Here is a 144,179-nt window from a genome sequence, read left to right as displayed (position 1 = left end):
TCCTCTGTCCATGGAATTCTCCAGGCAAGAATACTGGAGTGGGTTGCCACTCCCTTCTCCAGGAGGTAGAATCTGGGTCTCCTGATTGTAGGCAGATTCCTTACAGTCTGAGTCACCAGGGAAGCCCCCATTTGGCCCTAGTCATGTTCAATCAAATGTCTTCATTCCGAGAGCAGATACAGTTGTGGCCTAGCCAATAGCCAATCCCATCCCTGACTTCTTGCTAAGAAAATCTTGATTCTGTGCAAGCATCTGTACCCTTGTATGTAGCGGAAGCTGGGCCCCTCCGCAGATCAGGGAGAGATCCTTGTTTAGTATAAGTCAGTCATGGCAGTTCCATTTCCCTCCCCAGTGACTAGTTTCAGAGCTGGTCCAACAATGCAGTGCTGACCATTGAGATGGGAAAGCAATTCTGTTGATGTTACTTGTAGGGGAGTCTTCTTATGCTCTTATGGAATGTAATCCACTTTAAGGACTACTTTACAAAAGTGCTACCCTAGCAGGAACCAGTGAATTACATCCTTAGGGAATCTCAGCAGTACAATATAATTGCTTGCCTAAATACAAATGCTTTGGGTGCCTCATAAAATACAAACTGGCTTCCCAGATGGCACTAATGGTAAAGAACCCATCTGCCAATGCAGGAGACATAAGAAATGCAAGTTTATAACTGTGTCAGAAAGATCCCCAGGAGGAGGCATTGCAGCCCACTCTAGTTTCCTTGCCTGGAGAATCCCATGGACAGAGGAACCTGGCAGGTTACAGTCCATAGAGTCTCAGAGTTGGACACGACTGAAGCAACTTAGCAGGCATAAGTTTTTTTAAAATGTAAAAATTATATTTGTGTCCTCAGATACGTTTTTAAAGTATAGTTAGTTAACAATGTGTGTGTTTCAAGTTTACAGTAAAGTGATTCAGTTATACATATATATCTTATATGTGCATGTATTTTATCCTAATTGCCTACATTAGTGGTTCTCAACATTTTTTTTCAGCTTTTTTTTTTTTCAGCTTTAACATATGTAATGGTCAATGTTCACAAGTTTCATTCCCTTCATTATACAGATTTTGCTGATAAAAAGAAAGAAATAGCTGGGACCTCTGGATGTAATGCAGTTACAATTCACATTTTTATTCATCCTTTCTTTATCCTTATATTCTTCCTTATTGGTAAAACTAAACAATAATCATTAAAATTGCAACTTCTAAGAATTTAAATGACTCATCATCTCTCACATATTATCAGCACAGTAATAGCAGTTGCATTTCAAGGACAAGGCTGTGAATTATGAACATTTCCCACCCAGCTAATGAATTACAACTCAACTCCTTTCCTCCCATATTAGAAAGTTGATAAGAGAAGAGTTTTGGGTACACCTTAATTTTCAACAAAAGATAACTCATGTATAAACTTTAGTACTCTTGTTAGTAATAAACGACCTATACCTGGGTTCACAATCCATTTTATCACAGATGTGTAAGTGTGGCTTGACATCATTTTTGAGAACTGCTAGCCTATTAAAGGCAGACTAAAGTGTTTGTAAAGAAAAAAATCAATTTCATATGCTTGTGCCTTCAGGGAAACAAAAGACATGCTCAGCATAGTAATTCTGGATCATTATAGAACATGCATTTGGAGAACAGGGTCAGTGCGTATTAATAATTTTTATTATTTTCTATCTTCCAAAGTCACAGCATTCATTCTACCTGTGGACTAGATTTTAATGAAAATGTGAAATGTTATTATAGGAGAAATTGCATAAGAAAATTAATTCATCATGCAGATCTTATGCAGATTTTCAAAATCTCATTATGACCTTAATATGCAATTTCTAATGTTCCTTGTGCCTGGTGAGACAAAATGGTGAGGGAAGGGCACCAGAGAAGAAGTGGCTTAAAGTATTTAGGAGTCTGAGTTGATAGCAAAGCTCAATATGAGTGAACAGCAGTAGGAGGCAATCACAAAATCTCACACATTCTTTATTAGAAATGTAATATTCAGAATGAGTTCTTTCTCTGCCTTGCATACTGTACCTAGATTCAGTTCAGTTCAGTCACTCAGTCATGTCTCTTTGCGACCCCATGGACTGCAGCACACCAGGTCTCCCTGTCCAGCACCAACTCCCAGAGCTTGTTCAAATTCATGTCCATCAAGTCAGTATTGCCATCCAACCATCTCATCCTCTGTCGTCCCCTTCTCCTCCTGCCTTCAATCTTTCCAAGCATCGGGGTCTTTTCCAAGATTAATATGTGCTATTTGTACCTCACCTCCCTGAATGGGATGTGGAAAAACAGGAGAGAATTCAAAGAAGAGTGACTGGGATGGGTTTGGAATCCCATTATATAAGAACTGCTTCAGAACATGCTAGGTGAGACAAGCCAGTCGCCAAAACTGTATGATTCCACTTATACGAGGGACTTAGGGGAGCCAAACTCATCGAGACAGGAGTTCAGGGGAAGGTGGAGTGTCGAGTGGTCATTTTGTTTTACTTTTTGCCCAGGATGTGCAGCCTGTGGGATCTCAGTTCCCTGACCAGAGATTGAACCCAACAGCAGTGAAAGCCTGGAATCTTAACCACTAGAGGGGAACTCTGGCTTAACAATTTTAATGGGTATAGAGTTTTAGTTTTGTAAGATGACCAGAGCTCTGGAGACTTGACTGCACAACAATGCGAATGTACTTAATTCTGTGGAACAGTTGACTTAAAAATAGTTCAGAGGGTAAATTTTATGTTTTGTGTATTTTACCACAATTAAAAGCTTTAAAGGAAATCTGCTTAAAGGACCAACGGACAGGCTTATCTTACCATTCAAAAGATAGTAAAGGAGAAAAGTCTTCTAAGACTAGATGAGGCCTTCAGCAGATGAGCTATTTAAATATATTTCTAGAAGAGAAAAAGCAGATGCAAGAGTGTTGACACACGAGATAAAATTATGGGAGCTGTAAGAGTTCAAACAAAGTAGGATTCAGTGCAGTAGAGATAATCAAACTTCCAGACTTAGGACAAAGACAAAGAGCAGGTAAGACAAAGGACAGGAGGGAGAGAGAAAGCAGATAATAGGTAATCGACTGCTGGTCTGTGTGCACCATGGAAAAGTTGATTCACTGCCCACTTACCCTCACGTCCCACACTTGGATGTAGAGTATAGGTGGCTGGTATTTACCTTCAAGGGAAAAAAGAAAAAGCAGGGGAAATTCCTCGACAATTCTTTTTGAGATGTAGGGATAACTAGGGTATCTAGTGAATGTATTCAGGCCCTTGAGAATAGTTCTGCTAAATCTGATACCTGGCAGTAATAGATAGCTGCCTCAGCAGTCCCTATGGAGACAAAAAAGAAAACAAAAAAAGCTTGGTGGTATAAGTACTAATACTGCCCTTATACATAGAGCTTCCCACCTATCAATCCCTTTTTCTAGAATTTTACTTAATACCCAAGATCATCAAAAGCTGAGAAAAATCTAAAACATTAATGGTGAAAACCAAGATAAGTAACTCCAGATACAATGAAAGGGATTTTGCATCTTTGAAATTATTCACAAAGATACTGCATGCAGAAGATACAAGCAAAACTGGTGTCATGATTTTTTTCAAGTGTTATCATTTTTAATAATAAAGCTGAAAGGAAATTTTCACTAAAATTTTAAAGTCAGAAACCTTCTTTAGGTTTTCAAATTTATGTATTTTTTTCCTCATCATTGTTTTAAATATTCTACAACTTCCAGGAAATATGTTAATTCCGAATCAATTTATGTTATTTCTTAAGATAGCATTAAGCAAAAAAAAGAACAGAGATTTATGATATTTAGAAAACAAAAGCACTTAAACAATTTCAATGTTTTTGAAATAAATTTTTCAATAAATTGAAAAATACAAGAAAATCTCCCAGAAGGTAGATTTAAAGACACAAGTATGAAAATTATCAAGAAAGAAAGTAAAAATGGAGGAAAGAAAGAGGAAGGAAGGAAGGAGAGGAAGAGAGAGAAAGAAAAGAAAGAAGAAAAAGGACCAGTTTACACTTGAACTGATGGGCATATTAAAAAGAAGGAAAAAAAGGAATACAAAAGACGTGTACATTCTGGATGATATTTTAAAAAATACTTAACCGCACAACCCTGTACTCAGAGATTCTGATTCAGGAGATCAAGGGTCAGACCTCGGCATCTACAATTTTACAAGCGCCTCAGTGATTTTTATTTTAGTGCAGTTGCTGAAAAAGGCTATTACTGTTTGTAGAGATCTTCAGTTGGAAGTTTGGGTAGAAATAAATGTAGAAAAGAGAAGAAAATTGGCAAACCTGGAAAAGCTAATGAGTACTCTTCCCAAAAGCATTTCTGCCACCCCCATCCTTAAATGCTGGAAAGTTGTATCCATGAGGAAACATAAAAATGTATATTTCACATCAAGGCTGAACCAAGGTAGGCCAATATCCTGGAGTTTTTATGCTTTGTTTAATAATGGTCAGTCAGTTCAGTTGCTCAGTCATGTCCGAGTCTTGCAACCCCATGGACTGCAGCATGCCAGGCCTCCCTGTCCATCACCAGCTCCCGGAGTTTACTCCAACTCATGTCCATTCAGTCGGTGATGCCATCCAATTTTCTCATCCTTTGTCATCCCCTTCTCCTCCTGCCCCCAATCCCTCCCAGCATCAGGGTCTTTTCAAATGAGTCAGCTCTTCATATCAGGTGGCCAAAGTATTGGAGTTTCAGCTTCAGCATCAGTCCTTCCAATGAACACTCAGGACTGATCTCCTTTAGGATGTATTGGTTGGGTCTCCATGCTGTCCAAGGGACTCTCAAGAGTCTTCTCCAACATCACAGTTCAAAAGCATCAATTCTTCAGCGCTCAGCTTTCTTCACAGTCCAACTCTCACACCCATACATGACTACTGGAAAAACCACAGACTTGACTAGATGGACCTTTGTTGGCAAAGTAATGTCTCTGCTTTTTAATATGCTGCCTAAGTTGGTCATAACTTTCCTTCCAAGGAGTAAGCATCTTTTAATATCATGGCTGCAGTCACCAATTGCAGTGATTTTGGAGACTCAAAAAATAAAGTCTTCCACTGTTTTGACTGTTTCCCTATCTATTTGCCATGAAGTGATGGGACTGGATGCCATGATCTTAGTTTTCTGAAGTGAAAGTGAAGTCTCTCAGTCATGTCTGACTCTTTGCAACCCCATGGACTGTAGCCTACCAGGCTCCTCGGTCCACGGAATTTTTCAAGCAAGAGTACTGGAGTGGGTTGCCATTTCCTTCTCCAGGGGATCTTCTCAACCTGGGATTGAACCCAGGTCTCCCACATCACAGGCAGACACTTTACCATCTGAGACACCAGGGAAGCCCTAGTTTTCTGAAGGTTGAGCTTTAAGCCAACTTTTTCACTCTCCTCTTTCAATTTCATCAACAGGCTCTTTAGTTCTTCACTTTCTGCCATAAGGGTGGTGTCACCTGCATATCTGAGGTTATTGATATTTCTCCTGGCAATCTTGATTCCAGCTTGTGCTTCATCCAGCCCAGCGTTTCTCATGATGTACTCTGCATATAAGCTAAATAAGCAGGGTGACAATATACAGCCTTGACGTACTCCTTTTCCTATTTGGAACCAGTCTGTTGTTCCATGTCCAGTTCTAACTGTTGCCTTCTGACCTGCATGCAGATTTCTCAAGAGGCAGGTAAGGTGGCCTGGTATTCCCATCTCTTGAAGAATTTTTCACAGTTTATTGTGATCCACACAGTCAAAAGCTTTGGCATATTCAATAAAGCAGAAATAGATGTTTTTCTGGAACTCTCTTGCTTTTTCGATGACCCAGCAGATGTTGGCAATTTATATAATGAGAAGATCAAAATACTGTGAAGGGGTTGACTAGGGGAAAGGGAAGAAGGTGGGCCCTCCTAGTACTACATGAGGATGCATTCTCTCCATTAAGGTAACTCAAATCTTCTGAAGGATCATTGATTACGTTGTACTTGACAGACAAGGAAGAATTAGACCCTATCAAGTTTATAGAACTCTTCTCAAAACCCAAAGTAGAACCTCTTCCATTTTGGTGCTTCCTCCTCAAAAATTTTTTTAAAATTTCTTCAGGAAAAGCTATGAATGCAATAGTGAAAAAGTGAAGGAACTGGGGAAATTAATAACTAAACTTGCAGAAATTCTTCCAAAAATATTATAAAGCTAGGCTTCAGCTATGCCTTCATTGAAAAAGAAAAAACTATATATTTGCATCAATAGTGGCTAACAATAAATTATACTAATAACAAAACTAATAATCTTGTGGCATAATTTTTATGCCACATAAAGTTTACACTGGGCTCTGTTCAAGAACTTGACATGAATCTACTTATTTCAGCTCACCATAATCCTAAAAGGAAGGTTTTAAGAGATGAAGTAATTTCGTCAGGTTCTAACAGCTAGGATTGATCAGTGGCCGAAAGGGTCTGAAATCTAACAGTCAGACTTTAGAATTTATCCTCTTTCCTTAAAGAATTTTTATTTAAACTTTACTTAAAACTTGTTAGTTTTAAGCCGACAATGGAAATGGAGAAAATACTGTTAACAGTAGGACAATGAGATGATGGAAGGTCAACAGCTGCAACAAAGAGATTAAGAATAAAAAAAAGTGAAGTCACTCAGTCATGTTCAACTCTTTGTGACCCCATGGACTGTAGCCTACCAGGCTCCTCTGTCCCTTGGATTTTCCAGGCAAGAATACTGGAGTGGGTTGCCATTTCCTTCTCCAGATCTTCCCGACCCAGGGATGGAACCGAGGTCTCCCGCGTTGTAGGCAGACGCTTTACCGACTGAGCCACCAGGGAAGTCCAATAAAAAAAAAAAAAAAAAGAGGCTAAATTATAAAAAAATAATCACCTTAACTTCAAGTGTACTGGGATATAACATGAAAAAAAATGGAGATAGAATTGTAGAGAAAAATTATGTATGTTATCTTTTGCTGGCATGGGAATTATGGCTAGAATGTGGATAATACAATAATCAGATGTAAAATGAAAGAAGGTATCAAAGAGAGCGGGACCATTTGATGGAAAATATTCAGGTGAGAATTAAAGGAAGAACAAGTGAGAGCTTTGAGATCGAAGTAGAGAACACATTTTATAGCCTGGCTGTGGCTAATAGATCCTTATCACCTGTTACAGAAACTCCCAGAATGTCGTCAGGAGGAGCTATTTCCTTTGCTTCTTGGAAAGAAGATCAGTGGAAAGAGAATGGGCTCTGACATAGACAGAACTGCATTCAAACTCCAGATGCATGATTTATCAAGGTAATATAATGCAAAATTACTTAATTTTCCTGAGTCTCATATGAAAAATAAGAACAACCTGCCTTACCACATCGTATTACAATAATTAATTAAAATAATACACACAAAAAAAGATACAGGCCCATTAAATGTCAGTTCTTTTCTCTGGAATTCTTGTTATGCTGAAAGTAAGAGATATACACTTAACTTTCTTTGCTGTCCATATTGCCTCTGTAAGAGGGAGAAAGAGAAAAACTGTTACATTTCACTGATTGTTAAACAATCAGGAAAACCAAGATCAAAGGTAAAGAAATATAAAGTATCATAGAAAACACGATAAAACCTTGGGAAGATCCATCCATACCATCTTGGAATACGTAATAATAAAGGAACACAGGTGTAAGATTAAAAAGAACAATGGCATGTTCTATTAAATGCAAGTAATGGCTTTTAGCCTGGAGAAGGCAATGGCACCCCACTCCAGTACTCTTGCCTGGAGAATCCCATGGACAGAGAAACCTGGTGGGCTGCAGTCAATGGGGTTGCTAAGAGTTGGACACGACTGAACAACTTCACTTTCACTTTTCACTTTCATGCATTGGAGAAGGAAATGGCAACCCACTCCAGTGTTCTTGCCTGGAGAATCCCAGGGATGGGGGAGCCTGGTGGGCTGCCGTCTATGGGGTCGCACAGAGTCGGACATGACTGAAGCGACTTAGCAGCAGCAGCAGCAGCAAAAGGAAATTAGAAAATACTTTGATATTAATGAAAATGAAGATAGAGCATACCAAAATTTATGGGATGCAAATATATTAGCACTTAGAGGGAAATTTATAGCTATAAATTTCTGTATTACAAAAAGAAAATGTTTTAATGAATAATTCAACTTCATATCTGAAAAAACTAGAAAAAGAACAAGCTAAACCAAAAGCAAGCAGAAAGAAGTAATAAAGATCAGAGTGAGTAGGAGTAAAGAACAGAAAATAAGAAAGAAAATCAATAAAATCAAGAGTTGGTTCTCTGAAAAGATTAGCAATATTGGCTAAACCTTTGTTTAGACTGACCAAGGAAAAAAAGAGAGAAGACTAAGATTATTAGAATCAGGAATGAGAGAGGAGGGTACATTACTACCAAGATTACAGAAATAAAAAGGATTTAAAATGAATACTAGGAACCACTGTATGACAAAAAAATTAGATAACCTATATGAAATGGACAGATTTCTGGAAAAATAGAAACTAACTCAAGAAGATTTTTTTTTTAATTTGAACATATCCATAACAGGAAAAGAGATCAAATTAATAATCAAAACTATTACAAAGAACAATACAAAGAACAATCCGTGGCCAAGATAACTTTACTGGTGAATTCTACTACATATTTAAATAAGACTTAACATTTGTCTTCTACCAATCCTCCCCCAAAAAATTAGGGAAGAAAGCAACTTTACAACTCAGTCTTGAGCCCAGAATTTCCCTGACATCAAAACCAAAGACGTCACGAGAAAATAAAAATCACATGCCAACATATCCTATGAATATAGCCACAGAATTCAACACAATACTAGCAAAAAGAATCCAGCAATACATAAAAAGGATTATTTACCATGACAAAGTGGGATATTATCTGAGGCCAGCTTTAAAGTTTTCTTAATTTTCCTTGCATAAAATGACCATGTGTGAATACAAATGTTTCTTTCAATGAAGCTACCAGCAAATCTATCCACTTTCAACAGTAAAATGAAAGAAGACAAAAACAGCTCATCCAACACTTTTTGACAGATTGCTAGCACTTAATCACAGAAAAAAACTGCAATGGACACTAGGAAATGTAGTCTTTTGGTTAGATTCAAAGATTGCAAATCTAAGAGAGGGAAGAATGCATAAAAGGTGACAACATCTAGAAATCTCTGCCATAAAGAGTATGTGCAACAATGATGAAAATTTGCCAGCTCACCAAGTCTAAGCAAACAACAAGCATAAACAGTTTATGTTTTTTCTTCTGTTTTTATGCAGTGATGGTAACTACTCTGCAGCTATTTACAAACATATTTTTTCCAAAGTTGTGTGCTAGATCAAAAAGTCATAATGTTCTATGTATACAATGAGTTCTTGTTTTGAATCATTATACAATGAGGACAGACATTTAGAAAGAGCAAATAACCATCTAAGTAATGACAGCATCTGAAATTCTTTACAGGATGCCATGACAATTTCTCACCAAACATGGAGACTTCTCCCCCTACCGGGGATTGAAGATAGTTATAAATCCTTCAGTCCCTCCTTCCATTGACATGTGGGTTCTGTCTTCCCTCTCCTGTACCTGGGCGGTCCCATGATGTGCTCTGATCAACAGAATTCAGCACAAGTGATGCTGTAACTTCTGAGGCAAAGCATCAAGACGTCTGCAGTTTTTTTCCTTCACTGCTTGAAACACTATTCTCTTTGGAGCCCAGCTGACATAGTCTTAGCAGTCTAAGTTGAGAGGTCACATAGAGAACCAACACGTGAGGAAGTTATGCAGTCAATAGCAGTTGCCCATCCTGTGAGTGACAGGTATTGAATAGCCCAGCTCATTCAAAGTTACAGATATCTGCAGTCCCAGCTGATACTATGTGGAATAGAACCACCCAGGTAAGTCCAATCAAGCCACAGTTTCATGAAATATGATACATTTTGGCCACTAAGTCTTTCTTTAGTGTAATAATAATTGATACACACCCTCCCATGTTAGATTGAGGAAAAAATATATAATTTGCTTTCATCTGACTTAGACTTAAAATATTTTTTGTCTTTTTAAAATGATTCTTAAAAAAAAAAATAAAATGATTCTTAAATTTGTTAAATCATCAGGAAAACACAATTTATCTGCACAAATCAAAAATTATGATTTATCTTTAAATCTATACTGTCTTGACCAGTAGTACACCTGGTCATCATGTAAATATTTATTTAAGAAATGAGGATTTTTAAAAATATATACACTTTTAATGTCAAAAGTAAATGGGGTGTAAAGAATGAAGATTTTTTGATAAGCAGCATAAAAATATCAATAAAAAACATTCTTTTGGAAATTATTTTGAGCATTTTAAGAATGACACATAGAATGATTTCCTTCAAAAAATAATCAAAAAAATTGAAGAAAGAAAAAAAGTGACTTTAGTAATCTGTTAGTCATACTGAGTTGACCTCTGATGGCAGACTACTTTGAGAACATATTTCCTGTACTATTAGAGTCTTGCAAGTTTTTAAGTTCATATCCAAATTTTGAATTCGCCTATTTTACTACACTGAAACGAACAAGAATACGTGCATTTTTAAATGCCTCTCATGTGATTACTTTGTGAATTCAATAGTCAATGCCATTAAAGTCCCCCTTTTTAATTCTTGAAGGTGATGTTGAATCTATGTATGACTGAGAATCCAATGTAAAGATCAACCTTGGTTGCAATTTAAGATTATTCGATACCAGTAAGAGTATGCAATTATGAAGAACAGTTCAAGAAGATATCCTTTCTATTCTATAAGGTTAAAAAAAAATGTAAGGAATAGGAATAAAACATTTTTGCCTAAGAATTTCTCCTTACTTAAGAATGTAAATAACCCTTTTCAAGAAATAACTCTAGACCATAAATCATCTGATTATCAGAACTGCATAATAGTTGTATCTTGGCAACAATAAATGTACCTATAATTTTGATAGTGTAAAGCAGTCATTTAAAAATGCCATTGATTTTATTTATTTTTTATTACCTGACATCTATAAAATATTTCAAATTTAGATAGGTGGCTAATATTCTGATAATAATTTTACAATTATTGCAATTCTATATCTTGAGACTAGAGAGCTCCTAGAGACATTATCCATTTCTAAAACATCATACCTATTTGATGTCAAAAACTCGTCCCATTTCTTCTACAGCCAGTAACTTTGTTTTTTATATCTATCAGTGAATTTCTTCCCTTGATAGAATAAACCCTAAATTTAGAAAGGCTAATGTGGCGTTAAAAACCTCCTAAATTAGAATTTTTTTATATCTACAAAGGAACTAACAATTTACATTTACATTATTACTTCATGTGCAAAGCAACCCCATGGAATAGGCAAAGATGATTATTCTTGTGATATAGGTCAAGAAAAGGAGGCTGTGAAAAGCCTTGTCCAAATCGACAGTTAGTAAATGGCCCAGTGGGAACTCAGTCCAGAATATCTAACACCTTGTCTAATGCACTCGCTACTGTATCATGTTGTTCCCGATGACACAATATACTTTAACTTGAGGGATTGATAGCAGAACCTACAACTGCTGACTTTAAAAGAGAAGGGTAAATTTATTTTATGTTTTATTAGAAATTACAGAATACTGTAAAGGACAGGGACATAAAGTATGGTTACTGTCAAAAAGAGCCTTCGCAAAAACAGCACCTCAGAAGAACATATATTTCTTCCCCATGTGTCTTCTGATTCATGTCTGCTTAGCTTACTCAGAAAAAATAAATTTTTTACTACCACCTCCTCTGTGGAACCAATCTTGCTAGAGAAGAGCAAAATACATGCTATTCTGCCTCACAAATCAAAAATATAGCTGTCTAAATTCTGATTTCAGAGTCGCCATTGTGGGCAATGATACATAAGCCAAAATAATTATGTGTTTAAAAAAAATGGTTTCAGTGTTATGTCTTAATATCTAAAATGAAAACATTTGGTAAGATGTTGCATTTGAACCCTGTTTCAGAAATACTTGAATTTGTTCTGATAGAGACAGAAATGCTTGACATCTGAAGTGATGGATATGTGAGTATGCTCACAAGAGTGGCAGTCGCAGATCTTATTATTAGGAGGTGGTGATTTAATTTCATAAATTCTTGGGTTTTGTGTGGCAGAAATATGTAGCAAAGCTCAAAAAAAATTGAGAAACATTGTCCTGGCCTAATCATGCCTAGCAGTGATTTGAAATTAGGTAAAGCAAAATCCTTCAAGCCATAGACAGTACATCTACATAAATATCAGAGCTTCTGTATGACTGCATCAGCTCTTATCTTTATAATGGCAAACACCCAGCGGCTGAAGCCAGCAAACTCCATCACTGACACAATGAAACAGGCCCAACTCATAACTGCAGGACACAAATATTCCTGTCTTCCTCCAAGAGCGATGATGACTCAAACATGAAAGGCTTGGTTCCAGGACATTTTTTAGTAAATTCCCCAGACAGCCCAGCACTTAAGAATTTCTCAATTTTTTCCATGTTCCCTGTTCACTAGATAGGATAAAGTCTGTCTATTTTCTGCATTCTTTTGTCACTGGTTTATTTCATGTAAATGAGCAAGAATCTTCTCTGAAATGGCCTATCTTGTGAAAGGGTAAAAATGAATTTCTTAGACCAAAGGCAAAAAAAATGTATATAGGTCACTGTCCTCTCTCGAATGCAGGCATATTAAAATCACATTACCTTCATATTTTAAAGCAGATAGGGAGAAAAAGTCAGTTATCTTTTTCAGCCAGGCTGTTTCCCAGCATTATAAGAAATTCACCATTAGCAGTGAACCTGGGCATTATTCTCTGTGGGCTCTACTTCTATCTGTTCCATCCATCTTACATGGCCACTCCTGAAGCCTTCTTTATTTAACCCATTACATATATACATATAGCTGAAAACATATATAAACCTATTGTTTATCAAGCTGAAACTCCAATACTTTGGCTACCTCACGTGAAGAGTTGACTCATTGGAAAAGACCCTGATGCTTGGAGGGATTGGGGGCAGGAGGAGAAGGGGACGACAGAGGATGAGATGGCTGGATGGCATCACTGACTCGATGGACATGAGTTTGGGTAAACTCCGGGAGTTGGTGATGGACAGGGAGGCCTGGCGTGCTGCGGTTCATGGGGTTGCAAAGAGTTGGACATGACTGAGTGACTGAACTGACTGACTGATTGTTTATCATCTTAGCTATTAAATATTGATGACTAAATTTTTTTTTAATGAAACTCAGTATCATTGGAACTTCCCTGGTGGTTCAGTGGCTATGGCTCTGCACTTGCACTGCAGGCAGCATGGGTTCAATCCCTGGTCAGAGAACTAAGATCCTGCATGCCACAAGGTGTGGCCAAAAAAAAGAAACTCAGTATCATTAAAATTGCCTGGTTTTCTACCTACGATTTCCTTGTTTTAAATCAACTTCAGAAATGTGCACTTACCCTCAGATGAACTCAAGCCTTATCAAGCAAAAAGACACCAAAATGCCATCTAAATATAATCCAATCAAGTATCCAAGGTTAAATAAACCTTTGATTATATAATAGTTTGAGCAATGTAGCCCAGGCACTGAAAGTCTTTATTTTTCATTACAGATCAATACGGCTAATGAAATCAACCACTTGCAGGGCAAATGTCAGGTAATCCTCTGGTTCATCCTGGTCAGGAGACCTCTGATGTGAGAAGTTTACTCCAGAAATGAATCCAATGTGCAGTGGGCTGATGACAAATGGGCCCCTTCTGATGGTTGCAAAGCCCCAGCCAAGCATGTGCCTTCTGCTGCCACAGACCTCCTCTTGCCCTTCAGAGCAAAGATGATGCTATCAGTTCATTATCTATTTGAATGGATGTTCTGTGGTTTGGGAGTGAAGGTAGGTTGAAAAAAATACTTACATTCATTACTGTCTGGACTACATTCATTTATGAGAAGGCTGGCCAAGGACTGATGATAAGGGGATGGGTAATTAATCTCTGTGGAGTTCAAGTCCAATACTGAGGCTTTGTGATAATTCTGCCTAACCAATTAAGGCAACTTCTTAAGACCTGGATGTGACCTTTAGATGTGACCTTAAGACCTATATATGTGACATATATATATAAAATGGCATTTACACGTCATTCTTTTGTAATGGTCAAGCACGTTTTTTTGTCTTCATATTTTAACATATGTAGTAGGACCATCTTTTCATGCCCTCTCCAGCTTATTTCCCTCAGCATTTATGAGGTGCTGCTTCTCCTCAGGTTTCTGCTGGATAGGACACTATTGCTTCAGTTCTTCCCTAGTTTTGTGGTGGTTGCTGTTGTCCATTCCCTAAGTCATGTCCAACTCATTGCAACCCCATGAACTGCAGCGCTCCAGGCTTCCCTGTCCTTTACCATCACTTGGAGTTTTCTCAAACTCATGTCTATTGAGCTGGCAATGCCATCCAACCACATCATCCTCTGTTGTCACCTTCTCCACCTGCCTTCAATCTTTCCCAGCATCAGAGTCTTCTCCAATGAGTTGGCTCTTCACATCAGATGGGCAAAGTATTGGAGCTTCAGCTTCAGCATCAGTCCTTCCAATGAATATTCAGAGTTGATTTCTTCGGCACTCATCCTTCTTTGTGGTCCAACTCTCGCAACTGTATATGACAACTGGAAAAACCACATTTTTGGCTAGATGGACTTTGTTGGCAAAGTAATGTCTCTGCTTTGTCATATGCTGTCAAGGTTGGTCATTAGCTTTTCTTCCAAGAAGCAAGTGTCTTTTAATTTCATGGCTACAGTCACCATCTACAGTGATTTTGTGCTGTGTTAGTAGCTCAGTCATGTCCACCTCTTTGTGACTCCGTGGATTGTGGCCTGCCAGGCTCCTATGTATATGGAATTCTCCAGGAAAGAATACTGGAGGGGCTAGCTATTCCCTTCCCCAGGGGATCTTCCCAACCCAGGTAATCTTCCCAACCCAGGTATCGAATTTGTGTCTCCCATGTTGCAGGCAGATTCTTTACCAGCTGAGCCACCAGGGAAGCCCCTCCAAGAAAATGAAATCTGTCACTGTTTTCACTTCTTCCCCATCTATTTGCCATAAAATGATGGGACCAGATGCCATGATCTTCATCTTTTGACTGCTGAGTTTTAAGCCAGCTTTTTCACTCTCCTCTTTTACCTTCAACAAGAGGCTCTTTAGTTCCTCATCACTTTTTGCCATTAGTGTGGTATTATTTGCATATTTGAGGTTGTTGATATTTCTCCCAGGAATCTTGACTCCAGCTTGTGGTTCATCGAGCCCTGCATTTCACATGATGTACTCCTCATAGAATTTAAATAAGCAGGGTGACAATATACAGCCTTGACATACTCCTTTCCCAGTATTGACCAGTCCGTTGTTCCAAGTTCAGTTCTAATTGTTGCTTCTTGACCGACACACATGTAGTTTTGTGGTACTTTGTTTTTTCTGCTATGGCCTATGGTATATAAGATACACATGTATCACCATGTACGTACACACATGTAGTCACATACCTATGTTGGCTAGCTCCTGATTCTTTACAAACAGTTCCATTTTCTCTTGTGGTTGTTACAGTCAACACTTTGCAGATGGGGTGATCATGTGACTTTCTGATCAGTGAGACAAAAGAAGCAGATTTGGGGTGTGGCATACAGCGCCAGCGGCTCTTTTGCTCTCTCCCTTCAGTCTAAAATGCAGATATGATGGCTAGAGCTATAAGGAACACCTATATTAATACAATGCTGTAAGGTAGAGAGAAAGGCAAACAAGACAAGGAAACGGAGGTATGGCAAAAGTAAAAAGGAAAGATATTCCCATTTGAACGCAGAGTTCCAAAGAATAGCAAGGAGAGATAAGAAAGCCTTCCTCAGTGATCAGTGCAAAGAAATAGAGGAGAACAATAGAATGGGAAAGACTAGAGATCTCAAGAAAATTAGAGATACCAAGGGAACATTTCATCCAAAGATGGGCACAATAAAGGACAGAAATGGTATGGACCTAACAGAAGCAGAAGATATTAAGAGGTAGCAAGAATACACAGAAGAACTATACAAAAAAGATCTTCATGACTCAGATAACCACAATGGTGTGATCACTCACCCAGAACCAGACATCCTGGAATGTAAAATCAAGTGGGCCTTATGAAGCATCACTACGAACAAAGCTAGTGGAGGTGATGGAATTCCAGTTGAGCTATTTCAGATCCTAAAAGATGATGCTGTGAAAGTGCTGCACTCAAGATGCCAGAAAATTTGGAAAACTCACCTGGGGCCACAGAACTGGAAAAGATCAGTTTTCATTCCAATCTCAAAGAAAGGCAATGCCAAAGAGTGCTCAAACAACCGCACAATTGCACTCGTCTCACATGCTAACAAAGTAATGCTCAAAATTCTCCAAGTCAGGCTTCAACAGTACGTGAACCATGAACTTCCAGATGTTCAAGCTGGATTCAGAAAAGGTAGAGGAACCAGAGATCAAACTGCCAACATCCACTGGATCATCGAAAAAGCCAGAGAGTTCCAGAAAAACATCTATTTCTGCTTTATTGACTATGCCAAAGACTTTGACTGTGTGGATTACAATAAACTGTGGAAAATTCTTCAGGAGATGGGAATATGAGACCACCTTACCTGCCTCCTGAGAAATCTGTATGCAGGTCAAGAAGCAAGAGTTAGAAGCAAGAGTTAGAACCAGACATGGAACAGACTGGTTCCAAATTGGGAAAGGAGTACGTCAAGGCTGTATATTGTCACCCTACTTATTTAACTTCTATGCAGAGTACATCATGAGAAATGCCGGGCTGGATGAAGCACAGCTGGAATCAAGATTGCTGGGAGAAATATCAATGACCTCAGATATGCAGATGACACCACCTTTATGGCACAAAGTGAAGAAGAACTAAAGAGCCTCTTGATGAAATTGAAAGAGGAGAGTGAAAAAGTTGGCTTAAAGTTTAACATTCAGAAAACTAAGATCATGGCATCTGGTCCCATCACTTCATGGCAAGAAGATGGGGAAACAATGAAAACAGTGAGAGATTTTTGTTTTTAGGGCTCCAAAATCACTGCAGATGGTAACTGCAACCATGAAATTAAAAGACGCTTGCTCCTTGGAAGGAAAGCTATGACCAACCTAGACAGCACATTAAAAAGCAGAGACATTACTTTGTCAACAAAGGTCTATCTAGTCAAAGTTATGGTTTTTCCAGGAGTCATGTATGGATGTGAGAGTTGGTCTATAAAGAAAGCTGAGCACCGAAGAATTGATGTTTTTGAACTGTGGTGTTGGAGAAAACTCTTGAGAGTCCCTTAGACTGCAAGGAGATCAAACCAGACAATACTAAAGGAAATCAGTCCTGAATATTCATTGGAAGGACTGATGCTGAAACTGAAGCTCCAATACTTTGGCCACCTGATGTGAAGGACTGAGTTATTGGAAAAGACCCTGACGCTGGGAAAGATTGAAGGCAGGAGGAGAAGGGGACGACAGAGGACGAGAAGGTTGGATGGCATCACTGACTTTATGGACATGAGTTGGAGTAAACTCTGGGAGCTGGTGATGGACAGGGAAACCTGGCGTGCTGCAGTCCATGGGGTCACAGAGTCAGACACGACTGAGCAACTGAACCGAAGGTAGAGAATGGGACTCACTGTACCAGCCTTAGACCATTTGCCTCTAGATTTTGTGTTACATGCGATAAAAATAATTCCTTACCTCATTTAGACTGCTGTCTTCCAGATCAACTCCTAAGACAGATTTCATGTTTAATTATTACTCTTTTCACAATAAGCAACTTATATGTATTCATTTAATCTTCATGACCCTTCAAGACATGTTTGTTCTCATTTTACAGATGAGGAAATTGAGAGCCAGACATGAATCATTCAAATTAACTTCATAATTTTTTTTCATTTTTTTATTAGTTGGATAACTTCATAATTTAAAGTTAGCCCATTATGAACCACTACACTACGTTGTCTCTTTCACATGCTTTTCCAGGTTCATCCTCCTTAGTGAGTTCGCTCAGTGAGCTCAGGCACTGATTCTTTGCACCAAAAACTCTCCTGAAGCCACATCTGGGTTCAGAGATGTTGTGGGGGGCTGAGATGGTAGTAAATAGTATTGAGTCAGATTATCTAGACTCAACTCTCAGCAGGACTAAAGCTATCTCTATGACTTTGGTCAAGGTGCTTAAACTTTCAAAGCCTGTATTCTTATCTTTCAAATGGGACAATTGTGCTGGGGAAATCAAGGCTGTCGCAAGAATTATTTAATACATGTTAACCAACGAAAATGGTGTTTGATCATGGTAGGCATGCAACAAGAAGACATTCACTGCTTTCATTAATATACAGTCCTGACTTTAAGTAGCTTATACAAATTAGGTCATGGTTTCTTCAGTAAAAGCCAAAGGACCATTGACCTTCACCAGCAACTGGAAATAAGAGTTTTAGTAATTTCTGATAGCTACACTGTGTCAATGTTGAAGTAACACCCAAATTCCAGAGAGAAAAAAGAGAGAAGGGGGAAAAGCTAATAATTCATAAGGCAAAGAAAAGTGTTTTATCTACACAAGTGGGTGAACATCTGATGGCTTTATAAAACTAGACAATTCCAAGAATCCTATGGAAGCTTGTTAACTCTTAGATGACAAAGCTAGAAAATAACTGGAGAGCACAGAAGCTCAGTTTTGAGACTGAATGCCACTGAAAGGTCAATGAAGTGTAAAATACAGAGAGAGCAGGAGAACAGTGATACAGGGGAAATGGAAGTCTAGCTGAAGACAATGCAATCAGTGTTCTGCTCAAGGTGTAGGGCAGGGATGGAGACAGAGACTTTTCTATTAAGGAAGAATGTATTAAAGACATCTGGTGGCAGAACTGACAGTAAGAAAACACTCAAATAGAAAGTGGCGAATAATGGGGAAAAAACCCCTGAGGTCCAACTCTGTAACCTTTCAGTTTACATGTGATGCAACATTTTAAACACAAAGACAACTGAAAGAATAATGCTATTTTTAGTGATCCTTACCAACACCTACAAATGGAAATGATTTACAATGGAACAGAATTTTGGAAAAGATTCAAGAGAAGGAAACGGCTGAGGATCAAGATTCTAAATCACCATTTACTGACACTCAACACAAGCTGACAGTTTTACAAGGGATGAGCCCATCAAGGACATGTTGAACTCCGAAAAACTTTTTTTTTTTTTTTTGTTCTATGGATTCTTTTCCTTCAAAAATTATTATAAAATATTAAAATATTCTCCAGAGATAACCACCTGAATATGATATTTCTATGGATTATTTATCATCCAATGGAGGTAAGAGGTCTATTGCCCTAAACTCCCACAAGGTACAGATATACTGAGAATTAAATGACTATTTTCTTACAGAGGAAAAATTACAAAACCACAAGCTTATCATTGCATAAAGAAGCTTGGCTTGCCTGCAAATTCTTAAGAAATTACAGTATAAAATAAAATGACATAAAGCAATCATTGTGTATGCTTCATTTTGTTTATTCTTTCTTCCTCTTCCCTCAACTATAGTCCTGGGAGATTGACAGACTTTCCACTTGGTATTTCCATCCTCTAAAGTGTCCAAATGGTCATCACCAATTGGCCTTATCTTTTTGTATCATCATTACCGGATAGCTTCCTCTTCACACACACTTTTAAAATCCCCATCACCTCCGCTACAGCTAGAGATGACTTCCACTTCATTTCACCAGATCTCCTGTGAATACAGCCTTTACTTTTAGGTACTAAGGCTTATAAATCTCAATAGTACTACCTGAGGAAAAAACTTGATGGAAAGAACAGACTCACTGGAAGACCCTGATGCTGGGAAAAATTGAAGGCAGGAGGAGAAGGGGATGACAGAGAATGAGATGGTTGGATGGCATCACTGACTCAATGGACATGAGTTTGAGCAAACTGCAGGAGATGGTGGAGGACAGGGAAGCCTGGTGTGCTGCAGTCCATGGGGGTCACAAAGAGTCGGACAAGACTGAGCGACTGAAAAACAACAACAACAAAGGTAAAAACATGCCTGGCCAAGGAAACATTAGATAAGAAGGTTTACTGCTTAAAAGATTAACCATGAATATCATGATACTTTGTATATAGAATATTACAGATAGAATCAGTGGACTGAGCAAAGAATGAGTCAGCCATTTAAAATCATTATTCAAAGCCCCAAATCTCATTTGGAAAGGAAACTGTAGAACTTATATCAGTTGGCAAGTTGCTCCAAGCCCCACACAACTAGCCTGCTTATTTTGTCAAATATTACTCTAAAAGGTTAGACCACACCTTTCTAAACAAGGGTATGTCCAATTATTTCCAAATGGCAGAAATAGTCTGAAGTACCGTTTTATTAACTGTATATAAAAGGTAAAAATTTCTGGTTTTCAGAGGGAAGGCATCATACCCTTGCCTGCCCCTTTTCTTTGCCTGAAAACCACACAGAGAAGCCCATGAAAACAACTTCATAGATGGGAGAAGGTCAAACCCCAGGGCCTTAGAGGGAAGACAGATAAGAAGGCAGAAGATTCACCCCTTAAAGCCCGATTCTGAGGGAAGTCCATTACCACCTAAGAATTATTTACCAAGCCAAAGGTCAGTGGTGATGGGAGAATAAAATATTTTTCAGACAAAATATTTAGAGATTGCATTCTTTCTCATAAAGCTACTGGAGGATATTCTCCATCAAAATATTGGTGTAAAGCAGAAAACAGGGACTCCAATAGAGAAAAGAAGCAAAGGGCTTCCCAGGACCTGTGAAAGAAGGGAAGCCGCAGGAAGAAAGCTGGCAGCCGATCTGACAAGTGAGCCGTCAACACTCAAGAGGGGAAGACAGAAGGCTTAGGAGGGAAGTGTCCAGAAAAACACTGAAGCCAGTTTATTGCCCAACCCAGTGTTTCTTGGAGAAAAATTATATAATGAGACCTTTCTCAAAGATCTCAGGAAGTAGTGGGAGATGGAGACATAGGTTCAAATGTCTGTGTGTAAATTTTAGAAACTAATAAAAATAAAACCAAAAAGGTTTGCAAAAAGGAAATGCAACCACTGCAGATAACTTGGAAGAGCAAGAAATATTTCCAGTCTTTATGGTGAAAACCCTGAAGAGAGATTTAAGCCACCTGTTAGGAAGGTTTGTAGAGGAAAGATGTGCCAGGAGGGCCGAGATGACTGACCATCTACCGTAAGTGAAAATCAATACATGTCTAGAATGGATGAATCAAGAGGACCCAGAGCATACATACTTACTAATGGAGAAGGCAAATACCGATGTGAACTGCTGAAAGTACGCAGAATGATTGCTTCTGGGGAGAGACAGAGAGAGAAGTTCAGGAAACTGATGCTTTTTCATCTGAATCTTTTAGTATTATTTGACTTTTTAAACTAGGTACACACATTACTCCTCTACAAAATGTAAATTCTTTTAACCACCAATGATCCATATTAAAAGCCTTTCTTACAATACATTTAAAAAAAAAAACCTTCTTAATGACTGCATCTGAATTCAGAGAAAACTAGCATGAATATTAAAAGCATACGTTTGGGGAGAGGAAAAGGTAGATGAAATAAATCTGGATAGCTTTAACTGCTGTTTAAATTATCTTGAGATTAAATTTGGTAACTTAGCAAATTAAACACTGATACCAAAAAAAAAAAACCCTCTCATTTCTTATTCATGGCTTCAGTAAGATACATTTCCTATTTCTGACTTGACTTTCTAATTAAAGAAAAAACCTTCTAATAAAATATTGATAAAATGTCATTCTCTTACAAATATCACTCAAGGGGAATCAAAAAATGTTTAGTGAATATCATGGTGAATATTAATTCATTTGATCCTAAGAATGAGTCCTAGAACCCTTTTCAAAACATTAAACTGCATGTCCAGAGCAAACACTGGTGGGTTCTTTTGCCAAGTAAGGCACGGGGAGCTGTGTGTAAAACAGCCTTCCTGATGTCCTGACATAGAAATGCCCCCTAGGGTACATGGCTCCTCCAAGCCCTTCTTCCTGCACTGGTAAAAGTGGCCTGCTTTGCCAGACACAGTATCTGTGCAGCCAGCTGTCTACTTGTTTGACTCTCCTACTAAAGCATAAGCCCTTTGAGGACTGTGGCCACATCATTCACTTTTCACTGCTCCAAGCGAGACGTGATATCCAGCAGTTTCCCAATAAATATCTAATGCATCAATGTACAAACTAGGGAGTGAATCAGTATCAGACTCTTGTTCAGCCTCCTTTAAAAATGTTAATGAGATCTACATTTTTAAAAAGAAAAAGGATAAACTGCATATGTGTAATTACTAGTGCATCTTTGCATACCACTTTAAATAAGAGGATACTTACCAAAAAAGTCTGCCTGCCCTTTGTGCTTCTGTCATGTATCTGTAAAAGAAAGATCTGTAAAAGAAAGGTCAATGAAAAATAGCTTCAGACTTCATTTACTTTTCAGAATGTATTAATTCCTTTTAAAAAGAAATTAAAACATCATACCTGTTAATCATCACTTCCACAGCCAAGAAATATAATATGAATTTACCACTAGGTATCAGAACTCCAGAACTTACAGGAAAAAAGAAATTATCATTACAGTGAGAACGGTGATGATTTTAAGACACATGCATCAATGACGTTCTATGGCAAATTCCACATACCTTAGCTTTATAAATGTGTGTTTTGAGAGATCAGCTATACTACATACATAAGATATGGCTACATTTAGTCAAATTACACCACACACTTTTTGCATTGCAATAGGTGCCTGAATCAAAAAATAATCTCTAAATGGTGTGACCACATCACAAATTTCCAACAATTAACAGTACCAAAGATGTAACTTGCAACTGTGGGAAGTGCAGGCATAAAGATCACCTAGACAGCTTTTTCAAATTCCTTCCTCCTTCCGACTTTGTTCCTGCCTTTGGGTTTGTTTTCCCCGTTTCAACCACCAACTAGAAGGGCATGGCCTCCAGGTTGAGAATCACTTCTAGACTGAGCCACAGTTACTGACTGGAATAGGTCCTATACTTCCCATACACTATACACTGTGGAGAAAGCAACACGCATATAAAGATTACTTAAGTTTTTCAAGCATGGCTGGTTTTCGTAAAGGTAAATAATCCAAACTGAAAAACCAGTTTGACTAGTTGGCTGTGACTGCCTGAAATAAGAAAGATTTGAAGATCCTTTTTGGTCTCAAATACAGATGCAGTGACTGCTGAGGTGGAGGTGGGTAGGGCTGCAGCAAACGTGGGATGAATGCTCTCTCATCTTCTAGATCAGCTTGAAAAGTTCAATCAAGTAGGAATCAGATTACAGGCTCTGTAACAGTGAATGCTTTGGATTTCTTAAAGAAACAATGTACCCTGGAAGATGAGATGGCAGAAGCAGAACAACACATGCTTTTAATGTGGGCCCTGCCAATACTGAGCTATGTGACCTAAAGGTCTCCAGACCCATTTCCTCATCTTAACAGAAGAGCTCCTCACTGGTCAATTAGTCACTCAGTTGTGTCCAACTCTTGTGCAACCCCATAGACTGTAACCTTAGCTTGCCAGGTTCTTCTGTCCATAGAATTCTCCAAGAATACTGGAATGGGTTGCCATTCTTCAGGGGATCTTCCTGACCCAGGGATCAAACCCGTCTTCTGCATTGTAGGCAGGTTCTTTACCATCTGAGCTACCAGTGGAACTCCCTCACTGGCAAGGTGATCCATAAGATCTCTACCAAAAAGCCTAAAATTCCTTTTCCTCTTTTTCCTTTTAGCTTCTAACCTGTAAGAGCTGGGGTGTTCTGAACCTTACATGTAAAACTTCATTAACTCATGAAAATTGCAGCAATCAACTAAGGCTCACTTTTTAATTTTTATATTTTAAGCATAACTGTAAGTCTTAATTTAAATAGGTAGGGTGTGCACTGCATTTTATAGAGATGATAATGATAGTGACTTAGCTTGACATTTTAAAGAAATCCTCTCCCTTTTCCCAGGCCCAAAATGTTTATATAAATATGTATATATATGACCAACCTAGACAGCATATTAAAAAGCAGAAACATTACTTTGTCAACAAAGGTCCATCTAGTCAAGGCTATGGTTTTTCCAGTGGTCATGTATGGGTGTGAGTTGGACTATAAAGAAAGCTGAGTGCAGAACTGATGCTTTTGAACTGTGGTGTTGGAGAAGACTCTTGAGAGTCCCTTGGACAGCAAGGAGATCCAACCAGTACATCCTAAAGGAGATCACACCTGGGTGTTCACTGGAAGGACTGATGTTGAAGCTGAAACTCCAATACTCTGGCCACCTGATGGGAAGAGCTGACTCACTGGAAAACAACCTGATGCTGGGAAAGATTGAGGGCAGGAGGAGAAGGGGACGACAGGACGAGATGGCTGGATGGCATCACCGACTCAATGGACATGGGTTTGAATGGACTCCGGGAGTTGGTGATGGACAGGGAGGCCTGGCGTGCTGCAGTTCATGGGGTCGCAGTGTTGCACACGACTGAGCGACTGAACTGAACTATACAGCTTTATCTGTAATAGTGAAGTGAAGTCACTCAGTCATGTCCGACTCTTTGTGACCCCATGGACTGTAGCCTACAAGGCTCCTCTGTCCATGGAATTTTCCAGGCAAGAGTACTGGAGTGGGTTGCCATTTCCATCTCCAATCTCTGTAATAGAAATAACTCAAATATTCAATAGCATGAATTTGATAAAATTATAACACGTTTTTAGTAGGCAACTAACTATACAACTATAGGAAATTACATATAAAAATATTTAATCACATGGGAATATATGGTAAGTATATTTAGGATTTAAATCCTTAGTTATAAAAGCTGTATGTGTGTGTGTGCTTGAATAGAAAAGAATGTTAATCATTGTGCTTCTGAGTAGTGGACAAACTCAATATTTCCAAGGCCCAAGTAAACGAATAAAGTGGAAATGGAGAGGCAGGAGAGTAAGGAATGATGGAAAACTGAAGCACTCAAGCACTTTCAATAGTGTTCAATCTATTTTCTTTATTTTTTTTTTTTTTACATTATGAAAGCCAAAAACCAATTTGTCAACTTATGGCTCCTGAATCTGGCTACTATTGTCTTCCTTGTGTCTTTATACTTTCAAATTTTCTGCAGTAATTATGTAATATTTCTGTAAGAACTTGAAAACTTGAAGGTAGTCACATTGGTAAAATTCAGAAAAAGACCTATATATTTCACTGATGGAAGAATATTCTGGCACTATTATTTTAGCAGCAGGCAATGGAGAGTGATTTTGAAAATTCTGTAGTATTAAATATGAAAATATGAGTTTCACAAATTATTAACTAAAGGTAGAAAAAAAAAATCAATTTTCTTTTTTAAAGAGATGTGTAAAGACTGGGCTTCCCAGGAGGTGCTAGTGGTAAAGAATCCACTTGCCAATGCAGGAGACACAAGAGACATGAGCTCCATCTCTGGGTTGGGAAGATCCCCTGGAGGAGGAAATGGCAACCCACTCTAGTACTCTTGCCTGGAGAATCCCCATGGACAGAGCTTGGCAGGCTCCAGTTCATAGGGTCACAGAGTTGGATGCGACTGAGCACAAAAAGTAAGGTTACCCCAAAGTCATACAGCACAAGGACTGAGGTGCCCAGAAAGTACTGTGACACAAAGCCGACAGGAAAGGTTTGGCCAGTGCTTACTAACATGTGCATGGGAAGTATGGAACCTAAGCAATCTTGGTAACCAAAGCATAATACACACAATTCAGGGAATGAAGCTAAATAAAATTTTACCTGAATGGGCAGGAGAAGCTACATAGCTGGGGAAGCTTCACTCACAGCTGGGGAGAGAAGCCACAGGAGAAAAATAAGCCAGGGAAGCCGGGTCCTGGATGCTGTGAAGGCTAACATCAGTTAAAGTGAAGACAGCACAGGCAGCAGTTAAGCTAGAGTTGATGACAATGGCCAGAAGGATTCAGGACCAAGACGACCAAGACCAGGACCAACTGACTTCTCAACGAGCTGCTTTTAGAGATGTCTCTAATCCATCTGCTCACATAGGAGTGAAAAGTGATCCTATGAGTGCCTGCATGGTGCTCAGTGGTTTCATCCACCTTGACATCCATGGGTGAGAGACAGCATTTTCCCACCTTTATAATTGTAGACACAGGTGAACTAAACTAGTAAAGATATGGTAAACAAGTCCAACTGACTTTAAAGCCTGTGCAGGAGGCATGCCCTTCCTGGGTCTTTAATCCAATCTTCATGCCTGCCATTAGGCTCACTGACCCTTCTCAGAATGGCCTGCACAGGCAAACTGGAGCACTGTGGTCAAAGTAATCCTTATCTAAGCTAGGGTGTTAGTCACAAACCAGGTCAGAGTCTGAAGAGTCCAGTGTTTTCCCCAGTTCTCCCACATCACCATTCTAATAGAAACTTCCAGGTATCAAAACTTGCGTTTCCATATACCAAAAACAAGGTACCAGGAATAGAAGAAAACAGTCTAATTTACAACTGCATAAGGAGAATAAAACACCTAAGAATAAATTTAACCAGGTGGTGAGACCTATACTTTAAAAGAATTTGAAGACAACATAATTAAATGGAAAAATATACCTTGCTCATTGATTTGAAGAATTAACATTGTTAAAATGTTGATACTACTCCAGGCAATGTACAATCAATCCCTATCAAAATACCCATGGCATTTTTCACAGAACTAGAACAAAGAATCCTAAAATTTGTATGGAACCACAAAAGATCCAAATAGCCAAAACAACCTTGAGAAAGAATAAAGCTGGAGGCATCATACTGCCTGATTTCAAAACATACTAGCCCAGAAATAACCATGTATATATGGTCAATTAATCTATGGTAAGAGGCAAGAATATACAACAGAGAAAAGACAATTTCTTCAATAAAGATATTGGGCTCAGCACATCTTTATTACTCAAAATAGGAACCAGTAAAATCGACACATTTTTGCCAGTGAGAAATAAGTATTTCTGTAACATAAAAATTTGTGCTTTGGGATTCAACAAACTCTTGGAAAGCGTTTTCTGCCTCCTGCTCATTGTGGAAGCATTTTCCCTGCAAAAAGTTATCAAGATGCTTGAAGAACTGGTAGTTGGTTGGCAAATGGTCAGGTGAATATGGTGGATGAGGCAAAACCTCATAGCCCAATTTGTTCAACTCTTGAAGTGATGGCTGTACAACGCGTGGTCAGGCGTTGTCCTGAAGAATTAGGCCTATGCTGTTGATCAATGCTGGCTGCAGGCCTTGCAGTTTCTGGTGCACCTCACTGGTTTGCTGAGCATACTTCTCAGATGTAATGTTTTCACCAGGATTCAGAAAGCTATAGTGAATCAGACCAGCAGCAGACCACCAAACAGTGACCATGACCTTTTCCTGGCGCAAGTTCGGCTTTGGGAAGTGTTTTGGAGGTTCTCCTCAGTCTAACCACCAATCTGGTCATCATCAGTTGTATAAAATCCACTTTTCATGGCGCATCACAATCTGAGAAATGGGTTCATTGTTGTATAGAGTAAAAGACAACATTTCAAAATGACAATCTTTTTGATTTTCAGTCAGTTCATAAGGCACCTACTTATTGAGTTTTTCCATCTTTCCAATTTGCTTCAAATGCCAAATGACCTTAGAATGGTTGCTCTTTGACACCTTCTAGTATAGCTCTAAGAATATAGCTTTGATGATTGCTCCTATTTGGTCCTTGTCAACTTCTGATGGCCAGCCACTACATTCATCTTCAAGGCGCTTGTCTCATTTGCAAAGCTTCTTGAACCACCACTGCACAGTATATTTGTTAGCAGCTCCTGGGCCAAATGCATTGTTGATATTGAGTTGTCTCCACTGCTTTGTGATCCATTTTGAACTCAAATAAGAAAATTGCTCCAATTTGCTTTTCTCTAACATCATTTTCATAGTCTAAAATACATATAAAATACATAGTAAGTAATGTCATTAGCAAAAAAATTTATTGCTAATGAGCAAGCAATGCTCATTAAAATGATGTATAACATTTAAGAATGTATTCTAATATCAAACAGCAAGATTCAACAATGCAAAACCACAATTACTTTTGCACCAACCTAGTTTTTAAAAAAAGTGTTGGAGAGAATGAGGAGAAAAAGGAATACTTGTGTTACATTGATGGGAATGTAATTGGTGAAAAGTGAAAGCCGCTCAGTCCTGTCAAACTCTTTGCGACTCCATGGACTAATTCTCCAGGCCAGAACACCGGAGCGGGTAGCTGTTCCCTTTTCCGGGGTATCTTCCCAACCCAGGGATGGAATCCAGGTCTCCCGCATTGCAGTGTGCCTTCTTCAGGGGAACTTCCTGATCCAGGAATTGAGCCAGGGTCTACCTGCATTGCAGGCGGATTCTTTACCAACGCTATCAGGGAAGCCCTGTAATTGGTGAAGCCACTATAGAAAACAATAGGAAGTTCCCCAAAAAGTTAAAAATAGAACTACCATTATGATCCAGCAATCCTACTTCTGGGTACTTATCTGAAGAAAACAAAAACATTAAACTTGAAAATATATATGCACCCCAATGTTCACTGCAGCATTATTTACAATAACCAAGATACAGAACCTAAGTGCCCATCAATAGATAACGGAAAAAGATGTGACACATATGTACAATGTAAATATACAATATTAACAAATTCAGCCATAAAAAAGAATAAAATCTTGTCATTTATGACAACATGGAAGGACCTAAAGGGTATTTTGCTAAATGAAATAAGACAGAAAAATACAATTATTTTATGATTTCACTTATATGTGGAATCTAAAAAACAAAACAGAAAAAGACTCACAGATACAGAAATGGTTGCCAGAAGGAAAAGCGGTGGGTGGGTTGGGAGTCAGGCAAAATCAGTGAAGGGGATTAAGAAGTAAAGACTTCTAGTTATAAAAGAAATTTAAGTCACTGGGTGTAATATGCAGCATAGGAAATATAGTCAATAATATTGCAATAACTGTGGTGATAAACAGCAACTAGTTAACAAGGTTACCATTTAAAATGTATGTATTGAATCACTATGATGCACACATGAAACTAATACAATACTCTGTCAATTAATTTCAATTAAAAAAAAAAAGAACCACAAGGGAATCACTGTGTAATAAACGACACTCTTAACGATGATTCCAAATTATCATTACACTGTTATTCAAAAAATTTTATTTAAGTAATAAAGTACTTAATATACATTTGAAATATAGTACTCAAAAAGATTAAGCTTTTGGCAGCTGAAAGATTTCCTCACACGTCTTGCTGAGCCTCATTTTTCAACAGTGCAGACTAAGCCCCTTCTACAGAAGGACAGAGATAGGGAAGCACAAACAACTTTAATGGTTCAGGTAATTAAGAAGGAAGCTTGAATCTCTGACTGAAAAAGGCAAATAATTACAAGTGTATCTATACAGAAAACACAAGTTTTCAAGAGCTTAACATCAATTAGCTGCTGTCAAAATAAACAGTTAAGGAAACCAAATATAAAAATGCTTACAGTGGGGCACAAAATATGACAAAGAGGGAGGACAAACCAAGAGAATGAATGAAGGAAAGCGAGATGTAAATATCAGAAGTGTTTTTACAAATAGGGATTCATATCAGAGAAAACAAACACAAATTTGTCTAGGATATGACCAATGAGGCAATAGAAAGCAACCAAAAGTCAGTTATAAATCAAAAATGACAACCAAAATCCCAGTGAGTCTTAAATTATTTAATCCAGACATTGTCTAACCCCTCAGAATTGCTTGGTGCTAACTATGCTGTTCATCATTCTCCATTAGAATGAAATGCAAAACACACACATTACTGGTTGAAGAGGATGTTTCAGAGCTAATTCACCCTGTGAAGGTCAGGATCAGCAGTTTTATTGTGTTCACATAATACATTTCTTGATATGGAAAAATAACATTGCAAAGAAGAAATTAAAGTAAACTTTATTTTGAAACAATCAGCCAAATTTCAAACTTCAAATAAATGGATCTTAAAATGTTCATGAACTTCAGACTCTCCATATTCTAACCTAATGGTTACCAAAAGGGACAAAGCTGGCAAGTCTCACAGTAACGCCCTTCCCGTGTTTTCAATATTATAAGTACATTAAATTTCTAGAAAGACTTATTAAAGAATTCTACTTCTTAGAAAAATGTTTTTAAATGATCCAATCTACCTTGCTGATTCACAAATAAGAACACTCAGACCACAGGAACCTTCCCAGGTCTCCCCATTCTCAGATGAGGTCCTGTCCACTACTTCGAGGCCTTGGCAGTCCTGGAATCATAAGGGAGCCCTTTTCATTGCTACCATTAAACTTATTGTCACAGCCTTTTGTATCATCCGGACAAACTCTGTTCAAAATCAAGTAATTACCAACTTCTGCCCTCCAAGAAACCTAAACATGAAAAACAATTTATGAAGAAAGAAATTAAGACCTATGAAAAAATTATGTTAGGGATATATGTTAAGGTCTGCCAGAAAGACTGTATTCTAATTCACTTATATTTGACTAAAAATTTGTTAGTCTGGTGAGACTTCCTAAGAAATAGTGAAATTAAAATGTGCTAGAGAAAATGTTCTACACAGATAGATATATATACTATTAACACAGTTATAAGCTGATTATTAATAAGCAAGTATATACAATAAAATATCATGAGCCCAATGTTGATTTTCACCAAAAAACTGTAATGTGAAGATTCAAATCATGATTTCCTGATTAAAAGACTTTTTTTCTTTTTAGAAAAGGGGGATAAAAATGTACGAACAGGTATCCAAGTAAATTATAAGCAACTAAAACACAACTGTAGAAAGCAAAATAAATTTAACACCTATGGTGGCACATTTAGACCAGGTAAACTATTTTCATTATAACAAAACCAGAATAAATTATTTGACAATACTGTCTACTTACTAAACAAAAGCAAATATTTTTGCTGGTGGCAGGTGTGGATTTCTTTTCATCAAAGAACATTAAAAGCGAGAGACACAATGATACCACTTGTAGATGTAACCAACAGTTCTGATACCATCTCATTAATCTTTGATATCTGATAGCATGAATAATGACTTCCCAGGTTGTGCTAGGGGTAAACAATCTTCCTGCCGATGCAGGAGATGCAAGAGATGCAGGTTCTATCCTTGGGTCCGGAAGATCCCCTGGAGGAGGAAGATGGCAACCCACTCCAGTATTCTTGAGAGGAGAATCCCATGGACAGAGGAGCCTGGTGGGCACAGTCCACAGGGTTGCAAAGAGTAGGACATGACTGAGCATCTGAGCACAATGTGAATAGAAAGACATGATGAATCAACACATATGCTAGTTTTAAAAAGAAAAATTCTTTAAAGCAATCTCAGCACTCAGCATCTAAATGGTAAATATAGAATGAATTCCTAATCTAGCAAACAATATATATATATTTTTTAATTCAAGGGTAAAAAGTATATGAATGAATCTACGTATTTGTAAAAATGTGACTGATGAAAACAGTGCAATCACTAGGTTATCACACTGTGTGAGTTCAGTTGTCAAGAGGCAGCAACTCAAAGGACATCACACAATCTATAAACCAGCTGGAAGGAGCCACCCAGACTTTGCCCTGCCGAACCCTTTCTGGGCGATGATTAGACAAGTCCTCATAGATGATATATTGTGTGCAGAAGCGCTGATCAGAATCAGGTTTGGCATGGTACGCGACTGTATTGATGGTTTGAGTCACATCACTGTCTGGCTTGGGCTTTCTAATGAGGACCTGGCCCCCACCGGCAGCGACAAGCTTAATAAGGTTGTCCTTTGGATGGTGTTTGAAGGTTCCCCCAAAATAGAAGTAACATCCATCAAACAGCTTTGGCAACTGAAAAAAACAAACCAAAAAAAGCTCATTAAAATCAGACAAAAATATTTTAAAACACTGCACATGAAATAAGGGAAATAAAAAGTCATAAGAAGTTAAGAAGCTATTTAATGAGGTGCAAGGACAAGACACACTTCAAGTGAACTCTTTGGGTTAAGTAACTCTCTGGGTTAAGAAAGATACTCATGAAAACAAAGGTTTCCTATCATTTTTCTCCTGAAGACTCTGGCCCCTTTCACTCTTCTCACATTTTAGGTGTGCTATGAATGTGTGTGTATACGTGTGTGTAGTACACATACACATTTAAAATCTGTTCCTCAAACTTCTTGTATCAGAATGTTTATTCATACTTGGTAGGACTTAAAGCCTCAAGAATTCCTTCCTACACCATCTAAAATATGCTTTCGGTATACCAAGCTAAACTTAACTGTAAGTGTCACAGCTTGTCCACGGGGCTTCCCAACTCTGCCCATCCACACTCAGGTCCCTATATACTACCAACCTAGGTTCCCCCTGGGCAGCATGTTGGAGGGTGGCCTCCAGGGTTCTAGAAACATTTTCCTTAGAGCACAACACGTTAGAAAGCCACGGCCAGAAATCCACTTGGCTATGAGACACATTTCTGTGTGCTTTACAGAAAAAGCTTCACAAGTCCCTTCTACAAAGATTCTTCTTCAACATTTTTAATACACTTGTATGTCAACAGAACAATGGAATTTTGTCCATTAAAACCTCAACATGTGGTAATATAAAGATGGTTAACGAAACCTGAGCAGCAGCTCTGTCCTCTCTCAAACTGCTTCCTGTATCTAAGACTTCCCTCAGATTCTGAAAGGTTTATGGGAATGTTTGAAACGCCCAAAATGCAGTAACTGTGTGAAATTATTTCCTTCTGGATTTTACTGCTCACTGTTACCATCTCTCAGAATCAAGCACTTGAAATGAGCACAATTAAAATTTTAATCAGGGGTTTCCCTGGTGGCTTAGTGGTAAAGAATCCGTCTGCCAAGGCAGGAGACATGGGTTCGATCGCTGAGTGGGGAAGATCCCACACGCTGTGGAGCAAATAAGCCCGTGTGCCGCGACTATTGAGCCCGGGATCAGCAACTACTGAACCCTGCGTGCCCTAGAGCCGGTGGTCCACACAAGAGAAGCCCACACACCACACCTACAGAGTGTAGCCCCCTGCTGGCTGCACAAAAGCCAGAAAGGCCTGCACAACAATGAGGACCCAACACAGCCAATAAACAAATGATTACAAAATTTTTTAATCCGTCACCTGTACTTGTTAAAAGGGCAGGAGAAGTTTTTCCTGATGGTAATAACAGTATTAATTTATGAAAAGAACAATGAAAGTAGAATCAAAAGGAAAATACCAGCTGTTCTCTGTTGAGCCTGCTTTTCTGTGGTCCTTCAGGAATTTCATACTTTTCTTCCTGTTCATATCCTTTGCTTTGTAGACATGCTTTCACCCCTGGCAAAAACCAAGGATAAAAGCAAAATAAATATCAAGTGAAAACTATTTCTTTCACATTGAAATGAAGCCATTTACCTAAGCGATTTTTCCTCTTCATGGTTAAGTATTGCTCTGAAACAGAAAAAGAAACCTAACTTATGCCAAAACAAAAGGTAATAAAACTGATCTTTCCTTCAGAAGACTAAGCAATGAAGCAGTACTGAATACAAATTTGAGTTTTCTTTGTGAAAAACCTAAATCAATACATTATTCCATGTACAAAAGTAAAAATCTAAATTTTAGCTTATGGCCATTATCAAAATTAGAGTGAATAAAAAGTCCCACGTTAAGTTCAGCTCACAATGATCTGACCCCAAGATCTAACCATCTGCATCACTCATCCTGGCAATCCCATGTCTAACCTCCTGTTAGACTATAAGTGATCTGAAATTCAGGAAAGCACTAGGGTCCAGAGCACCTCACTTAAGCTGGTCGCCTAACAGGGCTCTATAGCACTTGTTAAAGTAAACAGCAAAGCAGAGTCTGCGATGTGTTTGGAATTGACAGGTACACACTGCAGTCACCAAGGGATGACTGGTGAGTATTTCAAATGCCTGAGAGCTGCTTCAAGGAAATCAGTCCTGAATATTCATTGAAAGGACTGATGCTGAAGCTGAAACTCCAATACTTTGGCTACCTGATGTGAAGAACTAACTCACCAGAAAAGGCCCTGATGCTGGGAAAGATTGAAGGCAGGGGGAGAAGGGGACAACAGAGGATGAGATGGTTGGATGGCATCACTGACTCGATGGACATGAGTTTAGGCAAGCTCCAAGAGTTGGTGACGGACAGGAAGCCTGAAGTGCCGCAGTCCACGGGGTCGCAAAGAGTCGGACATGACTGAGCAACTGAACTGAACCGACAGGTGCTTCAGCTGAGATGTTCCAAGATACTATATAGTATAACAAAAGTCAGTATTTTAATGACTGAATACTCCATCTCTTCAAAAGCATAGCTTTGTCAAGAGACTGAATTTTTCTTAATATGGAGCTATGAATGCATATTACAATTCAATGCTCAACCCTGGCATATCTGTAATTCCCTATCATGTGATTCATAATTTTTGCTAGTGTTGCCTGTGTTTTGGGGCCCCTTTCCCCCAATGTTTTCAATACAAGAATCCTATTTAGCTAAGTCTGCTATGCTGAATCCTATTCTGATCAATAACTTATATATATGGTTTTATAAAAATTGGTTTTTTTGTATGTAATTAAAGACTATATTTTAAAAATATAATTTTAATAACCACTCACAGGGTATAAAAAACTATCTTTCCAATGAAGCTAATACTAAACTATCAATTTTACCATTTATCAAAAATGAGTTTCAAAACAAAAATTATGACTAGGTCAAAATCATACCAGAAACACTGACAGTGTGCTTACACGATATCCTATATTAAATATCAATATAAAAAATGTTACCAATATAACCAAATAACTGACTTACCTCAGACTTATTATTTCACATATAAATTATTCCTTTTACTTTATGTCACTTAAATACGTAGCCGCCTTCTCCTAATGATATTTGCAGAGCATTCATACTGGTTTCTTTAGACGAACTGTACATGCCAGTACATAAAGCCAAGAACTGAACATTGAATACCCCTATGATATCTAACTAATCAGCTAATGTATAACTACAGAAATACATAAATACACCGTGCCTACGCTGGCTGCTTACCCACCTTATGGGTTTATTTGATTGGTTATTTAAACTATAAAAAAATCATACTAAAATTACTTTAATTGACCCAAGGGATGTGCCAGCAATAGTCAGTTAACAGAATATAGCCTTAACAGATAGCAGGATGAGACAAGCATGGCATCAGGAGAAATGAGATGGCAGACACCAAGAGGGCAGCTTTTTCAGTGTAAATATGCCTCAAGCCATAAAACTTCCAGCCTTACAGTAATTGTTCAGTAAATTTCTGTAAAGATAGAAAAATCCAAGGCTCTAATGACAATTGTTGAGCTAAATGAAGAATGCATTCCTCTGATATTCTCTTATTACAAAGAGAAACATTTTGCCAACCCTCTCTGCCACTTAATATCAACTAAAGAAGGAAAATATAGCTTTCTCCCCCACTGAAAATTAAGGAACAGTTTCCAGTTCTATGATAAAATGGTAGAATTATTGCTGCATAGAAAACATGGAGAATTTTTTGAAGCCTGGGTGAGAATAATGCCTACAAGGGCCTTTCAAATTACATAATCATGTTGGGTATCTCGTGTTAAGTGGGAGGAAGTTATGGAGACTGTGATGGGAATATGCACATCTTTCTTAAAGACACAAAAATTAAATGATTATGATGAACTAAATCACATAAATTGTACCTGTTTTGGACTTAAGACTGCCAATTTAAAACTCCTGATGCTTCATCTAATCAAATTCTTCATTTCACAGGTAAAGGAAAGTTAAATTCTTTAAGTAACATAAGTGAGATAAAAACTCAGATATCTTCCAACTCCTAGATCAGTTTTTTCCTATCTTTATTTTATTAAAAAAATAAAGCATCTTAGGAAATGCCAGGTACTCTCTACTCAGATTTAATATATTGTATCTCTCTTAAAATAAATGACCTAACCACTAAACAGATGACTAAATAGGAGGATCCCTCTTTTTAAGAGATTAGCCAAAAAGTGTACCAAAATATCAAAAACCGCTGACTACCTGGGAGGTTGGGAGCAGGGAGAATAATGCATTTGACTTTGTCTTCAGTGAATCAATGAGTTTGTTTAATTTGAAACCAAAGCTGCCACTCTCTCCTTTGTACCCTTTGAGTTTCAGAATAGTAATACTTGTCAGCAGACATTTATAATTACACTTCATATTAACTTCCTAGTTGACTTCTTTTGCAATAAACCAATTGAACAGATTTACTACAACATGAAAAGAATAAACTTTCAGTAACTTAAATGGTGATATTTATCTAATCCAATTTCATTTATCCAAAGCAATGAAATAGACTAATCTACAAGCCAAAATACTATTTAAAGTTACTACTTTAACAAACCTAAATACATAATCATTAAGGTAATTATTATTAAGATTAATTATTAATAATAGAAAATAATCAAAGTTTTAATTACTCAGTACTGTAAGTTAGTTAACCAAACTGCAGCAAAAATTATTAAATCTATTTCCCATATTCAACAATCAGAACTTTCAAAATACTCCTAGTCATAAACTCATCTAAAGTAATAATATATACTGTAATCCTTTATCTCTATAAAGACTTTAAAACAAGCCATTTTCACCAATTTAATATTTCCTTACTGTATAGCAGAGAGACAATACTTAATATCTTATGATAAACCACAATGGAAAAGAATATTTTAAAAAAAGGATGTATATATACATATAACTGAATCACTTTGCTATAAAGCAGTAATTAGCACAGTGTAAACCAATTATACCACAATAAAAATACTTTCTAAAACTGAACAAATTATATTTTGTATTTGTAGTTAATAAAGTCAATATTATTTCATCATCTGCAATAGTTCAGCAGAAATAAAAATCTATGCAAGATCACTGCTTAACTTTCTCAGCTAAATAGGAGGATCTGAATCCAAACTGAAATGACTTTACATGAGTAACTTACATTGCTTATATAAACACAGGAGGTTTCTGAATATGCCAGAAAGAGACATACTTTAAAATGTGTCAAGCCACTACTCTTGTAAAATGTATGCTTTATAACATCTTTACTTGTCACATGTATTTAAGACTGTGACCAAAGCTATCATTTTGCAGAGACATAGGAATGAACTAGCTATCTTAGTAAAATGAAAAGATTCTTTTCAGTTCAGATGTATTCCTGATCATGTCTACCATTTCAGGTAAACTTTCCTTGTGCCCTGATTTTATTATTTTTTGATATAGAGGTAAGCAGCTCAATTCCCAAACTACTGCTTAACTCAAAGTCATTAACTCTTAACTCATTAAGGCAGCTCCGGCTACCTAAGCAACATCTGGAACCTGCATACTAATGCAGCTTATGAATTCTGGGATATGATCTTTTTTTTAAAAAAAGAGTCTTGTACCATCCAGAAATGTACTTCTTTATTCTAAATCTCCAGTAACCACTCTTGCCTCCTACTTCATAAAGCCATACAAATCTATGGATGTGTATTTTCATTTTAGCTACATGAGCCACTGATGATGTTCATTAGTTTATATTAAGTTTAGTCACTTTTCCTAGTTTTAGAAGACAAAAAAGGATTACACAAATGGGAGTAGGTTCCTGAATCCACAGCTACATACAAATGATTATAGAATTCAATGAAGACAGAATAAAGCTTTAACATGGAAATCTGTCAAAAGCTCCAAATTCCAAATGTCCAAAGGGGAAATGATCCCTCGATGAAGCCACAGAACGTGCTCTCTCTTCAAAAGCCAGAGCAATAAACAAACTCTTATTTTAAAGAACTGTTATTCTTCTGGAGCCAGTGGCTATTTGCATTGACAATTAGAATTAAATATTACTCTCAGCCAACGCTAAATGTTATCCTAAAAAAAAAATAAAAATACAGAATCAAAAATTTTATGTCAAAATCAAAAATCCTAATAAATATGTCATTAGATCCAAACTAGAAACTAATATAACTCAAGAAAACTGAATATTAGTAAATTTCCTTTCTGATTCTATTAAAAATGAACACCCAAGTTGTGAAAACAAAACAAAACAAAAAATTATCTTTTTTAGGTGCTTTTCTAAGTGGGGTTTTTAGTCAAATAGGCTATCATATCACTAAACTTTAGACAAAAGGAAATTGTTTTTAAGAGGAAACTTTCTACAACAATGACAAAAATGGGAAAACAACTTTTATTCTCACTGTAATTTTTTAAAAATTGGATGGCAAGTAAAAGAGCTAAATCCAGTATCATGAAATTTCACAGTGAGGATGAAAGGACAATAAAATGAAGGCTGAAAACATAAAAGGTAAATACTCGTCTCATGCCATCATAAACATTTGGACTTAGAAATCAACTGTCACAAATCATCAGATTTTGCATTTTCATATAAATATCATTGAACAATTGTTTATTTTTGGCTATATTTTAAGCCAATATTCTAATTACAAGCATATTTATACATAAAAATATATTTCCTCATAAGACAGTTTGCTAAGTTTATTTATTTTACTTAATGCATATTGAGAAGCAGGTCAACTTCTATCACAAAAATATATTACTGTATGATAAAAATTTGCTTAGGCAAAATTTGGTATCAATTCTAAAACCTTGTATTATGAATAACAATATTAAAACAATCCTTCTCTTTATAAATGTGGTTAACGAACAAAGTCAGTCTAATATCCAAAAATTTTCCTAATAAAATACTTTAAAAACTCATACTTGGTGCTCTTTCTTCATCATATATTTAACACAAATTATTTATGTAAGATGTCTATGTTCATTGGACAATAACCATATTAAAATGTATCTGGCTAGATCTGCGTAACAGGTATAATAAATTCATTGTATCAGATTGAAGTAATATATACACATAGGATCTAATTTCCCTGATTAAGAATGAAACCATTAACTCCTCAATAAATATTGAGAAAAGGTCAAAAAGAAGATCTAATTGTTGTTAGAATTTAAGAATTTGAATTTCTTCCTAAAACATTTAAGACATATATTGATGTTAAAACTGCTATAAACAAATAGCAATCCTACCTACCAATCCATGACTGTTTACTTCCTTTGCCTGTACATATTCACACATTTATGTAATATTGACAGAAAAGATGTAAATGTTTTATGCTCTTTAAAAAGTTTAAACAAATATGTTTTTCATATTTCAGACCTAAGTTATCATATAAAAGTATAAATTTTTTTCAGAAAATATCTTTAAGCATTTCAGAATTTTCTTAATTTTCTGACACTCTAGTTATTCCCCCCTATTTCTTGTTATAAGAAATAACAATATAAATCAGGTTTTTTTCCTTCTCTATTACTTGCTTGGGGTATATCTCAGAAATAGGACTATCATTATATTAACATGTTATTATTATTTTTTCTTAAGACAGTCTTTGGTAAAAGATTTCTGTAAGCATGAAGTTGCCTAACTAATCTTAGTTGATAGAAATGTTTTGGTATATTTATTTTTTGATAATTAGCAAAAATATGAATAAAATTTTTCCTTTAAAAAATTTCACAGCACTCTCAATATCCATTTAAAGAAAATTTTAATTGAAAAACATCTTCATTAATCTGATTATGAAGTTATTTATAAAATGATGATGTAGTGATTGCCTTTTAGGTTCCATCTTCCACATCTAAAACAAAAACAAAGCAACACTGTATCTGGCTCTTCCTCTCCTCACAGATAAAAGTCCAGAGTAAAATGTTTGGCACATTCCCACACCAATTTCCTTAGGTGCTAAGGTCTTTTAAAACTTCTACGTTTTATTTCAACTCAGAAGATGGTGGGGAAGAGGAAGAGATTATGAAAGAAAAGATGACAGCCATCTGCTCTCCCCTTCACAATGAGATGAGAAATGAAGAGGCAGAATTCAACTTTTTCCAAAAAAAAAAAAAAGGTTAGGCTAGAGATTTGAAAGCAGTGTACTGAAAGAATAGTTCAGTAAAATATATATTCTCTTTCTGAAGGTTAGTTTACATCTTTAGGTTGCAGTTCCATCCTCTTCATTCTCTAAGAGGTGAATACAATTTATATATCTCTTTCATTCTAGCCACCTCTTTAATTACCAAAATCACCCTGTACAGGGATGGTTATTAGTTTCCCGTGAGGAATCGGCACCAAAACTAGGACTAAAGTAGAATCTCAGGCACAAATTCAATCTTGAAGAAGGAACTTTCCTATCTGTACCTCCTCTTTCTGTAAAATAAATACCATCCGATAAAATACCTGTAAAATAAACATGATGAGAGAGAATGCCTGGTACAATAGCATAATTATGGCCTCTTCTTAGAATGTTCATGCAAAGTTCATTAACTATGACACTATAAGATGCTCCATATATGTAAAGTAGAAAAGTAAGAGATACTAACCAGTTAAGAGAAAAATACATTTAAACAGAAAACTTCCAGTTAAATTTGGATCCAAGGAATCCAGACTGTTTTATATAATTATTTTTGTTAATTTATTTAAATTTGTTTAATTTTTTAAGTAAGTCAATTCCCTATAGAGAAAGTTTACATGAAACTTCCTCTTCAGTCTACTTAGTTTATGGAAAATACTGAAAAAGTTAATACTAAACATTCTACAGAGTTCAGCCAATAAAGATTTTGTCTTTCAGGCAAGTTAGTGAACATCTCAAACACAAAATCTAGTTTTAATAACTCATAGATCTTTGTGATTAGTTTTGAAAGCTTTGGCCCACCATATTGTTCCTTAATATAGATGATTTTCAACTAATTTTGAATAGCTCTGAATATGTTTTTAAAAATCACACTAAGTTGCCTGACATTAAGAACAACACAAAACCACAGAAAAATATATTAGGATAGAGAGTGTTCTTGCAACTAAACCCAGCAACTATTTAAATTCATTGTCTCAAACCCTGAACCTATTCCTCTTTGGACTTTGAATTAGAAAATATGGGGATATGAAGTTCAGTAAGAGATTCCATCCACCTTTTATCCTAAAAGAACCATTGATATTAGAGTATGTTATTCACTACTGTGACAATCACCAAATAGCACACTATTAAGTCAGCTTGAGTCCATCAGTGATTCCATAAAAATGACATGGCCAAGCCATTAAAGTGACAAAACTTCCATTTCTTAAAGAAGGCAGATTTTATGGAAATGAATCATGTAGTCTGTATATGTAACAAGATGCAAGTTCAGCAAATTCACAAGAACTAGACTTACAGGGTAAGTGGTAAGTGCCTTAATATTTAAAATTTCGCATAGCTTCTTTATTACTGAGATTCTTGTTACTATGAAAATCCATTCCTTTCTATAACCACTGGCAAGGTTTCTGGCAAAAGTTCAGTATAAAAACATCTATAATCATGGAAACATTTTAGGTCAATTTTTAAAATACTGAGGCCGAATAAGACTTGACACAGATCTAAAAGGGAAACAAAGGTCCAAAAATAAGAGACTAAAGAAAAAACTTTTTTTCTACATAAATGGCCAATCAGTCCAACTTCTTCTCATACTTTTTGGCTGACTGGCAGAGCAGAGTAACAGATACAGACTAGAACAGATAGAGTGGCACTGCTAGTTATATATGTCACAGACCACATCAGTGGAGACAACCATCACAAGAAAAGTGGTAGCTGTATTTCGTTGAGATGAATATCAACCGCTAAAAGAAAACTTTTTACCAACCAAGTTAATTTCAAACAGATTAAATTAATAATAAAGGCTTTGACTGAATCAAGCAACTCTACCATAAAACCTTGAAAGTACAAATCTATAAAACAAAAGATTTTTCAAAACGAACTCTTACCCACCATTTGCTTCTTACAAAGAAAATTTCATTAAAAAACACTCACTATTCTTTAATTTTTTAGTTTGAAATAATTATAGATTCACAGGTGATTGCAAAGAAATGTACAGGAAAGTCTCATCACTCTTTTTCTAGTATCCAGTGTTAATATCTTACACAACAATAGCATAAATATCAGCACCAAGAATTTGACATTGATACAGTCCAAAGAACTTACTCAGATTTCATCATACATTCACCATTTGTGTGTGTGTGCACACACAGACCTGACATTTAATCATATATGTAGACTGTGTAACACAACTACCTCTAAGATCAAGATATTCAACTGTCTCATAACAGGACTTCCCAGGTCCCTCTTTAACATACACTATTTTTTTTATAAACAATCAGTTAGCAAAAAGGTCATTTCATTGTCCTACTTTAGCTGTCATATCAAAAGTAGAAGATACTTTAGTGATTGAGGAGTAGAAAATAAGCTTATATGAGCTTTCTTTTTATTTTGTTAAGTTCTAGGTAAAAAACGGCAACCCACTCCAGTACTCTTGCCTGGGAAATCCCATGGACGGAGAAGCCTGGTAGGCTACGGTCCATGGGGTGGCAAAGATCAGACACTACTGAGCGACTTCACTCAGGTAAAACAAACAGGTGAGAGCTGGGAAGGTGAGAGGCAGCTGCAAAGGGGAAGGTGGTTGACTGAAAGGAATAACAGGAACACATTTTCATCAGAGGTTTAGAGAATAGCTAGTGTAATTACCCCCAATCAGGTGGTACAAGGCAGTTTCAATTTCCAAAGACCTTCCTAAAACAAACCATATTAGCTGAGAGAGCTATAGAGAGTTATGCAGGTAAGTTTTTAGATATCACAAAGAAAAGCAATAAACTAATTTCATTTAATAGTCATATATTTAGAACAAGCATTTATTAAGTTAAATATATCACATAATGGTAATATGGGCTTCCCAGATGACTCAGTGGTAGAGAATTCATCTGCCAAGCAAGAGACATGGGTTCGATTCCTAGATCAGGAAGATGCCCCAAAGAAGGCAATGGCAACCCACTCCAGTACTCTTGCCTGGAAAATCCCATGGACAGAGGAGCCTGTCTGACTACAGCCCATGGGGCCACAAAGAGTCCGACATGACTGAGCGACTAAACAACAATAATGGTAACACAGATTGCTTAACCTTACAGGTCTATTACAGGATCCCTTACTCTGGGTTAAAATAGTTGGTATTACAGGAAGATTTTGAAATGAAAACATACTTATATATATTTACCAAGAACACCTAAATGACACCATTAATATGAAAAGCTTTTTCAAAATGTAGGGACTAAACATAAGTAAAAAACATTAGCATAAGGTCCTTAAATAATTACTGGAAATAGTGCAGTATAAAAATGAAATTAGTCTAGTTAATTCCCTTTGTAATTCTCCCAAATCCAATACTTACATTCAAATTTTAGGATCCAGCATCCACTGAGAATTCCAAGCATATATTTCAGGGTGCTTTGAACTGTATCACCAGGAACAATGACATGAGTTACTAGAATATAAAAAAAGCAGTAAGAGAAACAGAAATATAAACCAAAATAATTATTTAACTAGTCCACTTACATCTGAATTTTCCTCAAAGGCAACAATTTTTATACTTCAGTAAAGTATATACTTCAGTAAAGACTTCTTTAGTTTTATTCTTATTTATTCTTATTCTTATTTAGTTTTATTCAGATCATAAACCATAAATCTTAAAGCCACACAGAGTGCATGTGTGTGCTCAGTCGTGTCTGGGTCTTTGTGACGCTATAAACTATAGTCTGCCAGGCTCCTCTGTCCACGGGATTCTCCAGGCAATACTAGAATGGGATGCCATTTCCTCCTCCGGGATATATTCCCAACTCAGGGATCAAACCCACATCTCCTGCATTGGCAGGTGGATTCTTTTACCACTGAGCCACCTGAGAAGCCCAAAGCTATATTGGCCAAAGCAAATTTCTTTTCTATTTCCAATTACAACTAAGGAATTAAAGCATTACATCGTTCGACCATTTATCTGTCATTAGCAAACTCATAAAATTGCTCTTCTGACATATGCCCTAAAATATGGCAAAGCTTTAAACTTTGTATTTCCTAACCAAATGAAGACTGTAAGTAATTTATAACCATAGAAACATTTTAGAATTATTACCAGATTCAAAGTACATAGTCAGATTCCAATGGGTAAAATGTATAAATTATCAAGGTGAGTTCTACAATGGAATTACCCATTTAAAATTCTCTTCTACCAAAACTAAATAAATAAATAATCCTCACCTGTACTGTCAAACTCAGCACATTTTTTAGCCTTAAGAATCGCTGCAAGCTCACTGAGCATTTTCTGTTGTTCGGAAGAAAGTCCACTGCCTATAAGTGCAAGAGGCCCATCCCGACGCTGACCAGTGTTTACCTGCCAACAGAAGAGGAGATGCCACAGTGTCAAAGACATTTAAGGCTAGAGAAAGATTAAACTGAGTTTCACTTGATATGAGCCTGGATTTCATTCCTTGGTTTACTTTATCTAGTAATTCCCAATAATTTCCACTGAATCGTCACTCAGAACCTTAATGCTCAATGCATCTGAATAACTGTTTTTCTATTTCTTTACCCCTTGCCCCCAATAAAACACTATTTATGATACCTCTCTACACCTAGGGTGTCTTGTTTCCTCGATTTTAAAGTGGATTTCTCTAGGGTTTTAGAACTTCATTCTGTTACCAGTAAGCCTCACCTTTTTTAAAAAGTAACCCCAAATACCCACTTAAAATGATCAACTCTCTACCCTCCCCACAAACTAACTTACTCCAACAGAGCTAAACCCAACCTGATGTGTTTAAACTGAGACTATGTAAAAAATGAAAAAAAACTAAAGCTTCTAGAACAGTACTGATCTCAAAGACAGAAAACAAAATTTTAACAGTGAAAGAATTATTTCTTAAAACCAACAAAGTAAAAACAGACAAGGGAATACCGAAGTTATTATATCAGATTCACCAACAGAAATAATTCAATGCAGTTTATGAAAAGGAAAGTGTTCTAAGATTAATATTTTCACTTTAATAAAAAGACTTAGAACTTACCGGAGACAAAAAAAGACAAGAATAAAAAGAAGGCACCAGTGGATACTGTCAAAGATTACAAGTGAAAGATTCAGAGAAACAATGGGACTGTGTTTTCAATAGCAGCCAACAGAAATTTAATAAATGAAACTGGAATGAGAGTTAGACAAAAGCTACCTGATGAAGAAAAGCAATGACCCAGCAGATAAGAAAGAAAGGGTAAATGAGCACTACTGTATTACAAGATAAAAGGAAAGACACAATAATTTTCAAATACAACACAAAGGGCCCGCCTACATGTATGAGTGTCTAGGTATTCTGGACCTCTGGGTTCTCAGAAGTTCCGCAGAACATGAGTGAACACTGCAGGTACAATTACCAGTATAGCTCAGCAACTAGATTGGAGGAAATTTATATTTAAATATTCACTTCACATATCTGAATAATGGCAATTTATCTGGTGTGATGCCCTACAATATTACATGTAAATTGCTGGCTACATCTCTAAATAGACTGATCTCAATAATTCATTCACTCAAAATGCATTAAATAGGATTCTACTATGTATTAAGTCAGTATGTATTCGTGACAGTTTAAAAAACACTTCTATAAAGTTTTTCTAATGACAATATTCAGCACTTAAAATTTCAGCTTCCTGAACTACTCTTCTTGAAGGTTCAAGCTATAGAGGTTTTACTGGACATGCAGCGCACACACCACACACATGCTGACATCACATTTCTGTCCATTTGTCTTTCCTACTCACTCAGTTATAAGACGAGGTAACCATGTTTAACCTAAACACTGTAAACACTCCATAGCATGAAAATAGTTCAGTCTACTTTATCAATCAATTACTACATTTTAATCATATTAAAAAACAGCATTTCAAATATTCTTGTCAGTTTACAAATGAGCATCATCAAGTAGTTCTAAATGGAACACATTACTGTTCAATTTTTATAACTCCATTTCAGCTAAATGAGTTCTCTACACAAAATAAAAAGTGAAAAGATGTCAATTGTAAATATAGCATATGATACTACTTCCATCAACCTCAGGAAAGCACCAAAGTGGGTCAAGCACTTTTCTATCTAGTTTCTAAGTTTGAATAAAAAATAGAAACTGGCACTAATTTCTCATAATTAAGAAAAGCTAATAAATAAACAAAATCAAGCAAAGAGCTGTCAAAGTCACATGTCTGATTTGGGGCAGGAGGTGGGGTGGGGAGGCATTTGATTTGAGTAAGCAGAGGGCTCAGAATCAGGAGATTCAAAAGCTGTTTGGAAAATATTCCAAAGGTTCAATATTCTGTTTTTAGAGAGATTAGATACTATGTACATTGACATTAAATAAACTTATCTAAGGAATAATTTGATATGAAACTTTTTCTTGGAAAAATTAGTTACTCTGAATTTATCAAAATTAATGAGTTTATCAAAAACAGAGTTTAAAAAACTACAACAAGAGCCAGAGGGAGTGAGGAAGCATGCCATGTGTACATCTGGCTCCCTACGTTTGTTCCTGGTGGAGAAAACTGCTAGCACCAAGGACCTGAAACGGGAACATGTCTGGGGGATTCAAGAAACAGCGAGGCAGCCTATGTGGCTGAAAGAGATGAGTGAAGTCTGATGGTGTTTGGCGAAGCAGATCCCAGATCTTGTCTTTAGTGAGTATACACAAAGAAACAACTCTTTCAACTTAAGGAATTGTTACCATTCATGATCATTTCCTTAGCCAAGTACCTACCATTAAGAGAGTAAATAACGATATTCACTCACGGGTAGTGTCCATGTGACATGCAGAAAGTACAGGTTTCTTACATTTAACAAAAACACAAGAGTAATTGGACAGCTAAATTAAGAGGAAGATTGCCATGCTCAGATTCCAATAATACCATTAACAGTTAATCTTTATTTTTGACACAACTAAAATAATCCTTTTTCAGCTTTTTACATAAAAGAAATATTGGCAAATGACAACTCAGTTACATTATGTTCTGCCAGCAGAATCCAAGTCCAAATGAATAGAGTAAGGATCAATTTATAGTTAAGTACAGCAGGACCGAATGAATACTGACCTAAAATTTTCTTAATATTCTGAATTCAGTCAACTTCTAATTGATCTATTGGGGGGGGAAAAATGTGTTTGTTTTTTTTTTCCTATGGTCGGCTGCTGCTGCTAAGTCACTTCAGCTGTGTCCGACTCTGTGCAGCCCCAGAGACGGCAGCCCACCAGGCTCCCCCGTCCCTGAGATTCTCCAGGCAAGAACACTGGAGTGGGTTGCCATTTCCTTCTCCAACGCAGGAAAGTGAAAAACGAAAGTTAAGTCGCTCAGTCATGTCCGACTCTTAGCAACCCCATGGACTGCAGTCCACCAGGCTCCTCCGTCCATGGGATTTTCCAGGCAAGAGTACTGGAGTGGGCTGCCATTGCCTTCTCTGATGGTTGGCTAACCCTGAGCAAATCACACTATGTATCAGTTTTCTCATTTATAAAACAAGGAAATTAAACTGCTGATTTCTAGGTTCTCTTTCAGGTCTACAGATAGGGCACACTCACAAGGCTGATGCCTGGAGCAGGAGATGAAGAGTTTTCAAAGAATAAGGGTAACCAGCCTGTGATAGCATCTACTGTTATTCAGCTGCTCAGTCATGTCTGACTCTTTGCGACCCCATGCACTGGCTGCAGCATGCCAGGCTTCTCTGTCCTTCACGGTCTCCTGGAGTTTGCACAAACTCATGTCTACTGTGTTGATGACACCACCCAACTATCTTATCCTCTGTTGCTCCCTTCTCCTCTTGTCCTCAATCTTTCTCAGTATCAGGGTCTTTTCCAACGAGTTGGCTCTTTGCATCAGGTGGCCAAAGTATTGCAGCTTCAGCTTCAGTCCTTTCAATGAATATTCAGGGTTGATTTCCTTTCAGTTTCAGTTCAGTCGCTCAGTCATGTCCCACTCTTGGTGACTCCATGGACTGCAAGACTGTAGACTGACTGGTTTGTTCTCCTTGTTGTCTCAAAGACTCTCAAGAGTCTTCTCCAGCACCACACTTCAAAAGCATCAATTCTTCGGTGCTCAGCCTTCTCTATGGTCCAACATTCACATCTGTACATGACTACTGGAAAAACTATAGCTTTGACTAGATGGACTTTTGTCAGTAAAGTGATGTCTCTGCTTTTTAATACATTGTCTAGGTTTGTCATAGTTTTTCTTCCAAGAAGTAAGTGTCTTTTAATTTCATGGCTGCAGTCACCATTTGCAGTGATTCTGGAGCCCAAGAAACGACCACCTCAAATTATAAACACCTTCAGTTACCTCCTCATCTTAAACAATCAGGTCAATCACTACTCTGCTGCCCTTACTGGACAAGAAGCCTTCTCTGAACATTTCTAGATTTCATTTTCCCCCATCTGAGCAGTTGTTAAGATACACTGAGTCCATCACCCCTCTCTCTTTAAAGCCTCTCATCTTCACTTCACACCCCCACCCCCCAACATCACTTGTAGTTCCAATCCTCTCCATTTCACATGGACACACAACAGCCTCCTCACCAGTCTTCAGCCCCAGCCCACCCTCACTATCCCCCAGAGTCCCGTTCCACTGAGACACATTGAGGGTGCCTCACTGACTGGGGAATGAAGTCTCCACTCCTCCACAGAGAGTCAAGGTCTTTCACCCCCTGATCCCAACCCAGGTCTTTACCTCCACTTCCTCTTTAATGTACCTCATGCTCCTCTCACACTACATTCTAGTTTCTCAAATTTCTAAAGCCCTTTATGTTTCCTTGTCTCTGAGCAGCTGTTCCTTAGATCCGGGCTGCTATTTCTGCTTCATGTACCTGATTGCAGTGGGCAATGAAAATCCATTCCTCACTCCTCCTAGACTCTATTAATAGAGTCCTAATTCTGTTCAGATACCCACTCTTCAAGGATTGACCCTATCTGCAACCACAATGTATGTCAAAAGCAATTATGTGACCAGTTCTGACCAATAAGACGTAAGAGGGAGTCCATTGGAAGGCTTCTGGGAAAGGTTTTATCATTAGCTAGACACTGTTGTATCTGGAATTGTGGCAATCATTCTACAATCACCAGGAGGGAGAATAGTGAGGACATAACCACCACACTGAAGATGGTGAAGCAGAAGAACAGAAAGAATTTAGATCTTTGGTGCAAGCTTTGCAACTGCTAAGCAAATTATAACAAGAGCTGTCGTATATCGAGATTATATAAGAGAATACACTCTTTAAGCATTTGAATGAATGTTTTCTGTTATTTGTAGCCAATATAACACAGTATTAGATATCTTGCTAAAACTTGTACCTTTAAAGGCTTACTTAGACATCATGTTACCTTCTCTTCTGATCCCTCCTAAAATCAGCTTCTTTCTTTAAGACTCTACTATATATTTGTATGGTATCTATTACAAATTCACTGCAGTGTGTAATAATTCTTTTTACATCCATATTCCCCACTAAACTATAGGTTCCTAAGGAATAGGCATTCTTCCCACAAGGCAGCAAATGGCACCCACATCTACTCCATTGCTAAAGTAAAAAGTGGAAGTGTTAGTCGCTCAGTGGTGTTCGACTCTTTGCAATCCTATGGACTGTAACCCACCAGGCTCCTCTGTCCATGGAAGAATACTGGAGGGTGTTGCCATTTCCTACTCCAGGGGATCTTCCCGACCTAGGGATCAAACCTGGGTCTCCCACATTGCAGGTAGATTCTTTACCATCTGAGAAAACAGTGAAGCCTAAGTCATATTAATTCTACTCTTTCTCCACACTTCACCCATAATCCATTCAAAGGTTCTGTTGGCAGTAACTCAAAAATACATACCAATCTCATTACTTCTCACAACTTCCGCTGCTGTTCCCCTAGTCCAGGTCATCATGGTCTCTCTCTCTTCTTTACCAAGAAACAGTCCAGGTAATCTCCCTGCTGCCCCACTCTTGCCACCACCCCGTCTTTTGATTAGAAGCTGCCAGAGTGAGCTTTCTAAAGCATAAATCAGATTATACCATTCCTTCCTTTAAATTCTTTCAGTGGTTTCCCCATTACTCTGAGACATGCCCTAGTCACCAGCAATAATGACTTTCTCTCTAACCTTCAAACACACCAAGGTCACCCACTGAGGGACCTACACACTTGCTGTTCCCTCTGCTAGGACACTTGTCCTCCAGATATTCACCTGGGTGCTCTATTGACATCAGGTTTCAGACCAAATATCAGTTCTTTAAAGGCCCTCCTCGATGACCCAGGTAAAATGGTACCTTTCTGGAAGCCCACAACCTCCAGTCTATTACATTCTATAAAGTCTTCTTCAAAGAACTCATTTGTAAGTTTCCAAAATTATTTTACTTATATTAGTTTATATATTCACAGTCTGTTTCTTTCCTAGCTCTCATTAGAAAGTATACTTCTTGAGAATAAGAGTTCTATCAGTCATATTTATTACTGTATGAATGCTACCTAAAATATGGAGGGGGGAAAACAATAAGTATTTGTTGATTTATTCTGATTATGTCTTTGAAATCACAGTAGCTACTACACAGAAAGTGCTCAATAACTGGTGAATGAAAGCAGTTCACTGACTGGAAATTTTGCCATTTTGTTCATTTTATAACAGATTTCAATAAAACACATAAATGTCCCAAGGCTACATCCATACTCACTACTGAGCAATGGCTGGTTGATGATGATTCCTTCTTCTCCGGCAGCAGCAACAGCGATTTCATATTTTTACTGTCTGCATAATCCACAGGCCGCAGACCAAATATGTTGCTGGTAAAATAAGTACAGATGGGTTTAAGTAAATAAAATGTGTGGTCTGATTTTTAACTAAATGAAACACTAGTAGAACAATTTTTTCAACTTCCCTAATAAGACACAATTTTTTAAAAATAAATGACTCAAGAATTCACATAAGGCATAAGAATCAAGTATTACAAGCTGCTGAAAAATAGAAAAAGATGTGAAATTTAACACCAGACCATTACAGGGACTATTCTTAACCGAATATATTGTTACTTAAACATGAATTTTTTTCACAACTCAGTATTGGTATTCAAATTCATATTTTAAAATATAGCTTCATTATCATTAATCACTATGGGCTGATTACATGCTTTCAAATGCAAATAAAAATCACTTACTGTAGCTGTTACAGGCTCTGTAGTTTATATAAACAAATACAGAAATTAGATAATTTCACAAGATAGGTATTTAGATTCACTAGAAGGAAAACTATGCCACATGACAATTTAATAAAGTAGTAAACAGGGCATTTTAAAATTAACTTTTAATATATATGTGCACTACAATCTATAATAATTACAGCCATCACAGAATAAACTGATGTAGTTCAGAAAGTATGTTGACGCAGACTTCCCAGCATGCACTAATTCGAGAGTCACAGAACATCACAATGGAAGAGACTTCAGACATGTGGCACAGCTGTTATTTCCCTGAGAGAAAGCTTCCACTGACTTGACAAAGGTCTTGCTTTCCTTCCATTCTTTCTAACAATATTCCCTATTGCCCATGATTAGTCTTTCAATCATAACTACACTGATAAAATCACAGCACTTTGTCTACCATTCCAATTCTTTACATATCGTTTCAAAATGATTTTAATGTATTATATCATGGCAGAAAAGTTTTCTAAACTGAACACGTCTTTTGAAATCTTCTCTGGTTTTTAGATTACAGGATATCCATACAACGGTCATTATTGTTCATGTAAAAAAATGCAATGTGTTAAACAGGATATAAAATTATAAACTTGGTACAATACGAGCTTTTAAACTTGTATCAAATGTGTAGGAAAAGATCTGGATGGAAACAAGGAAACATCAAGAGGGAGAGGAAGGAAGAAGGTGTCAAATCTGAGAGCACAGAGATGAGAGATATGAGCACCTACTGGGTTTAGAGCCAAGGTCATTAATGATCTTAGAGAAAGCTGTTTTGATGGCAAAGTGGGAAAAGAAATGAACCACAGCAAATGTTTCTCTAATGACTGCTTTTCACAACTATCAGGTTTAGTCACTCTTTCTCCTTGGGAAAGTGCTACGTAAACTCTGGACAATGTGTATTCTCAGATTCCCTTACATGCCCAAGTCCTATAGCGTGTGTCTTTCTTCTGGAAATAGTTTTTCTCAAACCAAAGTATAATACAGTCACTTATATTTCAGCTTTCTGATTACAAAAAAATGACACCAGTTACTGCACTGGAAATTGGGTCCTCCCAATTATACATTTAAAGCAGGAGTGGGGGCTTCCCTTGTGGCTCAGCTGGTAAAGAATCTGCCTGCAATTTGGGAGACCTGGGTTCAATCCCTGGGTTGGGAAGATCCCCTGGAGAAGGAAAAGGCTACCCACTCCAGGATTCTGGCCTAGAGAATTTCATGGACCGTATAGTCCATGGGGTTGCAAAGAGTTGGACAGGACTGAGCGACTTTCACTCTCAAAGCAGATAAGGTCATTTTCTTTCAAAAGGGAACTGATCTCATCCACTATACTTGACATTTCTCAATTTTATTATCTGTTTTCCCCTGTACCAAATATACAATCTCCTCAAATACATACTTTGTAAGTATGACAATCAAAAAGGAAGGAATCAATATGCTAGATCTTATATCCCCATATGCAAAAATAAACAAAAAAAAGTCACACTATATGCATCCAAAAAAAAAAAAAAATCAATCAGTGCACACATAAGGACTTTTTATCAAAGACAAATGTAGATTTCTCCAAGGAAATGAAATTTAAGAGCCCAATCAAGTGTACAGTAATGCACAGTAACTACAGCATAATTATTTCACACAAATACAAACTAAAGAGCACCATGACAACATTTAAAAATGTTAAATGAAAGTACTTTCCAAAGAACCAAATCAGCTTACAAAGGCTTTAAATAAAAAATAAACAGTGGTCTCTGAACAAGGAAGATGCTTTTACAGTCTTAAAAAAACTGCTTCATAAAATGACTAGCAAGATTCTAGTCATTTAGAGTCCTTACTACACAAAGCTTACTACCTCATATGGTTTTTAAACATGTGATTTCTCTACCTGGATTATGGATGGCTTCTGCTTATACACAATTTGCTAAACCCTTAGCCTTCCTGCATTGCTAACAAACTGGAGAATGGCACATTAAAAATGCTACTGAGACAATCAGTTAACCCTTAGTCCTGCATCATGGGACATGTAGTCTATTAAATCCTGTCATAATACTGCTTTGCTATGGACCACTGAAATTTGGAATTAGACACAAGTTTTTATGTGACACCTTCAAAAACCATAGCAAGAGATGACAGAGCATATGTAACATTTCTCCTTTATTATGTGGGCACAAAAAAGGCGTAAAACTTTTTCCCCGTAATGATATATTTGAATGAATACTTGCTTACATATTTATGTCCAAAATCAGTTTAAAATATAATTAGATTTATTCTTTTTTTAAAAAATAGGTGATACATGGGGGAAAAGCCACAAGGGACTATTGAGGTGATCAATTATCAACTGAAGACATGACAAATCAATTATTCCCCATCACTATATAAGGAAGAAGTGTTTTATGTTTGCTTTAGATTTACTGCAATATCATGGATGCAGAATAAGTATCAATAACTTGCTATTAGACTGGGTTACCAAGGGAGCTTATAGAACAATTTTTTTCCTAAATGTTCTTAAATACAGCATATTCTTTATTTTCTGACATACTTTAATCTAAAACCTTAACCTTAAAACAGATTATTTGGGAGGGATACATAATACTCAGAAAACATTGTCTTTGCCTGTAATCCTTCTGAGGACAAATACTCTTTCAATAGATAAGTATAAAACTAAAAAGTATTAATCAAGACACAAATAATGAAGTGAAATGTGAGATAGATTTTACGGGAGGTTAAAAAAAGAAACATACAGTAACAAATAAAATGAACTCAAACTCAGGACCAGAAACTAGTATTTGGAAGATGAATATGAAGGGCTTATACAGGGAATAAGCAATGTGGTTGTTGAAATGGATGGAATTAATGGAAGAAAGCTTTCTATCAGGGTTGAAGAGCCTACTTACTATATGCTCATGTGTCTGAGCCAAATAGAACATAGAAAATTGAAAACTGTATGCAGGTCAAGAAGCAATAGTTAGAACCAGATGTGAAACAACGGGCTGGTTCCAAATTGGGAAAGGAGTACGTCAAGGCTGTACACTGTCACTCTGCTTACTTAATTTATATGCAGAGTACATCATGTGAAATGCCAGGGTGGATGAAGCACAAGCTGGAATCAAGGTTGTCAGGAGAAATATCAGTAACCTCAGATATGCAAATGACACCACCCTCATGGCAGAAGTGAAGAGGAACTAAAGAGCCTTGTGATGAAGGTGAAAGAGGAGAGTGAAAAAGCTGGCTTAAAACTCAACATTCAAAAAACGAAGATCATGGCATCTGGCCCCATCACTTCACGGCAAACAGATGGGGAAACAATGGAAACAGTGGCAGACATTATTTTCTTGGGTGCCAAAATCACTGCAGACGATGACTGCAGACATGAAATTAAAAGATGCTTGCTCCTTGGAAGAAAAGCTATCACCAACCTAGACAGTGCATTAAAAATCAAAGACGAAAAATAAAAAAAATAAAAAATAAAAAGCCAAGACGTCACTTTGCTGACAAAGGTCTGTACAGTTAAAGCTAGGGTTTTTCCAGTAGTCACGTCCAGATGGGAGAGATGGACCATAAAGAAGACAGAGCTCCAAAGAATTGATGCTTTTGAACTGTGGTGCTGGAGAAGACTCTTGAGAGTCCCTTGGACTGCAAGTTCAAACCAGGCAATCCTAAAGAAAGTCAACTCTGAATTCATTGCAAGGACTGATGCTGAAGCTCCAACACTTTGGCCATCTGATGCGAAGAGCCAACTCACTGGAAAAGACCCTGATGCTGGGAAAGATTGAAGGCAAGAGGAAAAGGGGGTGACAGAGGATGATACGGACATAAGTTTAAGCAAATTCCAGGAGATGGTGAAGGACAGGGAAGCCTGGAGTGCTGCAGTCCATGGGGTTGCAAAGAGTCGGATATAACTGAGCAAATGAATGCCACAAATAAAGCATAAAGAATAGTCGTTAGAGACAAAGACAGTATGTAGCTGTGAAAACAGAAAAACATAAATGGCTACTGGCTAAACTATGGGTCAATGCAACACCAATATAATTAAAACTATTTTCAGAATATAGGAAAACATCCACATCTTCACTGCTGAATTTACATGTAGTACATGACGGTATATTAACAACTTTCATATGCACCATTTTTGACAGTTCAGTTCTCTTAATAACCTATCAAAGAAAGCTCTTTATGATTCAGTGAATGGCAAATGACTACATATAGATAACATATTTATCAATACTACATCATAAAAACTGATTAAGTAAAACATTTTATATAGTCACTTGAGAGTCCCTTGGACTGCAAGGAGATCCAACCAGTCCATCCTAAAGGAGATCAGTCCTGGGTGTTCTTTGGTAGGACTGATTTTGAAGCTGAAACTCCAATACTTTGTCCACCTGATGCGAAGAGCTGACTCATTGGAAAAGACCCTGATGCTAGGAAAGAATGAGGGCAGGAGGAGAAGGGGACAACAGAGGATGAGATGGTTGGATGGCATCACCGACTCAATGGACACAGGTTTGGGTAGACTCTGGGAGTTGGTGATGGACAGGGAGGCCTGGCGTGCTGCAGTTCATGGGGTCGCAGAGTCGGACACTACTGAGCGACTAAACTGAACTAAACTGAATCAGGGAAGTATCTTTCTGATTCCAATTTTTTTTTCTGTTTCTTCACAGCATAGTACACTGGTAAATTTTACCAGTTTTTTTCCTCTGCTATATTCCTGCTCTATTTCTTTAGTGCTGATTTTAAATAACTTTAAATATATAAATATATATTTAAATATATAAATATATATTTAAATATATTTCACAGTTTGGAAGGTATGACTGAAGATTTTAAATTTCTCTTTAAAAATCTAGTTTAAAATCTTTACTACAGAAAAATTAATGAGAAATGTTGGCGGGTCATTGTTACTGACCTGTAACTGACCAAAGTTAATAGATTCAACATAAAAATGTGTATATGTATTAATATACATAATGTATATATATCACAACTAGTAATAACCATTTACTTATTTAACACACATAGACTGAGTATATGTGCATGCAGCCTGCCCTCCATTTCCACAGGTTCCATATCCATGGATTCAACTAACAGTGAGTGGATCAAAAACATTAAAAAACAATTTTTTTTCTTTTTTTCAGAAAGTTCCAGAAACAAAATGAGTTTGTCATATACTAGCAACTATTTACATGGCATTACATTGTATTAAGTATTATAAGTAATCTAGAGGTGATTTAAAGTATATTGAAGGAAGTGCATGGTGGCACTAGTGGTAAAGAATCTGACTGCCAATGCAGGAGATGTAGAAGACCTGGGTTCAAGCCCTGGGTCAGGAAGATCCCTGGGGTAGGAAATGGCAACCCACTCCAGTATTCTTGCCGGGATGACCCCATGAACAGAGGCGCCCCTAGTGGGCTACAAGCTATGGGGTCGCAAAGAGCTGGACACGACTGAGGCAACTTGACATGCACAAGCAGGCACATGTGTAAGTTATATGCAAATACCATGCCACGTTATTTAAGGGACCTGAGCACCAGATTTTGGTATCCATGGGGGGACTGTTTCCAAGTCCTTTCTGGACACCAAGAGGCAATTCTGTACACCTAGGGGAAAAGATACAAACATCTTCTTGTAGTAAGTTTGGCAAACAGTCATGCACTCAAGTACTTCTAAGTTCTCTTGGTCACTAAAGAACCAATGAGATAAAAGGGCCTCACAGAGCTCAGTGGGGCAAAAGCCAACGAAAGAAAACAGGAAGAACTTTAAAGCCTGGTAAAGCTGCTCAGACACGAAAGGACAAACAATAAAAGGGGTACAGAAGTAGAATAAGAATCTCCCAGGAGAGAGAAGAGCTTGTGTGAAGGCCTTGACATGAGCTAGTGTGGAAAATGAGAAACACCAAAAAATATAAAGAGAAGAGCAAGAAAGAAGAAAAGAAGAGGGAGAAAGACAGAGAAGAGAAAGAATGCAGTGTTCTGGAAATGTAAACTGTGACCTGAAACGAAAAGGAAGGAGCTGAAGAGGTGGACTGTCTCCCAAGGACGTGAGAAACCCTGAAGAGCTCCATGAACATCTGTCAGCAGGAGGGAGGCATCAATAGAGCAGGACAGCTGAGAGCTGCGGTTACACAATCAGACCCTGAATTTAGATTCCACCTCTGCCACTCAATAGCTGTATGACTTCAGAGGTATTTAATCTCCTATGCCTCTTTTCTCATCTGTAAAATGGGAATACAACCCACTTTGTAGGATTAATATATGTAAGGACCAAGTGAATTAATGTATCAAGAGCACTTAAGACAGTTCATGGCAGACAGTAAGAGCTCAATAATTGTTTGTTATTAATATTATCAGATTGGCATTTTGGGGGAGACAGAAACAAAATGAAGATTTGGGAATATAAGTAATATTTCAAGTATTGGCCTCTTCATTTTCCCCAATTTTATGACATACTTCAAGCATGCACGGATATGACAATATGGATGTGCACTAAAGGGAAGGACAGAAGTCTGGTTTTTTAGCAACATTAAAATACGTGCAGATTTATGTTGCCCTATATGCTTCCCAGGTGGCTCAGTGATAAAGAATCCGCCTGCCAAAGCAGGAGACACAGAAGACACAGGAGATGCAGGTTCAAGCCCTGGGATGGGAAGACCACCTGGACGAGGAAATGGCAACCCACTCTAGTATCCTTGCCTGGAAAAGCCCGTGGACAGAGGAGCCTGGCGGGCTATAGTCTATGGTGTCACACAGAGTTGGACACGACCTAGTGACTGAGCACACACACACAGGATACAACACAAGGATAAAAAAAAGATGAAAGGTACGTTGTAAAGGTAAAAAGTATAAATTACATGACTGAACATTCTTTTCCTCACTAGGATTCTTTTTCATCACTAAGGCTAATAAAAAGAAAGTACCCACTGGAGTATGTTTTAACATTTTCAGTTCTACCCCAAAGGCAGAGCTCAGAATACAGTATAGGCCTTCAATGTCCTGCCCCTCAAGAATGACAGAACAACTAATAAGGACCTACGGTATAACACAGGGAACTCTTCTCAACATTCTGTAGTGATCTATATGGGAAAACACTCTAAAAAGGAGTGGTTATATGTATACGTTTTGAGCAAACTCTGAAATTTAGTGAAGGACAGAGGAGCCTGGTGGGCTACACTTAATGGGGTAGCAAAGAGTCAGACATGACTTAGCAACTGAACAACAAATATGTATATGCTTATTTGATTTACTTTGTTGTACATCAGAAACTAACAGAACATTTTATATCAACTATATTCCAATAAAAACTTAAAAAAAAAAAAAAGAATGGCAAATAGACACGCACCTACAGCTGTGCCCGAGATGAACTTGACCACTAGTACAAGGGGAGAAGGAGAGATAGGCAAATTTAAACTTGTACTTGCACATAGAAATCACTCTATCCCAAATAACACATGAAAGAAAGCAATTTTACTAATACTAAACCTATCACATATGACAGGATACCAAGACGGTCCACGATGAAATCCTTTATGAACAACTATGAAACTGCAAACACATAGATTTTAATTTTTCAAGTCACTTAATTTGTGGTGAAACAAGAAAAAGTAGAGAAATTCAAAAGGGCAACATGATTCTAAACAGCTATAAAATATAAATTATCTCTGCTATAGAAGATGAATATTTTAAAAATTAACAAGAGTAGTGGAATAATAAGTCCAATGGCCTATATACTATATTCTAACTAAGAATTCTATATCCTTGCAAAGAAAACTCTGTTAATAGCAGACCAAGTACCAAATCCTGAACTCTGTATTTCTGTTTAAAAAAAAAAAAAGCATATGATATGCTCCAAACACTCAATATAGTTCTGATGTGACTGGAATAATTCTGTTTTAGGTTCACTCTGAGACAAATAGAAGGCTGTGGGAAAGGATAGCCAATGAGGTTTTGAATAGTTACCAACACATTTTTGAGCAACAAAGAAACACAGAAGATATGAAATTTATTTTTAGATATGAAGCTGAAAACAGAATGAATTTTCCCTCCTGGGTAACAGACTTTTGTTTTAGCCCTCAAGGGGTAAATGTCTCATGCAAAGCACAGTAAATTCCGAGCTAAGCAAATGAATACTATACTCAAATGCAACAGGCATTTAAAAAATGCCAACGTTTGCAGAGCAAGAGCTCAAAGTGCATTAAAAAGTATTCTAAGCAAATGTGACTTGCAAGAAAAAAGCAAAGAAACAGATTATTATAATTAAATCAAAATAAAAGATAAAGTAAGAAGTGTATACTATATGGCCTCAGATTTAACTACAAGATAGGTAACTTTGTTTTATAGTTCACAAGGACAATTTCAGGATAAGTTAAAAGGATAACAAAAAGTCCATCTTCTCTTTAGTACCTATATTCTACTGTTAATACATTAGAATTTCAGAGTGATAACTACTAGTAACCAAATTGAGAGCTATCTCCAAATATATAGTATGAAAGAGATAAACATAAATAATGTTATGTCAGGTTGGGGAGAAAGGACAGGGGATGGGAAAGAGGAAGTAGGGTGGGAATTATTTCGGTTAGATACTTTACTCCTGTACCCAAGAACAGAGAAGGTGGAGAGCATCCTGGTTATTTTTAAGAACTGTAAGTATGATTTTAGCATCGAAATCTGAGGGTAAAAAATGGAAGTTAAAACAACAAATGCAAAAGTCTTAAATAAATCCTAAGAAACTAATGCGAAGTATTAGTTTAAAGATTAACACAATACACTAAGTTTATCCCAAGAATGCAAGATGGAGTAATGTTTTCAAACGTGTTAATAACATCAACAGGCAAAAAATGTAACATCACCTCAAAAATCACTTAATAAAATAAAACCCAGTCTTGTTTAAAAATTGTAAAATACCCAGAAGATCTTCTTTTTTTTAAAATTGAAGGGTAGGTGACTTACAATGTGCTAGTTTCTGGTATATAGCACAGTGATTCAGTTATACACACATACATGTATAAATATATACACATATATACACACACATATATATATTCTTTTTCAAATTCTTTTACGCTATGGTTAATTACAGGATATTGATACAGTTCCCTGTGCTACACAATAGGGCCTTGTTGTTTACCTATTTTATATAGTGGTTTGTATCTGCTAATCCCAAACTCCTAGTTTATTCCTCTCTTTCCCCCTTTCCCCTTTGATAACCATAAGTTTGTTTTCTATGTCTGTGAGTCTGTTTCTGTTTTGTAAATAAGTTCATTTGTATCATATTTTAGATTCCACATATAAGTGATATCATATGGTATTTGTCTTTTTCCTTCAGATTTACTCAGTATGATAATCTCTGATGTGATTACCTCTGATATGATAATCCAAGATAAATAGCACAGTATGACAGTACCAATATCAGATTGATTATATTCTTTGCAGCCAAAGATGGAGAAGCTCTATACAGTCAGCAAAAACAAGACCCGGAGCTGACTGTGGCTCAGATCATGAACTCCTTATTGCCAAATTCAGACTTAAATTAAAGAAAGTAGGGAAAATCACTACACCACTCAGGTATAAACTAAATCAAATCCCTTACGATTATACAGTGGAAGTGAGAAATAGATTCAAGGGATTAGATCTGACAGACAGAGTGCCTGAAGAACTATGGACAGAGGTTCCTGACATTGTACAGGAGGCAGGGATCAAGACCATCCCCAAGGAAAAGAAATGCAAAAAGACCAAATGGTTGTCTGAGGAGGCCTTACAAATAGCTGTGAATAGAAGAGAAGCTAAAGGCAAAGGAAAAAAAAACAGATATACCCATTTGAATGCAGAGTTTCCAAGAATAACAAGGAGAGATAAGAGCCTTCCTCAGTGATCAGTGCAAAGAAATAGAGGAAAACAACAGAATAGGAAAGATTAGAGATCTCTTCTCTAGTCTCCTCTTGATGAAAGTAAAAGAGGAGAGTGAAAAAGCTGGCTTAAAGTTCAACAGTCAGAAAACTAAGATCATGGCATCTGGTCCCATTACTTCATGGGAAATAGATGGGGAGACAGTGGAAACAGTGTCAGACTTCATTTTTGGGGGCTCCAAAATCACTGCAGATGGTGATTGCAGCCATGAAATTAAAAGATGCTTACTCCTTGGAAGGAAAGTTATGACCAACCTAGACAGCATATTAGAAAGCAGAGACACTACTTTGTCAACAAAGGTCCGTCTGGTCAAGGCTATGGTTTTCCCAGTGATCATGTATGGATGTGAGAGTTGAACTATAAAGAAAGCTGAGTGCCAAAAAATTGATGCTTTTGAACTATGGTGTTGGAGAAGACTCTTGAGAGTCCCTTGGACTGCAAGGAGATCCAACCAGTCCATCCTTAGGGAGATCAGTCCTGGGTGTTCATTGGAAGGACTGATGCTGAAGCTGAAACTCCAATACTTTGGCCACCTCATGAGAAGAGTTGACTCACTGGAAGAGACTCTGATGCTGGGAGGGATTGGGAGCAGGAGGAGAAGGGGATGACAGAGGATGAGATGGCTAGATTGCATCACTGATTCGATAGACATGGGTTTGAATAAACTCCGGGAGTTGGTGATGGACAGAGAGGCCTGGCATGCTGCGATTCATGGGGCTGCAAAGAGTCGGACACGACTGAGCGACTGAACTGAACTGAACTGAGAGATCTCTTCAAGAAAATCAGATACCAAGGGAACATTTCATGCAAAGATGGGCACAATAAAGGAGAGAAAAGGTATGGACCTAACAGAAGCAGAAGATATTAAGAAGAGGTGGCAAGAATACACAGAAGAACTACACAAAAAAAACCTTCATGACCCAGATAATCACGAAGGCATGATCACTCACCTAGAGCCAAACATCCTGGAATGTGAAGTCAAGTGGGCCTTAGGAAGCATCACTACAAAGCTAGTGGAGGTGATTGAATTCCAGTTGAGCTATTTCAAATACTAAAAGATGATGCTGTGAAAGTGCTGCACTCAATATGCCAGCAAAATGGGAAAACTCAGCAGTGGCCACAGGACTGGAAAAGGTCAATTTTCATTCCAATCCCAAAGAAAGGCAATCCCAAAGAATGTTCAAACTACCGCACAATTGAACTCATCTCACACGCTAGTAAAGTAATGCTCAAAATTTTCCAAACCAGACTTCAACAGTACGTGAACCATGAACTTCCAAATGTTCAAGCTGGATTTAGAAAAGGCAGAGGAACCAGGGATCAAATTGCCAACATCCACTGGATCATCAAAAAAGCAAGAGAGTTCCAGAAACGCATCTATTTCTGCTTTATTGACTATGCCAAAGCCTTTGAGTGTGAGGATCATGACAAATTGTGGAAAATTCTTCAAGAGATGGGAATACCAGACCACCTGACCTGGCTCTGTAGAAGGAAGCAATAATTAGAACTGGACATGGAACAATATCTGGTTCCAAATCGGGAAAGGAGTACATCAAGGCTGTATATGGTCACCCTGTTTATTTAACTTATATGCAGAGTACTTCATGAGAAATGCTGGGCTGGAGGAAGCACAACCCAGAATCAAGATTGCTGGGAGAAATATCAATAACCTCAGATATGCAGATGACACCACTCTTACGGCAGAAACTGAAGAAGAACTAAAGAGGCTCTTGATGAAAGTGAAAGAGGAAAGTGAAAAAGTTGGCTTAAAACTCAACATTCAGAAAACTAAGATCATGGCATCTGGTCCCAATAGTTCATGGCAAATGGGGAAACAATGGAAACAGTGGCTGACTTTATTTTGGGGGGCTCCAAAATCACTGCAGATGGTGACTGCAGCCATGAAATTAAAAGACACTTGCTTCCTGGAAAAGCTATCACCAACCTAGACAGCATATTATTAAAAAGCAGAGACATTACTTTGTCAACAAAGGTCCATCTAGTCAAGTCTACAGTTTTCCAGTAGTCATGTATGGATGTGAGAGGTGGACTATAAAGAAAGCTGAGTGCTGAAGAATTGATGCTTTTGCACTGTGGTGTTGGAGAAGACTCTTGAGAGTCCCTTGGACTGCAAGGAGATCCAACCAGTCCATCCTAAAGGAGATCAGTCCTGGGTGTTCATTGGAAGGACTGATGCTGAAGCTGAAACTCCAATACTTTGGCCACCTGATGTGAAGAACTAACTCATTTGAAAAGATACTGGTGCTGGGATAGATCAAAGGTGGGAGAAGGGGATGACAGAGGATGAGATGGTTGGATGGCATCACCGACTCTATGGACATGAGTTTGAGTAAACTCTGAGAGTTGATGATGGACAGGGAGGCCTGGCGTGCTGCAGTCCATGGGGTCACAAAGAGTCGGACACGACTGAGTGACTGAACTGAACTGAAGATAATCTCTAAGTCCATCCATGTTGCTGCAAATGGCATTGTATCATTCTATTTTTGGAGTAATATTCCATTAATATTCCAGCTCTTAATATTTCATTATATATATATCCTACCTCTTCTTTATCCATTCCTCTGTTGACAGACATTTAGGTTTCTGCCATGTCTTACCTACTGTAAATAGGTCTTTTATGAACACTAGTATGCATGCATCTTTTCAATTAAAGTTTTCTCCAGATATATTCCCAGCAGTGGGATTCCTGGATCATATGGCAGCTCTAGTTTTATTTTTTTAAGGAGTTTCCATATAGCTTTCCATAGTAGCTGTACCAATTTACATTCCCATCAACAGTGTTTCCTCCACACCCTCTCCAGCATTCACTACTTACAGACTTTTTTTATGGTGACTATTCTGACTGGTGTGAGGTGGTACCTTATTATAGTTTGACTTGCATTTCTCTAATAATTAGAGATTCTGAGTATTTTTTCATGTCTCTGTTGGCCATCTGTATGATAAGATCATTATTTTTATACAAACTCAATATTGACTTGTAAACCAACAGCCAATACTTTTTCTAAAATGAGAATAAAGCAAGTATGCCAAGTATATCACTATTATTTTATAATATTGCTCTGGAAACTGTGACAAATGCAATACAAAATAAAAGTTAATATATGATCATTTGATCCTTCTCATTACTTCTCCCCTTGATTATTGAACAGACCTTTTCAATTGGATTCCTTCCCAGTGTGGAGGTGAAAGTTTTCAACTTAATATGTGAACTCTTTAGCACAGAAGGGCTTTCACTGCCTCTGCCCACCTTCTCTGTCCTCTTACCTCACCATCCTCCCTCCCTTCATTCCAGTCTTGTATCAGCTCCTAGAAGTGAAAAAAGTGCCTAGTACCTTAGCAACCTCATCCTCTTTCTGAAAAGTCCACCCTCTTATCCTTTTTCTTCAAATTCAGTTGAAGTGCTATATCCTCTAGAAAACCTTTCATGACTTCCTCTAGTCATATTTCTAGCCCCTATCCTAGATATTCATAGAATCTTGGGGGCACTGAGCCATAAAGACATGTATCATACTGTTCTGCAACCACTAACATAATTGTCTGTTCTCACTTACTAGAGTACAAGTAGCAGATAAAACTACTGGGGAGACGAAGATGTCAAGGGTGCAATGGAGAAGAGTGTAAGACAAAAATCTAACACGCATTCCACTGGAAATCCAGGAAAAGAAGGCATCTAAGTAGAAAGAAGCCTTTAGCTTTGACATAATGAAGAAGATTCCAAAATGTCTCTTCTAGAGCTAACGAATGGCATTTAGAAATTTAGAATAGGCAAAAGGACACTACTTATCTACAACTTCAATTAGCCAAAGCACCAAGGGCCAAAGAAGGAAGGATAAAAGAACAGTTTTTGCCCTTTCTCGTCTCTACTGTTCTTCTAGAGATGGAAAAAGTCTACTTCTGGTTACTCTGAGACAAGATATATTAAGAGCAAAATACATGGTAAGCAGAGAAAAAAAAGGAAGCATGCCTATCAACTCAGATTTCAGAGTCTGACATATTAATGGCTTAAACGGAAAATGAACTTTAGGCGAAAAAAGAAACTACAAAGAACCCTACAAAGGTTCTTTGTAAGAACCCTACAAAGTCTCCACGACCCCATCCCCATGCTCTACTTCAGATATGGAGGAAAGCACAGGAACAAAATTCATCAATTCTCACCTGTTAATACTTAACTCTAGAAAAACAATATATAGAACATTGGCAGAAAGAAAAATAGACCTTAAAAATGTCAAGGCTAGAGGAATCACTTTGGGTGGCCTTGATCCCACAAGAGGGAACAGGAATGCCCAATGGGCAAGACACCAACAATTCTTCCCAGGGAGCCCACACCGTTCATTCATGCCGATGAATACCGGGAACCAGTTCTACCATCTGAGATAAGGTGCAGCTTATGGAAACTTGGATTTACACTTCAGAGTTACAATGAAGTTGGGAGCAGAGGGAGGCAATTCCTATTTTCATCTTGTCAGTCCCTTTAACCAAGAGATGAAAAAATATATCTTCATTTTATGGATTCAGAAAAGTGCAAGTGTTAGTCGCTCAGTCATGTCTGGCTCTTTGCAACCCCATGGGACTGTAGCCCACCAGGCTCTCCATGGGATATTCCAAGCAAGAATACTGGAGTGAGTCGCCATTCCCTTCTCCAAGGGATCTTCCCAACCCCGGGATTGAAGCCAGGTCTCCTGCATTGCAGGTAGATTCTTTACCATCTGAGCCACCAGGGAAGCCCTTTATGCATTCAGAAAAGTAAAAGTTAAAGTTGTTCAGTCATGTCCGACGCTTTGCGCCCCTATGGACTATATACAGTCCATGAAATTCTCCAGGCCAGAATACTGGAATGGGTAGCCTTTCCCTTCTCCAGAACTTTTCAACCCAGGGATCAAACCCAGGTCTCCCACATTGCAAGAGGATTCTTTAGCAGATGAGCCACAAGGGAAACCCTTTATGCATTCAAAGACTTACAAATTCACTCTACAAATAAATGTGGGTACAGACTACCTGGCATGCTACAGTCCATGGTGTCGCAGTTGGACACGACTTACTGACTGAACAACAGACTACATCAGGCGCTCGGGGGGCCTGGTAGAGCAGGCGTGATCCCTGGAACACAGAGCACTCAACCTAACGAGAAGACAGTAAGAAGCAGGTACACTACCACCTCCATTTATGACCGGGAGGAAGCACCATAGACATACAGAGGACTCGCGAAAGCCAGCCAAAAACAAACCATGCCTAAGATGAAACCCAAAGGAAGAATATACCACACAAAGCAAAAGCATATGTGATGGTTAGGAGGCAAAATAGCTTTGCACATCTTAAGGAAATAAAAATTTAGAAAGACTAGTGCAAAAAAAGTTGAAGAAGGGGGAGAGGAGGGACCAGAGAGACGGAGCTGAAGAGATGAGGAAAGCTGGACCACCTGAGGTCCTACAAACCAGGTTCTTAAGTCTGACTTCTATTTTAAAAACATTAAGAGTTACCAGGAAGGGTTTTAAGCAAATAAGTCATTTGACCAGAACTGTATATTTTGAAAGCTCTTGGGCTGTGTGGTATGAAAAGTAATCAGAAAAGTAGATCAGTTAGGAAATGGAGAGGCTAATCAGGTCAATAGCAATGATCACAAGATAAAACAGAAACCAAAAAGTACAGAAAATAATTAAGTCTGATGACCCACAGTCCAGAACAGAAGGAATAATGATGTTTAGAAATAGCTCCCGGTCTGTTACACCTTAAATGAAATCAACTCTTGCAACTGTCCTACAGTTGCCTTCGTATCCTCTACCCAAAGTCATTCCTGACGTCAGTCACCAAATAAACCTGCCTTCCCTACTATATCCAAACTGTACCAACCACCTCTCCAATGCAGTAACCATCTGGCGTATGTGACTATTTAAATTAATTAAAATATATTTTAAAATGTATTTCCTCAGTAGCAACAGATCCACCTCAAGTGCTGAATAATAAGAGATGCCCAGTGGCTACTGAGTGCCCACATTGTTACAGAGCATTTCCATCAGTGCAGAAAGGTCTACTGGACAGTAACGGGCAAGCGGTGTGCCTACACCTGCGGCTTCACCCCAGAACCCTAATGGGACCAACACGGCCATCTGAGAAGGCACCTCTGAAAGCAGACCTGCTTACCGTCTTAGACCCGCACCTTCAGTGTCGTGAAGAATCATGGTGTACAAACCACATGACAGACCCTGTGTTTTGGCTCATTAATCCCCACTATACTCTGAAGAAATAGAAAAGCAGCAGGCATCACCCATGTTTTATAGGTGAGGACACCAAGGCACAGAAACTACCCTGACTGAAGCTATAAAGGCAATAATGGAGTCACAAATAAAAGCTGGAATCCCAAACACCCTGACCAGTGCTCCATTCGTTAGAGTAGTCATGGCTGATTTAAGCGCCCACAAACAGGAACTATTCTGTTTTACCTGAACAAAGCAACCACCTGCTCTACCAAATGGATCGCTATCCCCACAAGAGGGTCATACCTGTTAGACATGTATATATGTATACATACACACACGCGGCCTAGTATAATACACATGTATATGACATGTGTGTGTAAAAAACTAAAAAAAAAAAAAAAAGAAAAATTTTAAAAATAGAAGATATATATTTTCTGAGTTTGCCCCAACCATCTTATCACATGTGATGAGAAATAAAGGACATTAAAAACATGAAAACTAACAGCACCAAGGTATGATAGATTCCTGCATTATTATTTATCTTTCAACTATATTATATGATTACCTATTTTTTAAAAAATTGAAACCTAGAAGATCTGCATTTTGTAATCTTTATTCCCTTCTGTAAACAGAGCAAGTCCTGACTTTTGTGTGCTACTTCCAAACCTGCAGCAGTAATGGGTAAACAGAGAGGCAATTCTTACATTTTCATTTCAACTACCTCACTAAGTAAAAAGAGTAAAATAATATATAGGGAGACATGAACCAAGTTAGAGACTACAGATATAAAATCCACATACAGCATTTACTTGTGACACTCTTGACAACAGCAACTTTAAAACGCAGCCACCGGCATTCACTGATGAGTCTCTGTGCTTCAATACTGGGAAACAATTTACCTGGAGGTTCACTTGAATGATGTGAAAAATCTAAGAAATAATTTGACTGCACTTGCCTAACATCTGAATTCTTACATATTTTAAATGTGGTTATACTAAATATTCAGGAAAAGAAGAAAACAAACAGAAGATTTACAATTTTAAAGTACTGGGGAGCATACAAAATAGTTATTTACAGGCTTCTAATTCTTGCCTTATTAATAAGTATGAATCAATCTATATAATATACAAACTGAATGACTTTTTCCAGAAACTTGAAGCTTCCAAAATTAATCTGAAAACTGTTTCTGAATGAAAAGACTACACCTTCCTTCGACACGTAAGAATTATAAAGGAAAAGGGCATGAATGTTGATTTTAAGTCTAGGATATATTGACCACATCTAAATATAGTTGTGAAAAAGAAAAGAAACAGTCATCAACTTAGGTAGTAAAGTCTTTGCTTCATCAAAGGCCTTGTTTCAATAAAAAGTAGGCAGAAAAAAATTGGCTTTAAGGTGAACTACTTACACTGCCTCCCTGGAGGCTCCATAGGCGAGCAGCAGCTTGACAATGTCCACATGCCCGTTCTTCACCGCGTCGTGAAGGGGTGAGTCGTTCTGATACCCAGTGGTGTTCACCAACGCCTTGTGCTGGAGCAGCAATTCCACCACCTTCAGGTGCCCGTGATTGCAGGCTTCATGCTGATCAAAGGAAAGTCAGAAGAGTAATGAGGAAGACCAATGAAAAATGTCATAACAAAACCACACTTCAGAAAAATAAAATATGAACCTCAGTCAGAAAATTGGTTCTTAGCTAAATACTCATACAGACCGTAAATTATCGACAGAGTAAAAGCATTCTTAATAGTCTTTAAGGTAAGATAGGCTGCAATCAAGATTTATGCAATTCATGAAAAAAGATTTTTCTCATCTGAGCCTTGGGTCAAATGCTCTTTACTGGGAAGAAAAAGTAGCTTTACTCCAATTACAGTTCCTAAATTGCTCTATAGCAAGAAATTTAAAACAAGGGGGGAAAAAAACATAGAAAATATTTCAAAACCAGATCATGCATAAAATCTGAAATCCTTCAAGGCTGAATAGTATTCACTAAATCAAGTGCTCAGCCATAAGCTAAGCGGCACATATGTACGTAAGCACCCAGCAAAGTGAATATCCTAGAATGAGAATTGACGAGACAAGCCTCTCTAGTCGTGGAAGCTACAGATATTGTATGGCTGGTGTCAGTGACAACAGATGTAACACAGAGGAGGTGCTGAGAAGGAACTTAATAAATGACATAACTGGTAATGGTGGAATGTTCAAAGATGCTTCACACTGCAAATCTTCCTTGTGTTTAATGATCTCCTAACGATGCCCCTGTGTTGTATTCTAAGAAATCTCTGGCATACCATGCCTTTTAAGTACATACATTCAAATCTTAATAGGCAAAACACCACACTGAATGCTGGGAGGTCTATATCTAAGAGAAAGGACTCCAAATTAGGTCTCATGTCCCCTAAATCATTCACCAATTTTCATTAAAGTTTGCCTCAGTTGCTTAAAAGAAAAATTAACCTTTCTTGTGAAAAGGTTAGACAGACTGTCTGTGGAGTGCAAACAACAAAGTGACTCTAATCCAGAATAAACACTCCCAGCTTAAAAAATTGCAGGGAGAAGTCATTGTAGACAAGTTTAAAACCTTTTTTGCACCTAGTCTAAGGAGAATCTCTCGATTTCTTAGAATTTACAGTTTACAGAATAAGGGTATCCATCCCACCTCTTGATATTCTATGGCTGTATTCAAACCACGTGCTAACTGTCCTCATGGTCCACACAGCACTCGTTTCCACGTACCTGTGCCATTCTTTTCTGTTCTTCACATTGTATTTGTAGCAATGAAAAGCAAACACTTTAAAAAGTGTTTAATGTGAGCAAAGATTTCTACTACCTCTGTGTGTCTATAATTGGATAGGGTATAAGTGAGGCCAAGACAGACCCTCAGTAAGAACCGCTGCCGTGTGCTACATTCCTACACCCAGTTCTTGACTTCTTTTTCCTGAAAACTGTGGTTCCAATGACATGCAGTGCTGCAGAACAGAGCCTGATGTCTATTGTAGCAGTTAGCTTTCCATACATGAGCTAAATTCAGCAATATAGTGGAACCAGACTCTTAAATCTAGATGTAGTCAGTCAAAAGGTAGGCAGTTTTTCAGCTGTCACAACTGAAAGCTAGATGAAACATGACGTTTACCCTTATTTGTCTAAAACATGAGTTCTTCAGATTAAAAAGACACTATATATATATACGGCACACGGTGATATATAGACACCTACATAACTACAGTAACTATAAACCATAAAAGAAAGATAAAAAACAAAACAAAACAAGAAGAAAACTACCAATGGTGTCCATCCAGCATGGTCTTTAACATTTGGGTCGCTTCCATTTTGTAAGAGGTATTCAACAGAAGGGATGTCGCCCTAGTAGAACAATGAGAAAGTACAATTAAAAATCATCAAGGAAAGAAAAAAAAACAACTCATGATTTTCTATTTCTTCTTTAAGATTTTTGTCTTCTTCAAGATAAAATTTAAATCTGTTCTATGCCCATTGCTCATGAGTCAGTAAATAGTAAGTTACTCATGCATGGATTGTTCTGAGATATCAACTCAAACTCATGTAGTCCATCTCTGAATAGAGTCCAGTATCTCTGCTATAGGCAACCTGTATCAAAATTCATTTCAAAATACCAAGAAGAGTTGTGAAAGTTCATCTGATCACAATGAAGTTTTGAAATTCGCCATTTCATTTGTTAAAAACATCCTTTTTGAGCAAACAAGAAAATGGTTTCTGATTATCATTTAAAACAAAATTAAAGCCGAGAGGGCATCTTGTTGAAGCCAATGTTAAACCCAAAATTGCTGTCTTATTGGTAGCTAATCCACTGATCCTCAAGACATTAATTTAGTTTCAGTTTAATTCAGTCGCTCAGTCATGTCTGACTCTTTCTGACCCCATGAACCGCAGCAAGCCAGGCCTCCTTGTCCATCACCAACTCCTGGAGTTTATCCAAACTCATATCCATTGAGTTGGTGATGCCATCCAACCATCTCATCCTCTGTCGTCCCCTTCTCCTCCTGCCTTCAATCTTTCCCAGAATCATGGTCTTTTCAAATGAGTCAGCTCGTCACATGAGGTGGCCAAAGTATTGGAGTTTCAGCTTCAACATCAGTCCTTCCAATGAACACCCAGGACTGATCTCCTTTAGGATGGACTGGTTGGATCTCCTTGCAGTCCAAGGGACTCTCAAGAGTCTTCTCCAACACCACAGTTCAAAAGCATCAGTTCTTCTGCACTCAGCTTTCTTAATAGTCCAACTCTCACATCCATACATGACCACTGGAAAAACCATAGCTTTGACCAGACAGACCTTTGTTAACAAAGTAGTGTCTCTGCTCTTTAATATGCTGTCTAGGTTGGTCATAACGTTCCTTCCAAGGAGTAAGCGTCTTTTAATTTCATGGCTGCAGTCACCATCTGCAGTGATTTTGGAGCCCCCCAAAATAAAGTCAGCCACTGTTTCCCCATTTATTTGCCATGAATGATGGGACTGGATGCCATGATCTTAGTTTTCTGAATGTTGAGCTTTAAGCGAACTTTTTCACTCTCTTCTTTCACTTTCATCAAGAGGCTCTTTAGTTCTTCACTTTCTGCCATAAGGGTGGTGTCATCTGCAAATCTGAGGATATTGATATTTCTCCTGGCAATCTTGATTTCAGCTTGTGCTTCTTCCAGCCCAGCATTTCTCATGCTGTACTCCGCATATAAGTTAAATAAGCAGGGTGACAATATACAGCCTTGACGTACTCCTTTTCCTATTTGGAACCAGTCTGTTGTTCCATGTCCAGTTCTAACTGTTGCTTCCTGACCTGCATACAGGTTTCTCAAGAGGCAGGTCAGGTGGTCTGGTATTCCCATTTCTTTCTGATTTTTCCACAGTTTGTCATGATCCTCACAGTCAAAGGCTTTGGCATAGTCAATAAAGCAGAGGTAGATGTTTTCCTGGAACTCTCTTGCTTTTTTGATGATCTAGTGGGTGTTGGCAATTTGATCCCTGGTTCCTCTGCCTCTTCTAAAACCAGCTTGAACATCTGGAAGTTCTCGGTTCACGTATTGCTGAAGCCTGGCTTGGAGAATTTTGAGCATTACCTTACTAGCGTGTGAGATGAGTGCAATTGTATGGTAGTTTGAGCATTCTTTGGGATGGCCTTTCTTAGGGATTGGAATGAAAACTGACCTTTTCCAGTCCTGTGGCTACTGCTGAGTTTTCCAAATTTGCTGGCATATTGAGTGCAGCACTTTCACAGCATCATCTTTCAGGATTTGAAATAGCTCAACTGGAATTCCATCACATCCACTAGCTTTGTTCGTAGTGATGCTTTCTAAGGCCCACTTGACTTCACATTCCAGGATGTCTGGCTCTAGGTGAGTGAGTGATCATATTCACCTTAATTTCTCAAAGTTATTTTTCAGGCAAAGGCAAGGCTTATTTTCTCCAAAAAAAAACCTGACAGCTTACTCTGAAATGCTGAATAAATAAAAGTTACATGTGATAAAAGTTACATATGCCAATGTTGTGTTTTGAGAAGAGCTTCTTTAGGGAAAAGGAAGTCTCTCTCCTACAACAAGCAGCCCCAACTCCTATGAAATAAGCTATTCTGTATTGGTTGGAAAATGTAGAAGTCACTAAATCCCCTCAAGACAGTAACATTTGCTTTTACTGGGCTGTTTCACACTACCTCTCAAATACAGCAAATCTTAAGATGGTAGCTTACTCAGTTTGCTAAAAGAAAAAAGCAAAAACAAATCTTCATGCAATGTATTTTTAAGTTCCTAAATTACCAAAAAGACCTTAAATATTCAATGGGCCTAAAAAGAAAGCACTCTACATGTTTCAAATCAGTTGCCCTATGTCCAATAAAAAAATATTTCCCATAGTTCCTCAGAAGAGCAATTCTACATTTCTGGTGCAAGTTAGCGTACATTTAGTACTTTTGCACTATGTTTAAGTCAGTTCCAAATGAGCTCGGGAATATCTGTCAAGATACAAATTTGATGGGGAGGGAGGTGGGAGGAGGGTTCAGGATGGGGAACACATGTAAATCCATGGCTGATTCATGTCAGTGTATGGCAAAAACCACTATAATATTGTAAAGTAATTAGCCTCCAACTAATAAAAATAATTGGGAAAAAAAAATAGATACAATTTTGATTTTTTTTAAAGAATCCCATGAATACTGGGGCAGATGAATTGCCAGAACCACACACATTCCCAACCTTCAAAATGAACGTACCCACAAAAAATACACAAAAACCTTCTCAAAAATATCCTCAATCTAATTCTACACAGCAATCACAAAAACATATTAACTTAAAGAAGCCTGTAAAATAATATAAACACATCTGTGGAATGGAAGAGTCATATGGAAGTTATGTAGACAATTAGAGCAAAAATTTGGAAACTAAAAGCAAAATCTCTTTTAAACTTGCTAGCCGGTGGTAGTTTTCTTTGAAGTCACCCCTTCATGTTATCAAAGGTGTCTTCTGTTAACATTTTACCCGTAGACTATCCTGAAACGTACAAACAAAGCTAGTGGAGGTGATGGAATTCCAGTTGAGCTATTTCAAATCCTAAAAGATGATGCTGTGAAAGTGCTGCATTCAATATGCCAGCAAACTGGGAAAACTCAGCAGTGGCCACAGGACTGGAAAAGGTCAATTTTCATTCCAATCCCAAAGAAAGGAAATGCCAAAGAATGCTTAAACTACCATACAATTGCACTCATCTCACACGCTAGTAAAGTAATGCTCAAAATTCTCCAAGCCAGGCTTCAGTAATACGTGAACTGTGAACTTCCAGATGTTCAAGCTGGTTTTAGAAAAGACAGAGGAACCAGAGATCAAATTGCCAACATCTGCTGGATCATCAAAAAAGCAAGAGAGTTCCAGAAACACATCTATTTCTGCTTTATTGACTATGCCAAAGCCTTGACTGTGTGGATCACAATAAACTGTGGAAAAATCAGAAAGAAATGGGAATACCAGACCACCTGACCTGCCTCTTGAGAAACCTGTATGCAGGTCAGGAAGCAACAGTTAGAACTGGACATGGAACAACAGACTGGTTCTAAATAGGAAAAGGAGTACGTCAAGGCTGTATATTGTCACCCTGCTTATTTAACTTATATGCAGAGTACATCATGACAAATGCTGAGCTAGAGGAAGCACAACCTGGAATCAAGATTGCCGGGAGAAATATCAATATCCTCAGATTTGCAGATGACACCACCCTTATGGCAGAAAGTGAAGAACTAAAGAGCCTCTTGATGAAAGTGAAAGAAGAGAGTGAAAAAGTTGGCTTAAAGCTCAACATTCAGAAAATTAAGATCATGGCATCCAGTCCCATCACTTCATGGCATATAGATGGGGAAACAGTGGCTGACTTTATTTTGGGGGGCTCCAAAATCACTGCAGATGGTGACTGCAGCCATGAAATTAAAAGACGCTTACTCCTTGGAAGGAAAGTTATGACCAACCTAGACAGCATATTAAAAAGCAGAGACACTACTTTGTTAACAAAGGTCTGTCTGGTCAAAGCTATGGTTTTTCCAGTGGTCATGTATGGATGTGAGAGTTGGACTATTAAGAAAGCTGAGTGCAGAAGAACTGATGCTTTTGAACTGTGGTGTTGGAGAAGATTCTTGAGAGTCCCTTGGACTGCAAGGAGATCCAACCAGTCCATCCTAAAGGAGATCAGTCCTGGGTGTTCATTGGAAGGACTGATGTTGAAGCTGAAACTCCAATACTTTGGCCACCTCATGTGACGAGCTGACTCATTTGAAAAGACTATGATTCTGGGAAAGATTGAAGGCAGGAGGAGAAGGGGACGACAGAGGATGAGATGGTTGGATGGCATCACCAACTCAATGGATATGAGTTTGGATAAACTCCAGGAGTTGGTGATGGACAGGGAGGCCTATTGTGCTGCGCTTCTTGGGGTCGCAAAGAGTCAGACATGACTGAGCGACTGAACTGAACTGAACCCTGAAATGTATAGTTGATTTACGAATTGCTTGTTTTTTATACTCAATCTGTTTTTTCCTCCCTAGTTCTGAAAAGTTTGTCATATTTTCTCCTTCTCCTTTATGTAGATGTAATGTCATGCACGTAAATAAAATTATGATAATTAGATAGTGTCCACAGCAACGAGGTAAGTTTGAACCAATATATAGTTTCCAGGAAATAAATTAACTTCTGCTTCTGATTTCTTGAAATTACTTTCTTCTCAAATTGAATATTTTCTGAGTAATAAGAACTCACTTCTAGGCTTCTCACAACTTACAAGAATAATTGAGATTCTCTTAAACCACAGAAGGAGGAAAAATCAGAGGAAACAGTATTTACCAAGGCTTACAAAAATTTTTAAACAGACTTGATGTTTTCAAATAATACCTTAAAGGGAACATGTGTCACATTGAATCTTCTTATTGCTAACCTTTCATTCAAAGGAAATATTCTTCACGTATTCATGCATATAGCATCAATATAAGTTAACTTTTCAAAAACAAATACTCTCACACACAAAACGTTTTCCTTTTAAAGGTAAGCTGTTTAGAATAAATATCTGTATAAAAATAGTAGAGGACAGTACAGTTAAGTACAATAATAATGACCTACTGAAGGTGGCATTAGTTGTAAAGAAAGTCCCTGCCAGTACAGTAGATGCAAGAGATGTGGGTTCAATCCCTGGGTCGGAAAAATTCCCTGGAGTAGGAAATGGCAAACCATTCCAGTCATTTTGCCTGGAGAATCCCATGGACAAAGAAGCCTAGTGGGCTACTGTCCACGGGGTCACAAAGAGTCGGACAAGACTGAGTACATACACACAGCAACACCCAAAAAGGCTAAGCTTTTACACATAAATGAACTAACCAGGTACCTAAAATTTCTCCTTTTAGTAATTAGGTACTATTGGTGCCAGCTTGAAGACAGAGGAAAAGGCCCACATACCCAGGAATGTGAGTCTCTAGAACCTGAGAAAAGCTCTTAGCTATAAGCCAGCAAGAAAACAGGATCTCAGTGTTACAACCACAAGGAAGTATACAGTTCCCGCAAATAACCCAGATAAGCAAGGAAATGGGTTCTCTCTTAATGCCTCCAGAAAATAACAGTCGATGAACTGATTATAGTCTGGTGAGACTCATACCAGACTCTGACCTAGAAAACTGTGAGAAAGTTAATTTGCCTTGTTTAACTCACTAAATTTGTAGCCATGACAGCAACAGGTAACTATTTCAAGTGGCGAGGACAGGAAAGCACAAGTAGCTTCCACTAGGGTGACAGCTACGGCCAACAAAGGTGCCCAGAAGTAGCTATGGGGCAGGACATTAAAGAATTTCAGTAATGATGTGGTCAAGCTCAAAGGTCCTTCTATAAAGCCATCACTGTAGCAAGGGATGCTAGCCAGCCCAACAGAAGAGTAGAACTACTGTGGGATTCTCAGACTTCAGCACATCCACCAGGTGTCCAAAGTACAACAGTGCACACTTAGGATCTGACGGAAACAAGGAAAATGTGGGCGCTGCACGTTTACAAGATGTTTCTGGAGAAAATAATAACAACAACAAAATCTATCTCTGACAACAAAACACTTCATCTGTTCTGTCGACCTGCAGTCTCATCAGATCTGTATTCATCACTCGGCTGCTGTAACTCTTTCCTTTTCCCTGCTCTTTGTTCCATGTTATCGTATAGCTGACCCTTGAATAACACAGATTTGAACTGCATGGGTCCACTCAAACACACATATTTTTCCATAAATATACTGGAAAAATTTTCGAAGTTTGTGACACTTTGAAAGAACTTGCAGACACACCAGGTAGCATAGAACTGTCAAAAAAAATTAAGAAAAGTTAGGTATGTCATGAATGCATAAAATATATGTAGATAACAGCTGATCCTTACCCTGATCTACAGTGATATTTAAGTTAAATTAATAATGCATTAGTATTCTTACACTTTTATAATTTTGCTCTCAAAGAACTACACTACCATACAAGATGCCTCTCTGTACAGTATGCCTCTCTCTTGCAACTGGAGAAACTGCACATCAATCTATCATCACAGGTAAGTCATTTTTTAAAAAATGTAACAATATTTCCAATAGTGTATTATGAGTATGACACTGTAGGCCATAAAAATCTTATGATTCACTTACAGAGTATAGGCTAGGCTACAGTGATGCAAGTGTATCAGTTACACTAGTCTACCATAAAGCAATCACACTGCTGCTTCACTATCAACGCACGAATCGTTACACCTGCTAATAAATATGAATTTCTTTTTCACAGTATCTTTTCATTTTTGATGTCTAGTGTTAGTACTGCATATACCAAGTACACTATTTTATATCATACAAGACAGCACTGATTTATGTACTGACAGACTATTCATCTCATAAACAGATGACATAAACTAATGTTATTTTGTATTGTATAAAAGCAGTACAGTATCATAAATGTTTTCCTTATAATTTTCTTAATTAACACGTATCTCTAGCTTCCTTGGGATTCTCTTGTGGTTCAGCTGGTAAAGAATCCGCCTGTAATGCGGGAGACCTGGGTTTGATCCCTGGGCTGGGAAGATGCCCTGGAGAAGGGAATGGCTACCCACTCCAGTATTCTGGCCTGGAGAATTCCATAGACTGTATAGTCCATGGGGTTGCAAAGAGTCAGACACAACTGAGCAACTTTCACTTCTAGCTTCCTTTATTGTAAGAATATAGTATATAATACTTACAATATAGAAAATATGTATTCATTGACTGTTCATATTACCAGTAAGGGCTTCTAGTCAATAGAAGGCTATTAACTTTTTAAAGAGTCCAAAGTTACACGTGGATTTTGAATGTGTGGAGGGAGCTCTCCTAACCCCTGCCTTGTTCAAGGGTCAACTATAGTTTTAACTTTAGGATCACCTCAAACCCTTTTCTGAAGTAGGTGGATAGACAGCCTAAACAAGACAGCAGAACCACAGCAATCGGTTTTCAAGTATGCATGGATTATTCATTCTGGGTTGCAAACAAAAAAATCAAGATAGTAAGTGAAATGAATACTATTATAAAAAGATAAATATACTGATAAATCCTTTGATTTTTCTTGAAGTATTTGTTTTGACTATTAAAATCAAGCTGAGACAGGAGCATACATTCTACTTACAAAAAATTTTTCAAAGAACATTACTGTTAAATAGGTATTTAAAAAACAATAGAAATCAATTAACTTTTCTTAAAGGTACTGTATCAGAATCTGCCAGTGAGTGACAAAACAGTATCTGATAAGTTGCAGAGATTCAAAACTCTAGTTCTGGCATTATAATTTCTAAGTAAAATGACAATCTGACAAAACTTGCATTGAAGCAATCTTGAACATTATCAGTGGAGAAAATTCACCAAGACAGCATCATACCACCATATTTTCCTGCTTTAAGATTCCCCTGGGCTTTTTTCCATGGCCCATGATGAGCATAGATAAATTATGGCCTGAAGGCTTGATACCCGACTTTGTGTGCAGAGCTTTACTGGTTTACAATATTGTATATGACTACTCTGGCACTAAAGTAGAGTTGAATAGTTAAGACCATATTACTACAGAGCTGAAAATATTTGCTTTAATTTCTCCTTTAATAAAGAGTTTGCCGAACCATGGCCTGGATTCTAGGTCCTAGAGATCCCCACTAATAAGACAAATGATTCTTATGATTGAAAGAAAAATTCTCTACTAAAGTAAGTGGATGCTTAACTGGTGGGCAGAAAATAATTCCCCGAAAGCAGAATGTAGAAACTAAAGCAGTCTACATTCATGTACTAGCTAGAAAAATGAACAAAGGAAATTGATTACTACGCTAGCTACTTATATCTATAAAGCATTAATAACACTATAATGTTAATACTGTTATACCTACTGTAATACATACACAAACACACACACACACATATATATAAATGAAACAAAGAAGACAAAAAATAAAGTCTGATTTTTTAAAACCATACCTTGCAAAAATCAGACTAAAATGGAACTAGAGCCAACTCCAAAAATTCAAGTTGTTCAAAGTATATGGACTGCCTAGAAAATAGTCATCTTACAGGGGAATCAGATAAAGAGTATTCTACATTCATCATTTATTAGAAGATAAACAAGAAAAGAAAAGCACTAGAAGAAACTCATTTTTGTGTTTTTTCCTTTCTACACAGAAAGAATATATCTGGACTCAGCCGACTCCATGTTCCTCCCAAACATTTTATGATGCTCACCACCTTCATGCTCATGGGTCTTGAGGGGTTCTTTCCAGACCTCCCAAAGTTCTCTACCCATGCAAAAGACCTAACAGTTTCCCAGTGAATTTACTGTAAGATCACAAAAGCTATCCTAATTCAGTGCTAATCTTTTCCATATTATCATTGCATAACACCTGCACGAATTCACAAACCAAAGTCTATGCAGCTGTATCACTAAGTGCTCCCTCAATGTCCACCACCTGTGTCACGTTCAAGGAGTAACACTGCAAGTACACCTCAAGCGCAGCAGAAGAGGTAGCTTCCAAAAGACAAATACTGCCACTTCCGAGGTATAGAGGCAATAAACAGACATCACTCAAAGAATGGGCTATTGAAAGGAATGGGCTGGCTGTGGGGCCCAGAGAAATCCCTCTGTGGTGAACCACAGGAGTCATTCACGACACTCAAATTTCCAGTCATTGGAAGAATGCACAAGCCATGTAGTATGACCTCCCAGACTCTGCACGGGCCCTCTAGGAGGGTCAAACATAGAGAAGCTCATGCCTTCTCGAACTGCCATGAGTTCAGAAGCTGGGTAAAAGACATGTGGCAATGGTGTGTCTACATCCATAAAGCATGAGAAGAATGGGTAAACAAAATGGAGAAAGCTTAACAAAACCATTGAAAGTGAAAAGTGAAAGTCATTCAGTCATGTCCAACTCTTTGCGACCCCATGGACGACACATGGAACTCTCCAGGCCAGAATACTGGAGTGGGAAGCCTTTCCCTTCTTCAGGGGATCTTCCCAACCCAGGAATTGAACCAAGGTCTCCTGCATTTCAGGCGGATTCTTTACCAACTGAGCTATGAGGGAAGCCCAAGCAAAACCACTATGGAATAGAAAAAAGCAAAAGCACTTGGCAAAGTTGAAGCTGAAATATGGAAATACTGGTTTTCTCCTGCAAGGTCACGCTCCTCTGGCCCCAGGGTCCCCGCTCTGAGGTAGGGTTCCAGCCCCTATCAATTCTTGCTTCCCCGGTTCATAGGAAGTACCACTTTTGGTCAGGTTTATTAGCCTAGTAATCATGTCATTTTTCACAAACTCCAAAGAAACCATTTTATACTGGGTCTCATTGTGAAGCTGTATTTCACAGTAAGCATCCTACCTTAATTGAAGCAATATGGAGCAAAGTCTCTCCTCGATGATTTCTCTTCACAGCTGTAAGGCTAACGGGCCACAGCTTCGTTGCTGAGGGACTACACATCATTCGTCTGTAACTGGGACTGTTCAGTGAAGAAGGCGGCGTACCTGGTGAAAGGCTAATGGATTCATCCAATATAGTAATGCTTCTCCTCCTTAACGTGTCACCAACTTTGTTTGAAGGTGGTGAAGAACAGCCAGGCGATGGCATGTTTTCTGACAGCACTGTTTGCTCAGCAGAGTTTCCACCAGTGTTCTGACTGTTGCTTCTGCATCTCTTAGAAACAGGACTGGAAACTCTGTTGTGACGCCCACGCTTCCCATTACAACCTGATGGCAAGGACTTCTTGGACGGAAGATAGTTTGCAGAGACTGTCTTCTCAGGAGTCACTACTTCATTCTTGCTCTCAATTTCTGGAGACTCTATATGCTCAGCCAATGGTAAAGAGACTTCAGCCAAGTCCCCGAAACATTCAGATTCTGTTACGGACCCACTTGCTAGTAAGTCCATTTCACCATTTATCTGCAGGTTAGCAATCACAGATGGTTGGCTACAGAAGGACACCAGCTTTTCCTTACTTTCTTTTTTGGAGTCAAGGTCATCATCTTTCTTTTCTGCCTCTAAATTCCATTTTTGGTTGACTTCAGCTAAAGTTTTCTTTTTCTGTTTTTTTCTAGACTTTGTGGAAGGCTTCTTAGGCCTCTCAGAAACCTCCACCGGAGGGGTCGTAGAGACAAATTCGTACATGGAGGTCTGCTGAGCAATTTCATCATTTTTCACAGAAGGCTGGGTTTGCACTGAAAGTTTATTCACAGTATATCTGACTTTCTTACTTCGAGGACTAAACCACATTTTTATTGAATTCTTTTTATTTTGTGCATCATTAAAAAAACTTTTCCTAGATGTTTCTTCTTTCAAATCTGGAAAAGGATAGGAAAAAGGAAAAGAAATTTGTTACATGAACTTAATCTCTCCCATCTTGGGCTCTCAAAGAATTGTGTTGATAGTTCTCCTAAGGTGTATCGCCTCTTATTTGTGTACCTCTTCCTTCCTTCCTAGATTATGAAAGCAAATATCCTCATTCAACAAATATTTACAGAGTCCTACCTGATTTCAGACCATGTTCTAGAAACTTATATGCCACTGCAAAAGACAAAATATACAAACAAATAATTAGAACATACAGTCTGCTGTATGGAAGTGATAAGAGTCATGGGGAAAAGCTATACTAAATTAACAGATTAACAGGAGAGACTTTATTAATAAACAGTAGTCAAAAAATTAAGACTTATTAGCTGGGGAGGGAATAAAGTCAAGAGAAAATAAAAACTTATTAGCTGATGCTTAATTTTAAAAGAGGACTTTTGAAAATCAATATAATTCTCTATTAAAAAAAACTAAAAAGAAAAACAGGTGGTTTCTCTCAACAGATATAGAAAAATATATACACTGGCCAAATCCAGTGTCCATTCATTATTTTTAAAAAGGCTCACCATTAGGGATAGAAGGAAACTTCTTCAACGTGCTAAGGACATCTACAAAACTACACACCACTAGTGTCATCCTTAATGAAGAAAAACTGGAATACTATTTTGTTCCTATTATCTTGTTTCTGTCATCAAGACAAGGCAAAGATGTCCACTCTCACCATTCCTGTTCAATATCACACTGAAAGTCTTGGATAGCACACCAAGGTTAAGAAAGAAATACAAAAATCACATGAATTAGAAGATATAAAAATGTATCTGCTCAAAGCTAACTTGATTGGCTATATAGAATATCCCAAAGAATCTCTTAAAAAACCACTAATAAAACAAGTGACTGTTCAAGGTCATAGAATACAAAGTCAATATACCAAGTTCAATTGCAACTGTATTTCTATATACTAACAATGAACACATGGAAACTACCAGACAATGCAAATTCTTGTTGGCAATGTTAAAGACTTCAACACCTATGCTAAGAGCAGAAGAAAACCACTAAAAGGTTTTACATCAATCAGGTGGCATGATTATATCTGTGTTTTCAAAAGCTCCCTCTTGACTGGAGTGTGGGAGAATAGGCTGGAAGAGGGCAAGAGCGGATGCAAGAATAATCGTTAAGAGGCAAAGTAGTAATATAAGTAGAAGATAACAGCCTAGGGAGGTGACAATAGAGAAAGAAGTAGAATTATTTGAAAAATATTTAAGAGATAAGATTTAAAGGATTTGGTGATGAAATGAATAAAGGAGACGAAGGTGACAAAAACAATTCATATGTCTCTGGCTTATAGCACTGGATGCACCTAGAGAAAAAACAGTGGTGCTGGCAGGGACAATCTGCCCAGGCTCCCGAGCACACCGACATGCCCTTGTGGGGTGTACCAAGAAGGCAAGGCCCTGGATGCTTTTTACCCAGGCCATTTCTCAGGACTGTGTGTGCAGCAAGCAACCCTGAGGGAGCAGTACTGTTTCCCCAGGGAAAAAATCAGGCCCATTTCTGCTGTCTATAGGCATGCTAAGCCACTTCAGTCATGTCTGACTCTCTGCAGCCCTATGGACTCTAGCCCACCAGGCTCTTCTGTCCCTGGGAGTCTCCAGGCAAGAGTACTAGTGTTATATACAGTCAACTCCCCAAAGCTCAGAGTTCCTTTCCTGTATCACAACCACCTGTATGTGTAGGAATCCACGATGGGCCCTTTGCCAAGTATCATCACAGATGCAAAGGTACACTGAGGAATTTCAAAAGCAATGTGATAAAATATTTGCAAATTTTTTTAAGCATATACTCTTTCACAAGGCAATTTTACCTCTAGTAACCTATCTTACAAAATATACAAAATATTCACACATGTGCCTGCAAATCTGGATGTGTGAGTGTTAACTGCAGCAGTATTTGTAATAGCCCAACTGAGGAAAAAAGTCAGTGTTTATCAACTGGAAATCAGTGAACTATGATGCTCCATAATTACAAAATCTTATTACAAAATCTTATGGAGCTGCTATACATGTCAACTAACATGCAAAGATCCTCAAGACACTTTAAGTGTAGTACAATCCTATTTACATTTTAAAAATTCTATTGTGTTTATATTCAAATATTTTCATAAATTCATAAAAAGAAAGATTAGGAAAGTTAACTAAAAACAGTACCTCTGAAAAAGATTTTGTGTTTTTTGGTTGAGAATAAAGGGTAGAGGGGGACTTTCACATTTTACTCTACACACTTTCATACTGCTTACTCAGTTACTAAAAGAATGTTCTCTTATATTTCTTATGTAAATTAAACAAACAGAAAATAAAATTTGTATAAAGTTACACACCTAATTGGTGACTGAGCTGGCATTTGAATTCCTAAGTTTTCACTAAGTAAAAATTAAAACTTTTCACTAAATACATACTATATGTAATATTGTGATTTATAAGAAATATACATTTGGTCTTTGTCCACCGTTGTTGTTGCTGTTTAGTCACTAAATTGTGTCCAGCTCTTTTGCAGCATCATGGACTATGGCCTGCCAGGCTCCTCTGTCCATGGGATTTCCCAAGCAAGAATACTGGAGGGGGCTGTCATTTCCTTCTCCAGGGGATCTTTCCAACCCACAGATTGAACCTGTGTCTCCTGCATTGGCAGGCAGATTATTTACTGCTGAGCCACCAGGAAAGCCCACTGTACCAGGCACAGAGCTCCTAAAACCCTTGAAATTTCCTATATGAACCACAGGGGCATCTTTTGTTACATTTAATTGTGTTCCTAGTTACCGAAATAGCTCCAGTAAAAAAAGATAAAATGGGTGTCTTTTATTATTCATAACAAGCCCTAGTTCAACCACACCTGAGTTTATGTTAATAAGATATCAGAAAGTCCCTAATGTCGGAGGCAGGTTGCCAAGGGAATCAACAAGGATTAGAATTTTCAATCCCACCCCCTGACCTCCAGGAAGAGAGGGACAGAGGTTAAGCCAATCACCAAAGGCCAATGATTTAATCAATCAAAACCTTGATCAGGCTTCCCTGGTGGCTCAGACCATAAAGAATCTGCCTGCAATGCAGGAGACCCAGGTTCAGTCCCTGTCTTGCGAAGATCGTCTGGAGAAGGAAATGGCAACTCACTCCAGTATTCTTGCGCAGAGAATCCCAGGGACAAAGCAGCCTGGTGGGCTACAGTCTATGGTGTCACAAAGTCAGACATGACTGAGCGACTCACACACACGCCCCTACATAAAGAAGTCTCCATTAAAAAACTCCAAAACACACACACACACACACACACACACACACACACACACACACGCCCCTACATAAAGAAGTCTCCATTAAAAAACAAAACTCCAAAACACACACACACACACACACACACACACACACACACACACACGCCCCTACATAAAGAACTCTCCATTAAAAAACAAAACTCCAAAACACAGTTGGAGAGCTTCCGGGCTGATGAACATGTGAAGGTGCCGGGGAAGCTGTACACCCAGAAGGGACATGGAAGCCCTTTGCCCTTCAACACACCTAGCCCTATGCACCTCTTTCTGTCTGGCTGTTCCTGTGGTATATCCTATTATAATAAACCAGGAATCTGGTAAGTAAAACGTTTGCCTGGATTCTGTGAGACACTCTAGCAAATTATTCAAATTCAAGGTGTTGACAGGAGCCTACAATTTATAGCCAGTGGGTCAGAAGCACAAGCTGGCCTGAGAGTGGCACCTAGGAGGAAGTGGGGACAGTCTTAGGGGACTCCTAACCTGAAAGATTTGACACTATCTCCAGGTGGACAATGTCAGAATTGGGTAAACTGACACCCAGCTGATGTCACTTAAGGGTGCGATGTGTGGAAAACCCGCACATCTGGCGTCAGAAGTGAAACAGTACTGTAGGTAACAGTAGAGTGAATGGTGGTGATGGTTTAGTCGCTAAGTCGTGTCCGACTGTTGCGACCCCATGGACTGTGGCCCACCAGGCTCCTCTGTCCATGGGATTTTTTAGGCAAGAATACTGGAGTGGGCTGCCATTTCCTCCTCCAGGGGATCTTCCCAACCCAGGAGTCGAACCTGGGTCTCCTGCATTGCAGGCAGATTCTTTACTGACTGAGCTTTGAGGGAAGCCCAGTAGGGTGAGTAGAGGACACATAAGGGGAAGAGACCTTTTCTTTACACAACATATAGTATAATCTTCATGTGTATTTTATTTTTTCAGACCTACCAATCTTGCCTATTAACAGAGGCTCCAGAAATAGAGAATGAACAGTGGTCCCTCTTCAAGCTCTCTTGCCCTTTTTTTTTTTTTTTGCCCTTAAGCCCGTTCACCTTTATTCAAAAATATTCCCTTAACAGTCTCTTCTCTCACTCCATATGGACAGGTAAAACCAACCCAGTCAGCCCAGCACAGTGGTGAGCACATAAACAGTGCTCAGAAAACACTGCTGAATTGATGAATAAATTATTTGGTATGTTCTCTTAAATCTTGACTGGTATTTATACAAGAGAGGTTAGAATTCAATTTAAGGGCCAGAAGAAAGTTGAGGGATTGTCCAATTCATTTTAAATATAAGGAATTAAAGTTAAAAAGAAAGAAGAGGGAGTCTCCCATCTCCCAATCCAATGCTCTTCTCTCCACACACACTGGATTATCAAGAGGCCACCTCAGTTATGAAGAACACCAGAAAAGCAGGGAAACTGGAAAAACCACAATCACCAGGATCATCTGACAGGACTGACAATGACCAACAAATAACTTCATATTGCCTAATGCTTACTCCCCAAATTAACATAGACTGAATCTCCTATAACTAGGAGTCCTATTTTAAAAAAGAATAAGGAAGTTATTTGACTCATGTTTTTCTCTTGAAAGGTCACTCTTCATTCAAGCTGAAGCATGCATGAGTGCTCAGTCGTATCTGGCTCTTTGCAATGCTATGGACTGTAGCCCACCAGGCTCCCCCATCCATGGGATTCTCCAGGGAAGAATACTGGAGTAGGTTGCCATTCCCTCCTCCAGGGCATCTTCCCACCCAGAGATGGAACCCCCGTCCCCTGCACCTCCTGCATTGACTGGCAGACTCTTTTCCAAGAGTTCTATATAAAATCTTTCTTACATTATGGAATCTAGAGAAAAATTTTGATGAAGTTCTAACACTAAGTTGCTTTAAGAAGAAAATCAAGCTGTGCATCCTACTCCTAAGGACCGGTAACAGCCACTGAGTAGGAAGTAAGCATGGATGGATGTTACACGGTGAAACTGTCAAGTGTGCTATTCCTACGGAGCTTTCATACTTAAAGAGATACACAGTAATTTTAATTTCATTTTTCTATTGTTTCTGGGAATACATTTCAACATTTCTCATGTCTTAAAAATTAGCAAGAGGAAAAGAAGTTATGAAATATTATTTTTGAACTCCTTTTAGATACTCTTTATTCACAAAGAACAGTTTAAAATTATTTTAATACACGAGAGGATTAATAAACTAAGCTCTCAGATCCTCTCTAAAGTTCAAAACCCCTTTGGGGTATTCCTTCACCTCATGTTTCTTAAGTACAAAATTCCTATCTTTATAAATAGATCTGCCAAGTAAAAAACAGCACTTTAAACAGATTCAGAAAAATGAAACACTGGATTTTGAAAATCAACTTGTATTTATCTCTGGAGAAATTTCAGAGATATGATCCCTGTCAGGCAAAAAAATTCAGTGAAACCCCCACTCACTCCATAGAAGCTATTCCTTCCTCCTGGGAATGGAAAGGAAGCCACTGCACTGAAAAGTCAGTTAACGATAAGCCAGCTGGAAGGAGAAGGGGGTCTCGGAGTGAGAGCAGACCCTCTAACACCCTTTTTCCATCCGAACTGAACTGATGCGCAGAAAAGTGCAATTAAGACAGGATCTTGGAAATAAAGACAATCCAAATGAAGATCCAGTCACACAGATTTACATCTAAATTCAACATCTAAATGTCACTTTCCTCTGCAGTGACAAATAGATTTCAAAACTAAGTCCTTTCTAACATAATCTGGAGACGAGAGAAAAGGTCAAAATGAAATAGTATCAGAATTACTTTTTAAGAAAGACTCAGAATTACAAAGACTTAAAAGTTAATCCTTTGCTAGTCTGTAAAAACTCATACTTGATTTTTTTAATTTAATATTAAACACAGCTGATGACATTTTCAATAAAAACATTAAATTCTGAAGTCCTTAAAGTTATAAAACTTACAAAATGTAGAATTAGGCATTTTAAAGGAAAATAAAGATTTACAGGTAGTAATAACATAATTAACTAAAAAAATCTAAACCTAAAAAGACAACAGAACTTCAAACTGAGGAGCACATATTTTCTTCAGTAATAACATAATCAACAACAGACTTTAAAATGAGGAACACAAATAAAGGAGTAAATGAAGATAGCATATATTCATGTAATTTACAAGTACACAATAATCTTATTTATCTCACTAATCATCCAGTAATAAATTTACTCAGGATGATTTTGATAATGCATCTTGTCCTCACTAAGCAAGAACGACTACAGCAAACACGATTTTAAGTTTTGGATTTTACACAGTATAACTAAGTTACACAACATAACTAACTTAAGATTGTAAAAAGAGAAAACACCACCACTGTTGGAACATAAATCAAACTATCAACAGCTACAACAGTTTTTACGGGTGAATGCTTTTAAGCATGATAAATTATCATATTCATTTCAAGAAGAAAAATATTGGTTCTTCCTCTGCATAGTAAATTTCTTAATGATGATGACATTTGAAAGAATTCTACTCTCTGAATTTAAATATTTCTGAGTACCCCACAAAACACCGAGGAACGGAGACATACGTGCTGCTAAGGAGCTGCTTAGCCAAGTGTTTTTCTTAAAATTTAATAATAAACTATAGAAAAGGGAAGCAATTAGCAAATGTGATTTAGCTATCATTAATCTTCATCAAAGGATTATAATGATGTACATTGTGTGCCTTTCAAATTATTCTCTATTATAGGTCTCACAACAGAAGTAGAGAAGTCTCTTTGACAAACTAGTCTCTTATTAAAAATCAAAGGAAAATACTTTGCTACCATCTGTGCAACATTAACGCCTTCACTAAAGAATGATTATTTTGTGAGTTAAGAAGTATTCAGTTCTATTTAAAACAAGACAGCAGCAACACAGCTATTCAAATGCTCATCTTCATCTATTATAAAAAAGTCATAGCATATATGAAACACTATGCAATTCGCTACAGAAAGACCAGCATCTCTCCCAAAACCTTTTCTAACAGCAAGGAAAACTGAGACCCATGAAAGCATAATCAAAGTGTTGCTGGTTTTTTTTTAATGTCACCAACACCAACATATGCGTCACAAAACCTGGCCAGCACCTGCAATGTCTGATTTAATAAGATGGGGGGCAAGAGAAAATAAAAACTTTAAAGTTTAATGCCACTCATAGAAAGCAGATTATGTTTTAAAGAATAAGGTAAAATTACCCATAAATGGTTGTCAGAAAAATTTATGACAATCTCTTCTCTTTAAAGAACACTGAACCAAGAAAAATCTGTTCAAGTATTTAAAAGCTCATTTTAGAAAGTATTACTATAAATTAGGCTTCTTTGTCTCCAGTATACCATATACCATGTCCATGATTTGACAAGTTCTTCCTAATTACCCATTTTAATTACAGTAATTATATATTTTATAGTAAATGAAAGTAACAAGGTTCATTCAGAAGATAAATTGTGAATTACAGGTTTAAAAAAAATAGAGAAAGTGTGGCTCTGTCCAACCATTACACTTAATTAATCATATTCAACAGATTACCATTTAATAGAACCATATGATTTTGGAGCTAGAACTTAGGAATCACTTAATCTAATACTTTTATCTTATAATGATATCATTTTCCAAGTTCCTCATTACAAAGAGGATGAACCATTATTTGTCACCAACCGTTAGCTCCCTTTACATAGTCATCTAGTTTGCCTTATAATATTTTGTTTTAGAAGTACTTGCTAGATAAAAATATATGGCATAAGCTATAAAGACACAAAGGGATATACCAAAAGAAACCACCTCAATTCCCTTCAAGACTAAACCTGTTTTGCGAGGCTAAACCTTGAGAGAAAAAGGTGATAATGATGCAGCTCACAAGAAGTAGAAAATACTTTGTACCATGGAAATAGCACATCCAGATAGAAATTTATATTCTAGATACATTTCATCTTCTCTAAATATAGCAAAAGAGATGTTACCATTATAAAATGGATTATTGAAACCAAAATGTAAGAATTTGTTTTAATAGATTTAATTAAGCTTAGTCTCTAGGATATGAATTAGTCTTAACACTACCAGTTTTTTTCTGACACAATTCAACAAAATACCCACACTTCTAACAAAAGTATTGTACTAAATGATAAAACAATAGGCAAGATACTGACAATACGACCACCGTGCATAACCTAGGCCCTCAGTTTCCTCGCCTACAGAATAAAAATCCTACAACTCTGATCATAGGTTAGGTAAACAGTGAACTCTCAATTCATTTTAAAATAAGTAAAATGTTAAAGCCAGCACAGCTCAAGTCTGCTAATGACTAATGTAATCATCATTCATCATAATAAGGAAAACAAACACAAAATGGCCTTTGGAAAGTGAATCACTGTGTTCCACCTCTGCTCTTAGATGAGAAAGACAGAATTTCAGAAGGCTTCAGGTTCCACACGAAAACTTGTTCTCTACTCAGCAAATTTCCTACCTCTCTTTTTTAATGGTGAAATATTAAGGCATTTAATATTCCAAGGTCCATGAAATGTGAAAACCATACTGATAACTCAAACGTCACTAACTAACAGTAAAATTCCTTGAGGAGCCCCCTGATTCCTCTTGGCACCACACAGCACGCAGACCCCAGTGAGCCAGAAGTGACTACAAGCAACCCACTGAAGGTTATTCTGCTCCCCGTTAGCACCATCAGAAGAGTCACAGTAATTCTTTATGGGCTAACCCGTGTCTCTCCCAAAATTCACATTTTGAAGTCCTAATCCCATTACCTTAGAACATGACCTTATTTGGAAACAGGGTCATTGCACATATAATTATTAAAGATGAGGAAGATGGGGCTCTAACGCAATATGAACAATGATCAAACAAAAAATGGAAATTTGACACAAACATGCATATATGGAGAATACCACATGACCGCCTTCTACAAATCAAAGAGAGAAGCCTGGCACTCATCTTTTCCTCGCAGACCTCAAAGTAACCAAACTAACCTACCCCTTGATTTCTAGCCTTCAGAACGATGAGACAGTAAATTTCTGTTGTTTAACCCACAGTCTGTGGGACTTTTTTACAGCAGTCCTAGCAAGCTAATATCTGACTAGACAGCAGCTGAAGAAGAATCAAATCAGAACATCATTATAGCCACAAACAAAATTGCACCCAAATTTCAATGCCTGGCCAACATTACTAAAAGGCTACACATCTTTAAGAACCTGATGCAAGCCACTTTCACACAGACGTGACATTTTTCGTATGGTACACTTAACTCAAGAGAATCACTAATCCCCACCCTCAACACTGCTAAAGATGCGTGGACTCTTGATTAAGAATTCCTGCCTAATCAATGGTATACGGATGGGGAGGGAGCAGATCATACACCCATCTTTTTAAAATATAAAGTAAAACACTATCAGTACTGTCTCCGATGAAGAAGGAAAAGAACACAGATGAACTAATAGAACTTTTCCTCATTATGCCTTTAAATAGGTTTATGCTATTTTTTAAAGTAAGTACTTTTAAAAATATGTGTATATAAAATTATATCTGAAAATAAGCAGAACTTTATCACCATAGCACATTTTATCATGCAAGAATAGAATCTAATACAATAATCAGAAAACTAGATAAAGAAAACTTCTCTTTGGTAAACTATGGTTCAAAGTCTTCTCAAAAATATGGACCTGGTCAGTAAGACTCAAAGTAGTTGTCTTATTTATTTTGCCCAAACAACTTCACCTTTAGTAGTTGACAATAACATATCACGTGGGAAAAGAAGACCATAAATTTAAAAAAATGGAAATTCTACCATTTTATATGAGCTTAATCAATCATTCATGGCATCCTACCAGTCAAGAAAAGGTTCTCCGATAAACACAAGCTAACATGGTATTATCTGGTCAATAAAAAACCAATTCCAATATCTGATTATGAAGATTCAGAATGCTTTACTTTCTTTCCACAGCTGATTAGCTCTCAGCAGAAAGCACAATGGGAAGATACATAGTTAATACAGAGTCTAAGAACAATTTGAAAAACATTAACCTCTGTTTAAATAGAAAAGAAAATGAATATTAGGTTTTCGCTCTTTCAAAATGTGCACATCTAATAAATCTGTAGGAAAGTGATACCCAGAAGGTTGCATTCTGTCTTGTGAAGTGATATTTAAGTGAGTTTTAAGGACAAAATCATTATTACTAGGGACAAAAATCACTACTCCATATATATTATACAGAAATTATTCTAACAGTAAAAAGCGGGCAGGAGGAGAAGGGGACGATAGAGGATGAGATGGCTGGATGGCATCACTAATTCAATGGAAATGAGTCTGAGTAAACTCCAGGAGTTGGCGATGGACAGTGAGGCCTGGCGTGCTACGGTCCATGGGGTCGCAAAGACTCGGACACAACTAAGTGATTGAACTGAACTCAAAAAGCGGGTAGTGTAGATGAGGAAAAGTCTCTGAACTGACAATCAAAAGAAACAGGTTTTATTTCTCCTGCTCCTGGTACTAACTGTATGGGAGACTTCAGGCAAGATCATTTAACTTCTCTGGACCCTGGCTTCTCATCTATAATATAAGGGAGTCAGACTTAATTATCTCTAAGGTGCCTGTCACCTCTTGATTCATAACACTATAAACCTTCAAATCTGAAATAAGTCACTCATATTTTATACATTTATAAAATCAATACAAACCTCAGTCATTTAAGAGAGACAGTGATATTTCCCTCTTACCTGAAAAACCAGTGCCGTGCAGCAAATTCCGAAGCTTACTACAGAGCTGGATCATGCTGTCCAGCTGTCTGTTTATCTTTACATCTTGTATCCAGGCTGGGGTGTAACACACTGGACATCCACTTCCAATGCAGTCACTTACACAATTACTTAAAAAGGATTAAAAAATATACAGATGTCAACACACTTTCAGCAGGATCTAAATTCCAAAAAATAAACCGCGTAAACAGAAGTAAATGAAGCAAAGGCTGTTCTAATAAACATTGGTCAATCATAAAATATCAGTTAAAACAGTGTTTTTGAAAGAGTGCATGACACTAACGCACACAGCATGCAATCCACATCTAAAGTTGCTTATGTAACTTGCTACGAAGAGACTATACCTGGCCAGACAAGAGTCTGCATAATTTTTCCCTGTAAATAAATCTATAGCTTCTAAAGAGAGTACAGAGGGAGATTAAAAAAAAAAAAATTTAGTCCCTAATGCATACAAGTCACGCATATGAACCTTTCCTATTCTAAACCTAACACTGTGCTTCATAGAAATTCCCCAAAATTACTGCAAAGACAGAGGTAAAGGTATTTTTTCTTTTATTTGTGTTCAAGTGTCTAAAGGCTTGTAAAGTAGTTTTTGAGGAAAGATTTTGGTTCTTTCAGGTACTTTTAATCTGCAGACTCAGTTAAATGACCTCAGATTATCTGTCCAAGAGTTACAATCTCATAGTTAGAAAGACTTTTCTTAAATTTCTTGGTGGCTCAGATGGTAAAGAATCTGCCTGTAATGCGGGAAACCTGGGTTCGACCCCTGGGTTGGGAAGATGCCCTGGAGGAGGGCATGGCAACCCACTGCAGTACTCTTGCCTGAAGAATCCCCATGGACAGAGGAGCCTGGCGGGCTACAGTCCATGGGGTGGCAAAGACCAAACAACTAAACACAGCACAACACAACAACACCATTTGTGACTCCAATGAAGATGTGCACAAGCTTTTGTTCACAATTCCCCACGAAACCTATCTGTGAATCCCGAAACAAGAACCCTCTACACTGCATCGTGGGAGTTCCCTGGTGGCCGAGTGGTTAGGATTCCAGGCATTCACTGCCAGGGCGCAGCTTCAGTCCCTGGTTGGGGAACTGAGATTCTGCAACCTGGACAGCACATTTGGAAAAAAAAAACAAAAAACAAAAAAATAAACCTTCCGCCCCTTCTTTAGCTTCACCAGATGGGCTGCAGCAGGAAGGGGTAAAATAATAGCCGTAACAGCCACATCTCCTCCCAGCACCACACCCCTTTTCCTGTGACCCTCTTGTCTGCAGGCAGACGACTCCTCCCACAGCCCTGTCTTCTACTCAGCAAAACAAAGAAATTTGCAAAAATGTAAAAACAGTGCCAACCTGACATTTTGTCTTTGGTTTGCCAGAGTTATTTTCCCTTAAAAAGAGTTCTTTAATATTACTATGCAATGTGTTTATTATTATTTTTATTGTTATTATTATTATTTTTAAACGAATTAGTATTGTTTAAATGTCTCAGTTTTACATGGGAAAAACACACATCCATCAACAAAAGCTCTTTGTGGGGCTCAATTTTCAAGAATGCAAAGTGGTTTGAGCCCAAAATGTCTGGGTTCCCCTGCCACATATCTTGAAAATTTACATCTGAGAGTTCATGAACTACTTTTATCAGGGACTGGCATGAAAGTATGATATTCTGAAGCTGCCAGAACATGTCAGTAAGATAAAAACCTGTGTTCCTACCAATCTTCCCTTGACTCCAAGGCTTCAGCCGCACTGCGACATATAAAACCATCTTTTAAAACCGCACGGCCGTCGGAGAAGGCGAGGGTAGGATGACTTGAGAATAGCATTGAAACATGTATATTTCCACATGTAAAATGGTTGACCAGTGCAAGTTCAATGCATAAAGCAGGGCACTCAAAGCCGGTGCTTTGGGACAACCCAGAGGGATGGGGTGGGGAGGGAGAAGGGAGCGGGGTTCAAGATCAGGGGACACATGTACACCCATGGCTGATTCATGTCGATGTGGCATAAACCACCATAATACTGTAAAGTAATTAGCCTCCAATTAAAATAAATTAATTAAATTAAAAAAAAAAAAACTGAATGGCAGGAGTTCCCTGGTGGCCTAGTGGTTAAGATTCCAGGCATGCACTGCCATGGCCCAGGTTCAATTCCTGGTTAGGGAACTGAGATTCCACAATATGCACAGCACAGCTCCCCAAAATGAAAACAAAACCTCACGGCATTTACAGCACTGGTCAACAGCTTTAATATCTCCAAATCTCCAAGAAACACAAACAGCTACCCTAATTCTTGGCACCATATAATGAAAATGAATCAAAACTACACTGAATCAGTTCTTTCTTCTGTTCACATATGGACAACCATTTTCTCTCTTAAGATGGTTCTCATGCCTCTCTTAATCTTTCATTGGTTGTTTTAAATCACAGATCCCTTCAGAATCCAATTAAAGGTATAGAACACACACATATACACATGCTTTACACACAATTTCAAGTTTGTTATGCTCTAGATGTGTAACTGATCTATTATATACAGTGAGTACAACCCCGAAATGAAATACATCTGCTTATTCCAGAGTGGAGACAGGGAACAGACAAATTTTAGATAGGCATTATTGGAGGCCTTTTGGAGGAGGTAATATTTGAGCTGAAATGTAACTGATGAAAAGCTAGGCTCACAAAAATCTGGCGGACAGAATTTCAGACAGGCATTATGGGAGACGTTTGGAGGAGGTAATATTTGAGCTGAAACACAACTGATGAAAAGCTACCCTCACAAACATCTGGCAGAAGTACAGCTCAGATGGAAAAATCAGTGAGTGCAAAAGTCCTGGGGCAGGATGAGTTTGACATGTTCAATGACCCCAAAGGAGAAGGTGGCTGAACAGCGGGTCCGAGAGGCAGTCAGGGGCTCTGCCCCATGCAGAGTCTTGTGGACCCCAGAGCAGAGTGTTCTGATTGTAAAAGAAAACCCCTGAAGGATTTTAAGAGTGGTAATGATATGAATGTGGCTCAGATTTTTAAAAGATCACTCACAAGAATATAGAAAATGGGGAAGGGGGCCAGCTCTGAACGTTTTACAATAGGCTGGAGAGAGATCATTTGATGGTGGCTTGGACAAAAGCATAAACAGGAAATAGAAAAGTGGGAAAATGAAAGACTTAGGGGGCATTTTCAGGTGAAATGGAGAACTTTATGATATGGGATAAGCAAGAAAAATAGCAGCCAGGTGTGCCTACTGGTTTCTGCTTTGAGCAACTTTGGTACCATTTATCCCAATGGCACCATTTACTGCTATGAAGATTACGGAGGCAGGAACAGGGTAAAGGCAAGGACAAGCAACAGATCTGCTCTGAACATACTAAGCCTGGCATCCCGCTTCGTCATCCAAATGGAGTTACCAGGTAGGCAAGAGATACTTTTTCCTACCCCATCCTCCTGCTGGCTGTGCCCCATGGAGCAGACCTGTGTTTCTACATAGAAATAAGATTCGGACCCTAAGCACAGCCGCCTCCCACAGTCCCCAGCGCACCCAAGTGACACAGTGCGTTACTTTCACATGTGCTTACACTTCATATCGCAGTTTGCTCATGCCAGATAATCACAGTCATAACTTGAAATAATTAAAAGATTGATTGAAAGGAGGATATATTAACCCTGTCTCACAGACAATTAAACTAAGACATTCACTCCTTTAATTGATTTCCTCTTGAATAAGAAATAAGATGAGGTGAAAACCTAACATTCTAACCTCTCAGCCAGGGCTTTAGTAGATATAATTTCATAGGAACTGTTATGGCTTGGATTGTGTCCCCCCACAAAAAGATGCTTAAGTCTTAAACCCCAGGACCTGTGACCTTATCTGGAAACAAGGTCTTTGTAACTGATCTAGTGTAGATGAGATCATTAGAGTGAGCACCCTAATCCAATATAACCGGTATTCTTAGTCTTATAAAAAGTGGACATTTGGACACAAATAGTCTACTCTGGCCACTTGATGTGGACAGCCCACTCATTGGAAAAGACTGTGATGCTGGGAAGGATTGAAGGTGGAAGGAGAAGAGGGCGACAGAAGATGAGATGGCTGGATGGCATCACCAATGTGATGGACGTGAACTTGGGCAAACTCTGGGAAAAGGTGAGCGACAAGGAGGCCTAGCCTACTGCAGTCCATGAAATCACAGAGTCCGACACGACTTGGTGACTCAACAACAACAAAAGGCACACGAGGGAGACTGCCATGGGAACTTGCAGGCTAAGAGCAGAGTGATGTATCTCTAAAGGGAAATACCGCCAGAAACCAAAGATTCTGCACCAGAAGGTAGGAGAGAGGCGTGGTACTCTTACCTCCCTTACCTCCCTCAGAAGGGGCCAACCTCACTAACACCTCGCTATTAGACTTCTAGCCTCCACAACTGTGAGACGATAAATTTCTGTTGTTCTCAAAGTCACCTGGTTTTTGGTAAACTGTTATGGCAGCCTTCAGAAACTACTACAGTAAATGATAAGAACTTAGGTTTCACAATTTGCAGAGGCTAGATTCAAAATTAACTGGAAGGGTAAGAGAGGCATATTTGAATTATATAGTAATTAATTTTCTCCCCCAAACTTTCTCCCCAAACAGTAAAGCTATTTTCTAAGCTTTGTACCAGTGGATAAGTTACCCTCTTTGACCTTTTAGCTTCTGATTTGTAAATTAAGACAAATAAAAGGATCAAAAGGAGATAATGTACATTAAGTCATTTCGCAGTCCATGAGAGTTATACAACAGAAACTAATACTAGTATCAACATGATCACGTGACTATTACCTTGGTAAAAAAATACACTTAGATTAAACGTGTGTGTCTATCTATCATAAGCCACCATTACTTACCTACAGAAGATGTGCTCACATCCGCCTAAGCACACAGGCTCCCTCAGAATATTAGTGCTGTTTGAAGAAAGAAAAATAATCAAGACTTAGGTCACTGTTAAACATTTTTTTACCCAACGTTTCACGAGTCCAAGACCCAACACTACTGTACTTGTTTCTCAAAACGTAAGATATTAAGGTCATATTCATTTGAAAGGCTGTAACTCCCTGATTAAATACTGTCTCATCACACATCTGCTGAATTCAAATAGCAACTACTGAACTCAGGACAAACTGTAACACTTTTTATAATGCATATGCTGAGAAATCATAGAAAGAAGCAACTTTGCTCAATATCTCTGAACCTCTTTCAAATAAAACCAACCACTGGCCACTTCTTTCAATTCATGATTCAAAGTGTAGACCATAAATCTCAAAATGAGACCCACAAATAGAATGACTATACAGTGTATTGTCCAAATGAAAATACTTCTGAGAGTGAAGGGCAGTGATAACTGGATAGAATAGCAAGTGTAAACCAAGACTGTCATAGAAAAATAGGACATCTGGTCCCCTTGACCATAAAAATTTATGGTTTCCCATTAAAAAAAATTGCTTTCCAGTTGTTGTCAAGTAGCCATCTATTTTTTACAGATGTCTTTTCAGAAATGCAGCTATTCTTTCTACTTACAGGAAATTGTTTTATTCTTTAAAGCAACCGGGAATAGGAATTGTCAGGTTGGCGGTCTGCAGAAAATTAAGTATCCCCAGCATTGTCCATCAAAAAACACCTGCTAAGTTTGATAATCCTAAGAAGGTAAAGCTACTTAACTAATAAACACAGATCAAGTCATTAAAGTCAGAGGGCGTAATGAAGTAAGAAAAAACAGAAGTAAAGCTTTTTAAAAATGAACTTTTTCTAGTTTATTATACTAACCCTAGGACCTTTAGGTATTTACATCATTATTATCCAATTATCTCTGCACACATCTCACGTATCAATAAAAATAGCTCTCTAAGTTTCTTGAAAGATCAAATGCATCACACTGCACATTTTAATAGATATGAACATTAAAGTGAAATTGAGCTTTCCAGCAAGAGTGCTAAAAACAGAGCACACCCACAATGTTATTCTCAAGATATTGAAAATGGTGCTCACTGACATTATAAAACCCATCACTTTTTAAAAACTCAGAACATCTGATTTCTCTATCACACTACATAGAACAAAGTGACAAAAATATGACTGGTGCCGGCAACTTCTGGCAATTCAGATGATCTCTGCTACAATGCTCACGCTAGTCCTATAATATTATTCGAGCTACCAAACCTAACCTCTGATCTCCGAATAAGTGTGTTAAACTCTACTTCATTACAAGCTTTGCCTCTGAGATCTCAAAAGTTTTGTGACCAAACGTCCTCTTATCATAATATCCCCCCTCCCTTTTATCCCGTCACCCTGACCAAACCTCCACCTTCAGGTTGCTCTCCACCTGGAGAGACTTCCATTCAGTATTAGCTGCTTGGATTCCCTACCAGCCCAGGCCACAGAGTTTTACACGCTTCAGCACCATCTTCACCATCACCCTAATTCTACCAACCTCTCAGAAACTCAAGAATGCCAATCCACAATGCTAGACAGAGCCCCCAGTCAGCTCCTTCCATGCCTGCACTCAGGCTCTGAATAACCACTAAAAAAAGACAGAAATACATACAAACTTGTCTCTAAAACTCATCAGGTAGTTTCCTCACCGTTGTATCTCTACCAAAATGATGTAGTAGGTGTTCTGTGAGTAAACAAACAAATGAATAGACTATTAAAGCAATGCCCAAGCTCTAAATCCCATTAATCTTACTGAAGCCAAACAGTGTGAGCTTTGTCCTCCCAGATTTATTCCTACTTCCCCACCCTCCAGGTTCAGAGGGAAAGACCTCCTTCAGTCATTCTTCCTTCTTAAAATGTGCTGCTCTATTTGTCCTTGGATCCCTTATCTTCCCTGCTTTCTAAAAGAGTCTATTCACATGACTATAGCCACCTTTCATCTTCTAGCTGCATCTAAACATGCAAAGTTAATCTCTACTGCAACATAAAAAAACAAAACCCTTTAGACCCTACCCCCAACTCTCCCTTCCACTCTAGCTCTTCCCTTTCTTGTATATTTAACATCTTAAGTAAGAAATCTCACCAGCAAATCCAGGAGTCCACAACCCTTTATAGCACAGGGACTAGTTTCGTGGAGGGCAATTTTTCCATGCACTAGTGGGGAGTGGGTGGGGTTTGGGGATGATTCAAGAGCATTACGTTTATTGTGCATTTTATTTCTATTATTATTACATCAGCTCCATCTCTGATTATCAGGCGTTAGATCCTGGAGGCTGGGGACCACTGAGCTAATCTGCCTTTTCTTCCTAGCTTTAACTCCCATCCGTCTGTTCACACTGCTCACCAAAACATGTTTTGGTCCTCATTCTCCCCGACATCCCTGTGAAATAACATCAACCTCACCTTCTTTCCTGAAACCTTCCCTGAGTTTTAATTTTCTTAATTTGCTGAGTTCAATACTTCCTTAGTTGTTTCTTTTCCTATTTCTCAATGGAGGTGTACCCTCCCAGAGCCTTCTGGCTTTCTCTGCCAATACTTGACTCAATGACTTGATTCTATTTATAAACATAAATTTCCTTCCTAAAATGAATTTCTTGATCTACAGTTCTTACCCTTCACCCCAGCAACAAGATACTACAGTGCAATTAGAAATGAATCCAGTACTATAAATAACTGGTCAACTATAGTAATTATTTTAATTAATGACCTTGAAAATATTTTTTATTGCTGTTAAATGAGAAAAGACAGTGGGAGAGTGAATGAAAAGTGCATTCATGTATGAGTTAGGGGAAGGAGCAGGGAGAGGAGTGTTATAGCCAAAGCTGGAAGTAGTTCAAAAGAATTCTAACAGAAGAGCTCAAAGAATAGATTCGCTACACAGAAGGTGACACCAATTTCTGTCAAAAGTGAGACTTCCTCAAATGTCTAGAGCTCCGCTGAGAAGACTCTCTGGAATAAAAGAATTCTTATTACAACCAGACAATACCTATCAAAATTTTAAATGTGCCAAACTTTAACTCAACTATTCTACTGCCAGCAAGTTATTTTTCAGATAATCTCAGAAGCTTGCAAAACTGAAACTTCAAAACAGTAAAGATATCTATCTAAACAAGATACCAAAAGCTTCCAGAGACTAAGATAAAATGTTAGATATATATACATACATATTTTTTTAAAGAATTCAGAATAGCACAAGTCATCTCAAGGCAGACAATGGACATTAGGTCTTCACAGTAATGACTAAAAATTATTTTGTACTTTGAATACGATATCCAGTCATCTTCCACAGTAGAAAGTTGATCATTGGTAATCAGAAAAGTCATCTTTCAGAGTAGGAAGTTAGGAAATAAACAAATAATGTCCAAAATGGAAAAAAATCTAGAACTAGCAATAGAAACGCATTTGGTCACGTGGAAGTTAAAAGAACTAAGGGATGAAAGAGGCTGCACCTGGAGTACAGAACTCAAAGGTGACAGGAATGAGGCAAAAGAATGTTTCATTACAGTAGTTCAGTCATTGATTTTGTCAACTGTGTTCAGGCATAATTTCAATTTTAAAATTTTACATGTAAAGACACATGGACAAGGACATTCACTCTAGGCTAAGTCTTGTGTTTATATAGCACAAGACTGGAAACTAAATTTCTACCAAGGAAATGGTTAAATAAATCATGATACATCTACCTGATTGGTATCCTCTCATCTGAGGTACAAAGCGCTTATACAAATGGAGAACCACTTAAGGGATACACAAGTAATTGATTGCAGTGGGTTCTTGAAGAAGGTTCAGACTTGCTTGTCATTCATTTAACAAATCTTGAATGCCTGTATACTGTGTTATTTTAATTCTTTGGCATATACATGTATTACTTTCAGGTTTTAAACCCCAGTTTTAAACAGTTCTTCATAATTTGATTACTCCAAAGCAAAAACTGCTCTTATCACACCCGTCAGTGTCTGTTAACATTTCTCAAACACCTTAAGTCCAATGCCAAGCCGAGGACTGCTCAGACTGTCCCCAGTCTAGAATATATCAACAGTTCCTCCTCTTCCAACACTATTCAAGCCCAACACATTTTCCAGATACTCTCCAGGATGACAGAGTGAAAGTGACACTAAACAAAGAAGCATAAAAACACTTCAAGTTTTGTTTCCACACCATTCACTTCTGCAGAACCTGTACCCCACAGCAGACACACACAGGACACAAAGCTGACTGCATTATACTCCTTCCTAAGGGGCTTACTCATCTAGTCAGGTAGCTTTATAAGCCAAGTTAACATGTGACTTCCGACCAAAATATTCTAAAGTTCCACACATGGCATCAAGCAGGGCTCTGGAAACCAATGCTGAAAACTAAGTATTTTGTATTTTATCTTCCTGATTCCTTTTTTTTTTAAGTCTCCAAATAGATCGTAGTCCTACAGACAAGAAATCTTGACTTTCATTTTTTCTGAGCTCCCCAACACACCATTACCTACCTAGCATGGTGCTATGTGATTTCAATAAATCCTTAGGGAATGAATCAAGCAGAAGACTACATACAAAAATGCATTTATATTAGCAATACTATTTTATCTGCACCCTGTATTTTGTCTGATATACAGGGGAAAAAATCCAGAGGAATAAGAAAATACATTTGCATGGTAACCGGATTTCTGCACCTTGAAAATTCAGCTACTTTACTTTTTTCCATCTGCCATCATACTTTTGTTACTTTACATGTAGTTGATTTAGAAAGACCTGTAATCAGAGGATTATAACTAAGTGAAGAAATAAGTAGGGAAAACAAAATTTTTTTTAAAAAGTCTTACTGACAGAAAATTTTCTTTGCAAAGAAGAAAAAGAAAGTAAATTCAGTTGCAATCACAATACTGAGGCAGACCTATTTCTGAACTGAATTGGTCCCTAAGTTTCCATGAGATATCAACTGCTATTTAGTATTAGGCAAGATAGCTACTGGGCTTCCCTGGTGGCTCAGAGGTAAAGAATCCGTCTGCCAAGTAGGAGACTTCCCTGGGTCCGGAAGATCCCCTGGAGGAGAAAATGGCAACCTACTCCAGCATTCTTGCCTGTAAAATTCCACAGAGGAGCCTGGAGGGCTACAGTCAATGGGGTCGCAAAAGAGAAGGACCTGATTTAGCGACTAAATAACAACAAAACAAAGACAGCTACTACAGTGCTCATGCATTTCAGAAAATCCCCATGCTGTTTTTAAGCGTGGACCAACACACTTACCAAACTGCAAAGGCTCACCAAGTTAATTAAACAACCTGGGTTTTTTTCTTGAGGGGAAAAAATAAAATTGCTAGCAAATAAAGGAATATGGACAATGATAGGAAAGCATATTATTTTGCACAGTTATTCTCTACGTCAGATTCAAGTAAATCACAGGGAAAAATAATTCATGTCTGATTATTCAGTTCAGTCGCTCAGTTGTGTCCGACTCTTTGCGACCCCATGGACTGCAGCACACCAGGCCTCCCTGTCCATCACCAACTCCCAGAGCTTACTCAAACTCATGTCCATTGAGTCGGTGATGCCATCCAACCATCTCATCCTCTGTTGTCTCCTTCTCCTCCTGCCCTCAATCTTTCCCAGCATCAGGGTCTTTTCAAATGAGTCAGTTCTTCACATCAGGTGGCAAAGTACTGGAGTTTCAGCTTCTACATCAGTCCTTCCATTGAATATTCAGGACTGATTTCCTTTAGGATGGACATGGACAGATTGCATCTCCTTGCAGTCCAAGGAACTCTCAAGAGTCTCCTCCAACACAGCAGTTCAAAAGCATCAATTCTTAGGCACTCAGCTTTCTTTATAGTCCAACTCTCACATCCATACATAACTACTGGATAAACCATAGCTTTGACTAGATGGACCTTTGCTGGCAAAGTAATGTATCTGCTTTTTAATATGCTCTCTAGGTTGGTCATAACTTTTCTTCCAAAGAGCAAGCATCTTTTAATTTCATGGCTCCAGTCACCATCTGCAGTGATTTTGGAGCCCCCCAAAATAAAGTCTCTCATGGTTTCCATTGTTTCTCCATCTATTTGCCGTGAAGTGATGGGACCGGATGCCATGATCTTTGTTTACTGAATGTTGAGTTTCAAGCCAACTGTTTCACTCTCCTGTTTCACTTTCATCAAGAAACTCTTGCTTTCTGCCATAAGTTGGTGTCATATGCATATCTAATTATTTAGTGTCAATAAATATTGAATAAATCAATGAGTCAAACATCAAAGGGGTTAACAGAATTCTATACATTAATGTCTAATAGAATAGAATCTGCTATTATGAGACAGATAAGCCACAGAGAATATCATGTATATCCAACTCAAACAGTTTTGGTTATTTTGTCTTCCGATATATTCCATTTCTATCAAAGTAAAACAGTATCTAGTAACTGCTGATACTCCGGTCCTTAAAGTATCACTTCCCCTACCAGGTGGCTCAGATGGTAAAGCATCTGCCTACAAAGCGGGAGACCTGGGTTCAATTCCTGGGTCAGGAAGATCTCCTGGAGAAGGAAATGGCAACTCCAGTACTCTTGCCTGGAAAATCCCATGGATGGAGGAGCCTGGTAGGCTACAGTCCATGGGGTCGCAAAGAGCCGGACACAACTGAGCGACTTCACTTCACTTCACTTCTTTCCCCTACCTGATGTTCAAATACTGAGTTTCACGGCTTAGACACAGGCATTCACCTTTGAGAGATGGAGTATTCCTGCCGTATAGTAAACAAGGATCACAGTCAGCGACTTCAACCCTGATTTTCTGAGCCCTAAGGGCAACTAGGAGAGAAGCCAATGGCACCCCACTCCAGGCAAGAATCCCAGGGACGGGGGAGCCTGGTAGGTTGCCGTCGATGGGGTCTCACAGTGTTGAACACGACTGAAGTGACTTAGCAGCAGCAGCAGCAGCAGGGCAACCAGGAGGGAAAACAATACCCCCAATCCAGCAGTCAATAGCCTGCAGCCACTCCCTACAGTGAGCCCAGAGGCCACTGGCCCCAAATAGCTGAGATGCCTATGAAAGGAATACTTCTGTGAGCCGGGAATGCATCTTCCCATACATCAGTTCAGTTCAGTTGTTCAGTCATGTCCGACTCTTTGAGACCCCATGAATCGCAGCACACCAGGCCTCCCTGTCCATAACCAACTCCCGCAGTTTACTCAAACTCATGACCATCGAGTCGGTGATGCCATCCAGCCATCTCATCCTCTGTCGTCCCCTACTCCTCCTGCCCCCAATCCCTCCCAGCATCAGGGTCTTTTCCAACGAGTCAACTCTTCGCATCAAGTGGCCAAAGTATTGGAGTTTCAGCTTCAGCATCAGTCCTTGCAATGAACACTCAGGACTGATCTCCTTTAGGATGGACTGGTTGGATCTCCTTGCAGGCCAAGGGACTCTCAAGAGTCTTCTCCAATACCACAGTTCAAAACCATCAATTTTTCGGCGCTCAGCTTTCTTCACAGACCAACTCTCACATCCACACATGACCACTGGAAAAACCATAGCCTTGACCAGATGGACCTTTGTTGGCAAAGTAATGTCTCTGCTTTTTAATATGCTATCTAGGTTGGTCATAACTTTCCTTCCAAGAAGTAAGCGTCTTTTTAATTTCATGGCTACAGTCACCATCCAGTGATTTTGGAGCCCAAAAAAATAAAGTCTGACACAGTTTCCACTGTCTCTCCATCTATTTCCCATGAAGTGATGGGACTGGATGCCATGATCTTAGTTTTCTGAATGTTAAGCTTTAAGCCAACTTTTTCACTCTCCTCTTTCACTTTCACCAAGAGGCTTTTTAGTTCCTCTTCACTTTCTGCCATAAGGGTGGTGTTATCTGCATATCTGAGATGATTAATATTTCTCCCGGCAATCTTGATTCCAGCTTGTGCTTCCTCCAGCCCAGCGGTTCTCATGATGTACTCTGCATATAAGTTAAATAAGCAGGGTGACAACATACAGCCTTGACGTACTCCTTTTCCTATTTGGAACCAGTCTGTTGTTCCATGTCCAGTTCTAACTGCTGCTTCCTGACCTGCATACAGGTTTCTCAAGAGGCAGGTCAGGTGGTCTGGTATTCCCATCTCTTTCAGAATTTTCCACAGTTTATTGTGATCCACACAGTCGAAGGCTTTCGCATAGTCAATAAAGCAGAAATAGATGTTTTTCTGGAACTCTCTTGCTTTTTCAGTGATCCAACGGATATTGGCAATTTGATCTCTGGTTCCTCTGCCTTTTCTAAAACCAGCTTGAACATCTGGAAGTTCTCGGTTCATGTATTGCTGAAGCCTGGCTTGGAGAATTTTGAGCATTACTTTACTAGCATGTGAGATGAGTGCAATTGTGCAGTAGTTTGAGCATTCTTTGGCATTGCCTTTCTTAGGGATTGGAATGAAAACTGACCTTTTCCAGTCCTGTGGCCACTGCTGAGTGTTCCCAATTTGCTGGCATATTGAGTGCAGCACTTTAGAAAAGTGCTAAATTCCTTAACCTGAGATATCTAGTTTTAATTCACAAAAATACTTTTGATATTCAGACTACCCACCTTTTGTTGCAACTTCTATGCTAAAAATTCCCACCGAATAAAACATAACTCTCAAATTCTAGGTTGTGACTTTTTAAGTCGACATTTTTATACCCTCTTTCCCACTCACTTCCAGGAGTATGCTTTCGATTGCCATGTATTTGCTGGTAACTTTCAAATTTGAACTCTGAGCCTGAAACTCTCCTCAGGCCCAGACCTGCATAACAGTAACTTCACTTGCAAGACCATCTCCTCTGCTACAGGGGTCAGTAACTAAAGGGTGCTCAATGTGTCTGGTAAGTTTCCCTAGCAGTCACAAGCCCTAAATAACATCAAGTCTGTGTAGCCTGTCACAGGACTGTGCATGTCCTGGTTCTAGCCCTAAATCCCTAGGGAAAAGACCTGCGCCTTTGCATGTGCCCTGAAGCGTTGTTGTTCTTGTTGTTGTTCAGTTGCTAACTCCTGTCCAGCTTTTTGCAACCCCTTGGGACTGCAGCAAAGTCTGTTATGCCATCCAACCATCTTATACTCTGTCATCCTCTTCTCCTGCCTTCAATGTTTCCCAGCATCACGGTCTTTTACAATGATTGGGCTCTTTGGATTAGATGGCCAAAGTATTGGAGCTTCAGCATGGGTCTTCCCAACGAATATTCAGGACTGACTTCTTTTAGAATTGACTGGTTTGATCTCCCTGCAGTCCAAGGGACTCTAAGAGTCTTCTCCAGCACCACAGTTCAAAAGCATCAATTCTTCAGCTTTCAGCCTTCCTTATGGTCCAACTCTCACATCTGTACATGACCACTGGAAAAACCATAGCTTTGACTATACAGACCTTTGTCAGCAAAGTAATGTCTCTGCTTTTTAACATGCTGTCTAGGTTTGTCATAGCTTTTCTTCCAAGGAGCAAGCATCTTTGAATTTCATAACTGCAGTCACCACCCGTAGTGATTTGGGGTGCCCAAGAAAATAAAGTCTGTCACTGTCTCCATTGTTTCCCCATCTATTTGCCATGAAATGATGGGACCGGATGTGATGATGAAGCCTTAGTCGATGTTTACTATGGGTAATTATCCCCCAGGAACCTATAGAGGATTCCTGGCATTTCAAATGAACTAACAACATCCTCTGGTACTTCCACCTGCAATGTAACCTTAACCTAAATGCTTTAATACCTTAATTTAACAAACACTAAGAAACTATATGTCCAACACTGTGGCTGCAAATGTGAACCTACCCTTATGAAATGTGTAGTATAAGTGAAAGAGACAGGTGTCAATCAAAGAAATCAAAATATCACAGAAGTAAACAAATCCCACAATTTGGAGGACATGATACAATGGTTTGTGCCCTTTTCTATGTGTATATCCAACTTCACTAAAAAGTTTTAAATGATATTTTGCATCCAAAACACGCTAATAATTCCAGAATCTGAGAATAGGAAAGAGTTTGAAAAATCAAGTCATCCGTTTTCCTCATTTTACTTATGAGGATGCCAGAGTCCAGGGAAAGGTTGATAAGTGGCTTTCCTTAGGGAGTAACAATGCTTCTAATCTAGGATCTGACCTTGTCCTAACTCTGCCCACCTGACTCACTCCCTTGTTATTCTATATACTTTTTAGCATATTTTCATTTGTTATAATCTATCCGGCTCCACCTATAAAAGTCTATCCAAATCCCAATTCAAAAGCCCAGGAAGCTTTCCTCCATTAGCCTACACAAGTACTCATTTCTGCAGCCCCTAATTCACCCTAGATTGTGTATTAGGTAACACATTTCACCTCTTACAGCTAAAGATACCCTCCTTGAGGGTGGAAAGCATCAGGGCACACAGGTAGTGCCTCAGCGGTTGCTCATTGTCCTAACAATGAAGGCAATAATCATCCCATCAAAGGATCGATGGCCTGTAAAAATGCCTCTGAACAATCAGAACTAGTGAAGAAAGACAAATTCCAGATCCTTTATTTTACAAGCATCCATATAGCAATTCAAACAGAACACACACTGCTCTGAGTACCTTATAAATATTAACGCATTTAATTCCCTTAACAAATTTACAAAGTAAAAAACTACTACTAACTAATCTCACAGATGAAGAAAAGGAAACATATAAAGATGAAATAATTTGTCCAAAATCACTGGGCCAGGATGTGAAGCCAGGATCCAAAATCCATTCTCTTAACCACTAAGCTATGCAACTTCAAAACAATGTCAACCACCTTTACTATTAATAAAATGATGAGATAATTTAGAAAAATAAAATCACCTATCTTAAAAAACACGAAACTATGCTTTTACTTTTTACTAAAAGTTGATTTAAAAAATCATTAGAATAAGGACCTATAGTACAACACAGAGAATATTCAATATCAATGGTTTATGGTAATAAACCATAATGGAAAATATGAACAAATGTACATATATGATAACTGAATCACTTTGCTGTCCACCAGACACTAATACACGTGGTAAATCAACTACACTTCAATTTTTTACAAAGTCACTAGAATTCCAAGTTAAAATTGTGTTAGATGCTAAACTCCAACACCCACCAAAAAAATATATCAAGAGGTATTTAATTATATTAACTCACAAAACAGTGACAAATGAATGACACCTGGGCTTTCCCACTACATTTCCTAATTCCTACTTCCTTTAGGAACACATTATTCTCATGCTTTCTGTCAGTCTCTCAAACCGACAGTCTTTCTGTCACCATTTTTCCAAATCTTTAAATAGCTACTATCTAGTTGTGAGGCATGTCACATCTGGCCTCTTGAACAATTTCATCAGCTTCGCCTTGAAGTCACACTCATGTTAAAGGTCAAGAAAGGATGCCCTGTAATGTAGCCAATCCACCCTCACCCACCAGTAATGCTTGCTCCAAAACAGATACAATGTGCTACACAGGACAGGTGACAGCTGGGAACAGGGAGATGGATAACAGCTGCAAGCTGAATGCAGGGTAATTGGGGTAATCACTAGCCCACTGGGTAAAACTGTGAAGCTCTATAAAAAGGACATACTGACACACAACTGCAGATAATATGACGTTGTTTTGAATGATGCGCAGCAAAAGCAAGAAGCAGGACATCCTGAGTTGCTCCTTTCAAGCTATGATACAGCCACTAGACAAAGCCTAAGTGGGAAGACTGGGCTGGTTTTCTCCCATACTTTACTCGCCACAGACAATGTCAAATGTGCAATGACAGGAAGAGGAACACTGATCATTTCTAAACACTAAACCCCATTTGACACTAAATTTCCCATCAAAAAGGATTTTTTAACCTTAAGATGTTTTAACATAGTTTTGCAAACTACTGCCTATGCACCAAATCAAGCCTGTTTTTGTACAGCCTTCGAGCTAATGAGAGAGTCATTTCCTAGGCAGGTTGATAAGTCTAGGGGTCCCCAAGGAGAGAGAGGTCTGGGACATTCAAGGAGGAAGAAAGGACAAACTTTTTTACCTTTTTTCCTCTACATTCCTTAGGATTATATAACAATAATGTATCCTGCCTGAGGACAGTCTTTGGATTAAACCCTCTGGCTAATTCTGTTATCTTAAAACATAAATTATGGGAGTAGGTCTGGTCTTTACAAGGATGTATCCTGCCTGAGGACAATCTTTGGATTAAACCTTCTGGCCAACTCTGTTATCTTAAAATGTAAATTATGAGAGTAGGTCTGGTGAGGTCTTTGCAACCTCCAGACATTCTTTGGATTCATTGCAGAGTATATAACTCCATTGCTAACACTAGCAAAGGGGGTACTCTTTTGCCCCCTTCTGATGCCTATGTTAGAAGCTTTCTCTATCTCCTTTATACTTTAATAAAACTTTATTACACAAAAGCTCTGAGCGATCCAGCCTCGTCTCTGGCCCCGGATTGAATTCATCTCCTCCGGAGGCCAAGAATCCCGTGTCTTATCGTTCAACAACAACCTTTCATTAAAAAATCGGGATGGGGAATACGTGTAAATCTATGGCTGATTCATATCAATGTATGACAAAACCCACTGAAATGTTGTGAAGTAATTAGCCTCCAACTAATAAAAAATAAATAAAATAAAATAAAATAAAGAATTTTTTTATGTTTTTAAGGGTTGTAAAAAATAAAAGAACAGACAGTGTGTGGCCAGCAAAGCCTTAAATATGTACCATATGACTCTTAGAGTTTGCAGAGCCCTATGTTAAAACAAGCACAAAAGGAATAGCTAAGATTTAGTTAATCCATCAGTGGTTCACATATTAATTTTTTGTTTTCAATCACTGGAGCTAAATATTATTAACCATGCAGGATGAGTTGTATTAAAAGTCTGGACCTAATTACTGATGTCTACTTTCAGTCTTTTGGCTCTTATTGTTTGCTCACTTTAGTAAAACTGGAAAAATACTGGTGGGGATAAAACTGAAACTGGCCTTATTAGATTTGAGGACAACCTATAGGTTATTCCCATAGATTACCTCTTTTGTCCACCTTCCCCCAAACCATTCAGCAAGCAGGCTGTATTTTTGCATTTTTATAAGACACTTGTAGGACTTCCCTGATGTCCAGTGGTTAAGAATCTGCCTTGCGATGCAGGGAATGCATCGCATTCCATCCCTGGTTGGGTAGCTAAGATCCCACAAGTTTTGCAGCAACTAAGCCCACAAGTGACTCAACTACTGACCCCATGTGCCGCCAAGGAAAGATCTCCCACATAACAAAACAAAAAAAGAAAAAGGTCCCAGGTGAAGCAACTAAGACTGAATGCAGCCAAATTAAAAAAAAAAAAAAAGACAACTATTGTCAATCACTTGTTCTATGATAATCACCACAGTGGCCACCCCAATAGTCGAACTCTACTGTCTAGTGAAGCAACATGCTGCTATCCTCACGCCTTCCATGCTGAAATGTACCATCTGAATGTCTAACTTTCATTGACTTATTTTAAAGTCAATGAAAATATTGTCATTTTCATTGCAAATAAAGTCAAAGTTGCTTCTGTTTTAACAACTGGCAGAGCCGGTTTGTTTGAAATTTTTTATTCTCAGATGGATGACCTGTGAACTATGGGAAAACACACATACTCAGAATGTCTTCATGTACAAACATGCCACTTTTCTAGAGTGTTATGATGTCATTTCGTCACAAGTGTTTAAGTTTTTGTAAAACAAAATATAAGTACAAAACTCTGACAGTTAAGTCCTTTCAATTTGAAGAAGTTGCTATATTACTTATGCTTTCTGTACAACTAAGTTCTGCAAGTTGGAAATCACAGTGAGAAAACAAAGTCCAAAAAAGAAATATGACAGAACAGTCACAAGCAGAGAGAACAGCTGCCAGAGTGATAGTGATGCAGAAATACTGCGATGTGCACGCAGCAGGGGCTCAATAAATGATTTTTGAGCACGAAAAGTGAGACAAACCCTTTTCTGTTTTTATAAACCTTCTTGACCTCTATATTAGGAGAAACTACAGGAAAAGGAGAAGCAAGGAGTACCAGACACAAAAATGATGGAATGAAAACCTTGAAATGAAAGGATTCCTATGGTGTAACAGTATGAAGGGAAATAAGCAAAAGTTAATAACACATAGCATCTCTAGGAGCTGGAATCCCAAACCACACAGTCTTTGATCAAACCAAGGAAATGTGGAATTGAATGAGCAATTGGCAGTGTCCATTACACTGGCATCTTCAGTCAATTGTCAACAAGGGTACCCAAAACTTCCCCTCCCCAAATAAGGCTGCGACGGAGAACTGGTCAAAGGGGCCAGTTCAGCAAAGTGACTGCAGCTTTATATTTAGCAGGCCTCTTCAAACCTTACAGCCCTGGGCCTAAGGTTCTGAAATTACCCTGGACACAAGAACCAGGGGCAAGGTGAACAGTGCAGAAGCCTCAGCCCTAACCGATTCAAACTCTGGAGGCGGGAACTGGGATCCTCCTGTTTAGCCACACCTCTAGACTCTTTTGCCCGCTAAAGTTCAAAAACTACCATCTTAGACGGTGTTTGGTGCAAACTGAAAGACAGAAAGTCTCCGGGAAAGGACTGAATGGGGGCCAGACTGGGGAGAACGAACACCAGATCCCTGTAGTCGTAAGTAGCGTGGAACTCTTCGCGACCCCCTAGGCTGCAGCACGCCAGATCCCTGGGCAGGTACTAACACTACTCGCCCGCCCAAACAGGGGGCGGGAAGGGGAGCGGGAATGAGAGGAGGAAATCGGAGGTTTGAGGAGCCCCCTGGCCACGCCGCGACCCTCCCGGCAGCCCCCTCGAGAGTCGGTCTTTACCAGCGTGAGCAGCGCAGCAGCTTCTCCAGCCGGTCAAGTGCGGCGCGGCTGTGGGCCCAGGCCCCGCTGCCCGCCGGCTTCATGGCGGGCGCGGGATGAGGCTGGTTCCCGGAGCGGACCCTCGGCTGCCGGTTCCCCTGCATCGCCCCGCCCTCGCGGGGTAGGCTCCTCCGAAGGCGGGAGGCTGGGAGAGCTCGGGCAACCTCCGAGACACCGGAGACCCGCGACCCGACTCCTTGCCCCCAAGCCCAAGCAGTTCCTAGGTCTGGGCCAGCGGGACGCCTAGGGGGCGGGGCGCGCGCGGGGTGGGCGGGGCGCGGGGCGCGCGGGGTGGGCGGGGCAAGGCCGAAACGCGCCAAAAGTAGGGGCACGCTAGCCGGTGGGGCGGGGCCTAGGCTAGGGGAGCGGCCGCAGCTGGACCCATGTGTTGGCCGGAAAGGGGGCGGGGCCACAGGCTGTCTGGAGGGATAAATGCAAAAAACTGAGAAGATTCAAAGGAACTTTCACTGAATTTAATCAATGGAAAGTCACATGCTGAGAAGTTTCAAGTATTATCTATGTGATTCGCTCAGTCGTGTCTCTTTGCAACCTCCGTGTACTGTAGCCCGCCAGGCTCCTCTGTCCATGGGATTTTCCAGGCAAGATAACTGGAGTGGGTTGCCATGCCCTCCTCCAGGGGATCTTCCGGACCCAGGGGTGGATCCAGGGTCTCCTCATTGGCAGGCGAATTCTTTACCGTCTGAGCCACCAGGGAAGCCCTATAAGGAGTGCTATTTCGACAGTTGCTTTGTTTGGAAAAGCTTTGCTGTGACACTGAAGATGCCTCTCTGATTCCTAAGAAAGTATCTTTCTTTTCTTTCCCCACTTCCTCTTCCACCCCCACCCCAGGCTTTTCTGTGATAGCCATATATACAGATGGGCTTTCCCAGTGGCTCAGAGGGTAAAGCGTCCGCCTGCAATGCGGGAGACTTGGGTTCTATATCCGGGTCGGGAAGATCCCCTGGAGAAGGAAATGGCTACCCACTCCAGTACTCTTGCCTGGAAAATTCCACGGACAGAGGAGCCTGGTAGGTTACGGTTCATGGGATTGCAAAGAATCGCACACGACTGAGCAACTTCACTTAGATATATACAGACACTAACTACTACTCACCCCTTCACCCCGTTCCCCATCCACTCCACTGCCAAATCTTTGCATTCCCGCCCCCCCTCCCAACTTACTCTCAAATTTTCCCATTTCTGTCTTACAGGTCCAGTTGTATCATTTTCGCCTAGATTTTCCCCCATCACCTTCTAGCTGATTCCCCGGTGTCCCCCCAAGTCCCCTTCAATCTTTAAGCTACACTGCAACTGTCTAAAACATTTCCAAATAAACCCATGGTTAGTAGAAGTGGAAGGAGAAAACTAAAGATTTTAACTGACCTATGATAGCAAGGGAAACTAAGCACACACATATATATACACATATGTATATATATATAAATTATGTGCTTAGTCACTCAGTCGTGTCTAACTCTTTGCATCCCTATGGATTGTAGCCCATCAGGCTCCTCTGTCCATAGGATTCTCCAGGCAAGAATACTGGAGTGGGTAGTGGAGGGGATCTTCCCAACCCAGGGATCAGACCCAGGTCTCCCACATTGCAGGTGGATTCTTTACCGTCTGAGCCACCAGGGAAGCCATATAAATTACATGTAAATACATATTATTCATATATTTCTATTTATATATAAGTATATATTTACATTTATATGTTATAAATTTCAAAAAATTTATAAGTATATTCTTTCTTATAATAATTTTTTTCATTGTGGCCTAAAACATTTATTAATATACCCTGGAGGAGGATATGGCAACCTATTCCAGTATTCTTGCTGGGATAATCCCATGGGCAGAGGAGCTTGGTGGGCTGCAGTCCGTGGGGTTGCACAGTCAGGCACAAGTGAGCAGTTATATTAATAAATAATATATTTATTAATATATTTAAGTTCAGGGGTAGCCAAGAAGTTAATCCTTGATTTTTAACCCTGTTAAGCCATTGTTTACAATTTGCAGACAAATCAAGTTTTAGCAAACTTAAAATGTTAAATGAACTTAGAGAATTAGTTGGCAATTTCAGGAGCCAGTCTTTTTAATCATAAATTTAAAAAATGTTATTGAAGTATAGTTGATTTACAGTGTTGTATTAATTTCTTCTGTGGCTTCCCTGGTGACTCAGAAGGTAAAGGATCTGCCTGTCATTCGGGAAACCCAGGTTTGAACCCCAGGTCAGGAACATCCCCGGGAGAAGGGAATGGCTATCCACTCCAGTATTCTTGCCTGGAGAATTCCATAGACAGAAGAACTTGGCAGCTCCAGTCCATGAGGTGGAAAAGAGTCGGACACAACTGAGAGACTGACACTTTCAACACTTTTCATATATATAGATATTCTTTTTTATGTTCTTTTCCATTATGATTTATCACAGGATATTGAATATAACACCCTGTGCCATGAAGTAGGACCTTATTGTCTATTCATTCTATATGTAATAGTTTGCATCTGCTAACCCCAAAGTCTCAGACCCTCCCCACAAACCCGCTCCCCCTTGGTATCCAGAGGTCTGTTCTTAATGTCTGTTTCTGTTTCATTTATGTTGTACTTTAGATTACACAAAGTGTTATCATATGATATTTGTCTTTCTCTTTCTGACTTCACTTAGTTGATAATCTCTAGATCCTTCCATATTTCTGCTAATGGCATTATTGCTTTCTTTTTTATGGCTGAGTGGTATCCCATTGTAGATATGTACCAGATGGTCTTTGTCCATTCATCTCAGACAGTCCTACTTCTAATCCCACTTCCTCTACTGAATAACTGTGTGATTTAAACCAAGTCTTAAGTTCTCTGGGAATTTGTTTCCTTATTCGCAAAATAGGGATTTATCCTGTAGATTTGTAAGATTATTAAATGAGATAAATGTAAAATCACCTACATCATGAGTACTCAAAAGTAATGTGAAGATGACTGGTACTGTGAATGCTTTACTTATCCTAAAATACATTGAATACTTTTATCAGATGCCTTTTATTTTTTATCAGGGCATACTTTACTTTGTGATCAGAGTAAATGAAAATTTCACATTTTGGTCAAATGCTTTGAGAACCAAATAATTGTTACTGGTCTAGTCACAGTGCTATTAAGTGAATTATGATGCAGGTGCAATGAGGTCTTTCTCCTGTTTGTTTCTTTTTTCCTTCCCTCTACAACTGCTCCATAGGTCTTCCCCAGTGGCTCAGTCAGTAAAGAATCTGCCAGGAATGCAGGAGATTGCCTGCAATATAAGAGGCCCAGGTTCAATCTCTGAGTTGGGAAGATCCCCAGGAGAAGGAAAAAACAACCCACTCCAGTATTTTCGCTTGGGAAATCCCATGGACAGAGGAGTCTGGAGGGCTACAGTCCATGTGGTCACAAGAATTGGACACAACTTAGTGACTAAGCCACCACCACTGCTTCATTAGTGCCCATCCCCCAACCTCACAAAATTATTGGCAGCTGTTTTGTGGTGGTCATAGTTAACTGGTCAAGAGAATAGGCAAAGTTATTCTTCCATCAGCCACTTCCCATTCCCTTACTCCCAACCCTGCAGTGCTGCAGTTCAGCTGGCTGATGCTTAGCTTTTAGCTGAGATGGGATATGTGGTTTTTTTTGTTTTTTTTGTTTTTTTCTTTTTCTGGGATATGTGTTTTTAAACCAACTCTTCCTCCCAGCCCTGGATCCTGAATTTCAAGAGCCAATTCTTTCTCACACATCCATTGTGCGTGCAGGTAAAAAGATGAGCAACCTTTCAGGATGAGGTCTACCAACAATGTGTAAAATCCTGAAATTCTGCTCCCAAAGAAAACCTCCCCTGGGAAATCTAGTCCACTTACAGGATTCCAGTGGAGTCTTAGCTTAGGGCATTAACAGTACCCCTTCTCTGCATTAAAAGGTCGAAATGGTATCTTCACATCACTTCATGGCAATAGACAGGGAAATAAAGGAAACAGTGACAGATTTTATTTTCTTGGGCCCCAAAATCGCTACAGACTGTGACTGCAGCCATGAAATTAAAAGATGTTGCTCCTTGGAAGAAAAACTATGACAAACCTAAATGAAAACCTAGACGGTGTATTAAATAGCAGAGAATCACCTTGCTGACAAAGGTCTGTATAGTGAAAGCTATGATTTTTCCAGTAGTCATGCACAGATGTGAGAGTTGAACCATAAAGAAGTCTGAGCAGCAAATAATTGAAGTTTTTGAGTTGTGGTGCTGGAAAACACTCAATGAGTCCCTTGGACTGCAAAGAGATCAAACCAGTCAATTCAAAAGGAAATCAACCCTGAATATTCATTGAAAGGACTGATGCTGAAGCTGAAACTCCAATACTTTGGCCACTTGATGCGAAGAGGCAACTCATTACAACAGACCCTGATGCTGGGAAAGATTGAGGGCAGGAGGAGAAGGGGACGACAGAGGATGAGATGGTTGGAGGGGATCACCAAATCAATGGACCTGAGTTTGAGCAAACTCCGGAAAATGTGAAGGACAGGGAAGCCTGGCATGCTGCAGTCCATGGAATCACAAAGAGTCAGACACAACTTAGCGACTGAACAACAAAATAGTATCTTATGTCCCTTTCTGTTTCCCTGCAAGGACCTCCTGAATCCTTCAGAGTTGAGGTTTGCTGCCTCATTTCACTCCTAGTCTTTTGTTCTCTTCTTCCAATTAAGCATTATTCCCCAGAACCTTAGAACCTGGACTCTTCTTATTCATCCTACCCCAGTGTAACACTCTGGTACGAGGAGGGAATCTGAATGATACAAATTGGCTTGCTGTAGCCTACTTACAGTCAGCAAAAACAAGACAGGGAGCTGACTGTGGCTCAGATCATGAACTCCTTATTGCCAAATCCAGACTTAAATTGAAGAAAGTAAGGATAACCACTAGACCATTCAGGTATGACCTAAATCAAATTCCTTATGACTATACAGTGGAAGTGAGAAATAGATTTAAGGGACTAGATCTGATAGACAGAGAGCCTGATGAACTATGGACAGAGGTTCGTGACACTGTACAGGAGACAGGGATCAAGACCATCCCCATGGAAAAGAAATGCAAAAAGGTAAAATGGTTGTCTGAGGAGGCCTTACAAACAGCTGTGAAATGAAGAGAAGCAAAAAGCAAAGGAAAAAAGGAAAGATATTCCCATTTGAATGCAGAGTTCCAAAGAATAGCCAGGAGATATAAGAAAGTCTTCCTCAGCAATCAATGCAAAAAAATAGAGGAAAACAACAGAATGGGAAAGACTAGAGATTTCTTCAAGAAAACTTGAGTTACCAAGGGAACATTTCATGCAAAAATGGGCTCAATAAAGGACAGAAATGGTATGGACCTAACAGAAGCAGAAGATATTAAGAAGAGGTGGCAAGAATACACAGAAGAACTGTACAAAAAAGATCTTCACGACCCAGATAATCACAATGGTGTGATCACTCACCTAGAACCAGACATCCTGGAATGTGAAGTCAAGTGGGCCTTAGAAAGCATCACTATGAACAAAGCTAGTGGATGTGATGGAATTCCAGTTGAGCTATTTCAAATCCTGAAAGATGATGCTGTGAAAGTGCTGCACTCAATATGCCAGCAAATTTGGAAAACTCAGCAGTAGCCACAGGACTGGAAAAGGTCAGTTTTCATTCCAATCCCTAAGAAAGGCAATGCCAAAGAATGCTCAAACTACCACACAATTGCACTCATCTCACACGCTAGTAAGGTAATGCTCAAAATTCTCCAAGCCAGGCTTCAGCAATACGTGAACAGAGAACTTCCAGATGTTCAGGCTGGTTTTAGAAAAGGCAGAGGAACCAGAGATCAAATTGCCAATATCCGCTGGATCATCAAAAAAGCAAGAAAGCTCCAGAAACACATCTATTTCTGCTTTATTGACTATGCCAAAGCCTTTGACTGTGTGGATCACAATAAACTGTGGAAAATTCTGAAAGAGATGGGAATACCAGACCACTTGACCTGCCTCTTGAGAAACCTACATGCAGGTTAGGAAGCAACAGTTAGAATTGGGCATGGAACAACAGACTGGTTCCAAATAGGAAAAGGAGTACGTCAAGGCTGTATATTGTCACCCTGCTTATTTAACTTCTATGCAGAGTACATCATGAGAAACGGTGGGCTGGAAGAAGCACAAGCTGGAATCAAGATTGCCGGGAGAAATATCAATAACCTCAGATATGCAGATGATACCACCCTTATGGCAGAGAGTGAAGAGGAACTAAAAAGCCTCTTGGTGAAAGTGAAAGAGGAGAGTGAAAAAGTTGGCTTAAAGCTTAACATTCAGAAAACTAAGATCATGGCATCTGATCCTATCACCTCATGGGAAATAGATGGGGAGACAGTGGAAACAGTGTCAGACTTTATTTTGGGGGGCTCCAAAATCACTGCAGATGGTGACTGCAGCCAAGAAATTAAAAGACGCTTACTTCTTGGAAGGAAAGTTATGACCAACCTAGATAGCATATTAAAAAGCAGAGACAGGACACCTTATCTTTGACAAAGGAGGCAAGGATATACAATGGAAAAAAGACAACCTCTTTAACAAGTGGTGCTGGGAAAACTGGTCAACCACTTGCAAAAGAATGAAACTAGAACACTTTCTAACACCATACACAAAAATAAACTCAAAAATGGATATTAAAGATCTAAATGTTAAGACCAGAAACTATAAAAACTCCTAGAGGAGAACCATAGGCAAACACTCTCTGACATAAATCACAGCAGGATCTGCTATGACCCACCTCCCAGAATATTGGAAACAAAAGCAAAAACAAACAAATGGGACCTAATGAAACTTAAAAGCTTTTGCACAACAAAGGAAACTATAAGCAAGGTGAAAAGACAGCCTTCAGAATGGGAGAAAATAATAGCAAATGAAGAAACAGACAAAGGATTAATCCCAAAAATATACAAGCAACTCCTGCAGCTCAATTCCAGAAAAATAAATGACCCAATCAAAAAATGGGCAAAAGAACTAAACAGACATTTCTGCAAAGAAGACATACAGATGGCTAACAAACACATAAAAAGATGCTCAACATCACTCATTATTAGAGAATGCCAAATCAAAACCACAATGACAGGCTACCATTACCACACCAGTCGGATGGCTGCTATCCAAAAGCTACAAGCAATAAATGACTTGGAGGGCGCTGTGGAGAAAAGGGAACCCTCTTACCACTGTTGGTGGGAATGCAAAACTGTATAGCCACTATTGAAAAACATGTGGAGATTCCTTAAAAAAACTTGGAAATAGAACTGCCATAGAACCCAGCAAACCACTCTCTGAGGCATACACACTGAGGAAACCAGCATCTGAAAGAGACACATCCCACCAATGTTTCATCGCAGCACGTTCTATAATAGCCCAGGGGACATGGAAGCAACCTAGATGGCCCATCAGCAGCATGAATGGATAAGGAAAGCTGTTGGTACATATACACCATGGAATTTTACTGCCGTCAAAAAGAATTCATTTGAACCAGTCCTAATGAGATGGATGAAACTGGAGCCCCTTTATTACAGAGTGAAGTTAAGCCAGAAAGATAAAGAACATTTTACACATACTAACACATATTATATGATTTAGAAAAGATTGTAACGATAACCCTATATGCAAAACAGAAAAAGGAACAGAAAGTACAGAACAGACTTTTGAACTCTGGGGAGAATGTGAGGGTGGGATATTTCAAAAGAACAGCATGTATACTATCTATGGTGAAACAGATCACCAGCCCAGGTGGGATGCATGAGACAAGTGCCCCGGCCTGGTGCACTGGGAAGACCCAGAGGAATCGGGTGGAGAGGGAGATGGGAGGGGGATCGGGATGGGGAATAAGTGTAAATCTATGGCTGATTCATATCAATGTATGACAAAACCCACTGAAATGTTGTGAAGTAATTAGCCTCCAACTAATAAAAAAATTAAAAAAAAAAAAAAAGCAGAGACATTACTTTGCCAACAAAGGTCCATCTGCTCAAGGTTATGGTTTTTCCAGCGGTCATGTATGGATGTGAGAGTTGGACTGTGAAGAAAGCTGAGCGCCGAAAAAATTGATGTTTTTGAACTGTGGTGTTGGAGAAGACTCTTGAAAGTCCCTTGGCCTGCAAGGAGATCCAACCAGTCCATCCTGAGGGAGATCAGTCCTGGGTGTTCATTGGAAGGACTGATGCTGAAGCTGAAACTCCAGTACTTTGGCCACCTCATGTGAAGAGTTGACTCGTTGGAAAAGACCCTGATGATGGGAGGGATTGGGGGCAGGAGGAGAAGGGGACGACAGAGGATGAGATGGCTGGATGGCATCACCGACTCGATGGTCATGAGTTTGAGTAAACTCCGGGAGTTGGTTATGGACAGGGAGGCCTGGTGTGCTGCGATTCATGGGGTCGCAAAGAGTCGGACACAACTGAGCAACTGAACTGAACTGAGCCTACTTACCCATTCTGCTCTCTCTATGCCCACTGCCTCCTCACTGTGATTACCATCTATAATTCTACTTTGGGCTTCCCAAGTGGCACAGTGGTAAAGAACCTGCCTGCCAACATAGGAGACACAAGAGACATAGGTTTCATCCCTAGGTTGCAAAGATCCCCTGGAGGAAGAAATGGCAACCCACTTCAGTATTCTTACCTAGAGAATCCCATGGACAGAGAAGACTCAAGGAGTGAGACTGAGCACAAGCATGAACTCTACTTTACTCCAAATGGGCTTCCCTTGTGGCTCAGCTGGTAAAGAATCCGCCTGCAATGTGGGAGACCTGGGTTCAATCCCTGAGTTGGAAGATCCCCTGGAGAAGGGAAAGGCTACCCACTCCAGTATTCTGGCCTGGGGAATTCCATGAACTGTAGAGTCCATGGGGTCGCAAAATGTCCGACATGACTGAGCCACTTTCACTTATTTCAAAGGCGTCTTGTGCCTGGACCTCTTTCCCAATCTTCAGGCTCAGTATAACCATTTGTTGAAAACAGTCTAAATGCCAACTTGTTTGTTGTGCTTGAAGTATTTTACAAGTAGTAAATCTTCGTCCTATTCATTTGGATGAACATATATAACAAGCAAAATGGCAGAAGCACAATACCCAGACTCTCAGTCCATGGAATGTAAGCTATCCCACAAATTTAGCACGTACACTAGTTCTTCTCTGGCTTTTAATTATGATGTCATGCAGTGAACTCGACCACCTCAGTTCTTTTGAGTTTTTTCTCCTTGATGGATATAAATTTTGTTTTCTAGGACCTCTATGAAACCTTGAGCTCCCCCCAGAAAATGCAGTTTGAAAACAATTGATAAAGAACAATCGAATGTGGTAATTGATGGAGTAGAACAAACCTCCCCCGCATCTAGGAGGGTGGTGTCTGCTCTCTACCTATAACTGAGCCAGCCTTCCTATGATGTGAAAATGCCATTAACCTAAGTTAAAGTCATGAGTTCTGTGCCATTTTTTTCTGGAAACCAGTGTGGCATAATGATTAAGTGCCTTGGAGCTCTGGAGTCAAGCAGAACTGGGTTACAAACCAAGCCCTGTCATTTCCTAGAATTGTGTCCAAGAGCTCATTGTTTAACCTATCCTGGGACTTAGTTTCATCTTCTGCAGACCTCAGATTAATGTATATCAACCTCACATTTGTAGGGTTGTTGTGAGAAAGGAATGACCAACTGTGAAACTCTTCTAAACCAAGAAGGCAGCACAACCAGTGCAAATCCCTTCACAACGGGCTGTCCTAAACCTTCATGCATATATTAAAGCTTAAGTCACAGAAAGTGCACAACACATTTTCCCATATTTAGAACCGGTTTTAATCGTTGAGTTACACTAAGCCAGTTACGCTTGCTTTAAAATTCTCTTGTGAAAGAGTACCTCTTCTGAACAAGAAGGAGCCACTCAATTCTGTGCCTACAGAACACAGATGCTAGCTGTAGCATCCTTTGTAAATATGATGTCATAACTCTGAACAGAAGCTTGAATTCTGTTTAATGCCCATAATCTCTCTTAGTATCTTCGCAGATGCAGTATCTACTGAATTCCTAACATCATCCTTGGCATGGTGTTAGGACTTGATAATAAAATCCTTATAGTTTTTGTTCAGTTAACTTGGAGATCTTTTATTTATGTTTTGTTCCTCCTTTAAGAGCAAGAAAACCTCAGCAGTTAAAAAGAGTAATTTGGGGGACTTTCCTGGCAGTCTAGTGGTTATGACTCTGTGCTTCCAATGCAAAGGGTGCAAGTTTGATCCCTGGTCAGGGAACTAAGATCACATATGCTGTACAGTGCAGCCAAAAAAAAAAAAAAAAAAACCAGTTAATTTGTCCTATGTACTATAAACAGCATATATGAAGCAAACCAAACAGTATGGCCGAAACTAATCAGTACCCGCCCCCTGCAGAACCATATGATGAAGGTGGATCCCCTCTTGATTAGTACTGTTGAACACACCTGTATTGATCAAGTTAGTGGCTGCCTCTTTGTGTTGCATATATAGACACAGTCTCAAGGTCACACAGACCTTGGCATTTGCTGAAAAGCTACCTAAGTCTCTAAAGCATGTAGATAGTTTGAAATGGTTTCTTATAGGATGTTAACCCCATTCTTGTGAGCACCTATCAAATTTCTGTCACTGGATCAGAAGTAACTAGTCTAAGGGCATGGTTATATTAGTAAGTCCCTTCAGCAGAGAATTGAAAGGTTTTCGTGTCTTCTGTATTTCCTGATCATTTATCAAATTTGGTCTGACACAGATATTTCATTGGTCATTGTTTTTTGTTCAACCGACTTCAGAGTTCAGCCCATTCCACTGCCTTTTATTGCTTGCTGTTTTTAAGGAGATGCCTCAGTAGAAAACCCCTTTTTCTGTACAGTGTAATTACTGAAGCACATAAAGTGGTTATAGCAGGAATTTATCACTTTCAGGTGGAAATACTCCCAGCCAAATAAAAGATAGAGTAGGAATGCCAGAAGCAATTTATAACAGGCTCACTGACATTTTGTGTCGAGAAGCTCTACCACTGAATAAGCATCAAGTCATAAATCTCTATAAACGTGATTAAAGCAAGCAAGTTATTCTTTGAGGGGATACCACAATAAAAGAATGTTGTGATGCAAAGCAGGAAAATTCTGTTGACAAAAATCACCAAAAACAGCTGTCAGTAAAATTTACAAACAGCTTGTTTTAAATTCTGTCAAATTCCAGCCGCTGTTTGTTTGCACGTAAAGTGTTCATTTAGGAAACAGGAATTGGCCCTAGTTTGGGTTCCATTGTGTTTCAAAATTTTGTTATCAGTTTAATCAAAATTCATACAGTAATTTAAATTTCTTTCCAAGGCCAAGTGAGAGGTAATCAGTATATTTAAGTATGCCTTAGACACAGTATATGTTCAATAAATTGTGAAATAAATGAGTGAATGACTGTATACCACTGTCCCTGAAATTACAAAGTGCATTTTAGCTTTTTTTCCATTCACATATACTGTTTTGAAAATTATGGTTTGTTCATATTGAATTCATTTTGCTAGCGTTGGTAATAACTCTTAATAGCCCTTCAGAAATAGATTTTAGAGTTTAGAACATTGAATTAAAATTTAGTTATTATTGTAAAGTCACTCTCTGTGAGAGAAAGTTTATCAAATCTCTCCTCAATATTTTGCATATGCCTTCATTTAGTTGCTTTTCTCACTATTTCAAAGATAGTTTATATATTTCTTCATCTGAGAAGCAGGGATAATAGAAAATACTTCATTGCTATTGTACGGATAAAGTAAGCTAATACCCTTAGCAAAATCCTTGATTGATACACTGTAAACTTTTAATACTATCACTTTTATAGTACAAAACTCTAGGTTCAAGAATAATAAAGTGATGAGAAATTTATTCTTAGGTAATAAGAATGACGATATCCTCCTAGATACTCAGACCGGAATCCAGTATGTTTCAACTTTTAAAAATATACGTTCCCTCAGCCTCTCTGTGTGTGTGTGTGTGTGTGTGTGTGTGTGTGTGTGTATGTATATATATGTATGTATGTATGCGGTGCTAGTGGTAAAGAACCTGCCTCCCGAAGCAGGAGACTCAAGAGACACAGGTTCAATTCCTGGGTCAGGAAGATCCCCTGGAGAAGGAAATGGCAACCCACTCTAGTATTCTTGCCTGGGAAATTCCATGGACAGAGGAGCCTGGCAGGTTACAGTCCATTTGGTGGCAAAGAGTCGGATACGACTAAGTGAGAACACACATGCAATTTTTAGATGTTAATTGGGAGATCGGGAAGTTTCAGATGATAAAAGCTTATCTTAAAAATAACTATACCAACACTTCTCATTGTTAAGCCAGACATACACAGTGATAATCTTTACAAGAATTATTCAAGTGGGGCAGGAGTCATAGGGTAGGGAGGGGGAGGTTGGTTCCAGGAACTGCCATGAATACCAAAATCAGAGGTTGCTCAAATGCCATGTAAGCCCTCTGCATCTGCGGGTTCCATATCCAAAGATAAACCAACCTTGGACCATGTACCAAGTTTGGGATCCATGGTTGGTTGAATCTGAGGATACAGAACCCACAGATAAGAAGGTCCAACTATACATTTACTAAAAGAATTCTATGTATAAGCGGACCTGCACAGTTCAAACCCCTGTTATTCAACAGTCAACTCTATCTATTGGTTTTTAATTTCCAAAAAGAGTGTATAGAATGCAGACTTACCATATAATCTTAACAATCACCTAATGGTACAGATGTCATTATCTCTTCAATAGACAGAAAAGAGGCTTCAGATTGTTTAGTAACCATCCCAAGGACACACAGTTTATAAATGGCAGAGGTGGGAGATAGATCCAGGTCTGCCTGTCTTCAAAACCCAAGTTTTAAGCACCTGCATAACCTACTTTTAATTAAATTTAACTTCCAAGGATTTTTAAGTCCAAATTAAAGACCAGAGTGCATAATAACTTTTAGGACAATTACTCATTATAAAATTATAGAAGTTTAATTCATAGTCTTTTCCCTCAAGAGAATTTACTGTCTACAGATAAGACTAATATAAGAAACAATACAAATTATATGAGACAGATTATAATTAAGTGTTTGATTATGCAGTGCATCTGTTAAGTATCACAAAATGTCAGAGGATAGAGTGTTTAAAATTGTTTATAGAAGACTGGAGTGATGGTGGATGTTTTTATGGGAGAGGTGAAAGTGGGAGTTCAGTCTTGGAAGATAGAAGTTTGAAGTAGTAGAAAGGCAAACGAAGATTATTTCAAATGGGCAAAATCATATAACAGAGAGACACATGATGGGGAACACTGGCACCAGTTTGACTAGAACAAAAACATTAGATTGAAGCATGTGAAAGGACTGTTTTTGTAGGTCAAAAATGGTCAGATAACAGCAATTTCAGCTGGCTCAAGCTAATACATATTAAATAGTAGTGATTATGTATAGTACATCAAAGTGAAAGTTGCTCAGTGGTGTCTAACTCTTTTCAACCCCATGGACTATACAGTCCATGGAATTCTCCAAGCCAGAATACTTGAGTGAGTAGCCTTTCCCTTCTCCGGGGGATCTTCCCAACCCAGGGATCGAACTCAGGTTTCCCACATTGCAGGCGGATTCTTTACCAGCTGAGCCACAAGGGAAGCCCATGTATAGTGCATAGCTGAATACAATAAAGAATTTCTGGAATTTGGGGGAGGAGTCCATGAAAAGGCATTTTCTTGAGAGGGAAGCAAGCAGGAATCAACTAATAATGGCTGAGATTATTATTTGCCCATTTATGCACTGTGAGAGAGATGTGGAAATAGGTTGCTTAGATATTCAAATAAAAGCCCTGGTTCAATTAAAGCAAATAGAATAAAATTAAAGGACTGAATTTTTTTGTAAACTTGCCTTTTCAAGGCAACTTGAGCATGAGAATAAAAATTAACTCACATTATTAAAAATAACAATTCACATTTATATAATTTTGGCATCTATCAGTGATGTGTGGTAGCTGATTTATACAGGTTCAAAAGATCCAACACTAAATTTGTAGGAATTTTACCAGCTATTTGTTAAACGTAGCCATTATCAAAAGACATGTAAGCTTAGAATTAAATAAATTGTTTCTTAAAACAAAAGTAGTAAATATTTAAAACTCATCATGTCCTAAATGTTTTACTACATTTTAAAAATGTCAGTCTTCTTAGTGTGAATTATATTTTTTAGAAATTTTTATGATGAATATGCTATAGTACATAAAGGTGTGCCCCTGCACATTTCTTGCCAATTTCATGATCAGTAACCTCCTCGTGGTGGCTTGAAACCTATGTTAGTTACAGATTAATACGTCATGTCTGTAATTCTTATGTTATGAATTGGCACCAAAAAATTGATGATTTGTTTTTCCAGTATTCAAAACTAAGTTAGCAAACAATTCACTCACATCACTGATAAAAAGTTTCACTTTATCTTATTCATGAATTTAATATCAACCAGTATGTGTGGGAATTATGCTCAGAAAGCCAGTTATTCAACGTTTACCAGCACAACAGTGCATCTTCCCATCTGGTGTCTCCCTTGTCCCCCCCACACACACCCCCACACCCCCCCCCGCCCCTCACCATGAAAGTCTTCAGGCTACATTTCACGTTCATTCACAGACCTGGGCTATAGTATTGGCATCTAGCTTTTCCCTCTTCCCAGGCTTTGACTCAGTTCCACAGTGATTCCTGCTGCCATAAGCTCTGAGGTCCTGAGATTCTTACTTCTTTAGGTTCCGCAACACCAGACCAAAGCTCTCTCTAGTGGCTACTTTTGGAAGGTTCTCTGGGTCAACACGGCTTCATTAAAATAGGGAGATTTCCTTTTCTGCAATATTGTACCTGGGAGCTTCCCTGATAGCTCAGTTGGTAAAGAATCCTTCTGCAGTGCAGGAGACCCGAGTTCGATTCCTGGGTCGGGAAGTTTCCCTGGAGAAGGGATAGGCTACCCACTCCTGTATTCTTTGGCTTCCCTTGTGACTCAGCTGGTAAAGAATCTGCCTGTAGTGCTGGAGACTTGGGTTCAATCCCTGAGTTGGGAAGATCCTCTGGAGAAGGGAAAGGCTACCCACTCGAGTATTCTGGCCTGGAGAATTCTACCAACTGTATAGTCCATGAGGTCGCAGAGTCAGACAAGACTGAGTGACTTTTGCTTTCACTTTCAATATTGTACCTCTTCTGAACTAATTATGTTGCCTAGTGCCTTAAGTATCTCCCAAAAATAATATATGAAGTTGACCCTTCTGGTTTTGCTGTGCTTTTTATGTTCACATCACACATTTCTGAGGGCTGGTTTGGAGAAGCACCTCCTAACCTCCTTGACCTTCTCTGTGTGTTTTTAGCAGGTATCACTAGCTAATACACTGTACCTTTAACTTATTTATCTGATTTAATATTTGTATTTCCTTATGGAATGCATGCTCCATGAGAGCAGAGGGTTTTTTTTGTCTACTCATTTCTATAACCCCAGCACACAGAACAGCACTGGGGGCTTAATAGATATTTATAAAAATGAATGAATGGGGACAACGTGACAGATCTTATGCTGTAGTCAGAATCAGCTTGGCCCTTTGATGCTGAGGGCATTACTTCTGGAGCAAATTTGCTCTGCATTCCCTTTAATTAAGAGAAGGTTTTTGTTTTTTATTTTTCTGTTTCTCCTCTAGAGATCCCTAAATCATCTGTGCCCTCTGTTGTGCTGGGCTTAGTCACTCAACCATGTCTGGCTCTTTGCAACCCCACCGGCTGTAGCCCACAGGCTTCTCTGTCCATGGGGATTCTCCAGGCAAGAATACTGGAGTGCGTTGCCATGCCCTCTTCCAGGGGATCTTCCCAACCCAGGGATTAAACCCAGGTCTCCCAAATTGTGGGCAGATTCTCTACCATCTGAGTCACCAAGGAAGCCCAAGAACTGAAATGGGTAGCCCATCTCTTCTCCAAGATCTTCCCAAACCAGGGATCAAACCCAGGTCTGCTGCATTGCGGGTGGATTCTTTACCAACTGAGCTACCAGACAAGCCCCATTTGTGCCCTACAAGTTCTCCGTAGATGATTAAACTCTTCTCCTTGGTGGGTGCTTCTTAGACTCCCCTCCCCACACCATTCCCTAGTCATACATAGAGTCGTAACTGGAAAGTTATAACGTAACCTAACTGTCTGAAGAGAAATAAACCTATGAGTGTGTAAAATCAGAATGTTTAAAAAAAAATGCATTTTCTTAATGGTTCAAATCAGAATTTCTTTTGTGAGATGGTTTGGGAAAATTCTTGATAAGATGTTTGGCTAAGAAGGGGTATTCATAAAAGCTAAAGCAGCAACAGGTGTTGTTTAAACTACTATGCACGAGGAGAAAAAAAATTAGCTTTGGGGCCTGGGAAGGAGGAAACGGGGGAGAGGAGGACAGAAAGAAGAGTCAACAAGACTGTCATGGGATAGGGCTTGCAACAAGAAAAGACAGCCAATGAAGAATCCCAGGAGTTGGATGGTGAGAACTTTAAGAACAAGTCCTTAATAATGAAACTCTTTTAGCCGGCTATAGGATTACTATGGAAACAAATCTGAATTCCGTGGATTTATGAGGCCTGGCTCTCTGAAAATTGCTATAGATGCTCTCTGTGTACACTGAGGTAGAGATAATGGTATTTCATGTCTCTTACGCCTGTGAAGTAGCTGAACATATTTTTGCTTACAGATCAGAGCACATCATCATATGCTGCCCACCAACTCCCAACACCAAAAAAAAAAAAATGCAGATAGGAGCTGGCTGGCAATCTGGGACCTTGAAATGATAAGGAAAGTATGAAATTGTTAGCAAAAATGGTGAGAGCCCAGATTTGAGCAAATCTGCTTTGAAATCTAATCTTTTGTTTTATCTCAGTAGGGCCACCGGGTAAGAAGATTCTGGGTTTTTTGTTGTTTTATTGTTGTTTTTTAAACATCAGATACTTCCTGCCCCCAAGGGGTAACATTTTGCTCACAGAACAAGAAGGACAAAGGCTGTGGTGTTGGAAGATGTTTCAGGTTTCTAGCATTTCACCCTCAAAACCAGCCAAACAGCCCACCAAATGTGTGCTTATTCTGCCAGAGGCAAGAGACAATAGTCTGTGTGGGTAAAAAACATTACCTGAAATTTTTTCTGATCATATTATCTTCTCAATAGTGTTCTATTTTCACACTGAATAACATGATGTCCAAGATTTCACATCTTTCTGGCTTATTACTTTAGGTGAATGTAGGTGCTATAATAGCAGTAATTATCAACCCAGAAAGAACAGGAAAAGGATAAAGACCCTTTGTATTCCAGCTATTTTTAATGGTTAAGGCTACTTATAACAAAAAGGAGAAATATACTTCAAATGTATGCATATTTTTAAAAGGATCATGTGCATCTTTTGGGGGAGGAGTAGGGAGGTAAAAAAAAAAATAGGAGAGATGGAATAACAACTAATGAATAGGCTAAGAAACAAAAACAAACCAAAAGTGAAAACAGGATATTGTACTTGAGACTTGGTCCAGAGCAGAGGGTGCAGGTTCAATCCCTAGTCAGGGAACTAAGATTCCACGTGTTGCCTGGCACAGCCAAAAAATTAAAAAAAAAAAAAAGATACATGGTCAAGCCCTTGCCCTGCCATTTGCTAATACTCTGACTTTAGTTAAGTCATTTAACGCATCTCACGCATCAGATGGTACTTGAGCGTGTACATGCCATCACTCTCTTAGATGCTGGAAAACCAATCTCTTTCCCACCCCCATCAGAGATTTTATAATCTCTGCCTCCCTTGTATTTACTCTGTAATAGGAAAAACAATAATTACATTCTCATAGTGTTGCTGTGAGAATCAAATATCTTATGTAAAAACGGTGTGTAAGCTATACACACCAATGATTATTATAAAACTATGACAAACCTAAACAGCATATTAAAAAGCAAAGACATCACCTTGCTGACAAAGGTCCATAGTCAAAGCTATGGTTTTTCCAGTAGTCATGTACAGATGTGAGAGTAGGACCATAAAGAAAGCTGAGCACCAAAGAATTGATGCTTTCAAATTGTGGTGCTGGAGAAGACTGTTGAAACTCTCTTGGACTGGAAGATCAGACCAAATACTTCTCCTTGTCTGAACTCAAAATAAGACGTAGTCAACCAACTCTACATTTGTTAAAATTGAAACAAATTTTTTAAACTTCAATTTGTCAGTGCACAATGGCCTATGGTGAAGAAAATACCTTCTTTAAAAAAAATAATCTATGAAGATTTTATGCAACTCCCATTATGATCAATAGACAATGTGGCTTGCTTTGAAATTTTTCCTCTGGATTTCATTTCCAAGTAGGAATTAAATTTCCTTTCTTGAATTGTAGGGTGCCAGAATAAATGGTTGAAGCATTGGGGGAGAATCACAAAGTCACACTCACTCTGTTCTAATACTAGAACCACAGACAAAATAATCCCCTATAATTTAAATAGAGATATCCTCAGACCTAGGTAGTTTTTAATTACATAACATCATTACAACATTGTTGAAAGAAAAATATATCTAAAGATAATTTTTTTAAATATTGAATTAAAATAACAATTAAAAAATAAAAACAAACAAAATAGCAATATAATATGCCTACTCAGGGAATAAATTTAATATCAAGTCAAACAGAACCATAGCCCCATATCCTCTCTTATTCGCATTCACATGCTGCTGCTGCTGCTGCTGCTAAGTCACTTCAGTCGTGTCCGACTCTGTGCGACCCCATAGACGGCAGCCCACCAGGCTCTCCCGTCCCTGGGATTCTCCAGGCAAGAACACCAAAGTGGGATGCCATTGCCTTCTCCAATTCACATGCTATATTTCTTTAAATAAAATTCTAGCACTAACATATCCGTAGGTCAAGCAATCTTGATAAGCTCTGCTCTGCTAAGTGTTCTATAATTAATCAAAAATTGTTAAGTATTACTTGAAATGAGTATTTCTTTCATTTTAAGTATTACTTGCTGACAAGCACACCAGTTTTGAAGTAGCGGTAGTACCTATTTTAAACAGTATTTGATCCATGGATCTTCTAAATAAAGTTGCCACTAACTTTTGAAAATAAAAGTTACCATTAAGACATCATTTTCTTTCTTACAAACTGAAATATGCCTGCAGACTTGTGAATTAATTGGTTTATGTATGCATTTCTCTATTGTGCTTTACTTAAATTTACAACCAAGTAAACGTAGAACAAACCACTACATAATACAACTAAGATCAAAGGCACATAAAAGTAATAGTATGTGCATACATATATTATTGTAGTAGGATATAAAATTAAACTTACTCATTCTTAAATTCATAAGGTTGAAGAGTTGCAGACTCTAGAAATATAGGAAGGAGTTTTTTCTGCAGTAAATTATTGCAGACAGTTCAACATTTCAGAGTGTGAACAACTGGGCCTATGCAAGTATAAAGAATAAACAGATCACTAAATGTGGTTTATGTAGTGTTCAAGCGTGGTGTGATATATGTGATGGCTTAGTTCTGTGCCAACATGAATCAAGATGTCCACATCCTGTCAAAGTAACAATGGACCCAACCTTGCTAAGACAGCAATATGATTTCCAAGCAATGCACTTCTTAAAGAAAGAATTTAAGGAGAAAAATGGCACTTTGGAAGAGAAGTACAATCATATTTCAAATAGAATGTACTACAGCCTCTGTATTTTACGTAGCTTCACTTATTGTCTTTATGTACTACTTAAACAAATAGTTTATTTATTAAAATGTCTAATGAAAATTTGAATACAAATATGGTACTCATTATTTTATAAGGTTTGGTATGTTTTTTAATATAGTAAAAGTTAAAAATATTCATCTTTGTGAAAATCAATATTTTAACTCAAATAAGTACAGGAAGAGTAATTGTACAATTGTGACTATGTTTTTAAAATAATGAACCTTTTATTGCTTTCCAACATGACTTCAGAAAGGATTGCAGCTCTTTTTTCTATTACTCATATTCTACATAAACAGAATATGAAACACTTTATAAAAGTATATAATCACAGTCAATGAACCACATTTTACTTACTATTTAAGTGAAATATAATAAAATCCTGTATAAATTATGTTTTTATGAGGAATAATCATTTCACATCTTATACTGAAGCTACCTCCATCAATGGTGAGATTTTCTTTAAAATAATCTATTAAGATCAATTGTAAGGTACCTGAAGAAAGTAAACTATAAATATGGATCTCAAGATTCATATTCAAGCTAAAATTTATGCTTAATATTTCTATTGGGCATCTATACTAGAACTAGGGGTGAACAAAAAACCCATTATTAATGACCCAGAGTTCATTAGAAGGTACTGGAAGGGTTGGTACCAATAGTTTTTATTTCTCACTTGTATGGATGATCTTGACTGAATCACAATGAGCAAAGCTGTTCACTCAGTCATATCCTCCTTTCCAATTACTTAAGTTGGGAAGAGACTGAAAATTTATTCTGGTGATGATTTTCTCTGATACTTAGAATTAACAAAAAGAATACATCAAATAGAAAGAGATTCCATTTCAAGTCCAAAATTAAAAGGAAGGCTACTTATTTATTTCCACATGTTGCAGAATAGCAATGCAACAGGAATGGCTTCCTCCATGTAGAACCTGTTTGATTTGTTAAAACTTGACTTTCATGTAGAAAAAAAATGTTTTTGGTCAAATAAGTATCAATATTTAGAAAGATCTTTTCAGGGAAATCAACCCTGAATACTCATTGGAAGGACTGATGCTGCAGCTGAAACTCCAGTATTTTGGTCATCTGATGCCAACAGCCAGCTCATTGGAAAAGTCCCTGATGCTGGGAAAGATTGAGGGCAGAAGGAGAAGTGGTCATCAGAGGATGAGATGACTGGATGGCATCCCTGATGCAATAGACAAATTGGGGACTAATACCAAATAGTTTCAGATCCTGGAGACACTCTGGGGGTGGGGGGGACAGAAAAAGGAATGAGCCAGAGCTATTTCAAATCTCAGTATTCTGAAAAGGGAAGGTCCACTTGGGGTAAAGTATCCACCTGCCTACCCAGGAGCCACAGGAGATGTGGGTTCAATTCCTGAGTCAGGAAGATCCTCTGGAGGTAGAAATGGCAACCCACTCCAGTATTCTTGCCTGGGAAATCCCGTGAACAGAGCAAAGTAGGCTGTAGTCCATGGGGTCTCAAAAGAGACTTGACCAAGGTACTAAACAATAACAAAATCGGTTTACTTGAGGTGGGTCCTCTTAACTCCAGGCAGAATTTCATAATAAATACTAATGTAGAAGAATGAAAAAAAAAAAAAAAAAAAGAAGAGGAGAAGGAGAAAGAAGAAGAGGGGGATAAAAGAGATATGATGGTTCTTTAACTTAAAAAAATGAAATCAAAGTTGTGAAAATAAATTATTTAACAACACTTAGGTTATAACTGCAATTATGTGTTCATCTTTAGAATGAACAAAGTATGAGCCAAAACTTCACTGCTTTGGGGTGTAACATGGCAAAGAAATGTTTTTGATAGTCAGACATGGCATTCTTAATCCATGTTTTAATCCATGTATGGGCCTCTCTTAATCCTTTGATAGTCAGAGAGTTCTTTTTTGAAGCTCCTCCCTTGTCATCATGCCTACTGCTTTTTTTCTCCTCTCCAGTGGTTGGGGAGTGAAATTGGCATTTGCTCAAGATTCTAGCAGTTATCTATTATCACTTTCAGTGACTTCAAGAAAGTTTGCATTTTACACAATATTTGTATTTTCACTTTGAATTTGATTTGCCATTGCATTTATATCATATTCTCCAGATGCTGATGTTTTAAGCAGTGGGGAAAATAGAATCTAGTGTTAAGTGTACAGAATTCTGTTCCATTTGAATGAGTACTAATTTTACAAATGACCAGTTTTGTACTATTTAAGTATTTTGTATGTTCTTTCCTATATAATCCTATGTACATCCAGGAATTTGATTATGAAAACTCAAAAGAAATACCTCTTTGATCTCTAAATAATCAAGAATGGCCTGTCTTTCTGAACATCCTGTAAATGACTAGATTTTTATATAGATGAAATGTAATCATTGAGAAGTAAGTTTCTATTTCATCCTCAGAAATTTTTTTATGCTATTCTCATGTCATAATAATATCTTTGCAATATATGTCTAGTCAGTAGCAAGTTAATTGTTTATCTCAAAATTTAACTAAAAAAATAGCAGAAAAATAATTGCTTATCCACAATCTGACTGGTGAGTTGTCAACAAACAAACAAAAGATTTTCTATTTTAATTGCTTTTCTTTGTGGCAGTTTAAGTTGATAAAAAAAAAATGATTAGTCAGATTGTTAGGTTTGTCTTTAACTTTGCTGTTTGTACAAATATACGTAGGGAAAGGGTAACTATAAATTATGACAATTTGAAATGCAATTATAATCTCATGATACAATGCATTTTCACAGTCAGAAAAATATAACACTGGCAAGAGCCTTGTTGCTAGGAAATAAAGCTCTCTCTACCAATTAGTATTCCTGGAAGTTTTCTATTAAAAGAATGTATTGTTTCATTTTGAAAGTTTCTCTGGATTAATTTGGATTTTCAAATGGGGTTTACATAAGAAACTAAGATGATAAAAAAAATTGTAAATCAAACTTAAATCTATCCAATGCTTGTCAAAAAATAATTAAGAATGGGTATTCTGACAAAATCGCACTTATAATATCAAATCTCCACATTTCATTTGTACTAGTGATGCAGGAAAAATCATCATAATGCATCATAAAATTGACTTGTTTGATTTTACTGGAGGAACAAAAAAAGGTTTACTTTTGGAAGAAGAACCTTCATTGCCCAAACTGTTTTACATTTGGTTCACTAGAAACCAAGCCATTATTGGCCAACAGATAATCAGTAAATGAAAAGAAGCAGTAGAGATGCACTCTTTTCTGCCACCTTTAATGCCTAAGTTATAATAATTTGGTTCATAACCTGCCCATTTTGAAGCAATCTATTTTTTTCAGTCATTTCTTTACTTAGAATCCTGTGACCCTTCTCATTGCTTTAAACAGTGGGCAACACTTTTGACAATACACTAGTGGCTTCACTTCTCCTTCTCTGTCAGCAGCAAACATGCTCTAGTAACTTTGAGAAAAGACTGATCACTTTCCCTAGAACAATGGCCATAAGACTTTTTCTTAGAATTTGATAAATCAGTTCAGTTCGTCGCTCAGTTGTGTCCAACTCTTTGTGACCCCATGGACTGCAGCACGCCAGGCTTCCCTGTCCAACACCAACTCCCGGAGCTTATACAAACTCATGTCCATTGAGTCAGTGATGCCATCCAACCATCTCATCCTCTGTCGTCCCCTTCTCCTCCTGCCTTCAATCTTTCCTAGCATCAGGGTCTTTTCTAAAGAGTCAGTTCTTTGTATCATGTGGCCAAATTATTGGAGTTTTAGCTTCAGCATCAGCCCTTCCAATGAATATTCAGGACTGATTTCCTTTAGGAATAATTAGTTTGATCTCCTTGCAGTCCAAGGGATTCTCAAGAGTTTTCTCCAAAACCACAGTTCAAAAGCATCAATTCTTCAGCGCTCAGCTTTATTTATAGTCCACCTCTCACATCCATACATGACTATTGGAAAAACCATAGCTTTGACTAGATGGGCTTTTGTCAGCAAAGTAATGTCTCTGCTTTTTAATATGCTGTCTAGGTTGGTCATAGCTTTTCTTCCAAGGAGCAAGCATCTTTTAATTTCATGGCTGCAGTCACCATCTGCAGTGATTTTGGAGCCCAAGAAAATAAAGTCTGTCATTGCTTCCATTGTTTACCATTTGATCCATGGCAGGAGCAAAAAGCTCTGTCTCATGCCCACTATTCCTCTCACTTTCCAATGAGTAACAAAGAAGTGGCCTCATATTATGAAAGGTCAGGGAGATAATAGAAACAGTAGTGATATTTTAGGATGATTCTCAATTATTGTTAGCCTTGCTTTGAGTTAAATCCTGCAATAAACTCAATCACAGTCATTTTAGCTCATGCATATCAAAATTTAGCAAGTTCCTAGAAACTTAGCAGTACATAAAAAATTACCAAATGATTTAAATTTCCCAAGAAGGTTTAAATCACTAAATTTCCCAAGGAGGAAGTATCACTAAGAACAAAGCTAGTACAGGTGATGGAATTCCAGTTGAGCTATTTCAAATCCTAAAAGATGATTCTGTGAAAGCATTGTACTCAATATACCAGCAAATTTAGAAAACTCATCGGTGGCCACAGGACTCGAAAAGGTCAGTTTTCATTCCAATCCCAAAGAAAAGCAATGCCAAAGAATGCTCAAACTACCACACAATTGCACTCATCTCACACGCTAGTAAAGTAATGCTCAAAATTCTCTAAGCCAGGCTTCAGTAATACGTGAACCGTGAACTTCCAGATGTTCAAGCTGGTTTTAGAAAAGGCAGAGGAACCAGAGATCAAATTGCCAATATCCACTGGATCATCAAAAAAGCAAGAGAGTTCCAAAAAAAACATCTATTTCTGCTTTATTGACTATGCCAAAGCCTTTGACTGTGTGGATCACAACAAACTGTGGAAAACTCTGAAAGAGATGGGAATACCAGACCACCTGACCTGCCTCTTGAGAAATCTGTATGCAGGTCAGGAAGCAACAGTTAGAACTGGACGTGGAACAACAGACTTGTTCCAAATAGGAAAAGGAGTACATCAAGGCTGTATATTGTTACCCTGATTATTTAACTTATATGCAGAGTACATCATGAGAACCGCTGGGCTGGAGGAAGCACAAGCTGGAATCAAGATTGCCAGGAGAAATATCAATATCCTCAGATACGCAGATGACACCACCCTTCTGGCAGAAAATGAAGAAGAACTAAAGAGCCTTTTGATGAAAGTGAAAGAAGAGAGTGAAAAAGTTGGCTTAAAGCTTAACATTCAGAAAACTAAGATCATGGCATCTGGTCCCATCACCTCATGGGAAATAGATGGGGAGACAGTGGAAACAGTGTCAGACTTCATTTTTTTGGGCTCCAAAATCACTGTGGATAGTGACTGCAGCCATGAAATTAAAAGACACTTACTCCTTGGAAGGAAAGTTATGACCAACCTAGATAGCATATTGAAAAGCAGAGACATTACTTTGCCAACATAAGTCTGTCTGGTCAAGGCTATGGTTTTTCCAGTGGCACGTATGGATGTGAGAGTTGGACTGTGAAGAAAGCTGAGCACCAAAGAATTGATGGTTTTGAACTGAGGTGTTGGAGAAAACTCTAGAGAGTCCCTTGGGTTGCAAGGAGATCCAATCAGTTCATCCTAAAGAAGATCAGTCCTGAGTGTTCATTGGAAGGACTGATGTTGAAGCTGAAGCTCCAATATTTTGCCACATGATGCAAACAACTGACTCATTTGAAAAGACCCTGATGCTGGGAAAGATTGAAGGCGAGAGGAGAAGGGGACAACAGAGGATGCAATGGTTGGATGGCATCACTGACTCAATGGACATGAGTTTGTGTAAGCTCTAGGAGTTGGTGATGGACAGGGAGACCTGGCGTGCTACAGTCCATGGGGCTGCAAAGAGTCAGACATGACTGAGTGAGTGAAATTTACTGAACTGAAGGAGATTTTTAAAATGATATATTACTGTGAGAGATGCCTGAGAAAAAATAGGTTGTAAAACCACTAGACCATGGTAACTGCCATGTCTTTCTTCCAAACAATCTCTATGGAAATTGCAAACATCCTCTGTCCATTTACTCTCCCTCTCTGAAGCTTTCAAATTCATGACAAAATAAATGACAGACATCAAATTATGGTAGAAGAATCCTGAATTGTAGGTCTCTCACTCACTAAGGACGTCACAATACTCATAAATTTAAGTTTCTCTTACATCTCCTCACCTGCTTTGCTCCAACTTAACTTGTCTGCTGAAATCAGACACATTTCATCTTGATTTTTCCTTTGTGTTTCTCTCACTTTTACTTGCTTCTGTATTTATTCCTACACTGAAATTATTTTTCCCTTCCTTTCTTCCAAAAAGAAGAAACTTTCTCATGCAAGAAATCATAAAGAGAGAACAATGCTTGGACAGTTTTTTTAAATTTAACCCACCTTCCTCTTCACCCTCAGCATTTAGCAATCCTTTTAGTCTGTATACAGTTGTAACTGATAGTGAAAAAGATTTCATAAATGTGGGTGTTCTTCCTTGAATTTATCATATTCCTTAAATGTAGCAATTTAGTGAACTTCATAGTCAAAACTATTGTTTTTCCAGTGGTCATATATGGACGTGAGGGTTGGACCATAAAGAAGGCTGAGTACCAAAGAATTGATGCTTTCGAATTGTGGTGCTGGAGAAGAATGTTGAGAGTCCCTTAGACTGCAAGGAGATCAAATCTGTCAGTCCTAAAGGAAATCAACCCAAATATCCATTGAAAGGACTGATACTGAAGCTGAAACTCCAATACTTTGGTCACATGATGCAAAGAGTTGACTCATTGGAAAAGACCCTGATGCTGGGAAAGATTGAAGGCGGGAGGAGAAGGGGACGACAGAGGATGAGATGGTTGGATGTCATCACTGACTCAGTGGACATGGATTTGAGTAAATTCCCGGAGTTGGTGATGGACAGCGAGGCCTGGTGTGCTGCAGTCCATGGGGTCGCAAACAGTTGGACACGACTGAGTGTATGAAAAACAAATAGAACAAGAGATACACATGAAAATTTTTTTCTTTTCCCGCCTCATCAATAACTCAAGTTAGATACCTAATTAATGCAAATTTCAATAAATTGGCAATCATGGGTTTCTCTGGTCAAAATTTAGTTCGGTACAAAATCTAACTACCTTCAACTAGAAAGCAAATTATTGAAATTAATACTAATGTGAACTAGTACTATTTGTATTAGTATTATTGTGTTAAAAAAATGAATACATACATTACATGAGGTTGAAATAATACTGTAAGAAGTGGCAGATAAAGATGATAGAAAAGACAAAAATAGAATAAAGAAGTGGTAAAAAATGTATATATACACTTAATATAAGAGTCTGGCTGAGTCTATATTTTTCAAATCTTTGTATTATTTAATCTATTCATTTTATTATTTTGTTTTTTATTTAAATTTACAAAATAGTAGCATGAGACATAGTTAATGTTTTCAATTTAAATTGAATTAGATTTATACATTAATTTATATTTAATTTGTAATTTTGTTGATTTTATATTTTATTTACATATTTATTTTAGTTTATAAGAGCTATTAGCTTAAGAAATTAGGCTTAGTCTTACCTTTGTATGTATATATATAAGAAAACCTCAGTATCAGAAACTTTTTTTTTCCATTTAAAAGCTACTATTTTAAAATATATTGTAAAAGCTACTTGACTCAGAAACATTTGAAGTCTCTATAAAGCTTAGCTAGGTAATGGCTTTCTATTCTTCCCTACTTCCCCAACAAACTTCCAGGAATAGAGTATATCTCTCAAAGCCTGAGAAACTACAGCACCCATGCACATGTTTACCTTATCGTTAAAGATATTCCCCAATACATTTGCTCTGGGATGTCATTTGCTCATGCAATCTTCATGAGTTAAGCATAGTTTTCAGAATAACTGCATACCCACTCTGGTTGGAACTCTCATAGTTTGAATATACAAAGTTTCAGTTAAGATCAATATTGGTTTTCAGATGAAAGCTTACATGACATAAATTCCTCAAGTAAAAAACAAACAGAGTTAATAGATGTTGTGATAGATGTCAGAAATGTAAACTCCTGAGGTCTTACTCATCTCTGAAAACTCAGCTACTTTGTCATTTCCTCCAGGAAGACTTCCTGGGCCCCTAGGCTCCAACGGTGGGCCTGGTGCTGCTCCTCTAGACTCTCAGAGTACCAGTCCTTATTGTGTTCTTTCCCATTAATCAGATGGAAAAGGAAAGGGTATAGGTGTTGGTCTTTTAATCTTTATATCAGATAAAAGGCCTGTCTCAAAGTCTCATACCCGATGCCTAGTGTATAGTAGACCCTCAATGTTTATTGAATGGGTCTAGCTCCAGCAAATCTTATTTTCCAAGAGGAAGAACACTTTTAATAAGAGGCTTTTTTTCACAGGCTACTCAGCAAATGTCAAGTCTTTTAAACTATTGCCTAGAAAAATCTTACACTGGAAACTTTAACCTTTAGAAGCCATATTAGCATTTACTTGAATGCTATGTTGTGCAATGAATAACAGTCTACATCTAAAGTTAGCTAACTTGTACTCCAATAACACGGATTTAATAAAAATGTAAAGTGGATAGTGAAATTATAAAAAATCGTAAAGTCCCAGCTTATTACTCTCTAACAAAGAACATATTCTCTAGTTAATCTTCTATTTCCTAATGATCTATGGCCACCTAGTCATTCTTAGAATCCAGTCAAATCCATTACAGTATCAGTTCTTACAGCTTCCAGGCAGGAATTTCCTTCATTTGCCCACATCTTCATGTTTCCCTGTGGATGAAGATTTCATTCTATGTCAGGTGAAAGCATAGCTCAGTCGGTAAAGAATCTGCCTGCAATGCAAGAGACCCAGGTTCGATTCCTGGGTTGGGAAGATCCCCTGGAGAAGGAAATGGCAACCCACTCCAGTATTCTTGCCTGGAAAATCCCATGGACAGAGGAGCCTGGTGGGCTGCTGTCCATGGACTCACAAGAGTTGGACACGACTTAGTAACCAAACCACCACCACCACAGGTGAAAGCTGATTTTTAAAATGACATGTTCTTTGAGTAATTTTCCCTATTTGAGGAAAAAAAAAAACGGAAAAGATAGAGGCTTTAGAATAAGTAACAGTCCAATCGCACTTAATGTGGGTCCACTCAGGCTTTCTCTATGCTCACTACTTTACTTTTTGTTGTTCAGTCACTCATTCGTGTCCGACTTTTTGTGACCCCATGGAGAGCAGCACACCAGGCTTGCCTGTCCTTCACCGTTTCCTGGAGCCTGCTCAAACTCATGTCCATTGAGTCAGTGATGCCATCCAACCACCTCGACCTCTCTCGTTGCCTTCTCCTCCCGACTTCAATCTTTCCTAGCATCGGGGTCTTTTCCAATGAGCCAGTTCTTCACATCATGTGGCCAAAGTATTGGAGCTTCAGCTTCAGTATCAGTCGTTTCAATGAATATTCAGGTTTGATTTCCTTTAGGATTGGCCGGTTTGAGCTCCTTGCAGTAAGGGTTTCTTAAGAGTCTTCTCCAACACCACAGCTCAAAAGCATCAATTATTTCAGTCTTCTTTATGGTCCAACTCTCACATCCATACATGACTACTGGAAAAACCATAGCTTTAACTATACGGACCTTTGTCGGCAGAGTGAAGTCTCTGCTTTTTAATACACTGTCAAGGTTTGTCATAGCTTGTTTAAATGCATCTATAAATAGTTGATGATTCTTCATCTAGTTTTCCATGAGCACATGTGCTCATAATTATTTTATATTTTATATGCATTTGCATTCATTCCACAAATATTTCTTGAGCATGTATTATACACCAGGCACCTCTATAGTTCTATATGTATATTTCTTATAGCAAAATATTTCTAACTTATATGAGGAAATTAGATATATCAGTGTTTTGTAAAACTGTGAATCTATGTGTTCTTCACTTTAGCACAACTACAGCTCTCCCAAGCTAGAACCCATGAAATTATTTGTGCCCATTTGTTACTCTTCAAAGCATAAGAAAGAGACCATGTTTGGAAGGACCATGTGTCATTCCCCTCTAATTGTAGTTCTGCTACTGTTGACTGATTTAATTTTGGTCTCAGTCAGTTCAGTTCAGTTGCTCAGTTGTGTCTGACTCTTTGTGAGCCCATGGACTATAGCATGCCAGGCTTCCCTGTCCATCACCAACTCCTGGAGTTTACTCAAACACATGTCCATTGAGTCGGTGATGCCATCCAACCGTCTCATCCTCTGTCGTCCCCTTCTCCTCATTTCTCCAAATGGGAGGTATGTTATCATCTCCTCCCAGGTTTCATACTCTTCACGGAACTCTTGATTTTCTATCAAAAAACTTATCCCTCCCCTAGCCTTTCTATCTCAGTAAATGGTATGGTCATTGACACTGTGCCTTATGTAAAAAATTTAGGAGTTAACCTTGATTTCTCTCATCCCCTCCTCAGTATCTAATATAATATTTTTATAACCATTGGTTTTATCTTCAAAGGTACCACAAACCCATTAATTTATCTCCATCTCCTCTGTTTTTACCTGTCCACCACCATCTCTCACCTAATCCACTGAAATCACTTTGCTATTAGCTTTCCCATTTCAACTCTTGGAATTTTGCTGTTCATTCTCTGCACAGCAGTCAGAGTGATGCTTCTTCTTCCATGTCGAAGTTTTACCACTCAAAGCCCTTTCTGTGATCTTCATGCATTTCATGCTGCTCCCCCCCACCCCCATCGCCCCCATCTAACTTCCTTTCCTACCGCTCTCTCCTCTGCTCACTAAGCTGAAGTCACTTTGGCTATTTGCTGAAATACCAAAAAGGCCAAAAGCCTGTTCCTTCTTCAAGGCCTTTGCATTTCTGTTCCCTGGGTCAGAAACATTTTACTCCAGTTCTTTGTGGTTTAAGTGCATGTGTGCGCAGTCTCTTCAGTCATGTCCAACTCTTTGCCACCCTATGGACTGCAGTCCACCAGGTTCCTCCGTCCGTGGGATTCTCCAGGCAAGAATACTGGAATGGGTTGCCATGCCCTGCTCCAATCTAAATAACTCACCTTCCCTTCATTCACTTATCAGTTTCCCTCATTACAACTCTTCATGATCTTGTTTTATGTATTTTTTATGGTCTACTTCTATCTACCTAATCATTATCTTCATGAAAACAAGAGACTATTATTCATCTGAAAGCCTGGATCAGGCACTCATTCACCTAAATGTGTGCCTCGAACATATTTGGCCAAAAGTATTTGTTGGATGAATAAGCAAATGAATACTTGAATGAATTTTCTTTTTTAAAAGTCAATATGCTTAGAGTGTAAACATGACTCCTGACCTTGCAGTTCACTCAGACACTCAGAGCTCAGTGACTACATAAAAGATCCTGAAATAGGAGAGAAGGGGGCAGGGCACAACTTTTGAAAGAATGACATGGCCTAGAGGACAAAACATAAACTACGCAGAATCAAATGGGCCCAAGATGGCAGACAACTCAACTTTGACTAGACCTTGATCCTCATTTAGCAAGCTAAATGACATATCCAGAGGCACCATGACATTTCCAAGGCACTATCAAAAGACCAAAAAGTGGGCAGTGGCCCAATTCCTGGAAATCTCCACCCCTTCCCCAAAATAGTTGGAATAATCCTCCCACTCATTAGCCTATGAAATTTCCCAGTTTATGAAAGCTAACCACACCACATTTTGAGACCACTGCACTTCCCCTCTGTGATGGCCAACATTCTGTCTGTGGAGTGTATTTCTCATAAATCCACTTCTCACCTATCACTTTGTCTCTCATTGAATTCTTTCTGCAATGAGACATCAAGAACCTGAGCTTCAATAGGTCCTGAAACCAGGTCTGTGATCTTAATGGAAAGACCATGGGTTTTGGCT

The 144,179-nt window shown here is 38.4% G+C and overlaps 1 protein-coding gene across 2 annotated transcripts; it reads right to left on the bottom strand.

The window, feature by feature from the left end:
- Positions 1-28,547: 28,547 nt before the first annotated feature.
- Positions 28,548-112,744, bottom strand: BARD1 (BRCA1 associated RING domain 1). 2 transcript variants are annotated; one of them, XM_043445517.1, is made up of 11 exons: positions 112,469-112,744; positions 97,588-97,644; positions 92,671-92,819; positions 80,648-81,603; positions 70,547-70,627; positions 68,676-68,848; positions 50,644-50,752; positions 44,184-44,316; positions 43,324-43,416; positions 33,290-33,387; positions 28,549-31,913 (listed from the first exon to the last, which is right to left on the bottom strand). In XM_043445517.1, exons 1-11 carry the CDS (start codon positions 112,609-112,611, stop codon positions 31,581-31,583), a joined length of 2,325 nt encoding a protein of 774 aa, XP_043301452.1. In that variant the 5' UTR covers positions 112,612-112,744; the 3' UTR covers positions 28,549-31,580. The 2 variants fall into 2 exon arrangements, with proteins under 2 accessions (XP_043301453.1, XP_043301452.1); XM_043445518.1 differs by lacking the exon at positions 92,671-92,819 and having other exon boundaries at positions 28,548-31,913; positions 112,469-112,532.
- Between the last annotated feature and the right edge of the window lie 31,435 nt (positions 112,745-144,179).

The sequence above is a fragment of the Cervus canadensis genome, chromosome 24 (assembly GCF_019320065.1).
Source record: "Cervus canadensis isolate Bull #8, Minnesota chromosome 24, ASM1932006v1, whole genome shotgun sequence".
NCBI classification, from domain to species: domain Eukaryota; kingdom Metazoa; phylum Chordata; class Mammalia; order Artiodactyla; family Cervidae; genus Cervus; species Cervus canadensis.
This window is presented reverse-complemented; position numbering and strand designations above follow the sequence as displayed.

Excerpts from the sequence above, each read along its gene's own strand:
- BARD1 (XM_043445517.1), bottom strand. The coding sequence starts at position 112,611 with ATGCAGGGGAACCGGCAGCCGAGGGTCCGCTCCGGGAACCAGCCTCAT. Across the intron at positions 81,604-92,670 it reads GCACGGCACTGGTTTTTCAG|ATTTGAAAGAAGAAACATCT; the intron begins GTAAGAGGGAAA and ends ATCCTTTTCCAG. Across the intron at positions 33,388-43,323 it reads CTGGATCCTAAAATTTGAAT|GGGTGAAAGCATGTCTACAA; the intron begins GTAAGTATTGGA and ends GGTTTTTGCCAG.